Raw genomic sequence first — 144,179 nt, 5'->3', positions numbered from 1 at the left:
TTCTATGTATGTTAGCACAGTACTTAGCCATATCTGTAAGTACTCGGTAGTGAAGCCACTTTATATAAAGGGAGACAGGGATAATGTTGACAATTATAGACCTATTTCTATGCCATCGGTGTTTGCTAAAGTTATCGAGAGGGTTGTATATAAAAGGTTACTGGAGCATTTAAATTCACATAATTTGCTGTCAAATGTACAGTTTGGTTTTAGAAATGGTTTAACAACTGAAAATGCTATATTCTCTTTCCTCTGTGAGGTTTTGGACGGATTAAATAAATGGTTGCGAACTCTAGGTGTTTTCTTTGATTTAACGAAGGCTTTTCACTGTGTTGACCACAAAATATTACTGCAGAAGTTGGACCATTATGGAGTAAGGGGAGTAGCTTACAATTGGTTCGCCTCTTACTTTAAGAACAGAAAGCAGAAGGCAGTTCTCCGCAATATTGAGAGTGGTAGTGGTGTTCAGTCCCAATGGGGCACTGTTAAGTGTGGCGTTCCCCAAGGGTCGGTGCTGGGGCCACTGCTGTTTCTTATTTATATAAATGATATGCCTTCTAGTATTACAGGTGATACAAAAATATTTCTGTTTGCTGATGACACCAGCTTGGTAGTGAAGGATCTTGTGTGTAATATTGGAACAGTATCAAATAATGTAGTTCATGAAATAAGTTCGCGGTCTGTGGAAAATAATTTGATGCTAAATCACTGTAAGGCTCAGTCTTTACAGTTTCTAACTCACAATTCAACAAGAACCGATATTTTTATCAGACAGAATGGGCATATTATAAGCGAGACGGAACAGTTCAAGTTCCTAGGCGTTCGGACAGATAGTAAGCTGCTGTGGAAAGCCCATGTTCAGAATCTTGTTCAGAAACTAAATGCTGCTTTATTTATCATTAGAACAGTATCTGAAATAAGTGACAGTTCAACACGAAAAGTAGTCTACTTCGCATATTTTCATACGCTTATGTCATATGGTATTATTTTTTGGGGTAGTTCTTCTGATTTGAAAAGGGTATTTTTGGCTCAAAAACGGGCTGTTCGAACTATGTGTGGTGTAAGTTCGAGAACCTTTTGTCGGCCCCTATTCAATAGTCTGGGAATTCTGACATTGCCCTCACAGTATATATTGTCTTTAATGTCGTTTGTTGTTAGCAATATTAGCTTATTCCCAAGAGTTAGCAGCTTTCACTCAGTTAATCATCATCATCAGTTATCTGCTATATTAGCAGGTCATTTGCCTCTCCATTTTCTGCGATCCATTGCTTCCTTCTTAAGGCTGCTGTATGTTGTACTGTCCATCATGTCATCCAGTATCTGGAATCTCTTCCTTCCTCGCTTCCTTTTCCCTTCTACATAACCTTCTAAAACTGTTTTTATCAGTCTGTCATTCTTTCTTAATATATGCCCAATCCAATTTCTTTTTCTTCTCTTTATTACATCTAGTAACTGTCCTTTCTCTCTCACTCTTCTCAGTACCTCTTCATTTTTTACTCTGTCCATCCAACTTATTCTTTCCATCTCTCGCCATGTCCAGATCTCAAAAGCCTCCAGCCTTTCTCTGTCTTTTTTCCTCATAGTCCATGTTTCAGCGCCATATAGAAGAACACTCCATACAAGACATTTTATGAGTCTCTTTCTGAGTTCTCTGTCCAGACCGCTGCAGAAGATTCTCCTTTTCTTATAAAACGCCTCTTTTGCCATTGCTATCCTTGTTTTAATTTCTGTGGTGCACTTCCAGTCGGTGTCTATCCTGCTTCCAAGATACTTAAAATTTTGCACCTGTTCTAGTGTTTCTCCATTCAGCACAATTTTTATTTCCTTATTTCCTCCTATTGCCAATACTTTTGTTTTATTTGTGTTAATTTTTATTCCATATTTTTTTCCGTTAGTTGCAATGGTGTCCACCAAATCCTGTAATTCTTTTTCCCCTGTGGCTAGAAGGACCATGTCATCAGCAAATCTCAAGCATCCTACTCTTCTTCCTCCAATTTCTACTCCTTTGTCATCTAATGAGCATTGGTCAATCATATTTTCCAAGTACAGGTTGAAAAGAGTAGGTGATAAACAGCATCCTTGTCTTACTCCTTTCCCTAGTCTGATCCAGTTTGTACTTTCTCCTTTCACTTTAACTGAAACTTTTTGATTAAGGTATAATGAGTTTATAAGTCTTCTGGTTTTCCAGTCCACTCTCTTTTCCCTCATAATAGTCGCCAGCTTGTCCCAAACCACATTGTCAAATGCCTTTTCTAAATCGATGAAGCACATATATAGGTCTCTTCCTTTTTCAATAAATCTTTCTCCCAAGATTCGTAGGAGCCCTATTACATCTCTGGTGCCCGTATTCCGTCTAAAGTCAAACTGCTCCTCGCCGAGATTCTCCTCTATTACTTTTTCAAGTCTTTTATTAATTATTCTTAACATCACTTTGGCTGCATGTGAAATGAGGCTGATTGTCCTGTGCTCGCTGCATTTCTTGGTTCCTTGTCTTTTCGGTAATGGAATCATTACTGTTGTCAAAAAGTCCTCAGGCCATTCACCACTGTCATATATTTTATTACATAACCTCAATATTTCTCTTGTTCCATTGTGGTTCAAGCATTTTAGTATTTCTCCCGGTATTGTATCTGTACCTACTGCTTTGCCATTTTTCATTGCAGCAATGGCAGACTTTACTTCTTCCATTATGATGGTCGGTCCTTTCTCTTCATCACTTACACTGTTGTGTGATTCAAGTTCCAGAGTTTCTGGTTTGCTATTTGTGTCATATAGCTCTTTTATATATTCTTCCCATCTCTGGAGGACATCGTCACGATCTTTGTACACTATCTCTTCGTCTTTACTCAAAATTTCCATAGTAGCACTTCCTGCTCTGTTTTGTTCCCATGTCATAGTTTTTACTCTGTTGTATAGTAAGTCGTATCTTCCCTTCCTGTCCAGTTCTTCACATTCATCTTTTAGCCATTTTTTCCTAACCTGCTGTGTTTAATGCTAGGCAGAAATGAAATCTGCATGTGGAATGCACTTCCTTGACTCTTGTGCAGAAAGGAGTGCAATATTCTGCTGCATCCATTTTCAATAAGCTACCACAAGAAATCAAAAATCTTAGCAGTAGCCCAAACACTTTTAAGTCCAAACTGAAGAGTTTCCTCATGGCTAACTCCTTCTATTCTGTCGAGGAGCTCCTGGAAGAGCTGAAAAATAAGCAAATCCCAGTGTTACATTGTTGATTTTCTTTATTTAAACTTACGAATTGTCGCCTGAATATGTTACTTATATTTCATGTTATCTGTTTCTGCTATCGTGTTATAATTTCGTATATTGACTCGTTCCATGACCATGGAGACTTCTCCGTAATTTGGTCCCACGGAACAATAAATAAAAAAATATAAATAATAAAACCTGCGACCGTAGCAGGAGCGCGGTTCTAGACTGAAGCGCCTAGGACCACTCGGCCACAGCGGCCGGCAATCCCACTTTACAGCTTGCAACATTACATATATGCCACGCTGTGCTTTTCTTCTGTCCGCGATCGGAGCCGATTTGTATTGACTATGTCTTAAGTTGTGCGCGGACTCTCGTCCCGAAGAAACGTCTTGCTAAGACCTCGTTCGTAAGCTCGACGAGCATTTTGACACACAGAGTCACGCAGTTGCAGCGAGATTGAAATACTTCAGTCTTAATAAGCAGCCAGTCTTTAAAACGTTGGATTGCCGAACCTAAAGGGTTAACAAGGCAGTGCAGGTTCAAGCATTCTTGTGGAGTGATTTACTGTGATGTTAGGTTATATGAAGCAAACTCGCAAAATGTGTCAGATGCGGGTATTGGCTCTGCTATTCTAAAACTACCAGATCTGGATCAGAAAACAGTTTTGCCGCTATTGTAGAATATCAAAGTATAGGGGACACAATTGAAGTTAATTCCATGGTGTTTCGAGACTGCAGCCGGATGACGTCGACTTCTTGCGACGATATTTCGTTTGACAACGAATGCGTAGGAGAGAATTTGTAGATGAATATCTGTAGACGGAATGGAGGAAGAGTGGAGAGGGATGTAGTATTGAACCAAGACCAAGGAAGTGAGTGGACAGAATTGGAGGGGAAGGGAGCAATGATGAGGATTGGATGGGTGTTAGGGGCCTCCTAGATCGCGTGGTCGTGTAAGGGAAGGCTATTAAAGTGTGGAGGTTATGGAGGTGTAGTATTGGGGAAATGTGGTGGTAGAGGTGCAGCTGACTACCGGAATGAGTGAGCAGTGGGGAAACCAGGGAGTGGGTAGCGTCGAGCTTACGGTTATTCGGAGATGTTCAAGATGAAAGAGAGAGTAGACTGGGAATTTGATAAGTTGGTAGAGGATGCGGTTTGGGGGGGGGGGGGGGGGAGGAAGCCGATCCGAAAGGATAGGCGGAGTGCATGGCGTTCGAGGATCTGTAGGGCATGATAAAAGGAGGGAGGAGCACAAGTATATGCCAATTGGCCTAGCAGGGGATGGGTCGGATGAGGGCTTTATAGGTATGGAGGATTGGACTGTGGAAGGGTGCAATCCCCATGTTTGGTCGGTTAGTAGTTTTAGTAATTTTAGTCTGTTATGGGTTTTCTGTTGAATGGTTAGTAGACGAGGCTTCCATGGTAGCTGCCGATCGAGTGTTAGTCAGAGGTATTTTCATGTGTTAGTTAACTGGATAGGACAGTCGTAAATGGTTAGGTAAAAGTCGTTGGAACGGAAGCTGCCGGTGGTTCAGCTTATAATTATGAGGCTGGTAGTTCACATCGTTAACTTTATAGAAAAAATTGTCACGGAGACGCACGTGCAAGCCAGCTATTACATGAGCGACCTCCGTCGAGTTTCGTGCCCTCCTCGAATATTGCTCCATCTAGTGCATGTAGGCGCATGTGTAACTGTGATACTACATGCACTTTCGCTGTTGGAATGAGGGTTCACGGAGTTAAATTTCAGGTTTAAAATTAATAAAATTAACTGTCGCTAGAAGTGTCATTCATCATAAATCGTCATATTAAAGAAATCACAACTGATGCTGATTTTTGTCCGCAGCTCGTGGTCGTGCGGTAGCGTTCTCGCTTCCCGCGCCCGCGTTCCCGGGTTCGATTCCCGGCGGGGTCAGGGATTTTCTCTGCCTCGTGATGACTGGGTGTTGTGTGATGTCCTTAGGTTAGTTAGGTTTAAGTAGTTCTAAGTTCTAGGGGACTGATGACCATAGATGTTAAGTCCCATAGTGCTCAGAGCCATTTGAACCATTTGATGCTGATTTTGACTCTTCCTCTATTTCTGGTGGTGGTGGTAAGGTCATAGGTTACTAGGCATCGGTTCCTTAAACTGACTTACGCTAAGGACAACACACACACCCATGGCCGAGGGATGTCTCGAACCTCCGACGGGAAGAGCCGCTCGAACCGTGGCAAGACGCTTTAGATCGCGCGGGTATCCCGCATGGTCTCTATTTCTCTTGTTGGTGGTGCACAAGGCGCTCGGTCTAAGGCGATTGTAAAAGCTAATAAAAACAGAGCTCAGATTACCTGTAAATGTGAAGGTAAATCTTTTCAGACCCATATGTACGCAGTCTATTCTAGAGTAATGTGAGGAAATTTTGTCAGTGTTTTTGTATCGTAATTTAGTGTTACCACTGCGGCAAGAAAGTCATATACAGACTGTACGTCTACAATATTGCAATTCATAATCCAAGTCTAACACGAGGCTACAGTGCAAATCTCAGCAATTATATATTATTGAGTCCAGATAAATATGGCTGGCACCTACTCAGGCAGGCTTTTTTTTCATGGAAGACTTCAACAATTGTCGACTGATAGAAGAACAAACTTTTAATCCAGTTATGGATGCCTCACAAGCCGATTCGGTGGCCGTGCGGTTCTAGGCGCTTCAGTCCGGAACCGCGGGTCTGCTACGGTCGCAGGTTCGAATCCTGCCTCGGGTATGGATGTGTGTGATGTCCTTAGGTTAGTTAGGTTTAAGTAGTTCTAAGTTCTAGGGGACTGATGACCTAAGATGTTAAGTCCCATAGTGCTCAGAGCCATTTGAACCATTTTTGATGCCTCAAAAGACAATAAAGTTTCTATTAGAGCTGGGTGCATCTGTTTACCTGATCAATAAAGACACCTAAGGGGTAGCCCATGGCTACAGATGCCTAATTCTGTTTTGTCTTCATGTAACAAACATGAAATACCAGTACTTATGCCGTTTGACAGTAAATTTTCGTGACTTTACAAAACTTGTTTCATTTCATGTACTATGTTCCAGAAACAATGCAAACATATTTGTTTGGCTGGTTGAGCCACCGCATACAAGACAGTCTGTTACATCAGTGTCACAGTGTCTCACACTAAAAAAGCGTCACAATTTTTTTGTTCGAGTCCTGTTCCCCACGTTATACACGAGCAGGGCGCTCAGGAACTGCAATGATGGAAAGACGATGGCGTAATACAACTTGTTTCTCGAGTCAGTGGGATTTAAAAGCCACATTGAACCCACGAAATATGGTGAATTCATTGCGGCTCCCATCACTGGAGAAATTAACGGACAGATTAGGACAAGGCAGGTTGTTTTGCAAGACTGATTTACAGAAGGCATATTTAAAGTTACCACCTGCTCAACATTTGGCAAATTTAGAAATAATCTTTGATGTTCGTTCTGCCGCTGGCTTAAAGTGTTACAGGGACAAGCGCTCATTCGTACATGAAGAACTTGAAAATTTATGACATGTTATGGATGCACAGAGTATTCATCTTGCCCATTTGCACTTGTCTGCGATTACAGATAAGCCGGCGCACTGTAACAATAAGCAGCTCCAGGCTGTCAGAAACACATTTCTTTTGTGTGGCCCCAAGAATGTCAGGACACAAGTCAGTAGTTAAAGGACGGAGCGTTGAGTCGCAGTTGTGTGATACGTTTTGATCCAGCTGAGCCTGTTGTCTTAGCTGTAGGTGCATCTTTTTATGGGACAGGAGCTGTGATCTCCTATGGAATTCGCCCATCTGATCGACCCATTGCTTCTATCTCAAAACATCTCAACAAAGTGCGGTGCAATTACTGCCACCTTGAAAAAGAGGCTCTCGTCATTGTCTATGATGTAACAGAGTTACAAGAATATGTGTAGAGTCCACAGTTCTTTTTTTTTTATTATTATTACAGATAATCGGCTTTCAACAGCTTTGTTCAGTCCTTCCAAGCTGCAGTGGACAGCCCAAAGAGTGCAATGTTGGATTGTGTTATTGCCTAATTATCAAAAGGAGTTGTTGTATAGGTCCATTGCACAACATTTGAACGCTGACTTATTGTCTTGATTACCGGTCGGTACAGAAGAAGTGTTCGGTTCATCTAAGGAATAATGCTATCAAATTGATGCACAGAATTTTGAACATCTTCAAATCCTCTTTACTTTCGGCGTATTGTTGGAGCAACTGCTTCGATCTCAGCTCTTCAGATAGTTTTGCAATATGCACACCATGGGCGGCCGTGCACGGTAGACAGAAATTTCCCATCCAGTGCTGCATAGCTAATTTTCACCCCGTCATGTGCTGTCCACGTGGTCAAGTAATCTGCTGTTGCATGCACACGATGATGATGCATGAGTTTTCATTCCTCATTCCCTCCAGGGGAAGTTTTGTCTTTATTGCACCAAGGTCACTGGAGCGTAATTCGAACACAGCAGTTCGCTCACCATCATTGTAATTGGCAGGGTGTAGACGGCCAGACTCAACAAACGACCTCTGGTCGCAAGGTGTGTGCTGCGACGGAATGTTCTTGTGAGTGGGTATTCCACCCGGGCCGTCGCAACGCATCCATATTGATTTCGCGGGTCCATTCTGAAGCGGTTGTTGGTTGTAGATGCATATAGTAAATTTCGTTTTGTTATCCCCATGACATTCACCGCAACCGCTAGTACTGTATCGGCTTTGTCTTTTATTTTTTGTGGCAATGTTTTCGTGAGGTCCTTGTCTCGGTCACCAGACCGCAATTCACGTCAACTGATTTTTAACAGTTTTGTGCCAACAACGGCATATAACAAGTAACTACCGCCCCTTCTCACCCTCAGTCTAAGTGAAGCTGAACAGTTCGTTCGAACGTTCAAAACTTACATTGAGAAACTTCATTCCTCTCACACATGGGAGCAAGCGTTGAAGATTTTTCTTTACTCCTGTCGCTCCTTGGCATGTGCCCGCCAGAATTATTTCACGGTGGTTTCATTTTCTGCGGCTCCCGCGGAAACAATTAGTTCCGTCGGGTGAGACAATGTTTCACCTTCAGGAGGAAGTCGTCATTAAAGTTTGTGGCAAGAAACAGCTTTGGGAGCATGATGTCATTACATGGGTGTTAGGTCGTCCATCTCATAACGTTCAAGGTTCTTGCTGGCTGCATCGGCGTCACCAGAAGCAGCTGCAGAGCTCTTACGTCGGCGGTTCAACCGCAAAATTTTTGCCCACACACCCAATATGCGCCTGGGGTCTGCAACACCAGTATTCGCCGCCTCTCTGCCGGTCACAGAGGGCGCCAACAAGCGTGCTGCCAATGGAGATCGACGTCGCGCCACCGCCGCCGCCGCCGCCGCCACTGCAACAGCCGATATCCGCGATGTCCCTAGAGTTCTACTTGCAGTCAACCCGATCACAGCGTTTAAGTCACGGGATGCTGGCGTGGACACTGTGGCCAGTTCGTCGGTTGGTGTTACCGGTCACTCGCAAGGTGGATATCGGGGTGTGGACGGGGAGCTACTATCGCTCGCCATTACACTCCGTGTCTCCTCATCTACGTCTGCATTTAGGCCTACCCTCCACCCCTTACCGCCGTCGTCATGTGGCACAACACTACATGACGACAGCGTTGAGGTTTGAAGGGGACGAATGTGATGTCTCACGGAAAAGTTGGTACCCCACTACGGCACCAGCAGTAAAGACAGTCGCTGCCAAACGCAGCAACGATTCGAAAATATCGGCATAGACACACCGCCTAGTGTTTCCTTACGCCACCACAGCCGGAAAATGACGAGTATATCCGAGCACAGTACCGCTCAGCCCTTTCGCTATGTCATCAACGATCAATTGTAATCAACACTTACGACGACTGTATCGTCGTAGTACATATCTGGATTCGTGGGAATAGACCAGTGATTCTGAACTTACTGTTAGTTAAAGACTGTTGTACTCTGATGTGATACTATCATTCTGTAATGAAGTGCTAAATGTTACAAATGTCAGCAAAAACATAAATTTCATGTCATCTGTGTGGACAATACTTCTTTCCAAAGTTAAGCATTTACCATGTTCAAATTTTAATAAATTACTAACAATTTGTATATGTGTGTGGTTTAGTATGTGTTCTATCTCCTCTTGATCTAGACTTGCTACTCTATGCGACACTTTTGGGTAAAAAACAGATTGTAACGTGTCTACTTTCACCACAAAGACCCATATATAGCAAAAAATTGTTTCTGTCCATCTCATTTTACGGTGACCCTTTCTTTAAGAAGGAAAAACAAAGACGATAGATTCTTTAAGAAAATGAAAAAGACTGTACAGAACTAAAAGAGAAATGCCTGCTACGCAAACTGGCCACTGTGAAGGCTTTCGTAAAACTTCCCTTCCATCCCTACACTCGTGCTCGGCTGCATCATCTATTTCTGACAATCTAGTCTGTTGTTATGTAATGTAGTACAATAATTAAAACCCAATGTATCACCTGTACATCTATTTTTATTATGATTACAGATTTACGTGACTCGTGTTGGCTAAAAGTCGATCAGACTCTTTTCATTTGGCACTGTCGGTGTTTGGCACATTGCTGTCCGTGTCTGCGTGCGTCGGCATTTGTGTCTGTGGTCTCGTCAGTTTCAATGCCTGCACCACTCATTCGCGCCCTTCTATTTCGTTGTCTATAGCGCCTAACGTCCCTATACAAATTACAGAAAATGTGTGAGACTGTATTTGGTCTATTATTTGAACATTTCCGTTGTACTGTGTCTCTGCGTTATATAAGTTATCTCGAGTTTGTCCAGGATGTATCACGTCTCCATATAGTCTGGTTTGTTCATGGGATCCTATCTCCCCGATACGTACAACTATTCCTTCCGGACTGTAGTTACTCATGCCTGAAATTGACTAAAATTAAAATAGTGAAGAAGTAGGACCGCCAAAATAGAACTGACCTAAAAAGATTTTTGAGAATATCATCACAGCTTAATCGAAACAGTAAGTATGTCACCTATCGATGGCGTCTTCTGCAAAGAGAAGAGCTCTTGTTATCTAACTTGTGTAACTTATTTCAGGTCAGTCTCCTAAACATTTTAAAGCCCGTTTCAGCGTGGATCTCCCTTTTTTATGTTGGTCGATTGTGAACATTTGCACTGGCCAGAACAGGGCGCTTAAGCACACACCGACGTTTCGCTCTAGAGATGTGCGTGTGCTACTTTAGGAATAGTGGATTCTGTGAAGTGTACGATCCAACTGCTTCTGAAAATAACACATGTCTTGGCGGTGCAAACATATATTTAGTCAAATTAATATAATCAACTTCTCAGTTTCTTACATTCTATCGCATTAAAATATTTAAATGTTGTAAACCAAAAACTGAGTCACATGGCCACATTGAACAGCCGCGCCGAGCGAGACAACTTACTGATTAAGAAACTGACTTGAGCTATGAAGGATTACGGCTGAATAATCAGTCAAGCTGTGACGGTTCCCATTACAACGCAGCGGATGTCTTGCCCATTTTATTGCAAATAATATTAAATTTGGTCCTGAATTATAAAGTCTTCGTAGTATAAAACGAGAGTGAAACGTGCTCGTTGTTAAAGAGCAAGAAAGGAATATTGTAATACTATGTAATTTTTTTTTCTGCTTTCGTTTCGGCCTGCTATGGACCACGAAGATTTTTATCTCTTCCCTGATTGTGTTTTCCTCTTTTGCCAGTAGATTTTCATTTTGGCTGACTGTGCTTCTTTTCTCTGTTTTGACCATTTGCAGGCAGGACGTGGAACTGGCGTAGTAAACGAAATAAGGTTTTCAGTAATTTTGACTTTCTTCTGAAAACTTCTCGATCCTGAATGCCATCAAATGGAATTTCAACTTCCTGTAAATCCTTTTTAACTTGGCTTGCCCATTTTGAATACGACTTTGTTTTTGAAATTGATGAATGTATGCGATGAGTAAGTCTTTGCGGGTTCATTCTTTCCAGATGACCAAAAAGCATCATTCTCCGCTTCCTCATGCTGGTAACAATGTCTTCTGTGTGTTCGTATAATTCACAGTTGTGTCTTCGGCGGAATTCTCCGTTTTCTTTGATACTGACATGGATTTTCCTTTTTACCGGCCTTTTATTTCAAGTTTTCGTAGTGGTCCTTTCTTCGTCATGTTTAAACATTCTAATGCATACAAAGTTGTTGTTGTTGTGGTCTTCAGTCCTGAGACTGGTTTGATGCAGCTCTCCATGCTACTCTATCCTGTGCAAGCTTCTTCATCTCCCAGTACCTACTGCAACCTACATCCTTCTGAATCTGCTTAGTGTATTGATCTCTTGGTCTCCCTCTACGATTTTTACCCTCCACGCTGCCCTCCAATGCTAAATTTGTGATCCCTTGATGCCTCAAAACATGTCCTACCAACCGATCCCTTCTTCTAGTCAAGTTGTGCCACAAACTTCTCTTCTCCCCAATCCTATTCAATACCTCCTCATTAGTTACGTGATCTACCCACCTTATCTTCAGCATTCTTCTGTAGCACCACATTTCGAAAGCTTCTATTCTCTTCTTGTCCAAACTGGTTATCGTCCATGTTTCACTTCCATACATGGCTACACTCCATACAAATACTTTCAGAAACGATTTCCTGACACTTAAATCTATACTCGATGTTAACAAATTTCTCTTCTTCAGAAACGATTTCCTTGCCATTGCCAGTCTACATTTTATATCCTCTCTACTTCGACCATCATCAGTTATTTTACTCCCTAAATAGCAAAACTCCTTTACTACTTTAAGTGTCTCATTTCCTAATGTAATCCCCTCAGCATCACCCGATTTAATCTGACTACATTCCATTATCCTCGTTTTGCTTTTGTTGATGTTCATCTTATATCCTCCTTTCAAGACACTGTCCATTCCGTTCAACTGCTCTTCCAAGTCCTTTGCTGTCTCTGACAGAATTACAATGTCATCGGCGAACCTCAAAGTTTTTATTTCTTCTCCATTGATTTTAATACCTACTCCAAATTTTTCTTTTGATTCCTTTACTGCTTGCTCAATATACAGATTGAATAACATCGGGGACAGCCTACAACCCTGTCGCACTCCTTTCCCAACCACTGCTTCCCTTTCATGTCCCTCGATTCTTATAACTGCCATCTGCTTTCTGTACAAATTGTAAATAGTCTTTCGCTCCCTGTATTTTACCCCTGCCACCTTCAGAATTTGAAAGAGAGTATTCCAGTTAACGTTGTCAAAAGCTTTCTCTAAGTCTACAAATGCTAGAAACGTAGGTTTGCCTTTTCTTAATCTTTCTTCTAAGATAAGTCGTAAGGTTAGTATTGCCTCACGTGTTCCAACATTTCTACGGAATCCAAACTGATCTTCCCCGAGGTCCGCTTCTACCAGTTTTTCCATTCGTCTGTAAAGAATTCGCGTTAGTATTTTGCAGCTGTGACTTATTAAACTGATAGTTCGGTAATTTTCACATCTGTCAACACCTACTTTCTTTGGTATTGGAATTATTATATTCTTCTTGAAGTCTGTGGGTATTTCGCCTGTCTCATACATCTTGCTCACCAGATGGTAGAGTTTTGTCATGACTGGCTCTCCCAAGGCTGTCAGTAGTTCTAATGGAATGTTGTCTACTCCCGGGGCCTTGTTTCGACTCATTTCTTTCAGTGCTCTGTCAAACTCTTCACGCAGTATCTTATCTCCCATTTCATCTTCATCTACATCCTCTTCCATTTCCACAATATTGTCCTCAAGTACATCGCCCTTGTATAAACCCTCTATATACTCCTTCCACCTTTCTGCCTTCCCTTCTTTGCTTAGAACTGGGTTGCCATCTGAGCTCTTGATATTCATACAAGTGGTTCTCTTCTCTCCAAAGGTCTCTTTAATTTTCCTGTAGGCAGTATCTATCTTACCCCTAGTGAGACAAGCCTCTACATTCTTACATTTGTCCTCTAGCCATCCCTGCTTAGCCATTTTGCACTTCCTGTCGATCTCATTTTTGAGTCGTTTGTATTCCTTTTTGCCTGCTTCATTTACTGCATTTTTATATTTTCTCCTTTCATCAATTAAATTCAATATTTCTTCTGTTACCCAAGGATTTCTATTAGCCCTCGTCTTTTTACCTACTTGATCCTCTGCTGCCTTCACTACTTCATCCCTCAGAGCTACCCATTCTTCTTCTACTGTATTTCTTTCCCCCATTCCTGTCAATTGTTCCCTTATGCTCTCCCTGAAACTCTCTACAACCTCTGGTTCTTTCAGTTTATCCAGGTCCCATCTCCTTAAATTCCCACCTTTTTGCAGTTTCTTCAGTTTCAATCTGCAGTTCATAACCAATAGATTGTGGTCAGAATCCACATCTGCCCCTGGAAATGTCTTACAATTTAAAACCTGGTTCCTAAATCTCTGTCTTACCATTATATAATCTATCTGATACCTATTAGTATCTCCAGGATTCTTCCAGGTATACAACCTTCTTTTATGATTCTTGAACCAAGTGTTAGCTATGATTAAGTTATGCTCTGTGCAAAATTCTACAAGGCGGCTTCCTCTTTCATTTCTTCCCCCCACTCCATATTCACCTACTATGTTTCCTTCTCTCCCTTTTCCTACTGACGAATTCCAGTCACCCATGACTATTAAATTTTCGTCTCCCTTCACTACCTGAATAATTTCTTTTATCTCGTCATACATTTCATCAATTTCTTTATCATCTGCAGAGCTAGTTGGCATATAAACTTGTACTACTGTAGTAGGCATGGGCTTTGTGTCTATCTTGGCCACAATAATGCGTTCACTATGCTGTTTGTAGTAGCTAACCCGCACTCCTATTTTTTTATTCATTATTAAACCTACTCCTGCATTACCCCTATTTGATTTTGTATTTATAACCCTGTAATCACCTGACCAAAAGTCTTGTTCCTCCTGCCACCGAACTTCACTAATTCCCACTATACCTAACTTTAACCAATCCATTTCCCTTTTTAATTTTTCTAACCTACCTGCCCGATTAAGGGATCTGACATTCCACGCTCCGATCCGTAGAATGCCAGTTTTCTTTCTCCTGATAACGACGTCCTCTTGAGTAGTCCCCGCCCGGAGATCCGAATGGGGGACTATTTTACCTCCGGAATATTTTACCCAAGAGGACGCCATCATCATACAAAGCTGGTACAGCATCAGCATACAAAGCTGACAGTCTAATTACGGTGTTATAATGACAATGTTTAAGGTTTAAAGACAGGTTTTTGCTTTTATATAAGTCTTTGCACAGATAAAGCACATTCTATTTTAGAACACCTACTTTCTACAGCTGCATTTTCTGAACCGTCAGGTGTAATTATTTCTCCAAGATATTTAAATTTCTTTGGCTGCTCGATTTTCTCTTGTTGTATTTCAATATGAGGGGGAGCGTGTTTGATGTTTGTGATGAATTCAGTTTTGTTAAATGCTATTTTTAGGCCAGTCTTAGCAGCAATTGATTGTAGGCTGGACACTTGACCCTTAGCTTCGTCAATATTATTTGCGATGAGTGCCAGATCATCAGCAAAAGCCAAACAGTTTCCACTGAGGCCATTTCCTTTGTGCCCAGTTTGAATACCATAACCCGTCGGTACGATTGTTTTCCACTCTGTGACTATCTCTTCCAGGACACAGTTGAAAAGCAATGGAGAGAGCAGGTCAACTTGTCTCACCCCATTTCAAATGGTTCTGATAGTTCGCCCCTGAACTTGACCTTTGACACTGTGTTATTTAAAGTGGGCCGGGCGGTTCTAGGCGCTTCAGTCTGGAACCGCGTCACCGCTATGGTCGCAGGTTCGAATCCTGTCTCGGGCATGGATGTGTGTGCTGTCCTTAGGTTAGTTAGGTTTAATTAGTTCTAAGTTCTAGGCGACTGATGACCTCAGAAGTTACGTCGCATAGTGCTCAGAGCCATTTGAACCCATTTAAAGTGGCGCTTATCAGATTGATTGTTTTCCTATCTAGACCAAATTCAGGAAGAGTGTTCTTTATTGTTTCTCGATCAGTTGTGTCATACGCTTTTGAAAGTCGACAAAGGTCACAACAAACGTTTTTGATCTTGATTTGGGGTATGATATAACAGATTTCAGGTTGTGGATCTGCTCTGCACAGGATCTTGATGTCCAGAAACCAGCTTGATATTCGCCCAATTGTTGATCTAAGACTGATTCAGCTCTGTTTAACAACAGTCTGTAAAATATCTTGTACGTTGTTGGTAGGAAAGAGATTCCTCGGTAATTATTCAGATCACTCTTATCGCCTATTTTATGAGGTGGGTGAATAGTTGCTACGGTCCAATCTATGTAAATATTAAACGTAATATGCAACAGCCATCGATATTGACCAAGTGTAAATCTTATAATTTGCTTTTATTAATGCTATTGCTAATCATCTTAACAATAAGTTGTGTCAAACAATTATTGGCGTACTATCGAATACAAACGGCTGAAGATGACATGAATATTAGTGAAAATCAAATCTGAGATTTAATGAGCTACAGAGTCGTGTTGGTTCGTGTTTGGCCTGGGCTCACAATCAACTTGCGGCTTTTCGTTGTATATGCATTTTGATACCTGAGACGGGCAGCAAGGACTTTAGAATCGTGTCGCATTCGCAGCGATTTTTTGAGTAATATAAGTAGCTGAAGCGCTGATAACTTTTGTAGTATGACAGTATGTTTGACTGCCTCGAATAAATCTTAGTTAATGATATCCCTTTGTATTTCTCAAGACGACTGCATCAAAAGCCATCAGCCAAATAGCTTTATGTCAAGAACTTTATTTTCAGCAGAGAAGCTCTATACCAGTGGGGGGAACAAGGAGTGAGATACTGGATGGTACAAATGTCGGTGAGACCAGATTGATCTCAACTTGAGACTTAGTACAAGCAAGTACTTTATCCAGACCATAACTCTCAGTGCTACATACTCGTCAAGAAATTCTGTATTGACATCAGTATAGTCTACAGGTAAAGTAAGTTCGCTAAATTAATGACCGAGCAAGGGGTCAGCTTACGGGGCAAGACTCCGGTTCTCCGCGGTTTGCATAAAGCATTCGTCTCGTGGTACGGGGTTGTCGACTCTGGAGTTCTTGAGCTGGCGACTGGTAAGCGCTGCCAGTGCCCGGTAACTGTAAACTCTGTGCATGCTTCAGCGGCATCTACGTAGCGCGTCAGTGGAATGATGTGTGTCACAGGGAGTGGGGATCTGGACTTGATCACCTGGATCGTGAGGATGATAAAAAATAACAAAAAAAAAATCTCGCTCAAGTTGTGCTGCGCGCTGATGAAATGCTTGACTGTTGAGGTGGAACGGAACGGTCGTTAGCAGGCAATCTCTGGGTAACCAGCCGCATCCCAGATGTTTAAGGCTTACCTAGCCACGCAGGGCTGTGTCTAGGTGGACTTTTATTTCCCTAGCTGCTCGTGTGGCCGAAATGAACGTCCCAGCAGAACGAGTGCGCCGCTGGTAGTTGCCAATACACTATCGCTCGAGAGGCTTCATGTGATGAACAGTCCAGATTCTGGAGTTGTTAAAAGTAGTTCACTGTTTAGTAAAAGAATGTTTTTTTGATAGTTAAAAGAAGAGAGGGAACTTTTGAGAAGGATTCCTCTTTTTAAATTCATAAGGGCTTAGAGGGCATCACAGGGACATTACTATAAAATCCGTGAAGCAGTCGCACAATGGGACACTATTGGTCGAAACCCCTAATTCCCAGCAGAGCCTACAGCTGGCGAAATGCCTTGGAGAATGTACCACTGAAACTGAGTTCCACGCCATGTTGACTTACGGCAAAGGTATTGAGACATGCAGGGATCTGGTGGACATTTCCAGAGAAGAACTGAAATCTGAATGGGCCAAAGAAGGAATAACTGATTTACAGAATATCATGAAAAGAGTGGATGACGATCTTATCAAATCTGACCGATTTATACTAACTTTCAGCAGCACTAAACTTCCAGAGCGTGTTATAGAAGGTTTACTCCGTCTCAACTTGTGGCTTTATCTCCCCAACCAATGTAAAGTTCTACATGCCTGCGCTCTGAGCACAACACCTTAGGTTGTAAGGGAGAAGCCATTCGTGGCAAATGTGGTAAGGCTGCCCATGAGAGAGTTGGTTGTTCATCTCCTCTGAAATGTGTATATTGCTCTGTGGATCGCCCTGTCTAGAGAAAGTGTCTTCCTTGACTAAAGATAGATGCAGGAGATTAAAACAACCAAGCGAATCTCGTATGTTGAGGTCGAAAATATCTACAAAGCCATGCAGCCCCTCGATGTTCGTTAAGCCGGCCGGAGTGGCCGTGCGGTTCTAGGCGCTACAGTCTGGAACCGAGCGACCGCTACGGTCGCAGGTTCGAATCCTGCCTCGGGAATGGATGTGTGTGATGTCGGTAGGTTAGTTAGGTTTAATTAGGCGACTGATGACCTCAGAAGTTAAGTCGCATAGTGCTCAGAGCCATTTGAACCATGTTCGTTACCTCCTTTGCATCTGTTTCTAAACAGCCAGTTTAGAAGACCAGCGCTGCACCAGAAAAGGAGGTTGCTAGTGTTAGCACTAGTACCTGCGTTTATCAGTGCACTTGTGTTACTGCAGTTACTTTGAAGCCGATATCTCCTTGCAGAACTTCAGATAAGGCCGTGGTTGCCAACGTTGCAGTGCTCCCCTGCTCCTCCAAAGGTTCAGACTGGACAACTGTTCAGTCCTGCCACTATCACCGCTGCGGTTGTTCCTCTGAAAGCTCCCCAGACAAATAAATTGAAGTGTAAGTCAAAGAATAATCCGCCAATGGACAGGGGAAGCAAGCTGTCAGATGATGTCAATATCCCTCTCTATGACATATCTCACGACTCACCTACAGTGCCAATAGACCTTGACGTCAACACATCTCGCCCCAACACTGAGCTTCCACCCACTACAGGCTCCCCTCTCTGACAGAAAGACAAGGTGAAAGGGCGGCCCCAAAATAGATGGCTTCCATATTACAGTAGAAAATTAACTGGCTCAGGATACACATAAAGGAACTGAAACTGCTAGTCCCTTGTACTTGTGTTTGCAGGAAACATATTTTAAAGCATCTGATGCGCCTGTACTACAGGGCTATACACTCTATCGCAAGGATGACCTGACTGGGGAAAGGGCCAAGGGATGGATCGTTTTGTTTGTCGATAACATGCTCTCTCCCTAGCTACTGACATGTATGCAGCTGCAGTTGAAGTTGGTGTGTGGCAGAGAATCACTATTTGCTCGCTATATTTACCTCCTTACGGTGCGACTGACCCTGAGGCTCTAACAGGTCTTGTAGACCCTCGACCATTTCTCCTACTGGGAAACTTCAATACCCATAATGTGTTGTGGAGCTCGACCCGTACTTGCCTTCGGAGTCGGATTTTGGTGAGCCTCATGACGTCTCACGAGCTGTGCATCCTCAACACAGGCACTTCCACTCATTTCTGTGCTGCTACTGGGTCATTCTCAGCCATCGACCTGCTCTCCAGCCCTTGTGGACACTGTTCAGTGGTAAGTCATTGACGACCTTCATTCCAGTAACTATTTCGCTTTCGCCTAGTGGATGGGGCACTCTATGAAAGGACAAAGTCACGATGGATGATCAGCAGAGCCAACTGGACGCTGTTCAGCCAGCTGGCTGCGTTTGAAGGCTACGACAGCATCCAGGAGTAGGTGGACAACGTCACACGAATGAACCACCATGCCACTGACTTCTCCATCCCAAAGTCCTCTCGTCATCCTTGGAGGCCACCTATCCCTTGGTGCAGTGATGTGTGCTGTTCATTCATCCAGGTCAGGCATGCACCCATGCGACAGTTTGTCGCTCAACGACGGAAAACCTCGCGGGCAAGTGTTCATGGACTCTATCAACCGTTCCACTTGTCCTACTAAATTAAGAAAAACCATCAGGAGTATTTCCAGTATAGGCAGTCGGTTCCTATAGCAGCGTTGTTGAATTAGGGTTGCGTCTAAATGACACCTGGAGACATTGCACAGACAATGGTGGAGCAAAACGTTTTCGATGGCGTTGAGCCACAGTCTTGAAATATTTTTTGAAACAGTAAATCGCCATTTGACTGTGTATTGCCGTATTTATCTACTGTACTATCTAGATTTCGGCTTGTATGCAATTATCAAGTACAGTGCTAAAAATTATTAGACCATTAAGATGTCATACCTGCTGAGCAGCCGGCCGGAGTAGCCGAGCGGTTCTAGGCGCTACAGTCTGGAACCACGTGACCGCTACGGTCGCTGGTTCGAATCCTGCCTCGGGCATGGATGTGTGTTATGTCCTTAGGTTAGTTAGGTTTAAGTAGTTCTAAGTTCTAGGGGACTGATGACCTCAGATGTTAAGTCCCATAGTGCTCAGAGCCATTTGAACCTGCTGAGCAGTTTAAAGCCGGTAAACACCGATATGACATATTATTAGTCTAAGACGTTTTACCATTGTACTTGATAACGGCATAAAAGCCGAAATCTAGATGGTACAGAAGATAAATACGGCAATAAACAGTCGAATGGCGGTTTACTCTTTCAAAAATCAGTGGAGTATTTTGCTCTGACTACCGCCACTGCCATGCAGGAACAAACATTCCGTCGTTACCATGCCACCATGGAAAGAGGTGAGTGGGACTTCAGGTCAAACAAACCGAAGTCCTACCACCGCCCATTCTGCATGTGGGGGCCGAATTCCTCCCTGTCTGCTGCTTGTGTTACTGCTCCCAGTTCCAGTACAGCATGCTGCAGAACTTGAAACCAGTGTCCAAGGAAGTTCTCTTACATTGTTTTTATGTCCTTAGGTTAGTTAGGTTTAATTAGTTCTAAGTTCTAGGCGACTGATGACCTCAGAAGTTAAGTCGCATAGTGCTCAGAGCCATTTTTACATTGTTTTAATTCGATATGTCAGACAGGGCACTTTTCCACCACGGGATGGGAGGCAATTCTGGTACCTCTTCTCAAACCTGGAAAGGACAAATGTGTCCCATAGTTACCGGAGCGTTGTGTTAACGATCTGTGTAGGAAAGACCTTGGAGTGAATGATTAACAGTCATCTGGTCTGGATGTTAGAGACCAGGCAGCTTCTAAGTCACTCTCAGAGCTGATTCAGGAGATTTCGATTCACTGTCAACAACCTGACTCTGCTAGAGGCGGCTATGCAGCAGGCCATCCTTCGTAAACAGCGTTATGTAGTATACTGCTTGATGTCAGTAAGGCGTACGACACTACCTGGAGATATCGTATTCCCCCAATGGGGCTTATGAGGCCATCACACCATCTTTATTCTCTGCTTTATATCAAAGCGCATTCTTCGGTCTCGAGTTGGAGACATGCCATCGAATAGTTTCGAGGTGTTCCTCAGGGCAGTGTTTTAAGCGTTACCCCTTTGCCATTGTCATGAACAATATCACGTCTACGGTAACGAGTCTCATACAGTGCTCCTTTTTTGTGGACGATTTTGCAGTTTTCTCTTCCTCCTCCAGTATTGCAACAGCTACTCGCTAGTTACTACCTACAGTAAAGAGGCCGAAGGACTGGGATGCAAAGATTGGTTTTACGTTACCTGCAGAGAAGTGTGCGTGTGTGTTAATTTTAATCGTTTTCGTTGCATTTACATTTTACCTGAATTGCGTATGTGAAACACTATTCTCCTTTTAAAGGCTCTGTGCGGTTTTTGGGCTTGATTTTTTACTCCAAACTGTCTTGGTTACCACACCTGAAGGACCTGAAGAAGAGGTCCCAGAAGGCACAGAACGTTTTGAAGTGTCTTAGCCACAGGTCTAGTGATGGGGGTGTGGGTAGGAGTGGGGGGGATGGCGGACCGGGCATGTCTGTTCCAGTTTTACAGGGCTTTCGTGCAATCACAGCTGGACTGTGGGTGCCTAGTGTACGAGTCAGCGAGGCCTGCTTATCTGTATATCATGGACGCTGCACACCATGAGGAGATCGGGCTGGCCACAGGCGCTTGCAAGACCCTACCCAGTCTCTGTGTTGAGGTTGGGGAATTGCTACTTACCATCTGGCGGCAACTTGTCTTGGTGAGTCAGGAGTAACTATTCCTCGCTACTCCAACTTCCCCAGCACACCATACCATTGCTCTTTCGACTACGAAACACCTCTTTACCAATTTTCCGTGAGAAACGAGGCAGTTTGGGATCTACGTGAAATGTATTTTGCAGTGCTTCGATTTGGGACACATACAGTACGTGCTTAAATCCAGGGTTTTAATCGACTGCCACCCAGATTACTGCAGAGGCCTCTAGAGCGTAGTTTTAGATTTAATGCAATACAGGAGAGGATGCACTCCAGCTTCTGTTTTTAATACACTATATTTTAAATGAGCATCCCGACTATGCAGAAGCATTCACAGAAGGATCTCAACAGGGTGGGTGGGGGTGGGGGGGGGAGGAGGGACTCAATTGTTAATAGAATGAAGGCTTTCACGACCGGATGACATAGCTGCTGGTAAACCTTTCGGGATGTGAGGTCGTGGTCCAAGAAAAAGGAACAGAAGAGTTTCTTGGACCATGACGTCATCCCGAAAGGTTTACCAGTAGCTCCTCGATTGCTTGCTCTGCTGTTTTTCCGGATCGTGTCCTCACGATTCGGTTGGCTCTGGAGTTCACTGCATTCGATGCCAAGCTATGCGCTACCTTGACGGCCTCGAACAGGCCTCTGGAGTTCACTGTATTCGATGCCAAGCTATGCGCTACCTTGAGGGCCTCCAGCAGATGAGATTAGCCATGCCTGCTAAATTCTTAGTCTGTTCCAACTCCCTGAGTGCCCTTCAGTGTCTGCAACGCTTGTTCCCAGCCGACGAAGTAGTCCATGATGTCCAGAACGCCTTCTTCCTCCTTAAGAGGCAGGGGAAGGAGGTTTCCTTCTGCTGGGTGCCAGGAATTAGTCGATGGAAAGACTAGTGGCTGTAAGTGACAAGCAACAAGCCTAAAATGCGGCCTTGGTTTCCCTCCTTCCAGTCACGCGGACGGGACGAGATTCTCCTTATGACGTGTGGCTTCTTGTTCCGGCGAGAGGACACTTCGATGTGTGGTGCTTGTGATGTACAGATCACTAAGCGCCAGATTTTATTAGACTGTTTTGCTTTCAGACCAGAGGGCAGGGGCAGATTTGCCGACAGAACTTCCCTCTGTTTTATGTAACGTTCAAACGAATTTTGTGAGGAAATAATTGGTTGTATTTCCATCATGAGTTGCATTAAGAAGTATCTTTTTTATTTACTGATAGTGGCTGGTTTCAAAGCATCGGTAGCGTTAGACATTACAGGTGAAAGCCTGCGCGCAAAACTTTCCCTGCACTATGGCCGACTCAACAATAGTAAACAGACCATATACCACAGATATTCTCCACTGTCGGTTTAGGAAACAAGTTAGAGTTACATCAGTAAGGTCATTAACGATAACTGGCTAACTTCACACTGAAAGTATCGTTATTTAGTATACACGAAAGTACATATGGAGCTGAACTGCATGCCTCAGTAGGTAGTACTCCCATTTATACTCACAAGGAATTTTCTAGCAAATTCCAGTATTCCATAAATAAGTAAGTCCCAAAAATCTTCAGAAATTACAAGTCTTAAATAATAAACCATTGCTGTAGAGGGGAATCCAAACATACTAGCACGTCTGCAGACAGCCATTATAACTACACCAAAGCGTACGTACGCCAAGCTGCAATATTTTGCATTCCCCTATGACGACGTTTCTGTAAACCTATCAACTAATAAGAGTATGTAGGAAAACATTCGTTTCTACAAGCAACGATTGTGTAAACCTAGTAGAGGTCAGGTCGGTGTCATGTACAGTAGAGAGTCTTCAACCTTATTCCGCACTGTCACTTAGCAAAATACGGAGATTGGTCATAAAGTATTAATTACAAAATCGAAATAGTGAAGATACGCAATTAATTTTATATTTGTTTACAGTTTATTCTCTGTCGTCCTGGGTGCACATTTAAATCCTTATATCACAGTACCGTAGTACATTGCCAGTGAGGCAAAAAAATGGCGCAGTCCATTGACCGAATGGAGTATCATGCCGTAATTAGGTTTCTGTATTTGCAGGGGAACAGCTCTGCAACGGTAGGTGACGTATAAGCTTCCAGTGTGATCAAACAAGTCTTAATGACGAAGAACGAGGTTGCAGAGCAACCTCCCTGTGAAGATACAGGGAATTGAAATGGAAATGGAAGCCCTGGTGATCGAAGCTTAATTTTTCCGAGGCCATAATTAAAACCTTGTGATAATTCTTCACACGCATATACGCAAAATGCTACAGATATGCACTGAGCGTGGTAGCGCAGTGGTTAGCATAATGGACAAGCATTCGGTAGGACGACGCATCAAATCGACGTCCGATTATCCTGATTTAGGTTTTCCTTGATTTCTCTAAATCGCTCCAGGCAATTACCGGGTATGTTCCTTTGAAAGCGCGTGGCCGACATCCTTCCCCATCCATCAATCACTCCGAACTTGCGCTCCGTCTTTAATGACCTCGAGGTCAGCGGGACGTTACGATAGGGACGTTAAACGCTAATCTTTCTTCCTCACGGCGGATTTGAACTTGGACTGAAGACTTCTTGGTATGCATAACCCGTTGTCGGTGAGGAGGCATCAACAGAAGCTGAAGTAGTGGCCGTCGTACGTGCAGGGTGTTTCTAAGAGCGTGCAAAAATTTAACAGGACATAGGGAAGCCAGTTTAAAGAGATATGGAAGTAAACTTGTCTACCGCTTTCTCTAGCATTACTGTTCCAGCTTATCTCTAACTAACATACGTACAAGTTTACACGTACTGTGCTGTTTATTTGCATGTACATTCTTTATTTCCTGCAAGAAAAGAAGGAGGACGAGCCTGATTACCAGGAAGTCGTGATGCAGGTTTGTTTACTTTTCTTGTCCATAAGGTGGCTCTGTTGTATCCTATTTACACTGTCCCATGACAGAACGGGATATGAATCACTGACAGACGCATTCATTACTCAACGCTCTTCAGAGAGGTACAGTACAGTACGATGGAGCAGGTCGGCTGCTGTGGTCTAGCGGTTCTAGGCGCTTCGGTCCGGAACCGCGCTGCTGCTACGGTCGCAGGTTGGAATCCTGGCTCGGGCATGGATGTCTGTGATGTCATTAGGCTAGTTAGGTTTAAGTAATTCTAAGTCTAGCGGACTGATGACCTCAGCTGTTAAGTCCCATAGTGCTTAGAGCCATTTGAACTATTTTGAACGATGGAGCAATACTAGTACGGTATTTCCTGGTCACTGCATTGGAAGGGGAGATCTTATTCCACGGCCTGCGAGGTCACCTGACCTGAATACCTTTGATTATTTCCTATGGGGATATCTAAAGGCACTTGTGTATGAGATTCAAGTGGATACGAAGATGGAATTAGTTGCCAGAATTGTATCTGCCCGCCATGTAATTCGAAATACACCAAGGTATTTGTCAGGGTGCGTCAGAGTCTTGTTCGCAGATGTCATGCTCACAATGAGGCTGATGACAGTCAGTTTCAGCACATTTTGTAAAATACAGTGCAAATGGTACCTTCATTGTGTCAGTGATAGTATTTGCAGTTAACTAATGCAAATAAAAAAGAAATAGTAATATAATTCTATTCCTATTACCTCCTTAAGCTGGCTTCTCCGACCCCAGGTTCCCTACTTCAAATTGTTCAGTGGAGCGTTCTTTATGTCATGTTAATTTTTTGCACCCTCTTACGGAAACATCTTGTGAAGGTGAAGTGAAAGGATCATTACTGTTCACTACATGCACGCGTATACAGCGTGGTCCATTGATAGTGACCGGGCCAAATATCTCACGAAATAACGAACGAACGAAAAAACTACACAGAACGAAACTCGTCTAGCTTGAAGGGAGAAACGAGATGGCGCTGTGGTTGGCCCGCTAGATGGCACTGCCATAGGTCAAACGTTCATCAACAGCGTTTTTTTAAATAGGAAACCCCATTTTTATTACATATTCATTTAGTACGTAAAGAAATATGAATGTTTTAGTTGGACCACTTTTTTCGCTTTGTGATAGATGGCGCTGTAGTAGTTACAAACGTATAAGTACGTGGTATCACGTAACATTCCGCCAATGCGGACGGTATTGGCTTCGTGATACATTACCCGTGTTAAAATGGACCGTTTACCAATTGTGGAAAAGGTCGATATCGTGTTGATGTATGGCTATTGTGATCAAAACGCCCAAAGGGCGTGTGCTATGTATGCTGCTCGGTATCCTGGACGACATCATCCAAGTGTCCGGATCGTTCGCCGGATAGTTACGTTATATAAGGAAACAGGAAGTGTTCGGCCACATGTGAAACGTCAACCACAACCTGCAACAAATGATGACTCCCAAGCAGGTGTTTTAGCTGCTGTCGCGGCTAATCCGCACATCAGTAGCAGACAAATTGCGTGAGAATCGGGAAGCTCAAAAACGTCGGTGTTGAGAACGCTACATCAACATCGATTGCACCCGTACCATATTTCTATGCACCAGGAATTGCATGGCGACGACTTTGAACGTCGTGTACAGTTCTGCCACTGGGCACAAGAGAAATTACGGGACGATGACAGATTTTTTGCACGCGTTCTATTTAGCGACCAAGCGTCATTCACCAACAGCGGTAACGTAAACTGGCATAACATGCACTATTGGGTAACGGAAAATCCACGATGGCTGCGACAAGTGGAACATCAGCGACCTTGGCGGGTTAATGTATAGTGCGGCATTATGGGAGGAAGGATAATTGGCCCCCATTTTATCGATGGCAATCTAAATGGTGCAGTGTATGCTGATTTCCTACGTAATGTTCTACCGATGTTACTACAAGATGTTTGACTGCATGACAGAATGGCGATGTACGTCCAACACGATGCTTTCCGGCACATAACTCGCGTGCGGTTGAAGCGGTATTGAATAGCATATTTCATGACAGGTGGATTGGTCGTCGAAGCACCATACCATGGCCCGCACGTTCACCGGATATGACGTCCGCTGATTTCTTTCTGTGGGGAAAGTTGAACGATATTTGCTATCGTGATCCACCGACAATGCCTGACAACATGCGTGAGCGCATTGTCAATGCATGTGCGAACATTACGGAAGGCGAACTGCTCGCTGTTTAGAGGAATGTCGTTACACATATTGCCAAGTGCATTGAGGCTGACAACATCATTTTGAGCATTTATTGCATTAATGTGGTATTTACAGGTAATCACGCTGTAACAGCATGCGTTCTCAGAAATGATAAGTTCACAAAAGTACATGTAGCACATTGGAACAACCGAAATAAAATGTTCATACGTACCTACGTTTTGTATTTTAATTTAAAAAACCTACCTGTTACCAACTGTTCGTCTGAAATTGTGAGCCATATGTCTGTGAATATTACAGCGCCATCTGTCACAAAGCGAAATAAGTGGTCGAACAAAATCATTCATATTCCTTTACGTACTACCCGAATATGTAATAAAAATGGGGGTTCCTATTTAAAAAAACGCAGTTGATATCCATTTGATCTAGCGGGCCAACCATAGCGCCATCTGGTTTCCCCCTTCAAGCTAGACAAGTTTCTTTCTTTGTAGTTTTTTCGTTTGACGCTTATTTGGTGAGATATTTGGCCCGATCACCATCAATGGACCACCCTGTATATGTGTTTATACATATACATGATCTGGGAGGTTGCGTCATTGCCCGCATCTCGTGGTCGTGCGGTAGCGTTCTCGCTTCCCACGCCCGGGTTCCCGGGTTCGATTCCCGGCGGGGTCAGGGATTTTCTCTGCCTCGTGATCGCTGGGTGTTGTGTGCTGTCCTTAGGTTAGTTAGGTTTTTAGTAGTTCTAAGTTCTAGGAGACTGATGACCATAGATGTTAAGTCCCATAGTGCTCAGAGCCATTTGAACCATTTGTTGCGTCATTAGCGCTGTCAGGAATATAGACAGACTTAAGCAGACTTAGAGTTCATTGGCGCCTGGAAAATAGGCAGGGACCAACATGGAAAGTTTTAATGCTAGTAAATAGACGAAAACATCCGATATCGATCAGTCAGCGGAAAAAGTCACAAATGTAAAACATCTAGGTTCACCTGTGCAGAATGAGTTAATGTAAAACGACTATAGAAACGTATCTGTGAAGAAGACAAAAGAAGACTTCCTAGTTCATTGAAAGAATTCTAAGATGATGTAATTCTCACACGAAGGAGCTTTTTTATAAAAAATCTGTACAACTAAGTTTTGACCATAGCTTCACGGTCTGGAATCCCTACCAAGTTCCATAAATGGACACGATTTAGGGAAGAGCTTCGCATTTCAGTTTTGTTTTCGTCTCCTCAGCATGAGAATATGACAGAGATGCTCATCGAACTACAGAGAGAGACACTACGGGGAAGATGTATTTAGCAGCGAGGCTTTCTTACAGATGTTGCGGCTGAATTGTCTTATACCGAAGGATCGATCTGTTTTACTTGCTAAAACGTTTGTCATAAGTAAAATATATTTCCAGCTAATGTATACAGATGTGCTACCATGTAATGTGCTTGTTGAATCACAAAAGCACTGAAAAGCCTAGATCGCATATAAAAGATTTGTCATAAGTAAAATATATGTCCAGCTTATGTACACAGATGTGCTACTGTGTAATGTGCTTTTGTGCTTTAACGAGCATGTGAAAGCGATTTATATATGAACATGGACATTTGGACAACGTGTTTTATGTTTTTAAATACTTTAGTTTTGATAAACTTTTGATAATGTGCTCATTTTTATCTACCAGACAACTTGGCGTGAGGTCCAAAGTAAAATTAACAAGTTTCACATCAAAAAGATTTTAAGACCTGAAGATGATAGCGAAGTCTGTCGAAACCGGTTGTCTTAAATCAAGAAATATTTTAGTAATATTGGTATTCTGCAATGTGGTGTTCTACCATCAGCTGTGGGTGTGATTGCTCCATAATGTGGCACTAAACAGCATTTCCACAACCTACTATGTGAACATAAGCCAGTTCCTGTTATGACGTCGCCGGGTGAAACGAGATATATAATTTTTTGTATATGTGTAGTGTCTATTCTTCCGGACAGGTCCAAGCGTACAGACACTATTCTTGACTCCGCAGCCATACATATACTTACATATCCGGAAGAACAGATACCATGCATGTATATAAATATATATGGCTTGATGGTCATAAGATCATTTAAGTGCACATGCTCTCTCTTTACTAAATTCTGGGGGAATCCAGCGTGATGTGGCGAGCAACGATTGTGGTGGACAGGCACCACTATGTAAGTAGTGTGCCACAAGAAGCGAATTTGTGTCGGATAAAAAGTGTGCTCTGTTAGCCGAAGTGGAAAATCTGGGTTGGAGTTTTGGTCCAACACAAGTTTTCACTTGTCGTCATTGAATTCATATCCATGCCCAGATGCAGCCTACATCAGAATTTATTTCATTTCATTGTGTATATATACTCCCAGCTCAGCCATTAAACCACACCATCTGCGCCTGTTGCAGTCTCCGTGACAGTCATAAGTCGAATGTGTCTCCTAGCAGCAACAACATCATTAAGCAGCACTATCAACTAGGCGTCATCACTAGCCGCCAAGCCGTCAGCTAGCTTTGATGGTTCCGGATTTCGAACTGGATCCGCTGAGGCGACGACACCAATTGGATGCCTTTGGTTGACAACTACAGCCAGCCTATGAGAGTCCTGGGGTCTACTCAGGACGTCTGCATATTCCAGCCTTGGGCTGCGTGCAGTGTACTCTTACCTCGCTATCTAACCAAGCTTGCTGAGGAGCTGACACGTGCTTGCATCAGCAAGGACGCTGTCCCCACCAGCCGCCACTCTCCTGCCTCGGCGCAGTTCACTCGCTACCTGCTAGCTACCTCCAGTTCCTGGGTTAGAGTGATCGAATAATAAAAAACGTTGTTGCTGAGTAAGCGTTCCTGACTCTGTGCCTGTTGTGGTACTGGAGATCCCTTCCCATAACTCTCCACAGATGCCGCTTTGGAGTCTAAAGTTTCCGTTTTGCAACATTGATGTCAGCATAGTGGTCATAGCATAGCAAGACCACCACTCGGAATTCCGAGAGCCTATTTTTCTAAACGCGGCAAGAAATATACTTTGAATAAGTAATTTTGAGTATGAGGCCACATTATAAAACGTTAAAGTATCTAAGCTTCTGACGTTTCGACCGACTTTGCAGTGGTTCTATTGAGAAAGTTAGACTGCTGTAAATTCGGTCGAAACGTAGGCAGATTAGTTGCTTTAGTGTTTTATGACATGGCCTAAATACCAAAACTATTTTATTCAAAATAACACTCACCGTGGAAATATACTTACTTAAGATATATATTACAGGGTGGTTATAATTAGAGTTTCGCTACTTGAGCCAGTGTAGACGGAAAACTATTTACTGTATGGGTTCCCAATTCTATAGAAACGATGTTTGAATGGGGGCGCTGTAGGATTCGTGTTGTTGATAGTGTTAGTGTCATGACTTGCCGTTAGGGGCCGGTGCTGGTACGGCGATGTAGGGTTGAAACAAAAGCATCGCTGTGCATTACATTGCACACAGTCGATTTGGGTCTGGAACATGTGAGTATGGCTTTACTCGTAAAGCTGTTTATTTTTTTTTTTTTTACGCGACAACAAGAATAGTGCCGCTGCTCTTCTCGAATTTCGGCGCATTAAAGGAATAAGGAGAGGTCCTTTTTCCACAGTAGGGTTGAAGAACGTGATCCGGAAGTTCGAATTATCGGGGGATTTGGGAATTGTTCTTGGGAGAGTCCGATGGACAATTGCGCCACAAATTATTGAAAAAGTTACTCATTACGTGACAGAATGCTATGCGCTAAGTGCGATCTTCAAGTAGTACACGCACTGTGTCATAACAGTTGAACATTTCACGGTCCATCGTTCGAAAAGTGCTGCGTACAATTGCGAGATAGTATCCAACTTTTGCCGCGTGTCGCAGATGTTCGAATAGACTTTGCTCTCACGTTTATTGTTAGGGTTGACGTTTATGATGTGTGGTCTTCGAACATTTTGACGAGTGATGTAACACATTTTAAGCTCATAGGGGCAGTGAACCCTTACAACTGTCATATCTGGGGATCGTCATTGATAACGGACGGACATGAAGTTCCTCTACATAGCGAACATGTCACTGGGCGGTGTGGCTTCACGGCACAGTCTATGATTGGTCTAGTTTTCTTTGACGAACTCGAACCCCAAGGACACGCAACCTGACTGTCACACGTTACTGTAATCTGCTTCGCCAACATGTGATCCCTGCTCTACGGTGCTTTCGCAGTGGCAGAGATGCTTTGGACTCATTTAGTGTGATTCACGATGGAGTTCCACCTCACATTGGTCGTGCGGTCATTCGGTTACTCCGTAATACATTTGGAGAAAACCGAATCATTGGCCAATCGTTTCAAACTGCTTGGCCGCCAAGTTCACCATATTTTAGCAAGAGGCATTTCTGGTTGTGAGGTACCCCGAAGAGTAAGGTTTATCAACGGGACATTAACACGCGTTGGAAGTTGAAGACGAACTTAGCAAGGGAGGTAGCCAACATCACTCTTGAGATGTTTCCGGCAGCAGTAGAGCAAACTCTGGGGCGGTTCCAGACTGTCGTGAATGTAAATGATAGTCACATTGAGGAACGTTTGTAATCTGGAACGTAAACATGATATGCAATTAAGACCTTTTACCCTCTCATGTGAAAATTAAAATATGTTTCTTATAATGGTTTGTTCATTATTTCCCTTACACAATGCGCTTACAAATGTTTCCACAGCGTTTCATTGCCCTACGACCAGTCGTTTTTCATGGGGGCCCTCTCAAGGTGTGATCAAAAACTAATGGGAATTTTTGTTTTTCTTAAAGAATCTTTATATATTCATCAAAGTCAACTTCGTCCCCTTCAAAGTAATCACCTTCAGATATAATAAACGTGTACCAGAGCTTTTTCCAATCTTGGAATCACTTCTGGAACTCACTTTCCGTTCTGGTGTTCAGCTTCTTCAACGATTCTTTTTTCAGCTCATCATTGGCGGCAAAACGACGTCCTTTCGCGGATCTCTTCAGCATAGGGAATACAATGAAGTAGCATGGCGCCATGTCGGTGAATAGGGTGGCTGAGGTTTTGTTTTTTGCCAAAAAGTCACGAACAAGCATAGAGGTGTGAGTAGGAGCGACATTGTGATGCAATTCCCACGAGTGATTTTGGCACAATTCTGTCTTTTCTTCGAACTGCATCAGGTAAACGGCGCTTAATTTCCAAGTAGTATTCCGCATTGACCATACGACCGTAAGGCAGGAACTCAAGATGTACTATCCCATTGTAATCGAAGAAAACATTGTGAAGAACTTTCACCTGTGATCGAACTTGTACAGTTTTTTTCGGTCACGCAATTTCCGTTGGAACGATTGGCCCTTGATTTCGACGTCACACCCGTACACCCATGTTTCCTCATCTGTTATATCCTTTAGAAGTTCTGTATCGTTGTGGACTTCATTTAGCAATTCCAGAGCTATGTCTAAGCTTCATCGATTTCGGTCGTAATTGGACAATTTCGGAACAAACTTTGCTGCTACACGTTCCTTCGGAAAAAATTGCTTGGCACGAGCCTAAGGACAAGCCGACATCATCAGCAATTTCTCTGATGATCATTCGGCAGAACCATTTTCTTTACTTCTTCCATATTGTCGTCAGTAACTGATGTGCTAGGGCGTCCAAGACGGTCGTCGTCTTCATCGTCTTCTCGACCTTGCGTGAAACGTTTATACCGCTCGTAAGCCTAGTCTTACTGATAAAGATTTGCCAAAAGCCACAGTCAACATTTCGAATGTAGTGCTGCACTTTATTCCATTTTTCCAAACAAAATTTAATGCAAATTCTTCGATCCATATTTTTCGAAAGTAAAATTTCGCCAGGTACTCGAAAACACGTTAACCTTTTAACCTTTCACCTCCTAAGAAGCTGAAAATGCAGATATATATCAGGAATATGTGTACCAACAAAATAAAAATATTTTGGAAAATAAGATGTATAAAACCCAATAAATTAAAAATTCCATCTCAGGTGCTAGCAGCGTACCATCAATGCCACGCATTCAGTCGACGCAGCTTCTGTGCCAGTCATAAGTCGCATGTTCGACCTAGCAGCTACAGTTTCATTGAGCAACATCATAAACCAAGTGAAGCCGCTGGTCCACAATCCGTCAGCTATCCTCAATAGATCCAGGATTCGAACTGGATGCGCTGAGGCGAGACCACCCATTGGATGCCATCGGCTGACACTTAAGTCAGTCTGTGAGAGGTCTGAGTTCAACTTCAAGCGTCTGCAATTTCTAACCAGGTGCCCTGCGCTGCCCTCACTGTGCGAGAACGCTTACCTTGCTGTCTAACCACGCCTGCTGCATAGCAGACACCCTGGTTGCGTCAGCAAGGACACTGTCCCCGCCAGCCGGCAGTCTGCTGCCTCAGCATTCTCGCTCGCAGCCTGCTAGCTACTGGCAGCTCGTGGCTTAGAGTCATAGACCTCCTGTATGGAAGCATCGAATAATAAACAGCGCCGGTTTTAAGTAAGTGTTGTCGACCTTGTACCTGCTGAGGTACTGGAGGTATCTCCCCACAGCTCCCCAAGTACGCCACTTTGGAGTCTGGACTGGTCATCCTGCAACACTGGTGTCAGCACAGAGGTCATAGTATGACGGGATCACTGCAAAGAATTCTGAGAGCCTGTGTTTCTAAACAAGGTAAAAAATATATTACTTCCACTGACATACATCACACAATAGTAAAATTAGAGAAATTCTCATTTATCTGGAGAGGCACTGATAATATTTTTTCTCATGGACGATTCGTGAATTGATTAGGAAGAGAAAAAATGGGACAACATGATTTTGGGACACAGTGTACCGTCCGACATACTCTGGACAGTGGTTTGCAGCATACTTTTGTTGATACGTCAGTATCCAAGTGAGTTTGTGTATGACATTGATACTCAATGGTTGCAAATCAAGTAATTTTTGAAAAGTGAAGCGTACGTCAGTTTTCCTAGGAATATGAACTTATTGCTGATAATATGAAGACCACATAGCCTTCGGCATTCACTGTACCAAAGGAACTTTCAAGGATAAGGATCGTTGACAGTTGCAATTTCTTAATTCATATTAAGTAGCGATCTCTTTAACTGATTAGAATCAATCTCACGTACTCCATGTTCCTATTGAAATTTACAGAATTGTTTAAATGACTCATTACTTTCCTTAAATATTTTAACTCATTCGTAAATGCTTCGTGAAAATGTGCAGCGCGTTTTGGGAAGATTGCATGCAGTAAATTCTAGAATATGAGACTACCTGTTACAGCGATTTCTTGGTACACGCTCTACTCTGAACCGTTCCTGGCATTTAATTAATCGAAAACACTGTCAACATCTGACTGGCACTCAGAAGTCAGAGCTTTTATATGGGTAAACTGGTCAGGTGTCTGACACACTGTTTCTACATCTTCATCTCGACAGCCTTCAGATTTGTGTGGTTTATAGTGTAGCTAAAATTTAACGGAATCCTTCTAGTACTCATGCGTATGACCTCACACATTTTCTTATTCAGAGTCAGTTGCCACTTATAATACTATACAGATACCTTGTCTAAAGCATTCTGCTATTGGTTTCCATCTTCTGATATGTTTACTAAATGGTGAATGACAGCATCAACTGCAGACAATGTAAGAGCGTTGAACAGATTCTCCCCTAAATTGTTTTGATGGATTAGGAATAGCAGAGGACCTATCGCACTTCCTTGTGGAACGCCAGATATCACTTCAGTTTTATTCGATGATTTTCCATCTGTTACTGTTTCCAGTGACCCTTCCCAGAAGAAAACATCTGTCCAGTAGCACAAATGACACGATATTTCATTGCAACGCAATTTGATTTCAAATCTTCTTATGATGAATGTTGTCAAAAGCCTTCTGGAAATCTAAAAATTTTGAATCAGTTTGAGATCTCCTGTCAATAGCACTCAGTACTTTGGGAGAATAAACAGGTGGCTGTGCTTGGACACTGAGAAATTTTTCAAATGCCGAGATAACTAAAGCCATTTGTTCATATAGATTACCAGTTTCCACAATTTTTTATTGTCATCTTTGGATCTATGTTTACATCACTACACAATATTTTCCTCTCCAATCTTTTCCTTTACAATTTCCTGAGCTAATTCTTATTTACTACACTTGTATCATCAGCAAAAACAATTAGTTTTGCTTCTTCATGACTGTAGAGTGTCAAGTCATAAACATATGTTAAGAACAATAGGGGACACAAGACTGCACCCTGTGGGACACAATTCTTCATACCTCCCCAGTTAAAGGACTCTGTTGATTTCTGCAGACTATCTGTACTGTTAATATCAGCCGGCCGAAGTGGCCGTGCGGTTCTAGGCGCTGCAGTCTGGAACCGCATGACCGCTACGGTTGCAGGTTCGAATCCTGCCTCGGGCATGGATGTGTGTGACGTCCTTAGGTTAGTTAGGTTTAACTGGTTCTAAGTTCTAGGGGACTAATGACCACAGCAGTTGAGTCCCATAGTGCTCAGAGCCATTTGAACCATTTTGTTAATATCAACCGTCTGCATTCTTAGAGCTAAATATGAATTAAATCATTAGTGATCTAGCCCTGCCCCCTCCCTACACTTCATCTTATCTAGAAGAATTTCATGATTCACACAGTCAAAAAACCTTGAAAGAGCACAAAATGTCCCAATGGGTGATGTTGAGCTATTCAGACCATTTGTATTTGACAAGTGAAAGCATATATAGCATTTTCTGTTGAACTGACAATTTATTATTACTTAATTTTTACAAATATGTGAAGCTCCTCTTGAATACATCGCTTCTTCAATAATTTTGGACAAAGCCATCAGAAGTGAGGTTGGGCAGAAGATGTTAGCATCAGACCAATCCCTCTTTCTATACAATGGTTTAACAATAGCATATTCCAGTCTATCTGGGAAAATGCCCTGTTTCAGTGAGCTACTGCACTGTGATGGAGAATCCAACTTATCTGTTGGGAATAAGATTTTAGTACTCTGTTGGAAATGCCATCAATCCTACATAAGCTTTACTTTAGAGCGCATTTATTATTTATCTGATTTCAGTAGAAGAGGTGAATGGAATTTCAGTTTTATCAAATTGCGTAGGTATTGCCTCTTCCATATACAACCTTACATTTTCTAATGAACAGCTCGATCCTCTTTCCTCTGCAATGCTTAAAAATTGATATTAAAATATTTTCTACTCCCGATTTTTTTTACAAATTTTTTATTGCATTTGATAGAAATACTGTCTTTCTGTGCTCTTGGCTGTCCTGTTTTTATTTTAACAATATTCCAAATTGTTTTAATTTTATTATCACAGATGCTAATGTCAGATATAATACGCATAGTTCAGGACTTTTTAATAACTGTTCTTAATACAGTGTAGTATTTTTTGTAATGTTTGACTGTTTCTGGACCATTACTCATTCTGGCTATAAGATACATTTCCCTTTTCTGTTTACAAGATATTTTTATCTCTTTAGTAAGCCACAGATTTTTAGATGGTTTCTTACAATTATGTTACACTGTTTTCTTAGGGACTCTGTTTTAAGTACACTCACAAAGATATCATGAAATAGGTTAAATTTTACATTAGCATCAGGCTGCCTGTACACCTCAACCCAGTCTGACTATTGCAAGATTTCCCTAAAATCTGCAATTGTTGACTCGTTTCCTGTGCTACATGAGTAGGAAAATTAATAACTGATGTCAAATTGAAAAAAAAAACAAGTAATAATAATTTACAGTCATTCTTTGTATCAGGCTCTTTCAGAAAATCTACACTGAAACCGCCACAAACAATAATTTGCTTCCTTTTGACAGATACCACATCAACGAATCCAAATTTTTCAGAAATAGCTGAAAACTTCCCAGTGGGGACCTGTACAAAGCTACCATTTTAAAAGTAGCATCGTTCAGTTCAAGCATAGAGGCATATGCTTCTATATGTTGCTCTACACAATTTTTTGCAATTTTCTGAAATTTTCACACCATGATAAAGTTTAACATAACTGGCAACTCTCCCTCTCTCCACAGTGTCTCTACTTACATGTGTCGAAAGCTTATATCCACCTACATTTACCTTTCCCATATCTGATGTTCAGACATATACAGTACAGCTACTCAACCATCAGTTTCCAAATCTTCTAAACAATCAAGAATTCATCTAGTTTATTTTTTAATCCTCTGTTATTCTGATGCAATGTAGTATCATTACTTTTCGCCGTACGTTTATGAGAATCTTGTGACATACTGACATTATTTTTCACTGTACTTTTACGAGAATCTTGTGATATTTTAAAATCTCTAGTACTGGCCCATCTGAGCTTCTCAATAAGCTTAATTTCATTGCCCGCATCTCGTGGTCGTGCGGTAGCGTTCTCGCTTCCCACGCCCGGGTTCCCGGGTTCGATTCCCGGCGGGGTCAGGGATTTTCTCTGCGTCGTGATGGCTGGGTGTTGTGTGCTGTCCTTAGGTTAGTTAGGTTTAAGTAGTTCTAAGTTCTAGGGGACTGATGACCATAGATGTTAAGTCCCATAGTGCTCAGAGCCAGCCATTAATTTCATTCAGTGTTGATCTTAGCCTGAAAAATAAATATTCCAATGAGGTTCAGTGTCACCCTTAAAGATTTTGCTATCTTCCCAGCCAATTTACCCTTCCCTTTCTTGTTAACATACAGGCCATATGTTGTGAAGTCTCACGTACCAACAGTATCGACAGGAACCAAACCCATGCCTGACAAAGTAGCCACTAGAAGCAGTTGATACAACTCCATATTGACGTTTTTAACACCAGTCATACTACATGAAAGCTGGAAACAGGCCAACAATTGTATGGTTCATTGCAGACACTATGTTTATCAGGACATACTCAATGTTGTAGTCCTGATCCTCATCAACACTGTTTCTTCCTCCATCCACTATCACAACATGATCATGCTTTGTAAACCCTTTACAATGATCCTACACCCTCTATCACTTGGCTATGGCATGCACTGGGCTTGAAAAACTTTTGATCTGATACCTGTCACCTAATTTTTCCTGCTAGGTTTGGCCCCCACCTCTTCTACGGCTACTACCTAACAACAGAACTTTCTCCCTCCTTTCTACTTTTTTGACACAGTTGATTTCTTGGTTAAAGACTGTTGAGTACTAACTACACTCCATCTACATGTGCCTCTTCCTTAGATAACTGAGGTACCATGGTAAATTTATTGTTTGTGCCAATGATGAAACTGTCAGATACTTTTCTCATTCTGTGTCCTCTGTTCCTTGCTACCACTTCCCAGTTTTTTCACCTTTCCCCTCATCAGTTCCTCTGTAGCAGTATACAGGTCAGCCTCAAGGGCTTTTATCTTGCCTTCCTGTTCAGCTAGTTTCCTCTCCTTGAATATTTTTTGAAATACCATGGAAGACACTCATTTACTTCCCCAGTTGCTATGGAAGATCAAACACTTCTCGTTCATGGTTGGTTACATTCCTTTTACAAAATTTATCAAGACAATAATAACAATATTCTATTAATTTCAGATCATAAGGACCGCTAAATTTATGTGGAACATTAACACATCTGTATACTGTTAATATAATAACATAATGCACTTAAAATATAGTTAAAATTCAAAACTTGTATACCCGAAGATCCCCCAGCCCCCCTCACTCCACGGTGACTATGTCTGAAGTGTACTGGTTGAGTTTCACAAAAACTATATTTCCTGAATGTGTATTGATTATTTGACTATTTGTCAATAGACCGTTTTCTTAGAGAATTCATAATGCTAAAATACATTACATCTTCCAAAACACTACTGCAAATCAACGACAGTGACATGGGTCTGCAATTCATCGGATTACTGCTTCCTTTCTTGAGTATTGGTGCGACCTTTGCAAATTTCCAGACTATGGGTATGGATCTTGAGTAGAGCCATCGATTGTATATCATTGCTAAGTATGAAGCTATTGTGTCAGAATAGTCTGAAAGAAATCTAATTGGAATCCAATCTGGACTGGAGGACTTGCTTTATTAAGTGATTTAAGCTGCTTCACTACACCTAGAATGTCTTCTTTTAAGTTACTCATCTTCAAAGCTGTTCTTGATTCGAATTCTGGAATATTTATTTCGTCTTCTTTTGCGAAGTAATTTCGGAAAACTACTTTTAGTACCTCCGGTTTAGTGGCATTGTCGCTCACAATATTGACACTGGTATCACACGGTGAAGGTATTCATTGTGTACTGCCGCTAATGTAGTTTGCATACCATCAGAACCGCTTTGGTTATTTGACTGATTTGGAGATAGTTTCGTTGTGGAAGCTATTATAAGCATCTCTCATTGAAGTTCTTGCTAAGTATCGAGCTTCAATAAAACATCACTAATCTTGGAGATATTGCGTTCATTCGCATTTGACACGCTTGTTTCGTTGCTTCTGCAAAACAGAGTTCTCACCCATTTTGTGTAGTTTGTGTAGCACGGTGTGGGGGGGGGGGTCAGTATCATATTTCAGCAATTTATGTGGTGTAAGTCTCTCCACTACCGTCGACACTATTTCTTTAAACAAAAGCCACATCTGGACTGCACTTACATAGTTAGTTTGGAAGGAGTGGAGACTGTCTCTTAGGAAGGCGTCGAGGGAATTTTTATCTACTTTCTTAAATAGATATATTCTGTGTCTATTTTTAGCGGATTGGGATGATAACATTTTTCACTCTCGCGACAACTCACTAATCCCTGTATCTTTCTCGATGCTCACTATTTGCTCACAAGGGAACCTCCCCATCGAACCCCCCTCAGATTTAGTAATAAGTTGGCACAGGGATAGGCCTTGAAAAACTGAACACAGATCAATCGAGAAAACAGGAAGAAGTTGTGTGGAACTATGAAAAAAAAAAATTCGAACTGAGTAGTCCATGCGCAAGGTAGGCAACATCAAGGAGAATCTGAGCTTACGAACGCCGTGGTCCCGTGGTTAGCGTGAGCAGCTGCGGAACGAGAGGTCCTTGGTTCAAGTCTTCTCTCGAGTGAAAAGTTTAATTTTTTATTTTCAGACAATTATCAAAGTTCAGGCACTCACGCATAATCAACTTCGCTCTCCAAAATTCCAGGACATGTTCAGATTTGCTTGGACATATGCAGGATTTGACGGTCTACACACGGAAACATTTGAAAACTTAAAAAACATATGTTTTGACAGAGCACAGCGAAAACTGTGCGAATGTGAAACTGTTGCATTCATTTGTTGCAGTTTATGTGACAAACTCTTATGTTTTCATCACTTTTTTGGGAGTGATTATCACATCCACAAGAAAATCTAAATCGGGGAAGGTAGAAGAATCTTTTTACCCATTCGCCAGGTGTGCAAGTTAGGTGGGTCGACAACATATTCCTGTCATGTGACGCACATGCCGTCACCAGTGTCGTATAGAATATATCAGACGTGTTTTCCTGTGGGGGAATCGGTTGACCTATGACCTTGCGATCAAATGTTTTCGGTTCCTATTGGAGAGGCACGACCTTTCGTCTACTAATCGCACGGTTTTGCGGTGCGGTCGCAAAACACAGACACTAAACTTATTACAGTGAACAGAGACGTCAATGAATGAACGGACAGATCGTAACTTTGCGAAAATAAAGAAAGTGAAATTTACACTCGACGGAAGACTCGAACGAAGGACCTCTCGTTCCGCAGCTGCTCACTCTAACCACGGGACCACGGCGCTCCTCAACTTATATTGTCCTTGATATTGCATATCTTGCGCATGGACTACTTAGTTTGTATATTTTGCTTATTTTTCATAGTTCCACACAACTTCTTCCTGTTTTCTCGATTGATTTGTGTTCAGTTTCTCAAGGTCTATCCACTGTGTCAATTTATAACTAAATCTGTGGGGGGTGCGATGGGGAGGTTCCCTTGTCAGGATTATTTGTTGCTGTGTATTGTCGACCCCTAAACTTGTTAAGTGGGACCTGAAGCATCACCACCGTATGACGCAAATCGAAGAATCTGTAACCTACACGGTCACAGAACCGTCTGAGCCTCTAATATAGACCCTCAACTCGGCTCTGTACCAAAGGTCGGCAATCGGTCCTGTCGACAGTGCTACAGATGGTGAACTCTTTCATATTCCAAGCAAGATGGACATTCTTTACCGCTACGAAATTATCGATAAGATTTAATTTAAAAAAATACACCGTTTTATCATTTTAAAAAGGACGTGCCGATCGTCGAGGAATTTCGCAGTGGTAAAAGGCGTCCCTCATTTAAGAAGCATCTCAGTTGCGGATATCAACATGGTCGAATGAGGAACAGAATTTTCAAGCGACTCATGAAGCAGTGTGTAATTCATGTTAATCATTGCCATGTATTTTTTTCAATAATCATAGGCACATTTCTCCATCTATATGACTGTAGAAAATAGTAGGACCTTACACCGTCTTGGGAAACTGCATCACTCACTGACAGAAAAATACTATTTGCATGCACATAATCAAACTGATATTCCAGGTTTTATGGTTGACTGTAGATTTAACTGTCAGAAGCATCACGGGAATTAAATGCGGTACGTCCTTTAAATATAGATCTGATCTACCTCTCGGATGAAACTAGCCCACTCAACTCGCCAAACCATGCATTCTTACGGTCATGACGGGACGTGTAGCATCCCTTAGTTCTCCAGTAAGGCGAATGCGGAGGAATTCTTCAGCAACGTTCTCTTCTTCGACATTCATAAGACGTTCTCGTCCAGGTGACATAATAACTGTTAAAACTACTGCAGCTTTACAAAATGTTTTGCGGAAGTGGAAAACACACTTCGCTCTGGTAACGTGGTCATGTCTTTCTCCCAGCCACTAGGAAATAAGTTGAACAGTTAACACGTCAACAGACTCCGCACTCGTGTTTGTATGCAGCATATTTCCGCATAGACACTGAACATTGTTGGCTGATAGTCTGATGAAGTGAAGTAATAATAGATCCGAATTACAAGTCACTTACGTCGGACAGCTGCAAATGGTGGATCTTCGAGGATACTGACAGCTGGTTCAGCAAAAAGTCAGTAGAACAACTAAAGAAAAGTGCAGTGGACCTATTGAAAAGCACGTCACATGAGCAACACGAGAAGGAGTGACCTCGAACCTTCGAAGTCAAGAAACAATAATTTGGTAGCATTTACAACAGACCACGTGTTGACATTAAATTTCTTGTTTACAAGACTCAATAGCATCACCCACCACCTCACCAAAGTCACAAAGGGAGATGGGTGCAGTGAGTGAGGTGCTCTTACGAAAAAGTAGGTGATTCCAATCCCGATAGCGGAAGACATTTTCATTGCCAATATTTTAACATCTAGTTGTGAAGCCATCGCAGGAAATTATGTGGTTAATCTAGGATTCTGGCTCGACAGAAAATGGTCAACAACTGTACAACATAATTTCTTGTGTCCCTGCCACCCAGTGATGCTGGAAATGTCGTCCAGCGCCAGATCGGGTTACCTCATAATCGATTATCAGCTTTAACAACCTTGTCAACAGGAGTAAATAATCAGAAATTAGATGCTATATCATGTTACTTAACTTGTTTATCTACTTTCACATTGTTATCAGAAAAACTCGAATAGCTCTGCTACCAATACCTGTCTAGTCAACGGAGTAACAGTGACGCTCCTTTATTTGGTTTACTGCATTGCAAATAATCTGTTCCAGACGAGCAGAAACGAGGGTACGACAAAGGCTTCATTCTTCGCAATACAGTTTGCAAACGGCGATAAGGCCGGGACTGCCCCTAACACCGGCGCAACACATACAAAACTGCGAGGCTACTTATGCAACGATAACAGCAGGCTGATACTCACCATCGGAAATGGTCGGAGTTGTGTCGATATCAAGTCACGTAACGTCTGTCTCTATCCTACACCGTTGTCGCAGTTTCGCAATCGTGTGCTCACTTCTTTCAAGTTGGATGTCTTGGCGTGTGTTTCATATTAGTCATAAATGAGCCAGAGATAAAAAAATATTATTAAATTTTAACAAAAGGCAGTAAATAAAACAAAAATAATGAAATAAATAAATGAAAATGAAAAACACGATTTTGCAGTCCAAAATATGTACTAATTTAGGTCGTTGCTGAAGCCAGAATTGTACCATCGCACATATTTGCTAATTTGTTGCAAGCAGAATTCGAGAGTGACACCCAAGCATTCCCTGCGGTAATACTCAAAGCTTCAATTTGTCACTGGCTCTGCATGTTTTATAGACTCCACATGAAAGTAGCACCCGTGGGAGATTCTGTTCTCTGCCGTGATCCTGACGGTGTGCTGAATGAATTCACGGCTGTACCCATTTTCCTGCGGACGCTAATCCCTCGTCACCGTGGAATAACACCTTTTATTAAACTTGGGATCCAGGGGAATGTTGAAATTTTGAAGTTCTACATATGGTCCACTCGGGTAGCTCAGTTGGAAGAAGCAGTCAAGACATTGCTTTCATTTAGGTATTTAAAGATTTCCATAAAATCATTGGTTATTCCTTCTACAGTACCATAACCCGTTACGAAAACAAGGTAGCGGTTTGTTTCTAATCGCCTAGCTTTAAATGAAACACTAAAATCCAGACCTTCTTCAATCAAAACAACAATGTTTACAATTGACAGGTTCACGTGTTAAATTCTTTTTCAGGGCTAAATTTAATACAAATACCAAAAGCAAAGTTACTGATTCTCAAATTCCAAGTAACATCTTTGGTGAGGCTGCTAATGTCAGAAGGTGATAGAATCCCTTTGTACAGCGGATGGCACATGAACTGCCCAAAACGCTGTATAACGGTGTTGCCCTTCCCTGAAATGAAGCCCTTTGTTTGTCTAACGGCGTTACCCCTCCCCCTGTGAAGCACTCTGTTTGTTTCTAAGATATCTGCATATGTCCCAGGCACATATTCGCATTTGTCATTGGTTGTGTGGCGCACTGTACTTTTCTGAATCATATATTTTTGATTTAGAGTCAACTGTCTCCACTGTTGTTTATATCTACAATACATTATCGATTAATGTGTTACATAAATCCATCTTCAGACATTCATGTCACTGACCAATCAGTTGACTATGGAATACAGTCAGCAAATCAGCGTACACGTAGCAGATATATTGAGGAGCCCAGCCTGACAATTTCATAAAGACAAGCTAGACTTAAACACAAGCTAAGCTTGCACAGCGTATCTGCTTTCTGTATGCAGTTTGATTTACTCTTTGTATTCCACAATGGGATGAACGGACAGTCGTATGGATGTCTCCTCCGTCCGAACAGGCCATGAAGGCCCCACGGTACCGACGGCTACCGACTGGCCGCCGGGTCATCCTCAGCCCACAGGCGTCACCGGATGCGGATATGGAGGGGCATGTGGTCAGCACACCGCTCTCCTTACCGTACGTCAGTTTACGCGACCAGAGCCGCTACTTCTCAGTCAAGTAGCTCCTCAGTTTGCCTCACAAGGGCTGAGTGCACCCCGTTTGCCAACAGCGCTCGGCAGACCGGATGGTCACCCATCCAAGTGTTAGCCCAGCCCAACAGCGCTTAACTTTGGTGATTTAACGGGAACCGATGTTACCACTGCGGCAAGGCCGTTGGCTTATGGATGTCTGAAGATGGAATTATATAACTGAGAAATACAGAGCATAGTATTTATATAAACGACAATAAAGGCAGAACCTGTCAAACATATGGGGCGTGTTGAAGAATAATGCCTCCAATTTTTAATGTGAAAGCTCTTTGAACAAGCCTCATTAACAATCTACATTTTTATTTTTCGTGTCTACATATTTGTTGCCCCCTGTCGCTAGAGGGCTCAGAATTGTAGCGTGTAACATGGCGGATTGTAACATAACTATGTCGGTTCGTGATTTCGAATTCTAAGAGATCGTCCACACGTGGAGCACCCTCTCCCGCAGCATGACAATGTCAGCCCACACACGAGCATTGCGACGTGTGCAACAGTCCGACGATTTGGGTTCACTGTCCTTGGTCATCCTCTGTACAATTACGACTTGGTCTCATTCACTTTCATCTGTTTCCAGAGCTTGAAGAACACTTTCGAGGAATTCACTTTGATAGTGATGAAACGGTGCAAGCTGTGGTGAAGTTGTGGCTCAGACAACAGAGTCAAACATTCTACAGTGGCGGTATCAACACACTGGTCTCTCATTGGAAGAAAATTGTTGGTAGCCAGGGCGACTATGTTCACAAATAAACATGTAGACCTAAAGAAAAAGACGTAGAATATTAGTAACGTTTCCACATAACAATTTCGGAGGCATTACTTTTGATCACGCCTTCGTATCAATAAACACAGCTGAGCGCCAAAGAATTCTATTAAGCAAAAGATCTCAAATAGAGTCATAGTTTGTGACCTTCATATATAAAATGGACACGAAAATTATTAGACGGCCTGGATGTTATTTCAGTGATTACAAAATAGTCAAATTTACAAAGAACTAGGTGGTATTAGCCCACTTATAAGTATAACGTTTTATCCTCTCTGGACTGTAGGCACGCACTTAGTTGTTTGAGGAGGCTGTCATGAAGCCGTTTGTATCCTCTCCGGAGGCAAGATGGTCCACAACTGCTAAAACTGGTCGTTGCTATCTTGGATATTGACACTTGGAGAGAGTTTACGTCCGACCTGGGCCCACACATGTTATATCGAGGACGGATCTAGCGATTTCCGTGGTCACGGAAGTACCTCACCACGACGCACACACGTGTGCCATGTGTGGACGAGCATTAGCATGCTGACAAATGGCGTGACGATACTGTCGCATGTGTGGTAATACAAGAGGACGCAGGAGGCCTGCGACGTACCGTTCTGCTGTCAGAGTTCCATCAGTCAGTATCAGCCTTGTCCTGAAGCTATACGCTGTGGCTCCCCGCGTCACGAGGCCAGGAGTAACACCGCGGTGCCTCTGCAAAACATTCGAAGAAACAGACCTGTGCCCATGTCGCCTCCACGCTCGCCGACGGTGGTCACCTGCGATGTGCAGAATTGCGAATTATCGCCAAACACAATACGACCCCATTCAGCAACTGTTCACGCTTCTCTGACACGTTCCCACGCCCGGGTGCCCGGGTTCGAGTCCCGGCGGGGTCAGGGATTTTCTCTGCCTCGTGATGACTGGGTGTTGTGTGATGTCCTTCGGTTAGTTAGGTTTAAGTAGTTCTAAGTTCTAGGGGACTGATGACCATCGATGTTAAGTCCCATAGTGCTCAGAGCCATTCTCTGACACGAGACCACTCAAAATGCAGCGTTTGCGTTGTGATATTTACGACAGCCTAGGCATGAGACGGTAATTCCCTAGTGCGGCTGCTGCTAGTTTCCGATCCAGGGTGTGGGATAACACAGAATGTTGCAGGGAGTCCATTATTTGTTCTCGGATGGCAGGCGTTTGTGTGCGGGTGTTACGATGTGCTTGGTGCCCAATAGTCCGATCCTGTCTTGTGATTGTCAGTCGTGGCCGACTGGAACCATGACGAGGAGTATGCCTGCCCTCACTTCCCCATACAGTCCAGTCTCTGGCTGCAGTGATACCTTGATGATCCACAGATCTGGATAATCCACAACTGGAACAGCATGGCCAAATGGGCCCTTTGAAATTCTGCCAGGTGCTGATAAAACAGTGTCAGACCCGTAAGCGGCATCCCCGTGTCCCTCCCAGTGACTCCTTAACATGTGGCATTGTTCACGCCCCTTATACACCCTAGAGTTAACGCGTACAACACTAATGCTCTTAGTGGCCGTTCCACCTCTAACAGAGAATAGCAACTCTAATTATTTACATATCCGCCGATGGTGTGAACGTATTCACAGTTACGTTAACACTCGATATGTCTTCTGCGGCTATACTTTTTTTGTCAGGCAGTGTATTTGTTTAGATACGGATTGCCAGTTCCACCATGCTGAGCGAAGTGGCTCAATGGTTACACCTTCGGCTGAGTTCAAGTCGCCTTCTGGCCATCTGCCTTATTTTTTGACCTCACAAATTCAAGTAAGTCGAATACCTGGATGATTTCCTTGAAAAGGCCGATTTGATTTCCCATACCCCTATCCACCCTTGTGCTCCGACTCTAATGTCCTCTTCGTCGACAGGACGTTAACCGCAAACGTTCCGACCTTTCTTCTACATTTTCCTCACGTGATACAGAATGTTACTAGATTGGTGCATAACTTTGTAGAGTTTTTGTTTTGCATGTTAGTATTCCGGTTGCTACACGTTTATTTATGGATTATTATTTTTCATTTGTAATTCACTGTCCAAAAATGCTGCTGCAGGCGGGTGTTAAATGACTGTGCGCAACGGAAAATAATAAACGCTAAAATGAAGATTTGGCCCTGTCTGACTATCCCCTGAAGCAGATCTTAGGATCTATTAATGCTCTTTAACACATAAATTCCAACCTAAACAGAAATGAAAGATTAAGGGAACTAATTACACTAAATGATAAACGTCGTTGCTGCTTATACATTTATTGTATATTAAAAGCAATCATTATTACAAATGTTTATATTTCCTAACTAAAATTACTGATCCATTGAACACCTCTGCCCTCTTATTATGACTACGCGATCTAATATAAATAACGCGAAATGACTGACATCATCTATGTACCGAACACAAGAACACACTACTTTTAAACATGCTCTACAATGGAGTGCAATGTGCGTGGAAATAAATCCTACGTGATCACAGCTGTTTCGCCTTATAGCCCCTAATAAGCCAAAGCAATTAGCAATATCACCATATCTACTGCGTCCGGTGCTTCTGAGTGATGGTTCTCGTACACGTCTGCGACGATGGAAAAACTCCAGCCACAAAATAAACTCTTTCAAAGAGTAGGACGGCTGAAGACAGTCCTCTCACTACTATACTCTAATACTCTCTTCTCTCTGTGTTCTACAGACAAGAAACGCGAACTCCCAGCCACAAGGACGGAGTTCAGATAACGACTCAAGTAAGTTAAGGCAGAAGAAGTGTTCTCAATCACTGAATGATGCGTACTCAACGACGACTTCCAACCCAGAGGCGGAGTCCAGAATCGTGTAAGTTCACAACAGTTCAGTGCCTAACTGTTCTAATTATAAAATCTCGTGAGAGCAAAGACAGCAAGTCGGTCCGTACCAACAAGAAACTGATACTGAGCGACCGTCACACATGGGAGCTCAAAACGGAAGACCATGTCTCTCCAGCGCTGGCTTCCCCGCAAGGCTCGGCTCCCCACCATCGTAATTCCGAAAACGAATCATATTCCCGAAACCACGGAATATTCTCGCTCTCTACAGATTTTTCCAAACGCCGACCAACCATATTTTAGTCTTTTGTCGTCCAGTGCGGAAAGTTTGCGAGGAAAAACCTATACTCGTACAATGAATGGTACGCTTTTATGTAATAATCCTTGGAAATAACCCAGCCTGCGTGGTTTCTGAGGTGCCGCTTCTTCGTTCCTCTCACTTACGTCCAAGATTTCCAGCGTTCAGAAGTATCATTCTTCCGGTTCGGCTACCAGACCGGCCGATCGCGACACTATTGTGCTCCAGCGCTTAGGTGCTACGACGTCCGTCTAGCTATTTCCTGTGTTTAAGCAGGACCAACACACCTGTGTGGGCCTTCCACCCAGGGCTTTAGTTAAGCCTGCCGTTTTATTTCCACTGGCGTTCCAACCTCTACTGGTATAGGCAATCATTCATTACACCCCATTTATAATAAAGACAGTCCATCAGCTTTCATGCAATAAGCGTTAACAATTATTTACAAAGTGTACGTGACAATGTCACTCTCCTTTATATATTCATATATACGATGTACAACCTATCACATGATACCTAATTGTGTTTGTAGATCACAGAAAAGTATATGGATGAGTTCTTGTAAGGTGCGAAATTATAGCCACCTTACAACTGTTGCTGTATAGATTCATATATTGTCATTTTGTCATTTGGAGATACTGAGTGAAGCTGTGGGCGCTAGAAAAAGGAGTGATAAGTGGTGAAATCGAAACATTTCCGACATGCTCTGCTGTTTCAGTGTAGTAGAGGGGTAACAGGTTGACAGCAGTGGAGACAGCCAGAAACACTTGAGCCGTGTATGACAATAACGCCATTGGACAAAGCACGGCAAGAAAATGAATATCTCGTTTTAAGAAGGATCGTTTTGACATTAGTGACTCCGCATTCTGGAAGACCTTCAGGGTTTGAAGAAGATCGTTTAAACCCTTTAATCCACAATGATGTCAATGTACTCGGGAATTGGTAAATGTAAAGAACTGTGATAATTTCACCATCGTGAGACATATGCTTGGGATTAGAAAGGTTCAAACATCGGGTGAATGGGTACCGCATGCTCTAAGCCAAAATCAAAAAATGAACAGGTATCCATAACGTGTATCTCTGCTTACTTGTCATCAATTAGCTCGTGAACAACACGGACCATGCCTGTCTTGTGTCGTTACTGGTGACGAGAAACGGTGTCTTTGTGCTAACATATGGAAAAGAAAGGAATGGCTGAGTCCAAACAAGGCAGCAACTATCTGTACAAAGACCTGCGCACATCCACAAAAGATAATGCTCCTCATCCGGTGGAAGAGTGACAGTGCAATGGACTACAAGTTGCTTTCTCGAGGTGTACCCGTCACTGCCGACATTTGTTGTCAATAACTGAGATGTCTTGCAGACGAAATACAATTACAATGATCAGGAAGACTGCATGATTTGTTGCTTGTGGCGCCGCGCTGCCCAGGCCGCGCCTGAGGTGAAGTCAGCTCTCTTAAGGTAGCCAAGCGCCTTGTCACCAGACAAAAAACATCAGCTCCCAGAAGGTTGCATGGGGGCTTAATTATTACATGAAAATAATTTTAGTAGCTGTGTGTCCGGTTACGAAGTCTCGTAACCGGTTGGCCCTGACTAGTATTAGTACGCAATCTGACTGCATAAAATAACAATAAAGAATGAAAGGAAATTTCCGTTAACACATTTGATTAATTAAGTCCCCTGCAACTATAAAAGCTACGAAACAACAAAGCACAAGTGTAACTGTTCTGTGTGTGGTAGTGTGGTTCAACGTACATGTATCTGGCACGGTTCTTCCTCAATACAACAAAAAATTTTAAACACATTTACAATGAACTAATTGAAAAACCACAAATACTATAATTGCTCATAGAAACCAGAATTACAAGTCTAATACATGAACATGAGCCAGATGCTTTGTTGACTGAACCTGTGACCAAGAGGCATTATTATTAAGGAGATTTGAAATAAAAAAATTTTGTTACCTCCATATATATTGACGAAAAATACACTGTGATCATTGCAACATCTTCCATATATACATTACACCAACCGAACAGCATCTACTCTCTCGCCCAACAGACAATAACTGCACACGACATGCTCTCAACTAGTACTGCTCTCGACATCCTCTCAACAAGCACTGTCCACGGCAACCTCTGAACTAGAACTGCCCTCGACATTCTCTGAACAACTACTACGCCAGTGGAGGCGTATCTCTGGCGCTGTGACTCAGTGTAGCCACCTTTCAAGGTCACACTACGTCTAGCGCGTAGCCATGCGCTACAAGTGTAAATAGGTGAATAAATATTTTTTTTTTAAAAGATAAGGAATTAGGAAAGGAAGTAAGGAATTTTAAATAGTCTATAATACAACATACAATCACCAGTAATCTTAGTTTTACAATTGTTGTTGCCCCCTTTGGCCCAAATGAAAAGGTGTTCGTCAGCATTCACCTTCTTCTTTCTTCTTGTAGACAAATTAAACGGCTTGTCTGGAACCAGGGTAACACAGGGAACCTCCGCTAGTAGTCCTGCACACTCCGCTATACTCAAAGTCTTCCAAGCCAGCGCCCTCCTGCATTCTGCTGGACTAGAAAGGTGCTGGGTTCGGACGTCACTCCGCAGTCATCTTATCCACCTGTTCCTGCGATGTAAGGTTTTCACCTTTTCTGCTCTCTATCGAATAACCTTCACTGAAATTCCTTTCCGACTGAAATGCACTCCAAACATGGCTCGATGAGTTCTTTCCTTCAAAAGTATGTGATTTCTACTGTCATGGAATCGAAAAGTTACCATAGCGTTGGCAGACAGCTGTAAATAATCAAGGAGACTGTAAAGGAGACTGCCGGCCGAAGTGGCCGTGCGGTTCTAGGCTCTGCAGTCTGGAACCGCCAGACCGCTACGGTCGCAGGTTCGAATCCTGCCTCGGGCATGGATGTGTGTGATGTCCTTAGGTTAGTTAGGTTTAAATAGTTCTACGTTCTAGGGGCCTGATGACCTCAGATGTTAAGTCCTATAGTGCTCAGAGCCATTTGAACCATTTTGTATTCTCCACTCTTATGCGACGGGCGCGAAATCTGAATGGACATTACCTTTCAGATGTAGAAACATGCCTACTACCATTCGTGTATGTCGCACAACACCTTATTGGATTTTTTTTTTTTTCCGTCAGTGTAGTTGAGTTCATCTCTTACTGGTTAGAGTAAATGTCGTGTGACTAGGGTCTCCCGTCGGGTAGACCGTTCGCCGCGTGCAAGTCTTTCGATTTGACGCCACTTCGGCGACTTGCGCGTCGATGGGTATGAAATGATGATTAGGACAACACACAGTCCATGAGAGGAGAAAATCTCCGACCCAGCCGGGAATCAAACCCGAATCGAAGGATTGACATTTTGTCGCGCTACCGGGAGCGGACACTGGTTAGAGCGGCAGAATGTATTAATTCAAACATCTAAGAGTGTTGTTTTATGTAAATGTCAAAGAATTGTGCCAGTCTATGTTCTATAACTACAAGTCAAGTAAGTTTTAATTTTGTTGATTTCACATTCTAACGTTAATGTGATGTATTAAAAGAAAGGAAGACTGGGTTTAACGTCCTGTCGACATCGAGGTCATTAGAGACGGAGCACTATCTCGGATTGCAATTGCGTCAAGGTTGGGGAAGGAAATTGGCCTTGCCCTTTCAAAGGAACCATCCCGGATTTAGTCTGGAGCGATTTAGAGAAATAAGGGAAAATCTAAATCTGAATGGCCGGAGGTGGATTTGAACAGTCGTCCTCTCGAATGAGTAATTTGATGTATCACCTAACTTGCAGACATGTCCCAGGAGATCCGTATCACTGACGATCTGATGTATCGTGTTAGATATTGTCTGAACTACACTCCTGGAAATTGAAATAAGAACACCGTGAATTCATTGTCCCAGGAAGGGGAAACTTTATTGACACATTCCTGGGGTCAGATACATCACATGATCACACTGACAGAACCACAGGCACATAGACACAGGCAACAGAGCATGCACAATGTCGGCACTAGTACAGTGTATATCCACCTTTCGCAGCAATGCAGGCTGCTATTCTCCCATGGAGACGATCGTAGAGATGCTGGATGTAGTCCTGTGGAACGGCTTGCCATGCCATTTCCACCTGGCGCCTCAGTTGGACCAGCGTTCGTGCTGGACGTGCAGACCGCGTGAGACGACGCTTCATCCAGTCCCAAACATGCTCAATGGGGGACAGATCCGGAGATCTTGCTGGCCAGGGTAGTTGACTTACACCTTCTAGAGCACGTTGGGTGGCACGGGATACATGCGGACGTGCATTGTCCTGTTGGAACAGCAAGTTCCCTTGCCGGTCTAGGAATGGTAGAACGATGGGTTCGATGACGGTTTGGATGTACCGTGCACTATTCAGTGTCCCCTCGACGATCACCAGTGGTGTACGGCCAGTGTAGGAGATCGCTCCCCACACCATGATGCCGGGTGTTGGCCCTGTTACGGTCGCAGGTTCGAATCCTGCCTCGGGCATGGATGTGTGTGATGTCCTTAGGTTAGTTAGGTTTAATTAGTTCTAAGTTCTAGGGGACTAATGACCTCAGAAGTTGAGTCCCATAGTGCTCAGAGCCATTTGAACCATTTGGCCCTGTGTGCCTCGGTCGTATGCAGTCCTGATTGTGGCGCTCACCTGCACGGCGCCAAACACGCATACGACCATCATTGGCACCAAGGCAGAAGCGACTCTCATCGCTGAAGACGACACGTCTCCATTCGTCCCTCCATTCACGCCTGTCGCGACACCACTGGAGGCGGGCTGCACGATGTTGGGGCGTGAGCGGAAGACGGCCTAACGGTGTGCGGGACCGTAGCCCAGCTTCATGGAGACGGTTGCGAATGGTCCTCGCCGATACCCCAGGAGCAACAGTGTCCCTAATTTGCTGGGAAGTGGCGGTGCGGTCCCCTACGGCACTGCGTAGGATCCTACGGTCTTGGCGTGCATCCGTGCGTCGCTGCGGTCCGGTCCCAGGTCGACGGGCACGTGCACCTTCCGCCGACCACTGGCGACAACATCGATGTACTGTGGAGACCTCACGCCCCACGTGTTGAGCAATTCGGCGGTACGTCCACCCGGCCTCCCGCATGCCCACTATACGCCCTCGCTCAAAGTCCGTCAACTGCACAAACGGTTCACGTCTACGCTGTCGCGGCATGCTACCAGTGTTAAAGACTGCGATGGAGCTCCGTATGCCACGGCAAACTGGCTGACACTGACGGCGGCGGTGCACAAATGCTGCGCAGCTGGCGCCATTCGACGGCCAACACCGCGGTTCCTGGTGTGTCCGCTGTGCCGTGCGTGTAATCATTGCTTGTACAGCCCTCTCGCAGTGTCCGGAGCAAGTATGGTGGTTCTGACACACCGGTGTCAATGTGTTCTTTTTTCCATTTCCAGGAGTGTATCTGAATATTGCCTTGGAAAGATTTATGATCAAGGTGGTGCATACAAATGTCAACTGACGTTCTATTAAGGTTTATATAAACACGAAATCGATTATTTTGGTTTTTATAATTTCTTTCTAAGCCATGACGAAGGGAGCCAAGAAACAATTGCAGGAATTGAATACAAAAAAGAAAAAAAAAGAGAAACGAAACAGTGCAGGAGAGGAAACTACCGCTAACAGAAGCAACAACTGTGACTACAGATAGGAAGAGATGGGAATTCTGAGATAGTTGGGGACCATATTAACTGAAGTAAAGTAATGTGCACACCGCTCTCCCAGCTGTTGTCAACTTCGCAGACCTTTCAGCTGCTATTTCTCACTCATCTAGGTCTTCAGTTTGTCTTACGAGGCTGACCGCACCATGTTCAAGGCCTTTTAGAGAAGAAAACTCCCTGAGAGTACCATGTTCAAGGCCTTCCAGAGAAGAAAACTCCCTGACAGTACCAGAAATTGAACCCATGTTTTTTTGCGTGGCAGACAGGCTTGCTGCCCACTTACCTAAGGAGACGGACATTTCATAACTATGTGTTGTGCAACCATGCCACAATTTCCCTTTGCCAGGAACTTAAGTGTAAATTGCAGAGTAATCCTGTAGACGCAGACGTAGAATTACACTAATTCATTCACTTTTACAGCGAGCTGTTAATTTCAGGCTAACACAGACTAAAAGACCGCAGTACCCCTGTACGCCTGTAGAAACATGGATTTCCTAGTTAAAAATGAATCGTAGTGTGTTTCTACTTAAAGAATAAAAGTAAATTTATGGTAGTTACTGTGGTATACACTTTAATTTTAAACTGGTATATGGACCACAGACTTTGCCATTAGTGAGGTGGCTAGCGTGCCTCGGCAATGCAGATAGTCGTAGTACCGCAGTTGAAACCACTTCGGAAGGGCTATCTGTTGAGAGGTCAGACAAACGTGTGGTTTCTGAAGAGAAGCACCAGCCTTTTCATCAGCTGTAGGGGCAACAGTCTGCATAATTGACTGATCTGGCCTAATAACATCAACCAAAACTGCCTTGCTGTGCTGGTACTGCCAACAGCTGAAAGCAAGGGGAAACTACAGCCGTATGTAATTTTTACTTAGAGTATGAAGCTCTGCTGTATGGTTAAATGAGGATGGCAATCCTCTTGAGTGAAATATTCCGGAGGTAAAATAGTTCTCCATTTGGATCTACGTGCAGGGACTACTCAGAAGATGTTTTCATCAGGAGAAACAAAACTGACATCCTACGGATCGGAGCGTGGAATGTTAGATTCCTTAATCGGCTAGGTAGGTAAGAAAATTTGAAAAGGGAAATGGACAAGTTGAAATGAGATAAAGTGGAAGTTAGTGAAGTTCGGTGGCAGCAGGAAAAGGATTTCTGGTCAGGTGAATTCAGGGTTATAAATACCGGGTGATCAAAAAGCCAGTATAAATTTGAAAATTGAATAAATCACGGAATAATGTAGATAGAGAGATACAAATTGACACACATACTTGGAATGACATGGGGTTTTATTAGAACCAAAAAAATACAAAAGTTCACAAAATGTCCGACAGATGGCGCTTCATCTGATCAGAATAGCAATAATTAGCATAACAAAGTAAGACAAAGCAAAGGTGATGTTCTTTACAGGAAATGCTCAATATGTCCACCATCATTCCTCAACAATAGCTTTAGTCGAGGAATAATGTTGTGAACAGCACTGTAAAGCATGTCCGGAGTTATGGTGAGGCATTGGCGTCGGATGTTGTCTTTCAGCGTCCCTAGAGATGTCGTTCGATCACGATACACTTGCGACTTCAGGTAACCCCAAAGCCAATAATCCCACGGACTGAGGTCTGGGGACCTGGGAGGCCAAGCATGACGAAAGTGGCGGCTGAGCACACGATCATCACCAAACGACGCGCGCAAGAGATCTTTCACGCGTCTAGCAATTTTTTTTTGTTCTAATAAAACCCCATGTCTTTCCAAGTATGTTTGTCAATTTTTACCTCTCTATCTACATTATTCCGTGGTTCATTAAGTTTTCAAATTTATACTGACTTTTTGATCACCCGGTACAAGATCAAATAGGTGTAATTCAGGGGTAGGTTTAATAATGTATAAGAAAACAGGCTTGCTGGTAAGCTACTATGAACATCATAGTGAAACCATCGTCGTAGTGAAGACAGACGCAAAGCCCAAACCCGCCACAGTAGCACAAGTTTATATGCCAACTGGCTCTGCAGATGATGAGAAGATATAAGAAATTATTCTGATAGTTAAGGGAACCGAAAATTTAATTGTGAATGGCGAATGGAATTCGATAGCAGGAAGAGGAAGATCAGGAAAAATAGTAGGTGAATATGGACTGGAGGAATGGAATGAAAGAGGTAGCCGCCTGGTAGAATTATGCGTCAAGCATAATTGAACCATAGCTAACACTTGTTTTAGGAATCATAACAGAAGACTTGAGAGGTGGCATGAGCCCCCTCTCATATTTCTATCTTACGACTCTCCTCTCTATTTGCATGTGGTGGAGGGCTGCTATTCCTTCACACGCGGACTTCCCACGCAGCGTCTCTCGTCACCCGGGTGGTCCGGTGACAGGCGGGTTAAGCCGACGTGTGTGAGGCAGTCGAGTGAATGCTTTGCAGACGCCGACATTGTCAAGAGACACGCCCGCTGGGGTGTGAAGTAGCGGCTGGGCTAGAGGTTCCGTTACTTCGGAGAAACTTAGCGAAAACACTTTCTGGCGGGCTACCAGCGAGGCGTGGGAATGACTTGTGTACCCTGGCAGTTGTGGCGGGAAAATTCCCGCACTTTCTGCAAAATAGTAACGGTGATTGGTTTGCTCAGGGCATAGCGCCGTGACGTAGCAAAATCAGCACAGAAATTGGCGCCAAGAATCTCCATTGGTGGAATGGTAGTGCTCCGGCAATGGAGTGGAATTTCCGCCGGTTTTCGAGTTGCTGATTGGAACGTTTAACCTCGGCCACTGTCGTGGGGGCGGAAATGTTCTGTGTTCGGCCTGTACGGGTGCTCTTGTGAGGAGTCGGCAGTCGCCTTTCGGTCGAGGACGTCGAAGCAACCAGCCCTCGCCTGCGGTACGCCAGATCGTGTTCTGGGAGATAAGAAGACCGTTTGGTAATGTACGTCCGCAGCACCGGCAGATAGGGATTTTCCTAGGTGACAATCAGAGCTCAGCAGAGCGCGCCTGTTCATCCTTTTCTAACTTTGTTCTGTTTCGAGTAGCAGCAATTACTGGTGGGTTAGCTGTGTGTCTCTCTTGAGATTTGAGTGGAAAGGAATTGGCTCCACATACCACTACGTCTTAAACCTCACGATCTAAGTTAGGGACAACTTCACCTTTATAGTGTTTGTATGAATCTCCAATTTTAGCCAATTTGATGTTTTATAAATATTTCCTGTATCTCTTTTACTATTCTGTGTTTAATCTTAATAAATCATATTGTTATTTTGGACAGAACTTTCATTCTGTTAATCGATAGAGCAACCCTATCATTCCTCACTATGCTAATGAAACCTTGGTTTATTTAACTTATGTATCAAATTAAATTATTGCAGGTGCCAAACTCTCTTCTACTCCACTAGCAGGGTTGATTAGAGTCAGTTCGCGTATTTCTTTTATCCTTGTGCAACAGCAAAAGTCGGAGTTAGAATAGGGGGGGCTTAGAGCATGATTTACATATGTGGATTCTAGTAGAACTTAGTGATAAATAAACTGCTAGCCCCGGCACCTCGCATAAAATGGCGACCCTTAGCCTCGGATCTTTCCTGTGAATCACTGATAAGCCAACAGGATTCTTAGTAGGAACATTCAATTTTTTTTCTCTATTTTTTATGAGTAATACCTAACTTGTTTTTCTTGTAGTTCCGTGATTAGTTTTAAGTAGCGGCGCATGATTACAGTTTTTGTTTTCAGTGTATATATTTTTTTTGTTCATTGTTTTTGTGTTTCGTTGATGTGGTGTCCGTACCACATCGTACTTTGTCGGATTTGTGTGAGGTTTCTGTACCACATCAAATTGCGTTTGTGATTACAGCGTTGGAACAGCGTTGTTGAAATTTTATGTCTATGTGTAAAACTACAGTGAGTAGATAATTTTTACTGTATATTTTAGATAAATTTGTTTTTTCATGAATGATCACGAGAAGTAAGGCACGACTATTAGCGAGCGAAACTAAAACAAAAGAGAATAGCATAATGGATAAGAGGCAGGTTACTGACGAGGATAGGTTCAGAGATGAGATGGGCACATTTTCAGCAGGACAGGACGACAGGATCATTGATGAGGAAGGTGATTTGGACGCGATCTCAGAGCAGCGTTGCGGCCGTGATTATGATAGTGAAATAGAGGATGAAACAGAGACAGGCACACAGGTCGAGACGGTAGCAGAAGTTTGTAATCAAACGAACGAGAGCAGACAGGGGCTAGCTCGGCCACGTCAGAGCTCTAGCGCCCAGGTGTCCAGAGTTACATCTCCCACGTTTGAAGTGGATCAAAAAGATGACGTAAACCCAATACTGAGCTTCCTACGATCAATGAAAGAAGAAGATGAGAAACAGCGTAAGAAGGACACTCAGACTATAATTTCGCATATAGGGGAAATTCGTGGGGAATTACTAACAATAAAGAAAGAATGTGGAGAAGCAAAACAAATGTCAATAGTAGCACAAAAAGTAGCAGGCCTAGCCAAAACGGCAGCAACAGGGGCAATGAAAATCGCAAAAGCAACTTCTCAACTCGCAGGGCGCTTGCGACGTGCGACACAAGCCCACTCAAAATCCCTAGCAGTCTTAAAAACGCAAGGTAAAGTTGCGGTTATTAACATCACGAAACGAATAAAAGAAGTAGAGTGTCGGATAGCAAAACTAGAGCGAAACGGGCACACGAGCACCGCGCGTTCGGATACCAATGATGGAGTACACAGGATTGTGTCTCCGAGGAAAAGCCCGCCGTGCTCTAGCCCAGTGACAGCGTGCGGAACTAACAATGCACACGCAGAAACAGCGAGTAATAGCTCCAATAATTGCAGCCCACTTAGAAGAGTGAATGCTGAATGCCACTTCCACTGTGATACAGAGGTAGCACTTCACAGTTATCAGCAAAATAGATCAGGACACTCAGCAGACGTGCAAGTATCGGAAACGAGTGACAACAGAAGAGCGAGGATCGGACAGGATTTTGATCACAATCACTTCCTGTCGATACTAAAATTCCAGAAGTTCAAAGATAATGGAGGGTCGATGCATCCGAAGAGCTGGGTGACGCAGTTTACAAATTCATTACCGTCATCATGGCCAACCCAGGCAAAATTAGAATTTATGTGTGGACACATCGAAGGCCAAGCCGCGGAAAAGATGCGGGGGGTGGCAGCGAAGTGTCGGACTTATCAAGAATTTGTTGGTGCATTCCTGCGGACCTACTGGTCAAAGGAAACGCAAGATAGGATTAAAGAGGAAATAATATTTTGTCCTGAACTGGAAGTGTCCGGGCATAGGTGCGCAACCAAATTTTTTGATGATTTACTCAAGAAGAATCAGTTTTTAGATAGTCCATATAGCAACGGAGAAATCATTAAATTTTGCTTTTCCAAATTGCCAGTCAGGTATCAACAGACACTTGTCGGGAAGTGTGGATCTGAAATTGATGCATTCAAGAGTCTACTGCGCGAACTCGAAGTAGTCTTCGATAAACAAGACGCAAAGGACAGGAAGAAGGCGCAAAATAACAAATACCACGGGCCAGCAAGGGAAGACGACAACAGATCGCATAAACGCAGTGGTCAGTTAGGAAACCAGGGTTACGGAAATCAAGGTTACGCTATGCAAGGTTATGGAAACCAGAGACACGGAAACCAGAACGTCAGGGAACAGGGTCAATCTAGACAAGCAAAATGGGACAGGAGGAATGACGAACGGCAAAGCGACCGTAATTGGAGAGAGCGAAATCAAGGACAACAGGAGAACCAGGAGATGGAAATTAGACCTCCAAATCCTAATGCACGTCAGAGGAGGGGGAGTCTAAGAAGGGATTGACGCTAGTCCATAGGACTCCACCACTTCTCTCACACAAAGAAGTTCGTGGAATAATAGTAGTTTAAGTGGTGTACATAGTAGAATAGGAAAATATATGAACCTTTCTTTGGGGAACAATAATCGTTGCATTAATAGATTAAGATTGCTAAAGTATTAACACGCGGCGTTGTCTTGCATAAGAATTTACTGCTGCTATCCTCTTTTTTTGTCTATGTTCGGGATCTCCTCTGTCGTTGCGATAAGAGGGACTACCTTTCCATGAGCAATGTTTTTGTCCTTTCCTATCTGGTGTCCATGTTAAGGGATAAAGATGAGTGACGAGACGTCGCACAAACGGGCGCATACAAGAACGTGCTCTTAGAAGCGTTCTGAGAAGTCGTGTTACGCTCAATAGCGGCCACAACCAGTTCGTGAAACGTTCATACCAATGCTTGCAGGGACGCGTCAGTGCACGGCAAGATTGTGGTATATTGCGTGATTTCGAGGATGAATATGGGCAGTATAGTTTTTTGCAGAGCTGCGCCAGCATCGTTGTCTTGCAAGTCGGGGTGATCCTGTGAGCGTTTGACTCCAATGGTGCCCTAGACGAGAGAAATGCGAGCATAAAGCCTACCATGCCAATGTGCTGGTTGGGGATTTAGCGTGCTGCTCGTGACTGTCACAGATGAATAACCAGGGACTTATACTTGGATATTCGTGACATACTGTGTAGCTGGCGTGTGTTGGGCGACTGAATCCTCAACAGGAACCACCCCTGGCTTGGTCATATTACATTGCTTCTGGAAAGGTGTGCTTTGATCCCGAAAACCGCATCAGATAGAGAAGGAAGTTGCAACTATAAATTTATTGTCGTGTATAGCCATGGCTAACCCAGTCTCTGGAGTTTCAGTGAGGCGTAGTGAGAACTCGGAGGCCATGTCGTACGGCGCGCACATCACTGTCGTCAATAGCGGCGAGCAGCGAGACATCTCAACGTAACAGGAATTATGTGAGAGTATTGTAAAAAAAAAAAAAAAAAAAAAAAAAAAAAAAAGAGGTAATAATAATAATAATAGAGTACCATATTCTAGGATAAATTAAACTTTAGGATTTTTACAATAACTAGATTAATATTGTGGGGGTTTTCTACCACAAGTGTTGTGTTTGGCGCGCGCCTGTTGGGATGTTATTTTTCAGATCATGAAACCACAGACCCGAGATGGAGGGACGACCGGCGAGCGAATGTACAATAGTTGCATGTTCGAACGTACAATAGTTGCATGTTCTTTATAGCTCAGTAAAACTTCAGCCTGCATAATAAAATAATTTATTTAGAAGACATAGAATGTAGATCGTTGGCATATGGTAGTTAATTCTTGAGCATGTCTACTGTCGATCTATATAATTAATAGTAATATTAGTGCGGGCCCGCACATTTAGTTGTTCATCCATTACAAAGCATCAGTTATCACACACCATGTACAATACTGAGATCGCTCTCTACACATATATCAAAATAAATTATTTCCATGTCTAGATTAGATGTTATAATGATTGCCATAGATTAATAACTATAAAAGTAAAATAAGAGTGTCTGAAATGACAGACCATCAATGTTTCATTATGTAAATTTATTATAACATAGAAGGTCATGGGAAAAAGTTAGGCATAAGATTTTTGTAAGAATTGTGCAGATGACGAGGATCGTGGCAATGCGGAGGCCGGCCGGAGCGGGAACAAGAGGTCTACGGCTACCTGCAAGAAAAGAGCGTCAGCACCCCACCTGACGTGAAGGGCGAGAACATCCGGTCCACAGGCTGACGGTCACCCGGCCGCATACCTGAGGGATTACGCGGGACCCTCGCCAGGCCACAAGCGAAAGTGAGGCTGGCCGTTGACACTGACACGCGACCCACACGCGACAGCCTGCTAGCTCTCCGGACGCGGCAGCCGTTTGGAGGGATTCCCTGCGGCAGACCACGTTGTCGTGAGTACACGAAGAAGATCACATATCGTGTCAGAATCTGCGCCTCATGTGCCTCAGGACAGAAAGGGACGCTATATACTCACCTGTTTGGGTTTTTACAACTCACTAGCATTGGCCGATCTGCATACACAAAGCAGTATCGTGCCACACTAACAAATGTATGGTCTCATTTCTAACTTCTCCTCTCTTTTAGAGAGCAGTTTTAGCAATCGTCACTCCTAGTTCGATCCTGTATGGATGACCTCACACACTTGTGGAGTCACTCCACGTGCCATCATCCCTTGTCGAACTGCAATATTGGGAAACGTAAAGTACTGTCCAGCGAGAGAAGAGACCTAGACTAGTGATGTATCCCAACAAATAGACCTCAGAGACAATTAATCGACGTGAGGAGAGCCTATCACTGTGTCTTCCTACCGTACTGCTGTGATCATATGCGTGGGTCTGACTACAATCTCAACAGCGTACTGCAGACACTCCAGAACTCCCTATTGCTGTTGCCACAACGTAGCAACAACACCCGACGTTTAGCCTTATGTGATGTCAGTACTGTGTAATTAGTGAAGTGCTACGGATATTTCTAACAATGTGATTTAGTGCCTCATTCTCAGCACAGTCGTGAACTTTGTGCAATGTGCATGCACAATTTGATGCCCCATGAACCTTTTTTTTTTTTCTTTCTTAAATTTCTTTCTCTAGTGTTGGTTTTGTAATGTATGTTATACCTTGTATGTGTTTGTGTTTTACACTGTAATTCTTATTACAAATTACTGTATTGTTCTCCACACCATGTTTTTTTTTGTATTTTGTATTTATTGTTGTGTGTATGCGAACAGTGTGCCTGAAGTCCCCATAAACTGAAGCAGATACCACCACTGTCATTGTGAATGGACCATCAGTTCAGGGAACATTTTGTAAAGGTTATTCTTGCTACAGGGAGACAGAATGAATCGGAGGTTGTAATTAGATTCTGAAAGCTCACAAAGAGATTGTTAACTTAAATAGTATCATGTGTGAGTGAGTTCAGGTTAGTTTAATGATTAAAATTGTTGTAACATCTTGGGCATTTAATTGCGGAGCACTCCAACTCTGATTGTAAAGAATAAACTGCTCCATATTTGGCTCAGATGCCCGGACCATATTTAGAGCGTGAATGTCTGCGTGAATCGGTGTTTGGAAGGGGCTCCCTGGGTATGGATGTGTGATGTGAGTGTTAGTGTTCCATATTAAGAAGGTGAAGTTGGCTACATCATAAATAATCCTCCCTCTATGAGCTGCATTTTTCAGTTGCAGTGATTTTCTTTATAGAGTGCGGCATGTGGAGCCAGTTGCGAGATTGTTCTTGGGCGATTGACTCACTACCTTGCTCCTAAGTGAGCCAACCGCTCACCAATTACAATCTAAAATGGCGTAGGGGCTATGAGAGGTGGCATGAGCCCCCTCTCATATTTCTATCTTACGACTCTCCTCTCTATTTGCATGCGGTGGAGGGCTGCTATTCCTTCACACGCGGACTTCCCACGCAGTGTCTCTCGTCACCCGGGTGGTCCGGTGACAGGCGGGTTAAGCCGACGTGTGTGAGGCAGTCGAGTGAATGCTTTGCAGACGCCGACATTGTCAAGAGACACGCCCGCTGGGGTGTGAAGTAGCGGCTGGGCTAGAGGTTCCGTTACTTCGGAGAAACTTAGCGAAAACACTTTCTGGCGGGCTACCAGCGAGGCGTGGGAATGACTTGTGTACCCTGGCAGTTGTGGCGGGAAAATTCCCGCACTTTCTGCAAAATAGTAACGGTGATTGGTTTGCTCAGGGCATAGCGCCGTGACGTAGCAAAATCAGCACAGAAATTGGCGCCAAGAATCTCCATTGGTGGAATGGTAGTGCTCCGGCAATGGAGTGGAATTTCCGCCGGTTTTCGAGTTGCTGATTGGAACGTTTAACCTCGGCCACTGTCGTGGGGGCGGAAATGTTCTGTGTTCGGCCTGTACGGGTGCTCTTGTGAGGAGTCGGCAGTCGCCTTTCGGTCGAGGACGTCGAAGCAACCAGCCCTCGCCTGCGGTACGCCAGATCGTGTTCTGGGAGATAAGAAGACCGTTTGGTAATGTACGTCCGCAGCACCGGCAGATAGGGATTTTCCTAGGTGACAATCAGAGCTCAGCAGAGCGCGCCTGTTCATCCTTTTCTAACTTTGTTCTGTTTCGAGTAGCAGCAATTACTGGTGGGTTAGCTGTGTGTCTCTCTTGAGATTTGAGTGGAAAGGAATTGGCTCCACATACCACTACGTCTTAAACCTCACGATCTAAGTTAGGGACAACTTCACCTTTATAGTGTTTGTATGAATCTCCAATTTTAGCCAATTTGATGTTTTATAAATATTTCCTGTATCTCTTTTACTATTCTGTGTTTAATCTTAATAAATCATATTGTTATTTTGGACAGAACTTTCATTCTGTTAATCGATAGAGCAACCCTATCATTCCTCACTATGCTAATGAAACCTTGGTTTATTTAACTTATGTATCAAATTAAATTATTGCAGGTGCCAAACTCTCTTCTACTCCACTAGCAGGGTTGATTAGAGTCAGTTCGCGTATTTCTTTTATCCTTGTGCAACAGCAAAAGTCGGAGTTAGAATAGGGGGGGGCTTAGAGCATGATTTACATATGTGGATTCTAGTAGAACTTAGTGATAAATAAACTGCTAGCCCCGGCACCTCGCAGAATTTATACGTAGAAGAGACCAGGGGACACCGGAAGGTTTCAGAATGATTCTATAACGGGAAGGCAGAGATGTCGGAAACAGATTTTAAATTGAAAGATATTTGCAGGGGCAGATATGGACTCTGACCACAATTTATTGGTTATGAACTGTAGATTAAAACTAAAGAAATTGCAAAAAAAGTAGGAAATTATATGGGGCCTGAATAAGTTGAATGCATCAGAAGTTCTTGAGAGTTACAGAGAGAGCATTATGGAACGATTAACTAAAACAAGGGAAGGAATACAGTAGACGACGAGTGGATAGCTATGAAAAATGAAACAGTGAAGATAGCTGAGGAGCAAATAGGTAAAACGATAAGGCCTAGTAGAAATTCTTGGGTGACACAGGAAATACTGAAATTAATTGATGAAAGGAGACAATATATAAATGCAGCAAATGAAGCAGGAGAAATGGAATACAAACTTCTAAAAAATGAGATTGGCAGGAAGTGCAAATGGCGAGATGACGAATGTAAGGATTTGAAAGCATATATCACTAGCAGAGAGATAGATTTTCCCTACAGGAAAATTAAAGATGGTTTTGGAGAAGAGAGAAACAGTCGTATGAAAATCAAGACATCATATGGAAAACCAGTCTCACGCGAAGAAGGGAAAGCTGAAAGGTTGAAGTAGTATATAGGGGGTCTATACAAGGGAGATGAACTAGCAGGCAGTGTAGTAGAAATGAAAGACGACATAGATGAAAATAAGTTTGCAGACGTGATACTGCGAGAAGAATTTGACAGAGCACTGAAAGACCGAAATCGAAACAACTCTTCAGGAGTAGATGACATTCCATCAGAGCTACTGATGGCCTAGGAACAAAGCTCTTCCACCTGTTGTGTAAGATGTATGAGACAGGCGAAATACTGTCACACTTCAAGAACAATGTAATAATTCCAATTCCAAGAAAAGTTGGTGCTGACAGGTGTGAATATTACAGAACTATCAGTTTGGTAAGAGATGGTTACATAATACTAACTCATATTCTGTACAGAAGAATGGAAAAAGTGGTAGAAGCCGACCTCGGGGATGATCAGATTGGATTCCGGAGAAATTTAGGAACACGCGAGGCAATATCGATCCTATGACTTATCTTAAAAGATAGGTTACGGAAAGGCAAACCTACGTTTATAGAATTTGCAGGCTTAGAAAAAACTTTTGACGTTGATGACTGATTACTCTCTTCCAAATTCTGAATGTAGCAGAGGTAAAATACAGGGAGTAAAATGCTATTTGTAACATGTACAAAAATCAGACGGCAGATATAAGAGTCGAGGGGCATGAAAAATCGGAAATTTGTGGTAATGTCTTATGGGACCAAACTGCTGAGGTCATCGGTCCCTAAGCCTACACACTACTTAATCTAACTTAAACTAACCTACGCTATGGACAACACACACACACCCATGCCGAGGGAGGACTCGAACCTCCGACGGGGACAGCCGCAGGGACCATGACAAGGCGCCTAAGACCGCGCTGCTAAACCGCGTGGTGGGCATGAAATTGGTGCAATGATTGAGAAAGGAGTGAGAGAGGGTTATTGCCTGGCACCGACGTTATTCAATCTCTTATTTCGAGCAAGCACTGAAGGAAACCAATAAAAATTAGGAGAAGGAATTAACGTTCAGGGAGGAGAAATAAAAAATTTGAGGTTTTGCCGATAACGTTGTAATTCTATCAGAGACAGCACAGGACTTAGAAGAGCAGTTGAACGAAATGGTCATTGTATTGAAAGGAGGATATAAGATGAACTTCAACAAGAGCACAACAAGGATAATGGAATGCAGTCTAATTAAACCGGGCGAAGCTGAAGGAATTAGATTAGGAAACGAGACACTTAAACTAGTAAATGAGTTTTGCTATTTGGGCAGTAAAATAAGGGATCGAAGTAGAGAAGATATAAAATAAAGACTGGGAAAGGCATGAAAACCGGTTATGAAGAAGAGAAATTTTTTAACATCGAATATAGATTTGTTAGGACGTCTTGTGTGAAAGTATCTGTACGGTGTGTAGCCATGTATGGAATTGAAACATGGACGATAAACAGTTTAGGTGAGAAGAGAGTAGAAGCTTTAGAAAAGTGGTGCTACAGAAGTATGCTGACGATTAAAACTTTATATCTCTTAGCTTATGAGGACGTACTGTATAGAATTGCGGAGAAAAGAAATTTGTAATACAACCCGATTAGAAGAAGGGATCTGTTGACAGGACACATTCTGAGACATCAAGGAATCACCCATTCAATATTGCAGGGAAATGTAGGGGGTATAAGGGGTAAAAATCGTAGACGGAGACCGAGGGACGAATACGTTAAGCAAACTGAGGAGGTTGTTGCGGTAGTTACTCGGAAATGAAGAGGCTTGCACAGAGTAGACTAACATGGAGGGCTGCATCAAACCAATCTTCGGACTGAAGTCCACAGCAACAACAACATATTATTGAAGTTACAGGGTCTGTAATGAACGTATTTGAACAATCCCCTTTCAAAGATGCGAAATGTCTGGACACTGTCTGTGTGTACATGATCGTGAGTGAAGGGTTTACCAGGTAAAGTTTCTCCACGACGTCCGTTTCAAATGAATCGTCTCAGTTTCATAGCTTTCTGATACCACACGCTAAATGTTACCGGTGATTCCGCCTCCATAGAAGCCGTCAATAGTAGGTCCACATGTTGACAAAACTTCCCTCTGAAGATTTTGTCCATAGTACATTTGAACGGTGCCAATGTATGGATTGCTGTTTTCAGTCCTATTGACACAACATATGCTTCAAAGAAGGGCAGCACGTTTATCGCGAAATAGGGGAGAGGGTGTCACTAAAATGATACAGGAGTTGGGGCGGATATCATTAAAACAAACGCGTTTTTCGGTGCGGTGGAGTCTTCTCACGAAATTCCAATCACCAACTTTCTTCTCCGAATGCGAAAATATTTTGTTGACGTAGGGAGAAACGATCACCATGATAAAGTAAGGGAAATCAGTGCTCGTACGGAAAGATATAGATGTTCGTCGTTTCCGTGCGCTGTACGAGATTGGAATAATAGATAATTGTGAATGTGGTTCGATGAACCCTCTGCAAGGCACTTAAATGTATTTGCAGAGTATCCATGTATAGGGTAACTAGCATGTTTTGGCATTCTTTTACTTTCACGGTCGTTTAAAGTCACTGTCACATAAAGATTGAGCGATAAAGGAAGGCGCCAGGCAGCAACGACTTAATTTTTTTCAAGGAGTTCGCTATCGTGATGTTGTTCTTTAAGGCATAGCCGGTATGTTAGCCAAACAAGCGTCCTCCTCTTTCCATCTTTCACTGTCAGTGTTGAAAGTGAGGACATTACTCTTTTCTGAGCTACGGTATCGAAGGAACTATCTCACAAATGCGTGGATTCAAATCCGTCGCTGAAATTTCTCCTAATGTTTGGGTCGTCTTTTGATACCGCAGAAAACTACTTGGCGTCGCAGGCAATATTATAAACATGAACATCGTAGGTTTTGTGCCTCCTTCCATGTGATGTCATGTTTTCGCTTGAGTAATGATAGAACAAAAACGTTGTAGTGTCGTGCAGTCTAAGCGGAAATATCAGACCTCAGGTTGACTAATACTCGCTTCTCAGTTATAGGCTCGTTTTTTTTTTACACTTGCACGAAGCGGTGATGGAATCGCTCCCTTGATGAATCCACGGACAAGACACACTCAAAAAAAAAAAAAAAGTGAGATTGGAGTTTTGGGGTAACACCTCTATATGAGCAGGCGAACGAGCATCACGGACACCTGTCACTGTTGGTGCGACTGAGCGCTGTTCGCTAAGAGAGGAACGTGAACTTGCTACTGACAAGGGGAGGCCACGACGTTTGGAGCGCGGATTTACTGCAAACTTCGTACAATCGTAGTACTCCATTAGGACAACAAAATATGTAAGCAGTAGTGCGTACTTCTCAAGCATTATTGAGAAAATCGCAAGATAATTTCGGTCGTCCAATATATAACTGTGCGGAGCCATTTTTATCATGACCCGGCGGCAGGCGAGTGGGTAGCGTTCAAGCCCCTTAACCATTGGGTGGCTAGATCGAGTCCCGTTCGTCAGTTTTTCTTTATTTTCAACACAGTCATTTTCTTTACTATTTATATTACAATTGACATAATGTGAAAAATACGTGTAATCGGATGAACTTTTATTAAATTTACAATGTTATTTGGCAGTCTACAAATTTTTATTGTCACAAATAATATAATTTATTATCGACTAGTAAACGACCAAACGCATAAAGTGATACTGAAAATGTGTGTTTGTCCGCGTCTTCAAAATAGTTCGTATTTAATCGAAAGAGAACGAGAAATTGCTTCTCGTGAAGACGCTATTAAAATACAGTCGATACTGATGACCAATTAGCAGCGCCGACATTTAAGGAAATGCTGTGTTATGCATGGTTTGCTTCCAAAGTACCGTCTGAAAGAGAGGTTTTTGAAAATGTTAACGAGGTTCGTTTCCCCCCGGACAACCTCAAAAGACCTTGCGTATGCGGAAACATAGCATTTATTCAATACAGCTGGTGCCGTTTAACTTTATGTTTTCCATGTTTTTACGAAAAATTACATCCTGCAACTTGTACTCGTAATGTCGGAAGCGACGATTAATTGTACATCTTTCGAGAATCGTCTGTGCCGCTCATAAGCTTGGAGGTAACAAGTCGCTACGGGCTCCTTCCAGGTATGAGGGGTTTCTCAAATCACGGACAAGCATACATTTTCAGTATCACTTTTTGCGTTTGATCGTTTACTAGTCGATAGTTATGAATATTATATTATTTGTGATAGTAAATATTTTTGTTTTACGTGGTTACTGTCTAAGCTTATCTGACACTGACATCAGGCTGCGGTTTCGCAGGTTGGACTAGTTAGCCATATTGTATGCTGATCCAGTCCCCGGTTGTCCTACTGGCCAACAAATTGTTCCGGCGAGTCTCACTAGCTGGCCGACTTGACGACGGGAGAGGAAGCAGCACTTAAGTTGTTACGCTTATTGCAACGCTCTGTTCCAGGGATCTTCGTAATTTTCCGTTCCTCGTTACATTTGATCTTGCCTGTCTTCCCCCCCCCCCCTCTCTGGAATCAAGTCAAGCCTCAAAATTGTGCAAATAGGAAGGTTTCAAGCCATCAGACAGTTACTAAACTTTACCAAGTTAAAGTCTCCAGAGGGACATTTTGGGTCAGAGAAGCTAACATTTCTTTTTTCTGAGTCCTGATCATTCATTCCTTAGAAGGATCTGAAGCAGTTCAGAAGCGAAACGCCCATCTCTAGCTTATACTGGGTGTAAACAGTACCTGTTCACAGTATACCAGAATGGTGTGGAGAAACTCGAGAGACAACAATTTGTTGTAGGACATTTATAATCTATGAAGTTTGGAAACGACCTCACGTTGGCATATGTAAATTGTTCATCTCGACTTCCTCTTTACTACTGTGGTACGCTGTAAAAAGTTATAATTTACGATCAGTATTTCAGCTTTTCATTTGAAAAGAAATTCTCAAATATCAGAGGCCCATACTTGTTTACATACTATTGAAAGAGTTGTTACTTCTTGTCCTTTGATGTACAGCTATCATCAGCTACCACTTGCACAAAGCAGATCATTAAGTGGCCGCTACTGCTTGGCATCGGATCCTGATTGCCAGTCAATCTCGCATGCTGGGCAATTCTGATCACCAGCCAATCCTGTGCACCAGGCAGTCCCGATCACCAGCTGATCCTGCGCGATGTGTGATCCTGATCACCAGTCAGTCATTCACGTCAGGCAATCCTAATTGCCAACTATTACCACATGGTGGGCAATCTAGATTGCCAGCCGATCCTATGCACCAGGCGATCCTGATTGCCAGTCAATCCCATGCATCAGTCGATCCTAATCGCCAGCCGATACTGCACACTGTGTACTGTTATTATTTTTACGTATTGATAATCTATGTATACATTGTTTTCAACTGGTATTTATTTATTTAAGCTCATCAGATTAATGACTTCAGGCCAGCTGTAAGATCGGACCAGGGCTTTCAACGTCCCAAGAGTGCAACGTGATGGAGTCCAGTTATGATGTGGGCAACATGCCGTGGTTTCCGTGGGCCCCATGGTTGGTCTGCAAGGTTCGCATTACTGTCAAGGATTTTTGACCAGTTTTGGTGATGAGGTCCATTCCATTGTACAATGTGAGTTCCTCAATGGTGATTCTGTGTTCCAAGATGACTGGGCCATTCTCACGCAGCTCACACGGTCCAGGAGCACGAGGATGAATTGTCACATCTCCTTTGACCACCATGGTCACCAGATCTCTGTATTATTGAGCTTTTACGGTCTACTTTGTAGACAATGGTGCTTGATGGCTGTCCACATCCATCGATGCAACCTGAACTTGCCACTACTTAGCACGAAGTATGGTCGAAGATTCCCTTGAAAACCATATAGGACCCGTATTTATCCATTCCGAGAAGACGGGAAGCTGCTTTGAGTGCCAACGGGTTTGTCATATCGTATGTTGTGGTGTGTTTTGGTGTTTCTATATTTTTGTCGACCCCCTGCAATCCCGCGATGCGACAACAGTAATACGTCTCCACGGTCGAACTTTGAATAAAAATCTCCATCAGTTCTTCTTCGCATACTGGGTAATTTAGATATACATTTTTGTCCGAATACTTTTGATAAATTTTTCACCGTTCCATCACAACATGACTAACAAGTGGGTGTCAAGAGTGATGATTTCACCAGTCATTTGTTATTTTGCGACGAATACTTCCAATTCTTGATAGCTCTTGTATTCGTCGATCGCTCTGCTAACCCACGCTTGCATGCTTGCATACACCTAACACGAAAGCTCAATTTCTTCCGTTCATCCCGATTCATAGGAAATGCTTCTTTAAATTGTTTCACAATAGCAGCTGGATATATATATTGCCCGTTGGCTAAAATGACTGAAGTTTATTGTCACTCAGATAATTATCATTCGCAGTACTGGTGGTCACAATTTCTTTTTGTTTATCTTCAAACACACAGTAATTTATTCTCGTTTTTTCCCATTGTCCGTTTCGAAATCGGTAATTACGCTTTTCTTAGAGGATGCGACGATTTGACCAATCTGTTACTGCAACTCAATTCAGTGACTTTGCACTCCACCGATCATCTTAATTAACAATTCGTTCTTTGTCGGGAAAACATATTTTTCTTCTGTGAGTTTGCTACCTTATTTTTTATTCTGTATGGGCCAATTTGTCGTTATTTTCTCGCACCAGACGTTGTGTTCTACAGATTCCGCTTTTAGCCCTTGAACCATGATTTCGATTTTTTGGAGCTTTCTGCTAAATCCTCCTCGAATTCCTTTGTTATTGTTCTTAAGACCTGACATGCGTAAGCTCTCAAGTTTTTTTTTCATTTGTTGCAATTACATCTCTTAATCTGCGACGACAATTTACAGTCTTTAATGGTCCGGAGAATTTGCAAATGATACTGCTGTATTCGTCAAGACCAAAACCTCGCAACTGAGATGTTAGTATAAACAAATAGGGACCTGATACTTCCTGGCACATTAAAACTGTGTGCCGGACCGAGACTCGAACTCGGGACCTTTGTCTTTCGCGGGCAAATGCTCTACCAACTGAGCTACCCAAGCACGATTCACGCCCCGTCCTCACAGCTTTACTTCTGCCAGTACCTCGTCTCCTACCTTCCAAAGTTTACAGAAGCACTCCTGCGAACCTTGCACTCCGCTGCAAAGTGAAAATCTCATTCTGGAAATAGGGACCTGATCGCAATCACAAGGATTCTCAGACGAAGAGAGCTCCACTGTAATATTGGTCTTAGAAATTACTTTCTGGAGCGTTGATATCACTGTTATGACTCGCGAGAAAATACATAGGAATGGAAGGTGCGAAATTTCTTTCTAAAACCTTTAAAAATTTGGTCGTTACTTGATTGGAGACCGGTCTTCGTGCCAATGTACTGACAAGGAGTAGCCATGGTTCTGGGAGCCGAAATATCACTGTGCAGTCTCCGTTGTAGTTATATTGTTACCTTCCATCCAGTGAGTGAGGATTTGTGCTTTGCTATCACTGAACGGTTTAACCTGTTATTTACAAAATGAAACGTCTTTATAGAAGCGCCTTTGACCTACGAATCATCAGTTTGCTCAGGTTCACTACCCCTCTCTGACGGAAGTACTTGACACCATTTCACCGTAAAATCGGAAGCTATTGGCGCAAAAAACGTACAAAATCCTTAGTCACACTCGCAGACATGTTACAGTGTTTCCTCCCATGTCACTAATCACGTTGCAAGAGCGCCATCTTTACGGAGCCTCACATCTCTTCACTGTCTTTGTCGTGCCATCCATGTCTCCCTAAATTAAGTCGAGAAGAGCCACAGCAGATTTCTTTTCGCATCTTTGAATAGTTTCAGTTTGTGTTCTATTTGAAGAACGGCATTATGAGACAACAAAAAGCTGTTGGCTGTTTTAGTAAATATTTATGCAAAGACAAGCTTTTTCGGCGAAGCTACATCAAGTTAAAAGAAGTTTTCTTGGCGTCAAGTACATGATTTTTCTCGGCTACATCATCTGTCGTCAGAAACCTTCGTTAATCTCGACGTATTGTTAATCTCTGAATCGAAGAGGGGCGCTTGACAGATACTGAATAAATACTTATAAGCTGAATGCCGCGGCACTGTTTGCAGAGAATATTTTTCGCCCCGTCTATAACAAACGCATCATCGACTTGACGCTAAATCGTAATCTCTTCCTTCCTCCTACTTCATAGCGCCGATAGACAATATCCATGGGTTCCGTGGTTTACTTGACATTATTGTTATATCCAGAATTTTTATTACACAAACCTAGAACGAGATCTCTCGCAGTAACAAATAAAGAGGGAATATTACTGATAGACAATGATGAGATAAGTGGTTGTTTGAAAGAATTCATAGAAATGTTCGATGATGACTCCAAGAAAGAAAATAATCTAACTAAAGACAGCAACGATTGTGAACAACGAATGCAAGTTCATGAATTTGAACATGCAATTTGAAGTCTCAAAGAAGGAAAAACAAGCGGTGTTTATGAGATCCCTGCAGAATTACTGAAAAATTTAGCTAACAACATGAAAGACCAATTACTCAGAGTAATAAATTACTGCCGAGGAAGAGGAATCACGCCGGAAGCTTCACACAATTATTTAAAACGCAACTATCATTAATATCAGATGTCTCCAACGTATTCATTAAATTAGTTAAGAGCAGGATAACAGGAAAAGTTGATAACTATATTGGACGAGACCAATTTGGATGTAGAGAAGGAAAACGAACAAAAAAATTATTTTCGCCTTGCGCGTTCTCTTGTGGCATGATTCTTCTTTCTCTTGGAGAGAAGGATGGACATGAATAGACGCACTTACCTTAGTATCATTGACTTAGGAAAAGCTTTTATAACTATGAAGAAAAGACTTGACTGGAAGGATAGAAGAGTGATTAATCAACTGTGTAAGAATCAGATCACAAAAACAAACATCAATAAGATAGAGGAAGAGGCCAGGATTTGAAAATCAGTTAGATAAGAATGCTCTGTTCCTCCGTATTTATTTAATGTGTTCATAGAAGAAATGAATAAAATGCTGCAAGTCCAATCACACACTCTTGACCTATGGGAATTAAAAGTGAAGTGACGGAAAACGAAAGTAATGGTAGTACGGAAAAATATGGGTGGAATTAAAATCAGTACAAAAGTTGATGACTTCAAAATTGTTCAGGTGTAACAATTATCTCGGTAGCATAATCACGGAGGACAATAGATGGTTAATAGAAGTGAGGTATTGCGTTGGTAGAACAGTCATTCACTATTAAGAAAAATATTTTAAATAGAAAATATATTAACATGAAACTGCTGAATTGTGGATATGGCGAAAAACTGACAAAAACGAGCTGAACGGAAAGAAAAATCCACCTTAAAGTCCTAAGAAAAGTTAATGAAGAATTAAGAGTAAGGTAAAATTTATTAGACATGTCATTAGACACAACGACTTCATCATCAATATTCTTGAATATACACTGAAGAGCCAAAGAAAGTGGTCCCCGTGAGCACGCAGAAGTGCGGCAACACCACGTGGCATGGACTCGGCAAATGTCTGAAGTATTGCTGGAGGGCGCTGACACCATGAATTCGGCGGGCCTGCCCTTAAATCCGGAAGAGTACGACGGGGTGGAGATACCCTTCTGAATAGCACATTGCAAGGCATCCAAGATATGTTCAGTAATGTTCATTTCTGGGGAGTCTGGTGGCCAGTGGAAGTATTTAAACCGAGAAGAGTGTTCCTGGAGCCACGCTGTAGCAATTCTGGACGTGTGGGGTCCTACTGAAAATGCCCAAGCCCGTCTGAATGCACAACGTGCATGAGTGGATGTAGGTGATCAGACAGGATGCTTAAGTGTCACCTGTCATAGTCGTATTTAGACCTATCACGGGTTCCATATCACTCCAACTGCACACACCCCACACCGTTACAGACCCTCTACCAGCTTGAATAATCCCGTGCTGACATGCAGGGTCCATTGATTCGTGAGGTTGTCTCCATACCCATACACGTCCACCCGCTCCATACAATTTGAAACGAGACTTGTCTGACCAGGCAACATGTTTCCAGTCATCAACAGTCCAGTGTCGGTACTGACGGGCCCAGACGAGGAGTAAAGATTTGTGTCGTGCAATCATCAAGGGTACACGAGTGAGATTTCGGCTCTGAAAGCTCACACCGATGATGTTTCGTTGAATGTTTCGCACACTGACACTTGTTGATGGCCCAGAACTGAAAACTGCAGCAATTTTCGGAAGGATTGCACATCTGTCATGTTGAGCGATTCTCTTCAGTCGTCCTCGGTCCTGTTCTTGCAGGATCTTTTTACGCCTGAAGCGATGTCGAAGAGTTGATGTTTTACCTGATTCCTGATATTTACGGTACAGTCATGGCTACATCAGAGACGCTGTGTCCCATCGCTCGTGCGCACACTGTAACACCACGTTCAGACTCACTCAAATCTTGATAACCTGCCACTGTAGCAGCAGTAACCGATCTAACAACTGCGCCAGACACTTGTTTTATACAGGCGCTGCCGACCTCAGCGCCATATTCTGCCTGCTTACACATCATTGCATTTGAATAGATATGCCTGTACCAGTTTCTTTGGAGCTTCAGTGTGATGGGAAAGAAAGGAAGAAGACGGCCTGGGTATTTGGAAGACATCGATAAGAGAGCAGGCTGTGACGATTACACAGAACTGAAATGAACAGCCAGTGACTGAAGAGTGTGGTTGCATCGAAAAGGCATTAGCCTTCACAATATGTATGTACAGGTTGGGAGTAAAATGGATGTTACAAGGCTTTAGTGTACTACAAAATAACATGGCGGGATAGATTCTTGTTATCATATTTATGCTATAGTATACAGTCTAAAATTTAATGCATATGGTTTCCAAAATGCTTTTCTTCAGCAGCAATGAGTGTGTAGAACCTTGAACTGAATTACTTTATGGCTGTCTGAAGAACATTATTTTAGACTGCATGAATCTCTCTGGAAACTGCAGTACCAATACGCTGAAGTGTTGTAGATCTTTGAAGACTCTGTCCTTCTGATAATCGTCTCGTAACAGAACATTGTCCTTGAGAAATAGTCACACGGCTTGAGATTGGGACTTCAAGGCGGCATCCACATCATCTTCGACTCTATGGTGTCCCGTGCTACGATCTAATTTCTGAAAGAAATCGAAGGTACCCGGAGTACAGTGTGGACTTGCACCATCCTGCATGAATCAGTAATTGAGGCGTTCCCTGGAGAAACAACTTAACGTCCGTTAAGTCGTTTTTTCCTTTTCCTGCAGTAATTGCATCTGTACGAACAAGTCTTTGTGCTCACTTATTATTTCTCTCCGACAGACGAAACGTTCTCTAGAAACATTTGACGGCCGTTGATTTCCAAGTCGTTGTTCCAGCAACCGCTGTAGCCAGTAGACAACTTCCACACCACTCGTACCGGTGTTGCGCGTGCGCTGTGCTGAGATTTATTTTTTATCCGCACCGTAGAATTTATGTTTGCCAACATCACGTAGGAAATGACTAATAACTGTAAACAAAATATTGGAAGTGATTGTGCCAGTATATCTAGTACGGAGCAGGATTATGAGGACCACCTAATTGGAAGAAACGTAAAATTTAGGAAGAGAAAGGGAAGAAAGAAGTAAAGAAGAACAAGAGAAATTCAGGACAGTGTTGTTTCCCGAAAACTAGAAAAAAATTGGTTTTAAAAAATTTGCAGTAGTACGAAATGTTAAGTAGAATGATGCGATCTAAAAATATGCCCAAAAGATCAAGAACAGATCGATGAACGATTTTCTGCTTTAGGTGACAAGATCACACAATATACATTGATGTTAAGTTTAACTGAAAAGAAAACATCATCTAGAACATCTAGTGCACCTAGGTCTGGTCGGAATCGCAGCTCCGCCTATTATACCATCTAAAATGTAACAATAATAAGACAGTAGTCTGTAAATCCCTATTCCGAAGTATCTTGCATGTTACCGACAGTCGTTTGAACACAGTTTTAAAGGTGTTGAATGCTGCTGATCTTACAGCAGAAGACAAAAGAGGAAACCACAGCAACAGACCGCATAAAATTGCAATGGAAATTTGGGACATGGTCCGCTCTCACTGGTAGCAATTTACTTCCAAACCAGCGCATTATTGTCAGTTGAAGTCTGAAAGGAATATTTTGACAATCCTGACTTAGTGTTGCAAAATCATTCACACCTTTCAGAGATCATTCTCTCCATGAAACGAATACGGTACTCCAGATGGAACATAAAACTTATGATCGTTAGGGAGAATAGTCCGTATTCGTTTCGAAAATCAAGAACTGATAATTGTGATTTCTGGTGGGAGTGTGAAGTTATATTGAGTGTCAATGCAAATATTCTTCGTAAAGGCGTATATGAAGAACACAAACTAAAGGTTGTGGAGTACAATAAACTCAAGAACAAGTATTTGAGGTCGGCCAAACTTGACAACACACATACGTTTGTGCTCGAGTATAGTAACACACAGAAGTATTTGAGGTCGGCCAAACTTGACAACACACATACGTTTGTGCTCGAGTATGGTAACACACAGAACCTGCCTCTGCATACACTGAACATTAGAGCGCAATTCTATAAGAGTGTACCGTGGCTATATGTACTTTATGTTCACTGTCACACTGAACAATCCAGTACATTTTATTGGTTTCTCGAAGGTCCAGCAAAAAAAGATTCAAATTCAGTTTGTTCCTTTTTATATGACTTCATAAGCAGGAAACTCCAGGAGCCAAACGATATTAAGACTACTATACTTCTATTGGGATTCGTGTGAGGGCAAAATAAAAATATGAGCTTCGTACGATTTTGTACTTGGCTTTGGGAACCAAACAACGTAACCATACAACGCGTATTTCCAGTTGGGGACACTCATACAGGCAACGCGACCGTAACTTCGGCCTATATGGGAAAATACTAAGGCACATTGAAAACATTGAGAATGTGAGCCAGTATATTCCAGTGCCTCACTTCTGCAGAAATTATCCAACATACTCTGGGATGGTGAAAGGAGTGGACAGTGCAGAGGGCTGGGCATCAGCTTTATCACCACAATACGTCAAAAAACACGAAGGAGAGACACTATCTGCAAAACAAAATTATGCCATTTTGTATTACAACGGAAACGCATTTTCCATCTCGTCTACTTATGCAGGAACATTCAGTCCTCACCAGATAAAGAAACGAGGATGTACACTGCCAGTGTGGAGGACGGATATGGCGATGGCGAAGACGTCTCGTCCTGGGATTACGGATGCAAAGAAGAAAGTTATCTTCGCAATACTCAAGTTCCTTGGAGACGACAATGCAGAAGTGATGAGGAATACTGTCGACGGTTATGCATCTGCGACAGACAATGATTGCTCAGGATGCGAAAAAGACACATGATTGGTAGTAACCATGCACGAACTGTTGCAGATCATTGTTGAGGGCGGTGTTCTGTCCTATCTATGTGTGTAATCGAATAGATGCATTTAGTACTAGGTTTTTAAAAGGGATTATTATGTGTTCTTCGTTGGTATGTATAAAGCCTTCTGGAACACATTTACATGTACTATTGCTTTGAAAACAAAGTATGTTTGTCGAATAAAGATATATTTTGTTGCTTTGCGGTCTGAGTACGCTAGTTTTAGATTTAAGAACTGTTTAACAGTCAAATATGGAAAATGTCGTTTTCATGTTCGTGTTATACAGTGAACTATGGAAAAAGAACTTAAGTGTGATACTGCATTACCAGTTCAAATCGATATGTAAGTCGTACACTTTCGCGTCATTTATTCTGAAACAATAATACGTCCTTCCTATTTGATTGAAATTTCGCCCATGTACGAGGTATTGAAAAGAACGAAAACGCGACGTCAAATATTTGATGCTCTTTATCTCGATTTCCATATATTGCAATTAAGTCGTTAGTCCAGAGAACGCCTCAGTGTTGAAGAATTCGGCCGCGTCATGCAGCCGGTAAAATTGATGTTCCAATACCTGCCTGTACTTGTGAAACTGCCTGCTATGACAAGTCCATCAATAAAAATTGGTCCAATAATGCGTTGTGCAATGATTGCGCACAAAACAGTGACTTTTTGGTGATGAGATGGAACAGCTGCTTTGAAGTATGGATTCTAGAGGCCAGTTGGTACCAGCTCTGTTCGTTGACGTACCAATGGAGATGGAAGTGTGCCTCATCATAAAATCAGATCTAATCCGTCTCGACTGTTCCTTTTTCGTAGCCTCAGTGATCTCATTTTCAAAGAATGTCACCGCTCCACATCCTGCAAAGGTCGGCACCGTTGAATTTTGTGAGAGAAAAGGTTAAGTTTCTCTTTTATTATCCTCTGGAGAGGATATTAGGACTATGTTTTTAATGGATGTTCGGTCTTATTGTAGGTGTACTTGATGTTCAGTCATGTGAGAGTAGGAAGACAGCATTAATATACATTACCAAGTATGATGCTGAACCTTTTACAAATTGTAATGAGTCTGCCGTGTCATTTACTGTTCGTTTACGTAGGTGGGCCAAACGTACCAAGAAGTTCGATTATACAGACCCGTTTTTGGTTAGTCATTGGTCGCGTGCGAAATTTATTGAGAAGTGTTGGGAAGTGTTTCAGCAAAATCGGAAGGAGCGTCGTGAGTTATCGCATTGTGATTTGTTGTATTCCGGTTGGGCTAAAGAAGTCGTAGCCTGGTACAATGCGTCCTTTCAGTCTTCGAAGGTGAGGAAACCCCAACTATATTTGTTTGAGGACACAAATATAGGGAAGTCGACATTGACTGAAAAAGTCTTAGGGCGTAAACAGGAGGTGTATACGCCGTACTGTTCTGAATTTGGATTTGGAGGGTATAATTCATCTATTCACTCTGTAATTTTGTTTGAGGAATTTGAGTGGTGTAGATGGAAGCCTTTTGCAGGCATTTTGAAGAGAATTGTTGAGTAGGCCGGTAACAGTAAATGTTAAAAATAAGCCCGGCATAACATTTACTCATTCGGGGTTCGTTATATTTGTGTCCAATGAAATAGCGATTGGTGATGAGGCACTATAGTCGCGATAAAATATTGTATAGCTAGTTGCCATATTGGCCATTGTTTGTCTGCGAAGGAGACGCCGGTATAGGAGATATCATCCGATGAAGCGTCGTGTTATTCGCAGGAAGAGAGTATGGAATCGTTGGGGGCCGCGTATGGCATCGTCTATTACTTTGGGGAAGATGTGCCGTTGGCGAACGCAGTTTGTGGAAACTACACTCCTGGAAATTGAAATAAGAACACCGTGAATTCATTGTCCCAGGAAGGGGAAACTTTATTGACACATTCCTGGGGTCAGATACATCACATGATCACACTGACAGAACCACAGGCACATAGACACAGGCAACAGAGCATGCACAATGTCGGCACTAGTACAGTGAATATCCACCTTTCGCAGCAATGCAGGCTGCTATTCTCCCATGGAGACGATCGTAGAGATGCTGGATGTAGTCCTGTGGAACGGCTTGCCATGCCATTTCACCTGGCGCCTCAGTTGGACCAGCGTTCGTGCTGCACGTGCAGACCGCGTGAGACGACGCTTCATCCAGTCCCAAACATCCTCAATGGGGGACAGATCCGGAGATCTTGCAGGCCAGGGTAGTTGACTTACACCTTCTAGAGCACGTTGGGTGGCACGGGATACATGCGGACGTGCATTGTCCTGTTGGAACAGCAAGTTCCCTTGCCGGTCTAGGAATGGTAGAACGATGGGTTCGATGACGGTTTGGATGTACCGTGCACTATTCAGTGTCCCCTCGACGATCACCAGTGGTGTACGGCCAGTGTAGGAGATCGCTCCCCACACCATGATGCCGGGTGTTGGCCCTGTGTGCCTCGGTCGTATGCAGCCCTGATTGTGGCGCTCACCTGCACGGCGCCAAACACGCATACGACCATCATTGGCACCAAGGCAGAAGCGACTCTCATCGCTGAAGACGACACGTCTCCATTCGTCCCTCCATTCACGCCTGTCGCGACACCACTGGAGGCGGGCTGCACGATGTTGGGGCGTGAGCGGAAGACGGCCTAACGGTGTGCGGGACCGTAGCCCAGCTTCATGGAGACGGTTGCGAATGGTCCTCGCCGATACCCCAGGAGCAACAGTGTCCCTAATTTGCTGGGAAGTGGCGGTGCGGTCCCCTACGGCACTGCGTAGGATCCTACGGTCTTGGCGTGTATCCGTGCGTCGCTGCGGTCCGGTCCCAGGTCGACGGGCACGTGCACCTTCCGCCGACCACTGGCGACAACATCGATGTACTGTGGAGACCTCACGCCCCACGTGTTGAGCAATTCGGCGGTACGTCCACCCGGCCCCCCGCATGCCCACTATACGCCCTCGCTCAAAGTCCGTCAACTGCACATACGGTTCACGTCCACGCTGTCGCGGCATGCTACCAGTGTTAAAGACTGCGATGGAGCTCCGTATGCCACGGCAAACTGGCTGACACTGACGGCGGCGGTGCACAAATGCTGCGCAGCTAGCGCCATTCGACGGCCAACACCGCGGTTCCTGGTGTGTCCGCTGTGCCGTGCGTGTGATCATTGCTTGTACAGCCCTCTCGCAGTGAACGGAGCAAGTATGGTGGGTCTGACACACCGGTGTCAATGTGTTCTTTTTTCCATTTCCAGGAGTGTATTAACGTGGAATTTAATTATGGTGGTAAAAAAGATCGTGTTGATGAGAAATTTGATTCTTTTGCTGTGCAATTTCCTGCGTTTAGACTTTATAATATTAAAGATGAAATTAATTTTTTGCTAATAAATATCAGAATGTAATTATTGATGTTGAGTCCCATAGTGCTCAGAGCCATTTGTAATTATTAACAAGTTGAAGGCATATATCTATCGTATTAATGTGAGGATTGAGAAACTAAAGTTGGATAGTAGTGCTAATAAGAAATTCTTTGAAGAACAAGGTAATATGCAGAAAGTTAAGCTTCGTATTAGAAATAAGCTTGGAAAATTTAGTATTCAAGGATTTGATTCAACTGGTGTTCCTTGGAGGAAGTATACTGGTAAAAATTCATATCGTTTTGTGACTTATAGTCGTCCAGAGAAATCTGTACTTGTTAGTAAAGTTAGTGATTGGACATGTATTGCTCTGCTGCATGTCTTGTTCATGTAGTGAGCTCCTCGGCTTCGCATTCGATCCACATTCTTTAGGGTTACAATTGAGGGTGGTCGTCGCGAAGCGATTCCTGGAATCATGCAGGGAACTGGTCATTTCAAAACATTTCCTTAACCTGTCAGAAAACAGGAAAATATTTTTGAGACGATGCTTAAATTTTGTAATCGTTATTGGACTTCAGTTCTGTACTGTAATCTTACCGGGAAATGATCACTCCAAATGGTTCTATTTTCGGATCAAATGTACTGTTCAATGCGCGTCTCACTACAACTATGCGTCCAGAATTTGCGTAAAATGTTTATCCGATCAACGGAAGCTGTTTCCGTGTTAGTGCTAGCTTTCTGAAACTTGAAATGGTACATTAGTGAGTGGGATATAGAATTTTCAGAGCTATAATATAACTGTATCACAAGGAGAATCATTTACGACAAGCAACCAAACCACAGAAGAGAAATACTTCCTAATAAGTATTTTGCGCCACCCTGAACATTTGTATACGTACGTAGCACATGTTGAAAGAGACATAACAACTATAATTTTTTTCTAGCGACTAGTTCTAAGAGGTACGAGAGCGAAGTGACAATTACTTCATCACAACGTGCCGCCTCAGATGATTACGACAGGCCGACTGCCACATGGCCAGGATTGCGGTTGGCAGTGGTATGTTCGCAATGTCAGGTCCGCATTCTTCTTCTTCTTCTTCTTCTCTCGCTGTCTGGCTCACCCCAGTCCTTCGCCGTTAATGGCCGCTTGTGGTTCGCTGTTATATCCTTACAAGTCTTCCACACACTTCACTCTAAAATTATTGCATCGCTTAAGAGGCTGCAGCTATTTTTAAAGATGGCGGACATCTTTGTGACTTACTTTACAACGTCATTATACGCATGCTATTCAGTCCGATACCGTTCTCTTCTGAACGCGATTCGTCATCGCCACCATCCCAGTTAATGAAGTGTGCACCGTTTGTTTTAACTGTGTTGCATAACACTCGCGATTTACATTCCCACGAAGATAGTTCTCCGCTGCTCCATGTACTGCAGCATGGTGATGTCATACCTGTGGTTTCCCTTTCAGAAAGACATGATGATTGTAGCGCACCTGGGACGGGGTGCAATTCCGTGCTCACGTACAGGTGTTCCGTGCTAGTAACGGACTGCGCACAGTGCGGCCGCGACCGTAGGTCGGCGCGTGAGGAACGTGCAACAGCATCTATGGTTACCTACTGCTAGACACGCCAGACGATCTCTGAACTTTGGCTGGTGAGTTCTGGTTGGCACTGAGGAAGAACGTTAACCCCGCCTAGCATAGTGTTCAACAGTGAAGAGTCATTCCATCCTGGCATTCAATTATTTTTCTTTTTTTTTGTGATTGGGAAGGGGGGGGGTAGAGGTGGGTAGGGATTTTGTCGTGTGTGAGTGTATGGGTTGTGTGTGTGTGTGTGTGTGTGTGTGTGTATGAGAGTGTGTGTGAAAAGAGAAATAGAGACTTTATATGTTCAATGGTGACGTTATTAACGTCCTTCATAAAGCAGACCGAGGCGAACGTATTTAAATTAAGAAAAGAAGTAATAATCAAAGCAATAAACCGGCAGTTATAATCGCACTCATTCTTCCCCATTGTTCATTTACTCACACAATCACAATGCCAATCGAATTGGAAAAACCATAAAGAAAAAAATGGATGCAAAAATTAAGAGAAGGCTACAGGAAGTGAGAATTTTGTAGCTGATGATCACATTATAACAGGACGAGTCAAACACAGTGATAAAAATTAAAATCTTATCGTAAGTTAAAGTTTATTAGTAGGCTACGTAGTACCCGAGCAGTATCGGCATTAGAGATCATTGCTGAGTTACACTAAATTTTTTGAATCACTTGAAAATGGCCGAAACAAACTTGTCGTGGTATATCAATATATTTAAATTTCTTACAAAAGCTGGCAAACCAGCGTAATCATGACGAAAGTTTAACTAATTCATAGTGCCTGTGATACCGAAAGTAAGAAAGTTAATTCACAGTGAAAACAATTGCCTAAGAATTTAAGAGCTAGATTCGACAGTCCACAAATAAAAAAAAAAGTACGTATCACATTCATGTCACAATCAAAATAGGAGGCAAGTCTGTAGGTAAACTAACATTTGTCATGGTGCATGTCGTCTTCATGGAGTTCCTGCAATTCCATTTTCATCACAGACATAACAATTTTTTCCTATTAAGTCCATTCCCAACCCATTTACTTCTTCTGTAGTCTCTCTTAGCAACATCTGTCAAACATCTTTTCATTATTCGCTGAGCAGCCCTCCAGTTTTTAATCGTTTTCTCAATAAATGTTTTTGTCTTCCTGCTACAAACCAAAAATGGTAATGCACACCACTTGTAAAATTTCCTTTTAAGATGCACTGGATTGTGTTTTTTCAAACTGTATTTATTACACCAAAAGCTTTCCTGGCCATTTTTACTTTCCACTTTATTTCTTTTGCTGCCCAGCCAGTTATTTTCTTAAACAGTCCTATATATAACAACACATCTAAGGTTTCTGTGACTTCACCGTTAATTTTTACTATTTTCTTATTGACGTACTGTTTGTAGTTAATTTTCATCTGGTTTTAATTGATTTTCAGGACAGCTATCGAATTTGCTCTACTAAGTTCTTCATCCATTATTGAAGTTTGTTTGTATCTACTAGAAACAAAACGAAAGTGGGTTTGATCAGTTTATGAACTTTAGCCTCTCCGTCTATGAAGCGCAGTTTCAGTGACGCAAATATTCTTCCATGGCTTTTTTTTTTACTGTAGTATTCTTCAACAGAGTGACACAAGTTGAATTAAGTTTGTCTGAAGACGCAGAATTTAAACCCTTCGTATTCTTTATTGGGTTTCATGCTCTGGAGGATGAAATGTCTTTTGCAACCTTTGAAGCATCCAGTTTTCCTCTGAGACCTATTTACGAAGCTTGTGATAAAGTAATTCGACGAAGTACATGTGTCTTCCTTCGTTCTTATCGGTCGAATAATTCTTCAAATTCTTTTTTATCTCGACCCCATGACTTATTGCCCGCTTTCGCAATAAAAAAGAAGGAAATTTTACTATTCAACCACTTGTCGGACTCCTTAAAATAGTAAACACCGCAATTTTGCTACCTCCTGATATTTGAATTTGAAATTGCTACAGAAAGTTTAAATAGTTTGTCTTATATTGTCTGATACTATTTTACGTCAAGAACGTTTATGGGATGCTGACATTCATCTAAGTTTACTTTCAGCATTGCGAAAATCTCTCCAATTGTAGCCTCGAATGCGACACCAGATGAACCTGAATTACACATTAATATGTAGTCTAATACTATTCAGTACAAGATTACTATCATTTATGTTTTATCAACCTTTGATCTTTACTTCCATCACTATTTGTCTTCTTATTTACACGTGGTCTAGGTGTAGCGTCTTTGATTAGTAATCAAAACGACCTCGGTCCCGGGGTCAAACTCAGCCCCAGCTTAAATTCTGAATAAAAATCAGCACTGGCGGCCTAAGACTTCTGGCATGAGAAATAACCTTTATTCAACCCACGTCTTTGTAAAAGAGTAGCCGACAGACGTTCAGGACACACTCTTGCCCCTGGGGTGGGAAATTGCCCCTAAAGGTGGAAGAATCAGCAACGATCCACGGCATGGAGATGCAGAAGGCAATGGAAACAACTGCATTTTAGGCACATAATGTGCATTCAAGAGCATGTGGCCTTTAATTAAAATGTGTCATGAAAATCTCTCCATTGGAAGAATATTCCGGACTTGTTTCTCATTCGGATGTCCAGGAGGGAACTGCCAAGGGGGAGGTGACCATGAGAAAAAGATTGAATAAATGGTTCAAATGGCTCTGAGCACTATGGGACTCAACATCTTAGGTCATAAGTCCCCTAGAACTTAGAACCACTTAAACCTAACTAACCTAAGGACATCACACACACCCATGCCCGAGGCAGGATTCGAACCTGCGACCGTAGCAGTCCCGCGGGTCCGGACTGCAGCGCCAGAACCGCACGGCCACCGCGGCCGGCGATTGAATAACCAACGAGTTCTACGAGTTCGGGTGTGGAATGCTAGAAGTTAGAATATGATACGGAAGAAAATCTGAAAAAGGAAATGGCAAGGCTCAGTTTAAATATAGTGGCGGTCAGTGAAGTGAAATGGAGAGAAGACAAGGGTTTCTGGTCAGATGAGTATAAGGTAATATCAGCAGCAACAGAAAATGGAATAACGGGTAGGATTTCTTATGAATAGGAAGGCAAGGCAGAGTGTGAACTACTGTGAACATTTCGGTGGTTGTAATCGACAGCAAACTAACAACGATAACGATAATTCAGGCGTCAAAACCAACGCTGCAATTCAAAGAAAAAGAGACAAAGTAAATGAGTATATTGAACGAGTAATTCAGTGCGTAAAGGGAGATGAAAATCTAACAGTCACGGGAGATTTGAATGCGGTTGTAGGGGAAGGAATAGAAGAAAGGGTTACGTGAGAAATGCGTTGATTCTAGGAATGAGAGAGCAATTGATTCTAGGAATGAGGCTACAACTAGAGAGATTTTCGGATCGCTGAAAGTAAATTGTTGGTGCAATACGTTTCAGCTAGTAAAAGCGAATACTCTATTCAAGAATCACAAGAGGTGGAAATATACTGGGAAAAGGCTGTGAGATATGGGAATGTTTCAGTTACTTTACCGTCATGGCCAGACAGAGATTCAAAATAAGATTATGGATTTTTAAGGCGTAGCCAGGAGCTGATATACACTCAGACCAAAATATACTAGTGATGAAGGGTAGGCTCAAGTTGAAGAGACTAGTCAAAAAGAATCAATACGCAAGGAAGTGGAATACGAAATTACTTAAGAATGAAAAGTTCTCTGAGACTATAGATACTGTGACAAGAAATAACTCAGTTAGCATTTCATTTGAAGAGGAATGAACGTCTCTAAAAAGGGAAATCACAGAAGTTGGAAAGAGAGACTAAGATTCAAAGAAAATACCAGTTAAGAGACCGTGGCTAACAAAAGAAACGTTTCAACTGATCTATGAAAGAAGGAAGTACAGAAATGTGCATGGAAATTCAGGAATGCAGAAATACGAGTCAGTTAGGAATGAAATAAATAGTTAGAGCGGGGAAGCTAAGCCGCAATGGCTGCGTGAAACATGCCAAGAAATGGAAAAAGAAATGACTGTCTGAAGGACTGACTTAGCATATAGTCGTAGGAAAGTCAAAACAATCTTGGGTGATATTACAAGCAACGGTGGTGACATTAAGAGTGCAATGGGAATTCCACTGTTAAACGCAGAGGAGAGAGCGGATAGATGGAAAGAGTATGTGGAAGACCTCTATGGGGATGGGGGGACTTTTCTGATGACGAGATAGAGGAAGAAACAGTAGTCGATATAAAGAGAAAGGGGATACAGTATTAGAATCAGAATTTAAAAGAAGTTTGAAAGACTGAGGATCGAATAAGGCAGAAGGGCTAGATAAACTTCCATCAGAATTTCTAAGTCATTGGAGGAAGTGACAACAAAACGACTATTCAGTTTGATGTGTATAACGTATGAGTTTGGCGATGTACCATCTGACTTTTGGAGAAACATTATCCACACAATTCCCAAGACTGGAAGAGCGGACAAGTGCGAGAATTATCGCACAATCACCTTAACAACTCATGCATTCAAGTTACTAACAAGAGTAATATAAAGACGAATAGAGAAGAAAATTGAGGATGTGTTAGATGACGATCACTTTGGCTTTAGAAAAGGTAGAGGTACCAGAGAGACAATTATGACGTTACGGTTGATAATGGAAGCTAGAGTGAAGAAAAATAAAGACGCGTTCGCAGGATATCTCGACCTATAAAAAGCGTTGGACAGTGTGACATGAAATTCTATGATAAATAGCGGTAAGCCATAGGGAAACACGGACAATATACAAAATGTACAAGAGCCAAGAGGGAACAATGAGAGTGGAAGACCAAAAACGAAGTGCTCGTATTAGAAAGCGTATAAGCCTCGTACTGTTTAGTCTATACGTCGAAGATGCAATGATGAAAATAAAAGACAGGTTCAGGAGTGGAATTAAAATTCAAGGTGAAAGGATATCAATGGTAAGATTTGTTGATGGCATTGCTGTGCTCAGTGAAAGGAAGAAATGTTACTACAGGCTGTACTGGATGGAATGGACATTCTAATGAGTACAGAATATATATTGAGAGTAAATCGGAGAGAGATGAAAGTAATGATAAGTTGCATAAATGAGGACAGCGAGAAGCTTAACATCAGAATTGAGGGTCATGAAATAGACGAAGTTTAGGAATTCTGCTACCTAGGCAGAAAAATAACCTATGATGGAAGGAGCAATGAAGATATAAAAAGCAGACTAGTACTGGCAAAAAGGGAATTCCTGGCGAAGAAAAGTATACTAGTATCAAACATAGGCCTTAATTTGAGCAAGGAATTTCTGAAAATATATGTCTGTGGTCTGTGGCACAGGATTCTATGGTAGTGAAACACGGAGTGTGCGAAAACCAGAACCTAAGAGAATGTAAGCATTTGAGATAAGGTGCTACAGAAGAATGTTGAAAATTAGGTGGACTGATAAGGTAAGGAATGAGAAGGTTCTCCGCAGAATCGGCGAATAAAGGAATGTACGGGAAAAAAAACCGACAAGAAGGAGGGACAGGTTGGTAGGACATCTGTTAAGACATCAGGGAGAGCTGTAGAGGTTAGAAAACTGCAGATGATGACAGAATCGAAATACATCCAGAAAACAATTGAGGAAATGCGCTGCAAGTGTTAGACCGAGATGAAGTGGTTGGCACAGGAGAGGGATTTGTAGGGGCCGCATCAAACCAGTCAGAAGACCGATGAGGAAAAAGAAAAATAATAATAATAATAATAATAATAATACTATCCTCAGCTATGTACATAGAAAAGAAGAGCATTTTAACATAATCGTATTGCAGATAGTGGTTATGCTACTGAAAGTCTGGGCTAAATACAGTTCTGAATTGACTTTCCGGAAATATTCAATGACAGCACATCACATTCAAGTAACTCGCAGCCAAGGACGAAATGTTACTAATAGCGTTGGTGGAATTGCGGTCTAGGTGAAAGTACATAGCAGATCTGCCCATAATAATTGTTCAGAAAACAGCAGGTTTCCTTAAACATTAGTATTATAGTATCTACCAATGGCGACAACTTCCGTAACGGACGGGAAGTTATTCGAGTCATACAAGTCCAGAAAAACTTCTGTAGCAATTCGCGGATCGTTATTTTAAATGCTGTGAAATACTGCCTTGGGAGACAAAGGATAAGCCCAGAAAAATCGTGGTGGAGTGCAGATTTCCGGTCTATCAAAGGCCTAAGTAGGCTAAAACAAGTTCCAGTCGTGCAGTGGAATTCACAGAGCAAGCAAAACAGTGAGTGTGTTTGAATAATCACAAGGTTTTAAAATGACGTAAGCCAGAGAGAATAGCGTGTGTTTCTCGTATGCCGACCTGTAGAGTATCTGCATAACCGCGAGGAGGCTTACGCGGAGTACAGAATGGGCTAGGCTTTATTCTCTGAACGGTTGCCCCGTGTGGTGAACTACTTTTACTGGTTCAGGGGCAAACTCTTTCAAATATATAGTGTCCGTGCAGGACTCAAAAACAGCAATGCAGGATTCCTGCATGTTACCCAGCGCTGCCTGAATTAGAGCATTTGTCTAACTTAGTTTTACTTGCGCACCGGCAGTTTTATAGACCGCTTTCGGCGTGTGCAGTGCACGACCTAATTTGTTGGTTTCATTTGGTCGGATAACTTGGGGGTCGGTCATGCACCGTTACGTCAAAGACCATACATGTAATACGAAATCACTTCTCAAACCCTTTTACTAAACAGACAAGCCAGTGAACAATACATATAGTTAAGGAAATAACTGGACAAATCACATACAATTAATCATGTTGACGTGCAATCGTGTAATCGTTAAGATGATCTATGGAACATGCAACTAACTAGATAACTTGGGTTGCACACATAGACGAGATGTCATCCTTAATTTAGGCCCGGGATCTGCCCTTTACCTTAAATGAGTATGAGAAAAGCGTGCTTTGAAGGTATGGCTAGCATAAGGACACCATCCTAACTTGATACAGTTTGAGTTTCACGTGTTATAGAATGGCGAACTAACTCATGTTTCCTTAATAACCAATCACCTACGACTTCGCTGCTTCATTTTAGCCTTCTGTTGTTGTTGTTGTTGTTGTTGTTGTGGCCTTCAGTCCTGAGACTGGTTTGATGCTGCTCTCCATGCTACTCTGTCCTGTGCAAGCTTCTTCATCTCCCAGCACCTACTGCAACCTACATCCTTCTGAATCTGCTTAGTGTATTCATCTCTTGGTCTCTCTCTACGATTTTTACCCTCCACGCTGCCCTCCAATACTAAATTGGTGATCCCTTGATGCCTCAGAACATGTCTTACCAACCGATCCCTTCTTCTAGTCAAGTTGTGCCACAAACTTCTCTTCTCCCCAATCCTATTCAACACCTCCTCTATAATGGCTGATTTTTTCCTTTTTTTTTTTTTTTTTTTCATTTAGATTCAATGTTAATCTTTAACTGGGTACTCTCTCTCTCTGTTTGTCTGTGTGTGTGTGTGTGTGTGTGTGTGTGTGTGTGTGTGTGTGCGTGTGTGTGTGTGTGTGTGTGTGTGTGTGTGCGCGCGTGTGGTGTGTGTGAATAACATTTTGCTACAACCTTTTAAATACATCTTAAGACGCTTTAACGAGACTCGTCGTTAGTTATATTATGTGCTACCACTGAAAATGAATTGGTCCATTTTCCAAACGTCAAGAATTCACCCGTTCATCAGAAAGCATAAAACTAAACAATCATTATTCTTATTTATGAAACGCATAATATAAAACTCGAATATTTTTGCTATGTGTAAGACGTCAAGTGAGAAAACGTAGTACGTGTACTGGTAGTAACATTGGCCCAGTGATGAGAGAAAAGGTCGCATTTACAGCTTTAATTTAGTTGGACATGAATGGGCGTAGTCGATGGCCGTTTCCAGAAAGGAACCATCCAGAGATATGAGTGACATGATTTGAGGAAGCAATCAAAAAACTGAATATGTGTGAAAAACGGGCATTTTTACCCTGTTGTTAACAAGCACAGGTGGCAATATAAGGGTATGTGTAGTACAACTACTCAGAACGTTGTGTCCAGTTAGTAATGGTTAAATAACATAATTTGCTGAAGCTCGCTTTCTTACTAAGAAAAGTTTCCAATAATCTGTCAAACATAAAAAATTCCGTAACTGTAAAAAGATTTACTTTCGCAGGCTTTACACTGGGCTGATTCTGTACCGGTATTCAATTCGTTTCTTTCTTTGCAAAGTTCATCAGGTACGAGCACACCTACTGTAAATAACCTGCTGGTTCTTCAGGTCTTCTATACGAGCTTAATTATATTTCTCCCGTCCGTGCTTCTGCTTACCGTTGGATATTGCCCCATAGGTTTTCAATTTCATTTTCTCTATCTTTTATTGACCGATTATCTATTGCGGTTTCCGATATTCGTATTATTCTATATTTCCTCCTGTTTCTCATAATTAATTGTAAACTGAAACCATAACTGAACAAGGACGTACTCTGCAACCAGTATTTGATTACTAAGACCGATGATGATATACCATCTGATTACAATTATTCCTACACTCCCGTGTAGTGCGGAATGAAGGAGTAGATGTCACGAGAAGCGGACGCTCCAGTATGAAAACAGATGGGGAGTGTTTTATTGTCAGTACGGGAGCTGTAACATCAGAATGGATCGGTTGGAAAGCTCAGTGACTTCGAAGGTGAACCAGTCACTGGATGTCACCTGAATAACACATCCATCACGGACATTTAAACCCTTCTAAAACATTCAAAGCTGGTGATGTGACTCTGAAGAGAAAAAGCGAAGGAACAACCACAGCCAAAGCAAGACCAGGGAGGTATCAAATATTGATGGACAGGGAACGTTGAGCACTGCGGAAGGTGCTTGTAAAAAATTGCATGAAATCAGCGGAAGGCATCAGTCGTGAGTCCCAAAGTGCTACCAGCAGTCCATCTCGGAGAATGGCAGTGGCTGGGCGTAGGGAGTCAAAAAGGTTGGGATACAATGGTCCAGGTGCTCCTCATAAGCCACATATTTCTGTAACAACGGCTAAGGTTCAAATGGTTCAAATGGCTCTGAGCACTATGCGACGTACCATCTGAGGTCATCAGTCCCTTAGAACTTAGAACTACTTAAACCTAACTAACCTAAGGACATCACACACATCCATGGCCGATGCAGGATTCGAACCTGCGACCGTAGCGGTCGCGCGGTTCCAGACTGAAGCGCCTAGAAGTTCTCCATGGTACTTTATCCTGTGTGAGGCTCTTCACCTCCGAATAACTACTGCACTGTACATCCTTCTGAATCTGATTGCTGCATTCATCTCTTAGTCTCCCTCTACGAGTTTTACTCTCAGCACTTCCCTCCAATACTAAATTGGTGATCCCTTGATGACAAAGTACTCCAACATCACTCAATGTCTTCTGTTATTTTGTTTCTTGAAGAAGAGTGGACAGTTATTCCTCCAGAGACATTGAGAAACTTTATTTAAAGTGTCTCCAGCAGAGTTCAAGCCGTCATTAAGGGAAAGGTTGGGGGGCGGGGGGAGAACAATCTACATTAACGTCCACTAATAGGTATGCGAATATCTAGTATCTTCTAGTATTTTCGAAATGCACTTTCTCGTACCACGATTTCGAAAAACTTTCTGCAACAGCTGTGCTAAGCCTTTCGCTGAAAACCTGTTGACGCTCTCACTATTTCCTCAAATTACATGCTCTACAATCATTTAGCTTTCTTTTCGTTTCCTTGTCATTCAGAGCAATACCTTTTTGCATTATTATCTTGTTTTTATCTCTGTTCTTTTAATATTTTAGTAATACCTTGATTTCCTACTACATTCTTCCGCCCTTCTTTCTGTGTTGTAGCTCTTTTGATTTTTCTGGTTTCAAAGTAAAATTGGTATGAAATTCAGGTTGAGGGTATACACTGTTTTAATTTTTTGTTCAACAACACATGTTTCAGAACCTGAACTGTCGGCATTGTATTTGTTTATAGTATGTGAAAATTTTCTTAAGAATAAAGTTTGTGAAAACTTCCATAAAATTTTGTCTTAAATTATTATCACAGAACTGGTAATACTGTTCGTAGTTTCTTCATAAACGTGTAGTTAATCTCTGTGTGATACATTTGTTGCAAGGCTATCTGAAACGTCCCCTTAGAAAAATTATAAATTACTGTGCTGGTAAACTTCTACGCTATTTGATTCAGAGACTGCTGAGTAAAACTGAACGTAGTCAGACATTTCTCTCTTTACTTATTCTGATTATCACTAAACTGACACACACTATTTTTAGCGCAACGCATTCTTACTTTCAATAATCCCTACAAAGAATGGCCCTGCCTAACAATAACTTATACCTTTCATGAATCACTCACCTCACAAAAATCTTCGTTACTCGAACTACTGCAATACAGCGAGCGCCAATACTGCCAGCTAAATAAAAGATTCAAACTACGGAAGGCACTAACTACTGATAGGCATAGTTAGCAAATGAAAGATTTTGATAGAGAACAAACAATGCATTTACTTTAATAATGTTCAGAAGCTATCATATACATATCAGCTCATGATAGCCAGTCTTACAAATTTCCTCTTTCTCACGGACACATGTCCATATCGTCGGCTCGCAAAACTCTGGCATCTCTGTCCCCACATCCATCACTGCTGGCGGCTCACCTCCAACTGTGCAACGCTACACGCATTTCACATCCAACTGCCCAACACTACACTAGCGAATATTCCAACAATGGCAAGCAGCCACAGACTGCACGCAGCACAGTCAGTGATTTACATACAGAGCGCTTCGTGGCGTTACTAACAAAAACCTAAACAGCCTACTTACATATTTAATATTGATGTCTGTTTTTATTTTTTCAAAAATTAGGCCTGCAAAATTCTTTTAAACGTTATCAGATTCAACATACAAAACGACCTCACGTTGATCTAGATACTGTCCTTTTAATTCATAACAGCACCTTTTATTTTATTTTTCTGATTTGATTGAAAACAATACTTTAGAATATTTTCAGTACCGCGTAGCTTCTTGTAATCCAGTCCTCTTTTCTATTAACGGCGATTCTAGTATCTGTCTTGCCACTAGTTGAACCTAGAACTGTTGAGATCAGAAGTTTTTCTTTTCTCGTTGAACATATTGTAATAATTTTGCTAAGAGAACACTTGCAGTGGTCACCATCATTGATGGTGAAAATTAGGATGAACCTCCGGATCCGTAATGCATTCAGCTTGAAGTTACTTCGTTGTGGCGGTCCCAAGCACGGGTGAGAAAGAAGGAGGGGGAGGAGTAATATCTCCTTAAAAAACCTTGATGCATCTGGTCCAGATGATAGTAGCTCGTGAAGGCCCCTTGCCACGGTACGGCGAAGAACTCAACGGCGGCGAAGGCGGAGAATGTGGAATTCAGAACGCCGGAGCTGCCGGAAGAGGCAACCGATCTTTCTGGGATAATTCGGATGGAATACACTGTGTTGAGTGGGTAGCCGTGGTCTAGGGCATGCCCGCATCTCGTGGTCGTGCGGTAGCGTTCTCGCTTCCCACGCCCGGGTTCCCGGGTTCGATTCCCGGCGGGGTCAGGGATTTTCTCTGCCTCGTGATGGCTGGGTGTTGTGTGCTGTCCGTAGGTTAGTTAGGTTTAAGTAGTTCTAAGTTCTAGGGGACTTATGACCACAGCAGTTGAGTCCCATAGTGCTCAGAGCCATTTGAACCATTTTTCAAAGAGATTACCCGTGGTCTAGGGGTAGCGTCTTTGATTCATAATCAAAACGTCTTCGGTCCCGGGTTCGATCTCCACCATTGCCTAAATTTTGTAGGTCCAACCTAGCCGGGCAGGTCTCAGCAGAGGAGCCAGACAAAGTGTGCCTCACAACGACCCGTCTTATATCCTATATATACTATTCCCTACCCTCTCCTCAGTAAAAAAAAAAAAAAAAAAGGGGTAGCGTCTTCGATTCATAATCAAAACGTCTTCGGTCCCGGGTTCGATCCCCGCCACTGCCTAAATTTTGATAAATAATCAGCATTGGCGGCCGAAGACTTCCGGCATAAGAAGTCAGCCTCATTCTGCCAACGGCCTTGTCAAAGATGGCGGAGGAGCGGATAGAGGTTCAGGGCACTCTCTTGTCCTAGGGGTGGGAAATTGCCTCTAAAGGCGGAAGAATCAGCAATGATCAACGACCTGAGGATGCAGAAGGCAATGGAAACCACTGCATTAAAGACACGTAACGTGTATCCACAGGACATGTGGCCTGTAATTGAAGAAGTGTCATGATGATCTCGCCATTGGCAAAAGATTCCGGAATAGTCCCCCATTCGGATCCCCGGGAGGGGACTGCCAAGGGGGAGGTTACCATGAGAAAAAGATTGAATAATCTACGAAAGGATAACGTTCTACGAGTCGGGGCGTGGAATGTCAGAAGCTTGAACGTGGTAGGGAAACTAGAAAATCTGAAAAGGGAAATGCAAAGGCTCAATCTAGATATAGTAGGGGTCAGTGAAGTAAGTAGAAGGAAGACAAGGATTTCTGGTCAGATCAGTATCGGGTAATATCAACAGCAGCAGAAAATGGTATAACAGGTGTAGGATTCTTTATGAATAGGAAGGTAGGGCAGAGGGTGTGTTACTGTGAACAGTTCAGTGACCGGATTGTTCTAATCAGAATCGACAGCAGACCAACACCGACAACGATAGTTCAGGTATACATGCCGACGTCGCAAGCTGAAGATGAACAGATAGAGAAAGTGTATGAGGATATTGAAAGGGTAATGCAGTATGTAAAGGGGGACGAAAATCTATTAGTCATGGGCGACTGGAATGCAGTTGTAGGGGAAGGAGTAGAAGAAAAGGTTACAGGAGAATATGGGCTTGGGACAAGGAATGAAAGAAGAGAAAGACTAATTGAGTTCTGTAACAAGTCTCAGCTAGTAATAGCGAATACCCTGTTCAAGAATCGCAAGAGGAGGAGGTATACTTGGAAAAGGCCGGGAGATACGGGAAGATTTCAATTAGATTACATCATGGTCAGACAGAGATTCCGAAATCAGATACTGGATTGTAAGGTGTACCCAGGAGCAGATATAGACTCAGATCACAATATAGTAGTGATGAAAAGTAGGCTGAAGTTCAAGACATTAATCAGGAAGAATCAATACGCAAAGAAGTGGGATACGGAAGTACTAAGGAATGACGAGATACGTTTGAAGTTCTCTAACGCTATAGATACAGCAATAAGAAATAGCGCAGTAGGCAGTACAGTTGAAGAGGAATGGACATCTCTAAAAAGGGCCATCACAGAAGTTGGGAAGGAAAACATAGGTACAAAGAAGGTAGCTGCGAAGAAACCATGGGTAACAGAAGAAATACTTCAGTTGATTGATGAAAGGAGGAAGTACGAACATGTTCCGGGAAAATCAAGAATACAGAAATACAAGTCGCTGAGGAATGAAACAAATAGGAAGTGCAGGGCAGCTAAGACGAAATGGCTGCAGGAAAAATGTGAAGACATCGAAAAAGATATGATTGTCGGAAGGACAGACTCAGCATACAGGAAAGTCAAAACAACCTTTGGTGACATTAAAAGCAACGGTGGTAACATTAAGAGTGCAACGGGAATTCCACTGTTAAATGCAGAGGAGAGAGCAGATAGGTGGAAAGAATACATTGAAAGCCTCTATGAGGGTGAAGATTTGTCTGATGTGATAGAAGAAGAAACAGGAGTCGATTTAGAAGAGATAGGGGATACAGTATTAGAATCGGAATTTAAAAGAGCTTTGGAGGACTTACGGTCAAATAAGGCAGAAGGGATAGATAACATTCCATCAGAATTCCTAAAATCATTGGGGGAAGTGGCAACAAAACGACTATTCACGTTGGCGTGTAGAATTTATGAGTCTGGCGATATACCATCTGACTTTCGGAAAAGCATCATCCACACAATTCCGAAGACGGCAAGAGCTGACAAGTGCGAGAATTATCGCACAATTAGCTTAACAGCTCATGCATCGAAGCTGCTTACAAGAATAATACACAGAAGAATGGAAAAGAAAATTGAGAATGCGCTAGGTGAAGATCAATTTGGCTTTAGGAAAAGTAAAGGGACGAGAGAGGCAATTCTGACGTTACGGCTAATAATGGAAGCAAGGCTAAAGAAAAATCAAGACACTTTCATAGGATTTGTCGACCTGGAAAAAGCGTTCGACAATATAAAATGGTGCAAGCTGTTCGAGATTCTGAAAAAAGTAGGGGTAAGCTATAGGGAGAGACGGGTCATACACAATATGTACAACAAGCAAGAGGGAATAATAAGAGTGGATGACCAAGAACGAAGTGCTCGTATTAAGAAGGGTGTAAGACAAGGTTGTAGCCTTTCGCCCCTACTCTTCAATCTGTACATCGAGGAAGCAATGATGGAAATAAAAGAAAGGTTCAGGAGTGGAATTAAAATACAAGGTGATGACATTGCTATCCTGAGTGAAAGTGAAGAAGAATTAAATGATCTGCTGAACGGAATGAACAGTCTAATGAGTACACAGTATGGTTTGAGAGTAAATCGGAGAAAGACGAAGGTAATGAGAAGTAGTAGAAATGAGAACAGCGAGAAACTTAACATCAGGATTGACGGTCACGAAGTCAATGAAGTTAAGGAATTCTGCTACCTAGGCAGTAAAGTAACCAATGACGGACGGAGCAAGGAGGACATCAAAAGCAGACTCGCTATGTCAAAAAAGGCATTTCTGGTCAAGAGAAGTCTACTAATATCAAATACCGGCCTTAATTTGAGGAAGAAATTTCTGAGGATGTACGTCTGGAGTACATCATTGTATGGTAGTGAAACATGGACTGTGGGAAAACCGGAACAGAAGAGCATCGAAGCATTTGAAATGTGGTGCTATAGACGAATGTTGAAAATTAGGTGGACTGATAAGGTAAGGAATGAGGAGGTTCTACGCAGAATCGGAGAGGAAAGGAATATGTGGAAAACATTGATAAGAAGAAGGGGTAGGACGATAGGACATCATCTAAGACATGAGGGAACGACTTCCATGGTACTAGGGGGAGCTGTAGAGGGCAAAAACTGTAGAGGAAGACAGAGATTGGAATACGTCAAGCAAATAATTGAGGACGTAGGTTGCAAGTGCTACACTGAGATGAAGAGGTTAGCACAGGAAAGGAATTCGTGGCGGGCCGCATCAAACCAGTCAGTAGACTGATGACAAAAAAAAAAAAAAAAAAAAAAAAAAAAAAAAAAAAAAAACTCTGTGTTGTGGGATGAGGAGGGATCCTCGAAGGTTAAGGGAGTAAAGCCTCACAGAAAATCCTCCACATACTCTCGGTATTAAGAGTCCCCTCCACTACAGTAACAGCTTCCTAGGAAGCCGGATGAGCCGGTAGGGGCTTAAAAGTCCACATCGGCAGACCAGGCGCAGGGTCAAATTTTCCTCGGCTGTTGGAAAGGCGGACGAAGGCTGCAGCCGATTCAGAGTTTCTAGTCATCGTAACACTACGCTACTGGGCACAGACCCCAAGCCTGTCATGATAAGTGTGACTGTTGTTGTGCAGTAGCATTCTCATACTAAACGACGTCACGCACAGGCCTTCTGAAGACCATAGAAGATTTCCTAAAGGACAACATGAAAAGATATCAAATTGAAACTGGTAACAGGCAAACTACTGCGCTTAACCTTCCAGTAAGGCGTCACAATATTTGGGAAGGTATTCAGCGCTTCGGACAACTGAGGCGGAAAACAGAAGTTGACAAGCGCAGTGCTAGGGAGCAACAGCAACTCCTGAAGATAAACAACGCTAAGCAGCCAGTCCCCACCAGAACAAACGTGTGGGAACAATGTGGAAAAATCTGCAACTGCTGGCTTGGCCTCTACAGTCACTTAAGATCCTACAGCAAGTGATTTTCTAAGAAGACAGTTGCACTCGTCAGCGAGTGACAGCCCATCACTGCGTACTCGGTGGCACAGGATGGAAAAGTGACGAGCCAGAACATACCGACCATTCCATCACTATACTGTTCGACCCGTACTGGTAAATTGCCATTAAGAACTTTGCATCAATAACCTGTCCATTTGTTACAATGCAGGGAAAGCGGATGAGCCAAGCCAAATCCAGTCTGTTTGTATCAGGCGTGCGGATCTCCAGGGTGGTCTCCGTGCAATTCATCTGCGCAGCATCAACCTCTCTTAGCCTTAATTTGGTCTCCGACATGTACCCGTCTCTGGTCAATCGAAATTTAGATCACACAGACATAGAGACCGAACGCGCTCCTATATCTGCAGTATTCTGCTTTAAAACATGAGTCATGTGACTTACGGAATAGGACCATTTCCGTGTCATTACATGCTATGATAATGGCAGTTTTGCCCGTTTATAGCTGAGATCAAACACTGATTATAACCTGCAACCAAGCGCTGCTTTTAACGCTTGAGTGACCTACTTTCTTAGCGTTATACCAGCAACCTCCGCCCCTTTTACCCCCGATTCTGTAAAGAATCGATCTCCCAAATGTGAAACACATATGATAAAAATGAGTTCATGTATTAGGCATCTATTTAAAAATTGGTGGAATGCGCTAACTGCTCCCATTATCAAACACTGGATGAATATTTTGCGTTCCGTTTTAACAAAAGCTAGTTTTTCACGCATCCCAAATTTTATGGCGTCATGTATCCTGAAGTACGTGTTGTACACTGATGTAATTATGGAGGTGCATCAGTGGTATATGCCGATACAGTTTACAAAATTTGTCGCGAATAGAGTTAATAATAAAGCAGTTAAATAAAAGCGTTGTGGCTAATGCTGAAATTTTACAATATTAACAGCGAAAATGTAGTAAGCGATAAACTTTTCCTTTCATAATTTCGCTGGGGGCTAATATCCAGAAAAATTTTCGAAAAGGTGTGAAATTATGTTTAAAATTGTTGGAAGTCTCTTAGAGCTCCCTTTCTCAAATAGTGGATGAATATAATCTGGTTAACTGTCAGTCACGAGTTACGCTGCCCCAAGATAGCGTAACTCTAATACTTAACGCCTTAAACCTTTAACGTAATATTATAGCCCTTAATGAGTGGATTATGACCATTTTAAATTTATAAATTCGGTCAAAAATTATATGAAATATAGAAGATTAATATTTTGCTGCCCCTGGAAGCCGTTAGATAGGCAGCTTGCAACTGAAATCTTGTGACTGAGTAATCATTTTACCCAGTTAGTGATACAGAAATGTACCACAACAATTAATGTCTTTTTTGTAAAAGTTCCAATATTAACGCGATAACTATTGTTACAAAAGCATAGCAAACAAAGTCTGTAACATTGTATTCACAACTTCTCCAGTAAATACTTTTCACAAGTGCCAGAAATCTTCTTCAGTGAATTCACGGTTTTTGCTACGCAGTGCAAGACTGGTAGACAACTTACCAGTTTGGTAGGCAGCATTTCCTTCCCAAACAATTCCTCAAAAAGAGACATAAAATGTTTTATATGCTATTATTAGAAATGGTACGATTTTATTCGTAACATCTTGTTTTTATACAAAATGCGCGTTTTCGTTTTACAACTGTTACTAAAACCAGTACGGACATTCAAATACTATTTAGAAACAAAGCAGAGTACATAAGAAACGTTGAACATTAACACTCTTGTTGTAGTAATTAAATAATTTGTCATTTTGTTATCTCAAACGCTTCGCCATTCATGGCGTTTCCGACCCGAAGAGTAGTATAAGCTAGAAAGCTTTCTCCGCTGATTTTGAATACGAAGTAACTAGTGTCTGATCACAGCATTTTGATAATTTTTACTTTTGGATCGCATAATTACAATAGAATGAAATTCAATTTTTTGTGCCATCACGTTTCTCTTATATTCTTCGTAGGGCACCTTAGTGGCAGTTATCGTGGATGTTGTTCCACATGTTCCATTTTTGGCGCTGTTCGCCTTCTTATAATTGCCATTTGATATTTTCTTCTTCAGACTTCGCTGCTCTAGGAACTGAACACTTGTATTGATGTTCAGTTCCTAGTGCTATCAATTCGGAAAAACAAATATTCAGATGGCAATTATAAGAAGAACAGCGCCAAAAATGGAACAAAAACACAACGTGTAAAACAACATCCACAAAACCTGCCACATGAGATGCCTTACAAAGAATAAAGACCAAACGTGTATGGCAAAAAAATGAGTTTCATTCTACAGAGTCCGCCAGTAAAATGTATACAACTTTAAGAAATGGAAAGTATTACTTATGTTTATTTTACACCAGAAAAATGTATACAACTTTAAGGAATGAAAAGTATTAGTCATGTGTTTATTTTACATTTAATAATTGATCGGATTGATCACAGGTGTTGTACAATCTTCAGTTTGGCACATGGTTACTTTAAATGTTCATAATGTTCACCTTTGGCGGCTATACACACAACAGAACGACGAGCGGTCGCCACAATTACGTTAGTCAATGTTACAGTGGAGATCGCTGCACGTGTCGCTGTAATCTCCTGGCGAAGTTCCTCAGGCGTGCGTGGCTTACGCCGATAGACGTTATCTTTCACAGTTCCCCTCAACTAAAAATGCATACCCATTAGATCTGGCGACCGTCGAGGGAACGCAATGGGCCCACTTCGTCCAATCCAATGTCCCGCAAAATTGTCATCCAGGAAAGCTCGTACGGCTAGGTGGCAGTGTAATGACGCCCCGTCCTGTTGGCACAAGACCTCTTCATCAGCTCCATAAAGCCCACGTATACCTGGCAAAATTGATGTGCGTAACACTTCCCCAGTGACAGTAGCATCAAATAAAAAGGGTCCTACTAAGCCCCTAGATGATAGTCCACACCACACATGAATCCCTCGTAGATTGACCGCTTTATCCACATAAACATGCGGATTTTCAGGCGCCCATTACACACTGTTATACCGATTAACGGTTCCATTAAGTTTAAATTGTGCCTCGTCGCTCCACACTACCTTCATCATAAATTGTTCGTCATCAGTTACCATTTTACCATTTGCTGATACCATTCGCTAAATTGCATTCGGCGATCAGGATCGTCATGACTAATCGCGTGCAGTAATCGTGGAATCTAAACTTTTCTTTTGCAGCTTTCAGAATTCTTGGTACACTTGTACTGCTAACCCCCATTTAACGTGCACGTTGCGTAGTAGACTTCTGTGGAGAATTAACAAACGTTTCCAACACGAGAGCCGACAAAGCACGACTTGTAGCTGTACACTGTCTTCCTGATCTTCCTTTGTGAATATCGCAAATCGTTAAATGCAATGCAAACTTGTCAATGGTGCGTTTAATTGTTAGGCGTGCTGGCGGTTCTGTTTAAAACACCCGCCTCCACTGACGTTGCACTTCAACGGCATTATCAAACTTGAAATACCACTTCACAATACAGACTGATGCTACCTGTAGCTCAACATATGCGAGCAGCCCATTGTGGTTTGCTTTCCACACATTCTGCTTTAAAAATTGTGACTAAAGCTTTAGCGCTTGATATCTATTTTATACGTGACATGGAAGTAGTGTTTCTTTCTTGTACTGTTACTCAGTACTTACACTTTATATAAAAAAATTCCCATAATTTTGTACTTACGTTATAGGCCAATTTGAATATTTAATTTCTGATGAAGGCTCTCATACAAGTGTTGAAACCTGGTCAAAAGACTTAAATTTTGTGACTGAGGCTGTAATTGCTTTAACTTTAACCATGCATATATTTTTTACTGTTACCAATGAGCACCTTAGAAAAAATGAGTTTTGACCAAAGAAAATATCTGCTCCATGGCCATGTCTTTCACCATAGGCTTTAGTCACACTCTTTGGTTTTCATACATCATGCGAATTGTTGTCTGTGGACAATGTTTCTATAGTGGTGTGTAATCATCATATCTGGAAAACATGAACTTTGTTTTCCAGAGTGATCTGAGAATCAGTACTTAACCCATGGATGTAAATAACAGATAGTAATGGATCCAAGTAGACCACGTAAATAATTCAAATGGTTCAAATGGCTCTGAGCACTATGGGACTTAATATCTGAGGTCATCAGTCCCCTAGATTTAGAACTACTTAAACCTAACTAACATAAGGACATCACACACATCCATGGCCGAGGCAGGATTCGAACCTGCGAGCGTAGCAACAGCGTGGTTCCGGTCTAAGGCGCCTAGAACCGCTCTGCCATGACGACCGGCGGAGTGGTATCAAAGTGACTGCATTTGCACAGGACATACAGCGCCAACTTATAGTTCAGTGGTGTGGAATGCTGTTGGGTACAACCACACATCACAGCTGGTGCATGTCCAGGGCCTGTGACCTGTGTGACCTACGTGAATGACATCCTGCGACCTTTAGCCATACCCTTTCTGCATGACACCTCAGACGCCATTTTTCAGCAAGACAATGCACGACCACATGTTGCTGCACGAAAACGTGCCTTCCTGGTGCCACAGGGTCTCAACCTTTCGCCCTGGCCCGCCAGATCACCAGATTTGTCGCCAATCGAAAATATGAAACGGCGGATGCTGCACTGTGACCCAACCACCACAAATGAACTTTGGAACCAAATGAAAACAGAATGGATGGAGCATTCGTGATTTATAAGTGTCGATGTCATCATGCATGGAACAAGTTAGCAGAGTCTAAAGTGGGCCCTGTGCCTACTAGGCAACAGGATACATGCTGAACTGAGGTGACTGAAATGCTAATCATTTATGCAGAACTCACTAATGTACATGTCATGTGAATACGAACGTCCGATCTTTAGTCCTTCAAGATGTTCTTTTTTTTCTGAACGTGAATGCAGTCAAACTTTCGTTACTTGCGGAGGTCCCCATGAAAAATCAGTTATTGTAGGACAATGAAACTTTGTGGAAACATTTGTAACGACATGTGTAAGAGAAATAACGAATAAACCATCGAAATATACACGTTTTATTTTCTCATAATAGGGTAACATTTCTTAACTGCGTACCATCATTACTTGCCAGGTTACAAACGTTGCTCAGTATGATGGCTATCTGCGTACACGACAGCCTGGAACCACACCAGAGATGTCGTTTTACAATTGTTTTCAGATGTTTCTGTACGGTGGACTGTGGAATGTTCATATATCGTGACACTGCTCGTGCACTACTTGAAGCTCACACATTGCGTCCAGCATCCTCATCCATGGTAACGGTAACTTCTTCAGTAATGGTCGGTCAGTGTGGCCGAGCGGTTCTAGACGCTTCAGTCTGGAACCGCGCGACCGCTTCGGTCGCAGGTTCTAATCCTGCCTCGGGCATGGATGCGTGTGATGTCCTTGGGTTAGTTAAGTTTAAGTAGTTCTAAGTTCTAGGGGACTGATGACCTCAGATGTTGAGTCCCGTAGTGCTCAGAGCCATTTGAATTCTTCAATAATGTGTGGTGCAAATGGCCGTCGACCTCTTCTAGGAGTAATTCCCAAATCGCCAACTGATCCGCACATCGGAATCATGTTTTCTTTTCGAACCCCGTTGCGGAAAGAGGACCTCTTAGTATTCCTTCAATATGTCGATACTCACGAAGAGCAGCAGCACTATTGCCGTCATATTGATAAGACAGGTCTGCAGGTAAATCTCTGCTCACTTTGTTCAGACCCACGCTGACTGTTTGCAACTGTAATGCACACCTATGCTTGTTCCAGCCCTTCGTCGCTGTACAGGCGGCTAACGGCAAGTCATGACACTAACACGTTACTAACAATGCAAAACCTGCAGCGCACAGTCCTGTAAAGTTAGGTACCCACACCACAAATAGTTTTCCGTCTACAGTGGCTCAAGTAGCGAAAACTTAATTGTAACCACTCTGTATTTTGGAACTGCCACGATGTGGTGGTAACAGATTTTGCTGGTAAGAGGCGAACGCTCACAGAAGCATACCACCGGGATCTTCTAACTGTTAATGACGAGCTGTCAAGACGATGTGTTTAGGGAAGCTGCCCACAGGGGGTTTTTGCTCCACGACAACGTTCAGCTCATTCTAAAACATGTCTAAAAGACGAAGAACAAAATGGTACACATCTGCCTGTGATGAAGAGGTAATTGCAACCGGAGTTCTACAGTTACTTTATACTGCTTTTTTGGGTTATAAAATGTTGCCTCATTCCACCCTTCTACACACACACACACAGACACACACACACACACACACACACACACACACACACACACACACACACACACACACACACGTCCCCATATTCTCCCAACATGGCACTCAGTAACTTCCTATTCACATGAAGAAACCATTGGGTATGAGGAATTCCCAGTATGAAGAACAGGTGATTTTCGAGGTGTAACGTTTGCCGAAAATCCAAAATGCAGACTTTTACAGCCAAGTTCCCCGCCAAGCCATCCACCGCTGGGAAAACTTTGACTCATTGAAGGGCGAGTATGTATAGAAATACTGACGCCATCCTCAAATTTCATAGCTGCAGCTCTGTTTTTTGAGGTGATAATTACAGTATGACAACTTTATGACTAACCCCATGCACGTGTGAATCCTGAGCAGTGTAACGCAGTGATTTCACAATCGACGACGAAAGAACGTTACACGAGTAGCGAGCTTGTAAAGAGCAGAAGACAATGCAAGGATTGAGAAAGGACGGAAGATCAGAATTTAACGTACCGTCGACAACGAGGTCATCGGAGCACAATTCCAGATCTGGATGGCCGGAAGAAGACTGGAACCGTTGTCCTCCCTATTCCGTGCCCAGTATGCTAGCCGCCTTCCACCCAACTCGGTAGGAACATTAGTATGGCTGCAGTGACACTTCAATATGCCATTATACGGATATGTTGAAATGCTTTTGGCAGTGCGAAAATATTAAACACGTACACTCTCCACTGAATTATGAACTCATCTCGCAATATGATAAATTTGAAAACGACTGTACTATTCATGATGTTCATACACAAAGTGCGAGAACGAACAGTAAAAATCCAGCCGCAACAAGCTACACGACCACCGCAAACGTTCATATCAAGGCGGACATGAAAGTGGTTTACATGAATGAAGCGTGTAATATACCGTGAAAGTTAAAATCCTGGAACGTTGGATTGTGTCTACTCCACGCTACGAATGAATATAACCTGAACAGAAGGTGGCTTGGAGTAACGTTTAGGAAGACGAGGAACTTGTTCGATGCGCACTTCAAACTCAGGGCCTAATGTAACCAGCCATAGCTATGGGCCTGCTGTTTCAGTAAATTCACGTCTTTACCTTGCAACTTCACTGGAGCAATGAGAAATTATGCCGCAGTCGGCAAGACCCTAGATTTGAGTATGGTTCCTCTGATTATAGAGGTTCGGTCATGCACTGCTGCTCTAAGCTCTTAGAGAAGGATGAATCGCTCATGAGGCACATTTTAATGGCTCTGAGCACTATGGGACTCAACGACTGTGGTCATAAGTCCCCTAGAACTTAGAACTACTTAAACCTAATTAACCTAAGGACATCACACACATCCATGCCCGAGGCAGGATTCGAACCTGCGACCGTAGCAGTGGCGCGGTTCCTGACTGAGCGCCTAGAACCGCTAGACCACCGCGGCCGGCGTGAGGCACATTAATTTAGCAGTGACAAAATAGTGAAGTAAAAAAACAACGCAGTAAATGGATTATGATTATTCAAAGAAAAAAATACGACAGATTAAGAATATGATCCAGCAGGATAATAGTGTGAGGCACAACTAAGCAATTAATCTTCGACTATTCGTTCATTCATATCGCACACAATATTTATTCCGATTGGTGGTCTCACATAGGTTGCTATCGAACATAATACAGAGACAACAAACCAAGTGATGAATTCTACAGCGGAAGCAGAACGTTCGTAGGAAGTAACGAAACTGGTGGTATTAGTGGTGGTAAGGTGTTGTGGGACCAAACTGCTGAGGTCATCGGTCCCTAAGCTTACCCACTACTTAATCTAACTTGCGCTAAGGACAATACCCTCACCCATGCCCGAGGGAGGACTCGAACCTCCGACGCGGGGAGCCTCGCGGACCGTGGCATGGCGCCACACACCACGCGGCTAACCCGCGCGGCTACCCCACGCGGCTAACGAAGTGAACTGAAGGCGTGGAGCCATGCATCAAACACTTAAACTGCATTTCAGCCTGTGAATACAAGCCTTTATACACTAACAAATTCATCGTAGTTCAAACGTTCAATCACTGTTAGCCCGACTATCAGTCTATGACAACTAGAACTCAAAATTGTAAGTTCAGAACTGGTGTATAGGAAATATTTCTAAGTCGTGAACTGGTGCACATCTAAGTCCCAAATAACACTTCAGCCAGATCACACAGTACCTTAACAAAACTAACCTTACCGACTGAGAGACAAAGACAGGAAGACCCTACATTCTGCTTTCACGACCTGTTTAAAAACTTGCCTTACTGAATCCAGCAATGTACGAATTGACCAGCGCTCGTGAGATTATACTTATTATAACATTTATACCATTGAACTGTGAACAACATGTATTCTTGGTCTATTAGCAACCTTACACACATCATTCAATATTAAACACAGCAAAATAAATGGCTTTATTGAATTTTATATAGCAAACAGAACCGCAGGAAATCTAGTCAACTTGAGAGCATTATTCACATTAGTGCTACAGTCTTACGTTACTCCAATGAAAAACTTACGTATATTAAGTTACTAAAATATCATTAAATAAACATATGCATTTACAGGATAATGGAACAAACCTCTCATGCTGTAGATAAGTAACGTTTGCATACATGTGCAGAAATATTTGTTTTGACATTATAACTAACCCCGCCGATTCCATGTGTGACCGATTCGTTTAAATTTTGAAGTACACGAACCGCTTCTTAAGGTTTTCGTAATAGGAAAATAATTTATTTTAACTGCGAAAACTGTAATTATTAGTTTATATATTATCTATGTTTGCTTTCAAATGTATTAAATTTGGAATAGAATAGCATATTTAGTTACTGGAAAGTCGATATTTCGACGGCTTGACGCTACTTAAAAATAGACCCGTGTATCGTCGTTTTACACAGCAACATGGCGGGCGGTAAGGCCATTGCCCTACGCAGCCACAAAAAGTTGTCGACCGTGACACCTGATCTCTTCCCAGAAAAACTGACGCATTTTTTGCGCAGTTGAGCGTTAGGACTGTTATTAACGTACAGTTATTTTCTTGTAATAGTTTTGAATGTTCTACTTGGAATCTAGAAAGATAGAATCTTTGAGATTACTAAGTGCCTCAATGGATACTATCCTCAGTATTTGCAGTTACAAATTAATAGAAATTAAATAACTGGCAAAATTGTGAAATTAACATAAGACCAATATCAGTAATTAAATTAGCAAAGAGAATTCAGAAGAATACAATTAGATTTCAAGCTGCCTCCTCCAGAAAAATTAACATTAGTTTAAATTATGACAGTCTTCCGTTGTTGCGATATTTGAAAATTAATAGGATCATTTGTTCATTTATCTTTGCACAAAATTATTAAAAAACAGTGACAAGGAAGTAGAAGTAGGATAATGTTTATGAACTTAAGATAACGAATTTAAGAAAGCCTTTTAACAAAAGTTTGTATTTCATAATAGCTTACTAAGTTTTGACTGAAGTATTCAATACAGTTCTTCCTCTTATAATTAATAACAGTTCTTGTGGTGTTTGCAATAGCATGTGGAGCTATAGTTGAAGTGCCGAGCGGTATAAGGCGCTGCAGTCATGGGCTGTTCGGCTGGTCCCGGATTAGGTTCAAGTCCTCCCTCGGGCATGGGTATGTGTGTTTGTCCTTAGGATAATTTCGTTTAAGTAGGGTGTAAGCTTAGGGACTGATGACCTTAACAGTTAAGTCTCATAAGATTTCACACACATTTGAACATTTGAACGTAGTTGAAGTTGACAGGGTTCTCAATGTACCCTTCTAGATGGAATTAATTTAGCCCAACGTCATTGCTTGCAGGAGCAGTTGTTGTTGATACAGTTTTGGCTCAAAATTCAGTCACAAACTTACGTTTGCTAATTTTGCTTTCCAAAATCCGGAGTTTCCAGAGATAACTTTGCAACATGAATGCCATTTCGACACCAAATATAATTTGAATTTACACAGTTTTAGCACTCAAAAAACGTTAACATCGTCAGACCTGACATAGCTATGTCCACACACACAAGGCTACCCTGCTTGCGACTATAACTTTTTCTTTCTTTGCACGCCATTTGGCGCCAAGGTCACCAACACAAAACGCATTGAAAATCCATAGTGGATTCTCACCAATCTTATTAGTTTACTCAAATGTTTAGGACATCTCCAGATAACCTCTGAGTATTACACTCATATAAGTAACATAAAAATTCGTTATTATGCACTTACTATCTTTGACAAATAATTATTCATTCTTTTCGTTTCAATAGGTAGTCAAATAAATTTCACATTGTCTATAAAACGATATCTCAAGTATCGATTCTATGGTTCCTGTTTAAGCAAAAAATAAATAAATAAATAAATAAATAAATTTTTAGTTAGATTTAAGCTTCTACATTACAGCATCCTTATTCGATGAGTTAGTTAAAACTATTTTTGTATTTTTTTAACAATAAAAGATATATGGGAAACCCCTACCTAACATCAAGATCTGCATAACTGTGTGCTGTATGAATATATTGCTTTCTGTAACACTTATTTTTGACTTTATAAACAATTTTAGTGTAAATGTTAATAACTTTATTAATAATAATTTTGTACACATGGCAATAATTTTCGGGAGCATGTCCCACTACTACGTGTTTGACGTTTTCTTTAGATTTTTCAGTGAGTAGTTCAGATTGCAGTTTTAACACAGTTAGTACCTGGGCCATCTTGCTTCACTTCCTTATGAAAATCCTGGTACGCTCTCCTTTGGAATTTTCAAGTTTCTGAGCCTTAGTCACCTGCCAGTGGGCTCCTAGATGCGTTTACAACTTGCTGCAACATATTGGATGCTCTGCCCTGTGCCATCTCTGACATAACTGGCCCAGCTACTTCATGGCAACTTGCCAGTTGCACAAACCTCAACCATACACGCTGCTTTTATACATACAGTTCTTAGTGGAGTTAGTGCTCATAATGTCATACACTTCCACTTAGTTACATTGTGTCTGCTAATTGTGACATGAAGTAGCATCAAAATAACTGTTTGTAGTATTGTATAGGATAAAATTAAGTATTAATGTATACTGCATAATTTCTGTAAGTATCACTGCAGTCTGTGTTGCAATTACAGGTAATAGGCTATAATGGAATGGACTAAGTAAATAAATGTTCATATTATGAGTTGCTTTGCATACCTACTTATTGTGCCAAACTTGTCTAATAATTTATGGTGGTCATTCAGTCAGTGTATTATTATGGAAACATCTATATATAAATGCACAGTCTCAGAAACAAACATAAATGTAAACAAATTATTGATGTGGTTAATAGAATTAAATGTTCTCTCTTGCAGGACACAGTCATGAATTTAATTAAAGCCCACATTTGTTTTTTCATGCAGGTGAGACATTCATTACACTAGTCACGGTCTTCACATAGGTGTTGTGTGTTGCCCACTGACAGTGTCAGAGAGAAGCAACCAGCCTCGTGCATCAATGCAACTGCCATCCATCTTCATTCACATATAGGTAGAGGCAAAAGTGCTGTCACTGTCACCAGCCAAGCAATATCCTACCAAATATCCAAATGATCCTTAAGTAAATGATTACTTTTGTAGACTGACCCATGACTCCTCACTAATGAGGCTATTTAAATCATTCCCTGCTTCACCATGTGTTCACTGTGCTTAGTTCTAAAGTGAGATTAACTAAGGCAAAAAGAAGTAAAATACGTTCATACGGAATTCAATCACTTGTACAATTCCATAGTATTTCTCATATTTCAGTATACTATATTGTTCCAAACTTTAATACATGAACAATAAATGTATAAACCAATTCCAGCTTTCCGAGCTACGTGTATATCCACAACTAATTCATCTGTTCTCAGACCTACAAGAAGCCCAGATTTCTGTCTACCATTATCAGTTCTATTCGTAAATATGAATAAATGAATTTTGTGCAAACTCTCACTCTCGCAAACTAGATTACATGAGCATCCTCCTGTTAATTCCATCCCCGCTCATCAGCCTCAATTTCCAGGTGTCTTGTATTGCTGTAATCTTTTGCTCTACAAACTCATCACTAATTTTGACTTCTACGTGCCTACACATACACATAAACTCAAACAAAATCCAACGTCCCCAAAATATTTACATCTAATCAACTATCCGAAACAGCCCATGGTATAATTTACATAATTTTTTAACCTCCCAATCAACAATTTTTTAAATTCCCTATTTAAATATGTCTCTTTGTGCTTACCACAATGTCTTTCACTTTCTGTTGTAGCCCCCTGCAGCGCATTTGTTGCTCAGCTAATAATTCCCTCTCCTGAATTCTCACAATCTGTAAGTTAAACAGTACTGGGCAGATGCTGGGTAGGTCATTCCATGAAACGACATCAGTTGGTGAACAAATGACTTTAATATGTTTTGGGTTTACTCATCATCAGATATTCAAATACATCACGTTGTTAAGATAAAATGAACTTGCAGTGCAGATACAGGAACCATCGGTATAACAGTAGTAAACTGTCGTGGCTGTGTTGGGAAGGTGTCAGAGCTCCAAGCGCTAATAGGAAGCACTGATGTTCAAACTGTTATAGGTACTGAAAGCTGGCTAAAGCCGGAGATAAGTTCAGCAGAAAATTTTGCGAAGAAGCTGATGGTGTTCCGAAAGAATAGGCTAAATCAGTGGACGGCGGCGTGTTTTTTACTGTTTGAAGTAGTTTATCCTGTAGGGAAATTTAAGTAGACAGTGCCTGTGAGTTAGTACGGGCAGAGGTCATTGTTGGCAACTGGAATAAAAAATTAATTCGATCCTTTTACAAACCTCCCGATTCAGATGATACAGTTGCTGAAAGGCTAGAAGAAAATTTGATTTTAATTTCAAACTCGTATCCTACTCATACAATTCTAGTTGGTGACTTTAATTTACCTTCGATACGTTGGCGAAAATGTTTGTTTAAATCCGAAGGTATGCATAAAAGATCATCCGAAATTGTGCTAAACGCATTCTCTCTCTGAAAATTATTTCGAGCAGTTAGTTCATGAGCCCGCGCGAACAGTAAAAGCTTGTGAAAATACACTCAACCTCCTAGCAACAAATAATCCGGAGCTAATAACGAACATCCAGATAGATACATGGATTAGTGAACACAGGGTTGTCGTAGCGAGACTGAATATTGTAACCACCAAATCATTCAAAAATAAACGAAAAGTATACCTATTCAAAAAAGCAGATAAAAATTCACTTGACGCCTTTCTGAGAGACAATCTCCACACCTTGCAAATTAATAATGTAAATGTAGACCAGATGTGGCTTGAATTCAAAGAAGTAGTATCGATGGCAACAGAGAGATTTATACCAAGTAAAGTAACAAACGACAGAGCTGATTGCCAATGATACACAAAAAGGGTCAGAACATTGTTGCAGAAACAACAAAAGAAGCATGTCAAATTTAAAAGAAATCAAAATCTCAAAGATTGGCGATATTTTACAGAAGCTTGAAATTTAGCGTGCTCTTCAAAGCGAGATGCTTACAATAGTTTCCACAACGGAACTTGGTCTCGAAACCTGGCAGAAAATCCAAACAGATTCTGGTCGTATGTAAAGTACGCTAGCGGCAAGACAAAATCAATGCCTTCTCTGCGCTATTGCAATGGAAATACCATCGAAGCCAGTGCTCCCAAAGCAGAATTACTTAACACAGCCTTCCGAAATTCCTTCACCAAAGAAGACGAAATAAATATTCCAGAATTCGAATTAAAAACAGCTACCAACAAGATTTACTTGAAAGAAGATAACCTCGGAGTAGTGAAGCAACTTACATCTTGCAACTTAATAAAGGCAGCTATTCCCGTCCAGACTGTATATCAGTCGGGTTCCTTTCGGAGTATGCTGCTGTAACAGCTCCATACTTAACAACCATAGGCAACCGCTCGCTCGACACAAAATCCGTACCCAAAGACCGAAAAGTTGCGCAGGTCATACCAACATTCAAGAATGGTTGCAAGAGTAATTCACTAAATTACAGGTCCATATCATTAACATCGATATACAGCAGGATTTTGGAACATATATTGCGTTCGAACATTGTGAATTACCTCGAAGGAACGATTTAGAAAACGTTGTTCTTGCGAAGCACAACTAGCTCTTTACACACACAAAGTGTTGAGTGCTACCGACAAGGGATTTCGTATTTTTAGATTTCCAGAAGGCCTTTGTCACTGTACCACACAAGCGACTTGTAGTGAAATTGCGTGCTTATGGGATATCGTCTCAGTTATGTGACTGGTTTCGTGATTTCCTGTCAGAGGGGTCACAGTTAGCAGTAACTGACGGAAAGTCATCGAGTAAAAGAGAAGTGATTTATGGCGTTCCCCAAGGAAGTGTTATAGGCCCTTTGCTGTTCCTTATCTATATAAACGATTTGAGAGACAATCTGAGCATCCGTCTTAGGTTGTTTGCAGATGATACTCTCGTTTATCATCTATAAAAGTCATCAGAAGATCAAAACAAATTGCAAAACGATTTATAATAGATTTCTGCGGCGGAATCTGAATAATGAAAAGCGTGTATCATGCACGTGAGTGCTAAAAGGAATCCGTTAAATTTCGGTTACACGATAAATCAGTCAAATCTAAAGGCCGTAAGTTCAACTAAATACCTAGGAACAACTTAAATTGTAAGGAACACGCAGAAAATGTTGTGGGGAAGGCTAACCAAAGACTGCGTTTTTTTTTTGTCAGAACACTTGTAAAATGTATAGAGCTACTAAAGAGACTGCCTACATTACTCTTGTCCGTCCTCTTTTAGAGTACTGCTGTGCGGTCTGGGTTCCTTACCAGATAGGATTAACGGAGTACATCGAGAAAATTCAAAGTAGAGCAGCCCGTTTTGCATTATCGCGAAATAGGGGAGAGAGTGTCACTGACATGATACAAGGTTTGGGGTGGACATTATTAAAACAAAGGTCTTTTTCGTTGCGGCGGAATCTTCTCACGAAATTTCAACCCCAACTTTCTCCTCAGAATGCGAAAATATTTTGTTGACGCCGACCTACATAAGGAAAAACGATCATCATAACAAAATAAGGGAAATCAGTGCTTGTTCGGAAAGATATAGGTGTTCGTTTTTTCCGCGCGGTGTTCGAGATCGGAATAAAAGAGAATTGTTGTGAAGGTGGTTCGATGAAACCTGTGCTAGGCACTTAAGTCTGATTTGCGGAGTATCCATGTAAATGTAGTTATAGATGCATAACTGTCAGAGGCAGCTGTATTGTATTTGAGTATCTGATGATGAGTAAACTAAAAATGCGTTGTATTAAAGTCATTTGTCCACCAATGGATAACAGAATTTGTGCAGTACTGTTAACTTATGCACTATTGTCTCATGCTTCCTACTGATACGCATCCTTGTATTTCCTCATTAATCCACACCCAAAAGTATGGTTCAGTGCCTGGATAAACACAACCTCTGAGTTTGATAAACCAAAAGCGTATATGTCCTTCATGCTCTGCACGTTGCGTTACTGTGAAGCAACTGCTGGAAGTCAGATAAAGTTCTTGTGTAAAATAGCTACTAAGCCTGCTAAAATAACTACAAGTGTGTTTCAGTGCCGATGAAGATGAGTCGTTAATGAACGAGCGAACTGATGACGAGTAAATGTGAACAATGATTTGAACCTATCTTCGTCGTCGATTAAGGAGTTGTAACCACCTTTTTCAATACGTCCTCATTCTCGGTTCATAAACTTATTGCTAATGGTTTTCCGCGCTTCGTATAAGCCTGGAGTACACAATTATCTTTTCGGTCGTCCATTGTATATTCAGTTACCAGCAAACCTAGGCGTTTCTTTGTCGTTTCTCCCATACAGTCTATCAGTACTGTAGACTATGTTAGCACTTTTGTTAAGGGAATAACACATTATGTGACACTATTCACAGACAGCACATGTGAACTGAATAGCCGATGTGGTTGCGGTTTCATTTTCTGAGAAAACGCAAATGCGCGACGTTTTTAAGGGCGCATTCTACTCAGTTAGCCTATAGAATAAGCGATGTTTACGATAAGTTTTTGAAAATCTAATGTAGCAATTAACGTAAATCTTTTTGCAAATTATTTATTGATTCTAGGACAACATATTCTGATTTTTTAAAACAAATACAGTCAGCATTAGCCGCCCCATCCGAGGATTTAAATTTGCTTAGTCTAAAATGAGGTTTGTTACGGTAGTCCTCCAGTCTGCAAATGTTATCTGAAATCAAAAAACAAACAACTTTCTTAATCTAAAGGATATTGCGCACGGCATAATAGCATAGTTTTTTGAAATTTGAAAAAAATGATAAAATGACGAACGTTTCACCCAAAAATTAGTTTTGTCATGTTTGTTTGGCCACGTTAATTGAAATAACTAATGAATAAATTAAAATAAAAATCTAGCTTGTTACTCCTTGCGGACGTGCCCAAGGAGTAGTTCAGTCAAATTTCAGAAAGATATCGTTATTAGTGTGCCTGCAATCCATTCCATCAGTTTGAGATACAGTGTATATGGCTGAATTACTCCTCGGTTATGTCCCCAAGGAGTAACAGGCTAGTTATTTATTTTAATTTATTCATTATTTATTGCAAGAACGTGAGCCAAAACACACGACAAAATTATACCTTTGTTTCAAACTTCAGCCACTTTATTAATTTGTCTAATTTCAACAAACTGTGGTATCTATCCGAGCGTAATATTCTATACATTAAGAAATTTGTTTGTTTTTTGACTTCAGATAAGATTCACAGACTTCAGGACTTCCGTCATGGATGGACCTCATTTTGGACAGAGAAACTTTAACTCTTCAGATGATTGAATTTCTTTTAAAAAATCAGAAAATGTTGTCCAAGTATCAATAAACAGCGTGCAAACAGATTTACGTTGATTGCTACACAAGCTTTTACCAAGAAAAGTTGTAAAAATCTCATATTATTGGCTGACGGAGGAGAATGGACCCCGCCGACGTAAAACGCCCTGTCCAGTTCGCTCGGCGCAAAATTCCTGCTCCTGGGAAAACCAGGCTTTATGCGAGGTATCGACTCCAGATGTCAGTTTCATGCAATTCCCTTCGATTTATTCGCTCGGAAATTGGTGGAAATGGACTTACATGCACTGACAGCAACGAATCCTATCGGGTTCGAAACAGACTGTCACTGACAAGGCGCGACTCATCTCCGCTCCCAGTCGATTACCAAATTCTCGCGGTGACTGTTCTTAAATGGGACACCATTCCTTGTTCACATGCTGGATACATCGGGTAGATACTGCAGCAAATCGGACAACTTCATTCATGGTGTCATCATGAGCACTTCCAAACGCTGTGGTTCCTTCCTGCGATTCAAACACTTCTTCACGTCCACTCATACTGCTGCACTGATTACATACAACCGACTGGCCGGGACTCAGTTCCACACCATTTACAGCGCTCCAAAGCGATGTGTGTGCCCTTTTAACGGGGTGACTGAGATTTTTTTAGTTGCTCATATTTTCGAAACAAAATTTCATCGTTAAGCGAAACAATATTTGCTTTTAATTCCTTTTGTAGACTACTGCAAACAGCTAAAACAATTAGCTAAAATACCGCTTGTTAATAATAAAATCACTTACAGTTGTAAAAGACGAGTAATAGTTACTCGCATTTACGAAATAAACAACTTTTACGCAACATCTAAGGAAGAATTGCAGAAAAATATTAAGAATGTAATTTCCAAATTTACAAATAAATTCACTCTGTTCTCTTATCTTTGAACTTACGCTAATTATTAAAAAAAAATGGTTCAAATGGCTCTGAGCACTATGGGACTCAACTGCTGTGGTCATAAGTCCCCTAGAACTTAGAACTACTTAAACCTAACTAACCTAAGGACAGCACACAACACCCAGCCATCACGAGGCAGAGAAAATCCCTGACCCCGCCGGGAATCGAACCCGGGCGTGGGAAGCGAGAACGCTACCGCACGACCACGAGATGCGGGCTTACGCTAATTATTCAAGCATGCTCATTGGAACAACAATAATAACGTCGTAGTTTTACCAGCGTGTATTTCCTATATCTCACTGCCAGAGTTTTCCTTCCACGCGCGATTAATTTCGCCCTCGCTGAGTCAGAATTTTCGGTTCGTTTCTACTGCCACGAACTTCCTTGTAGATCAATGAACGCACGTCTTATGTCCTTCGTAACTTCTCGTCAAGACCAGATACATACGTCTGTACTATTGGAGAGTTGGCATAACACTATTTCGTCTCCAGCACTGAAGGTGTGTCCTGATGAAATTCTTACGTGTTCCGTTTACAACGAACAATACCTATCCGAACAATTAAGTCGTACGCTATCTTCTAATTGTGTGTGTCTCTTACTGTTGTGCATCGGCACTATCTCCTTTTTCTATGTTCTCGTGCAGATACTTTTAAAACAACTTCCAACTCGGCGCTTGTTTACGTTATCACGCTGTAAAAGTACGCCCGCATCTCGTGGTCGTGCGGTAGCGTTCTCGCTTCCCACGCCCGGGTTCCCGGGTTCGATTCCCGGCGGGGTCAGGGATTTTCTCTGCCTCGTGATGGCTGGGTGTTGTGTGCTGTCCTTAGGTTAGTTAGGTTTAAGTAGTTCTAAGTTCTAGGGGACTTATGACCACAGCAGTTGAGTCCCATAGTGCTCAGAGCCATTTGAACCATTTTGTAAAAGTACGACCACAGAGACTGACCGTGGCCTACGCTTCTGCTACGAATATTACTGCTGCTTTATTAACTGTCATCAGCCGTACACATCTACACTACTGGCCATTAAAATTGCTACACCACGGAGATGACGTGCAACAGACGCGAAATTTAACCGACAGGAAGAAGATGCTGTGATATGCAAATGATTAGCTTTCCAGAGCATTCAAACAAGGTTGGCGCCGGTGGCGACACATACAACGTGCTGATATGAGGAATGTTTCCAACCGATTTCTCATACACAAACAGCAGTTCACCGGCGTTGCCTGGTGAAACGTTGTTGTGATGCCTCGTGTAAGGAGGAGAAATGCGTACCATCACGTTTCCGACTTTGATAAAGGTCGGATTGTAGCCTATCGCGATTGCGGTTTATCGTATCGCGACATTGCTGCTCGCGGTGGTCGAGATCCAATGACTGTTAGCAGAATATGGAATCGGTGGGTTCAGGAGGATAATACGGAACGCCGTGCTGGATCGCAACGGCCTCGTATCACTAGCAGTCGAGATGACAGGCATCTTATCCGCATAAAGGTAACGGATCGTGCAGCCACGTGTCGATACCTGAGTCAACAGATGGGGACGTTTGCAAGACAACAACCATTTGCACGAACAGTTCGACGACGTTTGCAGCAGCATGGACAATCAGCTCGGAGACCATGGCTGCGGTTACTCTTGACGCTGCATCACAGACAGGAGCGCCTGCGATGGTGTGCTCAACGACGAACCTGGGTGCACGAATGGCAAAACGTCATTTTTTCGGATGAATCCAGGTTCTGTTTACAGTATCATGATGGTCGCGTCCGTGTTTCGCGACATCGCGGTGAACGCACATTGGAAGCGTGTATTCGTAATCGACATCCTGGCGTATCATCTGGAGTGATGGTATGGGGTGCCATTGGTTACACGTCTCGGTCACCTCTTGTTCGCATTGACGGCACTTTGAACAGTGGAAGTTACATTTCAGATGTGTCACGACCCGTGGCCCTACCCTTCTTTCAATCCCTGCGAAACCCTACATTTCAGTAGGATAATGCACGACCGCATGTTGCAGGTCCTGTACAGACCTTCCTGGATACGGAAAATATTCGACTGCTGCCCTGGCCATCTAGATACGACTCTGACAGGTGACACGTACGTAAGCACCCTGTCTGATCACCTGTATCCATTCATGTCAATTGTGCATTCCGACGGCCTTGGACAATTCCAGCAGGACTATGCGACACCCCACACGTCCAGAACTGCTACAGGAACACTCTTCTTGGTTTAAACACTTCCGCTGGCCACCAAACTCCATAGGCCATGAACATTATTGAGCATAACTTGGGTGCCTTGCAACGTGCTGTTCAGAAGAGATCTTCATCCCCTCGTGCTCTAACGGATGTATGGACAGTCCTGCAGGATTCGTGGTGTCAGTTCCTTCCAGCACTACCTCACACATTAGTCGAGTGCACGCCGCGTCGTGTTGTGGCACTTCTACATGCTCGTGGGGTCCCGACGCCATATTAGGTAGGAACCAGTTTCTTTGGCTCTTCAGTGTAAAATATGAGGAATGTTGTGGATATTTCACTCTGACTTTATTGCTGTCACGGTGCGATCGTAAATGAGTATGCTACTTCAGATCAATTTTCTCGGGACCGATGACTTCAGCAGTTTGGTCCCATAAGCCCTTACACACAAATTTCCAAATTTCAATTTTCTCGAGGTTGGTGACAGAGAGATACCTCTACCCAAGTCTAAAGAAACATTCAATATGTTAGCTAAATTCCATATGCAACAACATATTGTGTAATATGCACCAAATGGAAAGTTATAGCGACTTCTATTTTTCATTGCAGTCTTTTCCGAAATTCGCGGAGTACAGGGCCTCGGGTGTAGACAACATTCCATTAGAACTACTGACGGCCTTGGGAGAGCCAGTCCTGACAAAACTCTACCATCTGGCGAGCAAGATGTATGAGACAGGCGAAATACCCTCAGACTTCAAGAAGAATATAATAATTCCAATCCCAAAGAAAGCAGGTGTTGACAGTTGTAAAAATTACCGAACTATCAGTTTAATAAGTCACAGCTGCAAAATACTAATACGAATTCTTTACAGACGAATGGAAAAACTGGTAGAAGCCGACCTTGGGGAAGATCAGTTTGGATTCCGTAGAATTGTTGGAACACGTGAGGCAATACTGACCTTATGACTTATCTTAGAAGAAAGATTAAGGAAAGGCAAACCTACGTTTCTAGCACTTGTAGACTTAGAGAAAGCTTTCGGCAATGTTGACTGGAATACTCTCTTTCGAATTCTGAAGGTGGCAGGGGTAAAATACAGGGAGCGAAAGGCTATTTACAGTTTGTACAGAAACCAGATGGCAGTTATAAGAGTCGAGGGACATGAAAGGGAAGCAGTGGTTGGGAAGGGAGTGAGACAGGGTTGTAGCCTCACGCCAATGTTATTCAATCTGTATATTGAGCAAGCAGTGAAGGAAACAAAAGAAAAATTCGGAGTAGGTATTAAAATCCATGGAGAAGAAATAAAAACTTCGAGGTTCGCCGTTGACATCAGAGACAGCAAAGGACTTGGAAGAGCAGTTGAACGGAATGGACAGTGTCTTGAAAGGAGGATATAAGATGAACATCGACAAAAGCAAAACGAGGATAATGGAATGTAGTCAAATTAAATCGGGTGATGCTGAGAGAATTAGATTAGGAAATGAGACACTTAAAGTAGTAAAGGAGTTTTTCTATTTGGGGAGCAAAATAACTGATGATGGTCGAAGTAGAGAGGATATAAAATGTAGACTGGCAATGGCAAGGAAAGCGTTTCAGAAGAAGAGAAATTTGTTAACATCGAGTATAGATTTAAGTGTCAGGAAATCATTTCTGATAGTATTTGTATGGAGTGTAGCCATGTATGGAAGTGAAACATGGACGATAGATAGTTTGGACAAAACGAGAATAGAAGCTTTTGAAATGTGGTGCTACAGAAGAATGCTGAAGATTAGACGGGTACATCACATGACTAATGAGGAGCTATTGAACAGAATTGGGAACAAGAGGAGTTTTATTGGCACAACTTGACTAGAAGAAGGTATCGGTCGGTAGGACATGTTCTGAGGCATCAAGGGATCACCAATTTAGTACTGGAGGGCAGCATGGAGGGTAAAAATCGTTGAGGGAGACCAAGAGATGAATACACTAAGCAGATTCAGAAGGATGCACGTTGCAGTAGTTACTGGGAGATGAAGAAACTTGCACAGGATAGAGTAGCATGGAGAGCTGCATCAAACCAGTTTCAGGACAGACAACCACGACAACAACATCAACGTACTTCCTCGTAGATATCACAATAACTATATACAGTAAAGAAATGATGGGCACCTCATCACGAAAATGACATAAAGCTGTAAGTGGAGGAAAGATGAAAATTTTTAGCTAATATTTTCTGTAAAATCGTTTGAGAAAGATTACAGGGCGTGCGCTTCGAGTCTGCCCCCCACTTCCCAACAAACGAATAAAGTTGCCCAGCGCTTTGGGCTTTGGACGAAAATTGGTCACTGCCCATCAGCCACCGTATCCTGGAGGACTCTAGACGAGTATTGTACTGTTGAAAAATGCCAGTACAATACTGTCACATGAGAACATGAGAGGGAAAACTGAGAACACAGGATGTCCGCGACGTGCCATTATGACATCAGAATTCCGTCAGTCACTACCACCCATATCCTGAAGCCACTTCTGATGGCTCCCGATGCCATCTCTCTCCAAAACAATAGTGCAATTGGAAAATCGCCTATGTACTATCTGACAATGGCCGTCTGGGGTAGTGCACAATCACGTTTCATTGCAGAACAAAGCGTAATGCCGTTCATCAATAGTTCACGCTTCCCGGTCACAGCACCACTCCAAAAGCATTTGTTGGTGTTTCCATGTTAATGTCACCTACGCATGTGTCAGTAATTCTCTAGTCTGGTGCTAGTTCCTGGCCAATGGTGCAGTATGACACGGACTGTTGCAGGGAGTTGGTTACTTATTCTCGTATGACATACACAGATGTGAATGGGTACCATATGACTGGTGCACAGTACAGCCGATCGTCCCTTTTGGTGATCAGACGTGGTCTAGCGGAACCTCGAAGAAGAAAATGCCTGCCTTTGCGTTCCCAAGCAGCCCAACATCAGGCCACTGTCACATCCAAATGCGTCATAAATCTGGACATTGCACTATTCGACCAGCCGGCCAGTTGGAGAGCTACAATGAAGCCTCTTCCAAGCACTTTCAGGTGCCGATAACACTGTCTCACCGTGTACATGTCCTTCATAGTGATCTGTCGACATCTGACGCTCTTTGCATCCCTTAAATACTCTACCAGGCCTGATAATAACACTTAACAGGAACAAAACTAATGAACTCTCAGACCGTCTTATCAATCACAGAGACTCACAGTTCTTGTCACATACACACCTACCGATACTGAGCACGTGTACGAAGTTACATTGACGTAACGAGCGGATCTTCTGGTTGTTCACTTTTTTCGTCAAGCAGTGTACGTAAAATGGAGATGATAAACCATACAGGTTACCGCGATACACACTGTTCTTTAGAACACACACACACACACGTACAAACACACACAGCTGACAAAAAAAGTGAAGCAACCAGAAGACATGGTCCTCTAACAGACAGAACGGCCACCAGAGTGCATTAGTATTGTACGTGTTTAGCGCAGTTAACATGTCTTAAGATATTGTAAGGGGCGTGAACAGTGTCAGATGCAGACTGATCACTGTGCATGACACGGAGATGTCACGTACACGTGTGAGTCAGCGTTATCAGTACCTGATAGAGTTTGGAAGGGGCTCGTTGTGAGTTTCTATTTGGCTGGCTGGTCGAATCGAGCATTTGGATGTGGCATGATCCGATATTGGGTTGCAAGGGAACGTGAGGGCAAGGATACCCGGCACCAAGTTTCCGGTCCAACACGTCCGACCACGACAACGCAGGATCGCAGTATTGTGTACTACGAATATCATAACCACCAGATCCAGGAGCTTTTTAGCACTTCAAGGTAGTTATTGTTTACCATGTCACTACTCTTACCCACGGTAAGATTACTGAATGCAATCAACATTTGTTGATTTTCTTCCTTTATGTAGAAATATTTTAAGGCAGAATTCTACATCTGGGCTTTTGTTTCGCTAGTTTCTATTCTGGTTCCTGTCTCCTCAACAAGCGGCGGGACGCTGGATTTGTGTCACTGGCGGCCTTCTAATAGATTGTCAGACCTTTCACAACGGAATTGGGGACTTCACGGTAATGATTACAAGCACTAAAGTGACTTCTTGGAAGCTGTCACTCGTTCCTGAAAGTCAAGAGTTTAACAAAAGTAATTATACTTTACAGAAAAACTGTAGTCTCGAGGAGTAGAGAACTGAACGTTTTATAGCTAGTGGTTGTTTAGAGGAGGAAGATGTAGAAAGACGGGCAATTAGTGGGGCTGACATCAGTATCAAGGGTGTTCATCACATTGCCTCAGTCGTATACTGTAAAACAATAAATGGAATACACAGGATACTGTACAGCACAGCCTGTAATTTTTTTCCCGCATATTAAGCCAGTTCCTGAAATAACCATTTGATAACTAAATACAGGGTGTACATAAAGTTCGGGAACACTTTCAATTATTTATTGCATAAGAACTAAACTTTGTACAGATGTCATACATATTGCATTTTGAATTCTCTTCATAAGGTTTTTTTTTTTTTTTTTTTTTTTTTTTTTTTTTTTTTTTTTTTACAAACATTCGATATGCGAACCATGAGTGACCCGGCAGACGTCAATACAGTAATCGAATTCTTGTCATACCCGTCCAAGCATGACATCGTTGACTGTGGCAGTCGCTTCTCTTTGCCGGGCACAAGCAACCCGTCATAACGCCTTCCTTCTTTGTGGATTCTTACCGTACTTGGTTCTAAACATCCGTTGAACAGCTGTAGCACACTTGTTTTTGTCGAACTGCAACACACAGGAAGCTCGCTCCGCACATGAACTCGCCATGCTTGCGACTAGCGCTCACTATCGGCAAATTACCAAACTACACTGTGGCGGTATATACGGAAAAAAAAACTTTCAGTGTTTCTCTTCAAAATGAAATATGTATTACATCTGTACAAGGTTTGATTCTTGTGTAATAAATTGTTGAAAGTGTTCCCGGACTTTATGTACACCCTGCATATTTTTCATCAGCTGACTGCGAAATTTAGATAGGAGCAATACCCCGATTTTCATTCGTAAAGGAAAAAAACTGAAAACCAGGTTCACCGCTTCTGTTTTTGCTTTGCTAGCCTCGATTTCAGTCCCTGTTTCGTCCATGAGTGTCCCGACAGTAGCTTTGGTGTTGCTAGGTGCCTTTACATACGACCAGAATTATTTCAATTTTGTGAGAGAGCCTTCGATAACATTCTGCTTCTGTAGCCGTTGAAGGTTTCACGCATTGCCGTCTTGACAGCCAATCGCGTTCCATTTAGCGTCTCCCTATCTTTAGCCCTGTGATTTTTTTTCACCTATGCTAATGCAAAATTCCAAGCAAAGTCGGCAGAATGGCTGTGTGTTTGAGGGGGTGGGGTGGGGGAGAAGAGATGCATGTATGCATGCATTCAAGCAAATGGTGCTGATTTCAAATTATTCATATTAATATTAAAATTGTTATGAACTGTTCATTTCAAGACTGAAGAAATTATATCTACTTGAAAAACTAAATATTTGTTTTGCCCTGCCTTATGACTAACAGATGATTCAAATGAAACCTTTTCTGAAGTTCATATTTAAATCGTATGTGTAGCACTATTTTCTTCTAGTCATGCGTCTGCAAATGTTCAAATGTGTGTGAAATCTTATGGGACTTAACTTCTAAGGTCATCAGCCCCTAAGCTTACACCACTTAACCTAAATTATCCTAAGGACAAACACACACACCCATGCCCGAGGGAGGACTCGAATCTCCGCCGGGACCAGCCACACAGTCAATGACTGCAGCGGCCCAGACCGCTCGGCTAATCCCGCGCGGCCGTCTGCAAATGCGTAGGGTATCTTCGTAATATTCGGGACACATTACATAAGTGATGGTAAGGTTAGGTTGTGTAACTATATTAAAAACACTCGTATGTGGCGGTTTTGTTATTATCAGGTGATGTGTTGTTCACTGTCTTCTGAGTTTTATTTAAAAATAGATAGTACGTGGCTACTATGTACACAACGCAAACCTCTTTTCAGTGGGTGACAATGTGAAGAAAACAGGTACCGGCAAATCAATTGTTGAAGTTCATTTAAGGCTCCTTTCGATGCTTGTAACCCCACATATTTTAACTTAAATTACCCGTTCCTTAATTAAGATGGAGCGTGAATATCTTATCGTATAAATATAATATTTTGACATAGCATTTCCCACGTTCACGTTTCCCACACTGTACATAAGTGTTCCTTAACAATTATTAAGCAGAGATTTTCTCTAACTAATACGCGCTTCGTATATTCCGAAGAATAAGAAACTACGCTTTGCACCCTAAAATAGAGCAACGATGCACTACTGCCATCATTTAATACCTACTACGACGGTGATGTTGAACGGGACTCCTGCACACGACATACGAGTAGATGGAAACCGAAGGGAGCCGCATTTGAATTTACAAGGAGTTGGCAAATACCAGGCAGATTTACTAAAGTCCTAGTGGTCTTTTAGTCGTTTGTAATAGACACTGCCATAGAGAAAGTTTATCTACATCTGATACTTCTTTCTGAAGATTAATTCGTCAATTTTATGTTCTGTGAGCAGATTCTTTATGTCACCACTTTTTGCGGTCGGCCTCTGCTTTCACAGTTCGTGTAGTTTACATACATTAAGCAGATCGTACTAAACTGTTATTAAAAATTCCTTCAAGCTTTCACACATATAGCCAATCTAGTTTCTTCACCTACATTCAGTTAAATCACTAATTGCCTTTCTTCATCTCCTCAGCACGTTTCCGTTCGTCAATCTGTCTATTTCGTTACTCCGTTCTCCGTATTATCCACATTTCAGCAACCCCAAACTCTTTCTATTTTCCCTCTACAAGTTTCAGGAGCGTGTAACACACTGCAGACAAGCCCGCTAATCCCGTTTCCCTTATTCGGTTATATGGTCCTAAACATCGGTTAAAGTTAGTGGGATAACTGAGTCCGACTGTTTTGTGGAACTTCAGAATTTTACGCCCTGTCTTCGACGAGGTCATCAGAGGCGGATTACAAACTCTGATTGGGAAAGGAAATTGAGCGTGTGATCTTCAATGTACCATCACAGCATTTCCCTGAACCAATTTTGGGAAATCACTATATTTTGTGAAATGTTGATAGGCCGAATGTGACGAATCTTTCTCGTTGATATCGTAACTGTAGTGACACATCCACATCTCGACTATGCTAACACCCAGTGCCCGATATCAGTAAACGTTCGACGAAGGTTATCGGAATCAATGATATTTCCTCCCATGGAGAACGATCCACACTTGTGCAGACATCAGTATCTGTTGAGATTTCGTCGAAGTGCCACTCTGCTGTCATGTGTTGAACGATAACAAAATAAAGGAAACAGAAGTGAGAACACTGAAGTTTTTTCCACTCTTCTATCACGATGTAGCTTACTAAAAGATAAGGCTTTCCTGCTGCACAATTTCGCATTTATCAGAATTAGAACTATGATATATTCAAACAGTGCAATATGGGACTTGTGAGTCTGCCTTGATGCAAACACTTCCTTATCTGAAACTAGTTTCAGCAATCGTCCTCCATCATGAGTAATATGTTCTTTTTTATTTTTTTAAAGGAGAAAATGACCCTATTGATGCTTGCTACGGGTTTTTTTTTTTTTGATAAACATAGTTCCTGGATGACAAAGTATTTATATCAAGGTGGGCGCACAAATCCCTTTTCTTTCTTTACTTTTTGCTTTGCAGACTCGGAATAATCAGGAGAAGGGCGTGAATGTGAGTGAAAGAATACATTGGGACATTGTAAGTAAGGTAGATTTACTGGTTAAAACGTTTATTGATTATTACTACAGCTGTTGCGGAAGAATTCCGTTTTCAAATACGTCTATGTCGTCCTGATTTATATATAACATCTGGCGTGACTGTATCTGATGACTGTTCTCGTTAAATTTCACGCGAAATTCTAAAATATCGATTTGACGTCGATTTTGTGCTGTTTTTTACAGTGTGGAACAATATTTCGATACAATGTTGTAAATAATTCCTGTAATTTTTTGGCAGTTAACACCATAGATGTTTTATATTTACATAGTAAATAGAATGTAAAAATAAAATATCTATGGTGCGAACTATCAGAAAATTACAGGTACTGGTGGAATAAGGGCTGTAACGACGGTAGCTCAGATGGTAGAGCACATGCCCGCGGAAGACAAAGGTCCCGACTTCGAGCATCGGTCCGGCACACAGTTTTAATCTACCAGCAAGTTTCGTACCAGGGCACACTCCGCTGCAGAGTGAAAATTTCATTTTAGAATATTTACAATATTGTATCGAAATATTACGCCACACTGTATAAAACATCATGAAATCGACCTGAAATCGATATTTTTTTAATTTCACGTGGAATATAACGAGAACTGTCACCAGATACAGTCACACCAGATGTTATATGTACGTCAAGACAATGTAGACGGACTTGAAAATGAAAATCTTCCGAAACAGCTGTCGTAATAATCAATAAATGTTTTAAGCAGTGATACTGGAACCTTACTTACAATGTCCTTTCAAGACATATATTTCACTGCAGGCCCAATCATCAAGAAAGTAATGACATAACCGTCATATAAAACACTAGGGAATATACTGCGTTTTATACGCCTCAAATTAAGAATCATGAAGACTATAGAAAGCATAAGGTACAACAGGAAATGCTTACATCACACACCGAGCGAGGTGGCGCAGTGGTTAGTACACTGGACTCGCATTCGGAAGGACGACGGTTCAATCCCGTCTCCGGCCATCCTGATTTAGGTTTTCCGTGATTTCCCTAAATCGCTTCAGGCAAATGCCGGGATGGTTCCTTTGAAAGGGCACGGCCGATTTCCTTCCCCATCCTTCCCTCACCCGAGCTTGCACTCCGTCTCTAATGACCTCGTTGTCGACGGGACGTTAAACACTAATCTCCTCCTCCTCCTTACATCACAACGTTACTCCATCTTACATTAAGCGAGAAACTAATGCATTTGGAGTATAGCCCGAGCTAAATCGTACCATTTTACCTCTTCGTCCTACTTTAGGACTGGAAGGGGACTGGATATACGCATCTTCCAGGATAAGATAATTGAATATGGTGAGTTATGTCAGCTGGAAAAAGATGGGGAAAAGTGTAGTGTTGGCAGAAGAGCCAACACCGTGTTGCTAGAGGAGGCCGAAATGCACGCGTTTAATTACACGCAGACTGGAGTGAGGTCTGGAACAATTAAAGGAGTTGAGTCTAACAAGAAAAGAACGTATGTCTAGGAATACTTAACTTTAATCCATATTTGGTGTACAGCGCTCTTGACGGTACATGTTTTATAATTTCAATATTAATTGAATACGGCGCCTTGCTAGGTCGTAGCGAATGACGTAGCTGAAGGCTATGCTAACTAACGTCTCGGCAAATGAGAGCGTGATTGTCAGTGTACCATTCCTATGAACGTCGGCTGTACAACTGGGGCGAGTGCTAGAAAGTCTCTCTAGACCTGCCGTGTGGTGGCGCTCGGTCTGCAATCACTGACAGTGGCGACACGCGGGTCCGACGTATACTAGCGGACCGCGGCCGATTTAAAGGCTACCACCTAGCAAGTGTGGTGTCTGGCGGTGACACCACAAAAAGAATCGGTCGAATCCTTTTTCCCCTCGCCGGAAATGAATTCTGAAAACCACGGAAGAGTTAAATTAGGATGGTCAGATAGAGATTCGAATCCCGTTTCTTCAAAATTGCGCCTCATAAGTACGGTTTCGACTAAATACAAGAGAGTATAAGGCTGTGGAAACAAAAAATTTATCTTTCTACGAAAGCTCTACTGGAATACTGCTAGGTCCAATTCATCAAGTCGTCAGTGGTCAGTTTCCTCAGAGAGAAGTTAGCGTAAGCAATACGCATGGCAAATAAATCCCTTCGGATTTAATACAAGCTGAAAGCAGCCTACTACATTATCAGACGGATATCGAATGTTGTTGGGTACTCCCGGTGCTACGAAAACTTGCCCGAAATTGCGGAACGTTTAGCGATAACAACAGCAGTGTGGCCTGTTGCCTTATTTCCGTTTCGGATTATCCAACGGTGATTTATTCGGCTGGTGACGTGGTGACGTGTGCCGGTGCACTGTGTTGCATTCTCGTTGGAAGTTCTGGCTGCGGAAGCACCAGGGGAAAGACTCTCGACAAGGAACCTTTCCCTCTTCCTGCCAACTCGCCATCTAGTCACGGCAGCTGCTTGCGAAACTCTTTCCTGCAAAACTAACATGCCTCTGGCTTTGCTCGGTTGTACTATACCGGGACATACAAAATGCGGTTTATAAGGCTGAGAAGTGTAACATCGTCAGCTGTTGGTATCTACTCCTTTCAAGTGCCCTGAGCTATTATTAATTTTCTCGACCAGTTCTGAGTGGGCACCTCAGTCTCGATAAATCTGAAAAAGGACATAGTGCTACCACTCTGTATTTCAATGCTGTACTTTACTAAGGACTTAATATTACAATTGAACTTAATAAAGTACAGTTTTAAAGTACAGACTGGTGAAACGATGCCTTTCTTCATATCAATTTTCTGATTCTGTTCGGAATGTTGTTAGCTCTTATCGATGTCTTTGTGACCGTTATAAATCATGTAATGAATGAGGATATACTGAATCGAATTGGGAGGAAAAGATATTTATGATACAACTTGACTAAAAGAAGGCATTGAGGAATTGTGAATTGGGTATGGGAAGGAAAGAAGAGTGGAGCAGTTTAGCAGAGGGATACTAAGGCTTGAATACAACAAACAGGTTCAAATGAATGCAGATTGTGTTAGTTATGCAGAAATGGTGAGCCTTGCATAGACAAGAATGGAGAGACGCAGGATATCACTCTTGAGATTGAGACCAAAACAACACTTCAAGGTTGTATCTGAAAGCGTGTAAAATATTGTTCTTGTAAAGTCGAACGGTTATTTTTAAATTTTAAGATTTGTACTCCTATGCGTAAATTATAATTTATTTCATGCTTTTATCTTCTTTCAGGTAGAAGATATAGACTTGAGAAATCGGATGAATGTCTGAAACATCTTGTATCATATGGCATGTAAAAATAAAACAAAGGATTGTCAAGAGGTACAACAAAAGAAGAAATAATAATTATCTACCACGCACTGCATTCTACAAATCGATAAGTACATTGTATATATAAAATTGAAATTATGTGCCTTCATACTGGAGGAAATCTTCCACTGGAATATTTTTCTAATTATTGTACACATTCATTGAGTGTTAATCACCAATGTAGTTGTAGAGTAAGGATAGCTACTACGCAATTCGCCATGTACCTCGGGATCGATCCCTTCCACTGCTTGAAATCTGATTAAAATCTTCAGCAATGGCGGCATAAGGAGTAATCCTCTTCTCCTGGGGTTGGGAACTTCTCTTAAAAGGCGAAAGAATCAGCAATGAAAACGACACGAGAATACAGAAGACAATGGAAAGTACTGCATTAAGGCACATAATATGCCTCCACAGGAGTTGTGCCCTGTAATGTAAAAAGCATCAGGATGACTGGCAAGAGGTTACAGATTAGATTGCCCATTCGGATCTCCGAGAGGTTTTTGGCAATTGCGAGGCGACCATGAGGAAAAGTTTGAATGACTAACGAGCTGGAGCGCAGAATATCATGTCTTATAATGGTAAGGAAACAAGAAAATCAGAAAAAGGAAACGCAAAGGCTCAATCTAGAAACGGTGGCAGTCAGTGAAGTGAAACTGTAAGAGAGCAGACCCTAATTAGAAAGTAGTGAAGTGCAGGCTGAAGTTTCAGAGGAAGAATCAACGTGGAAATAAGTGGGATACTGAAGTATTCAGGAATGTTGATGTGCATTTGATGTTCTCTAAGGGTGCAGAAATTGCGATAACGAATACTACAGTAGGCAGGTTAAGTTGAAGAAGAACTGTCGTCATTAAAAAGGGCAGTCACTCAAACTGAACCTACAAAGAAAGGTAAGTCCGAGAACTGTTGTGTATCTGAAGATGTACTCGTAGCTTGATTGATCTATGAAAGAAGGAAGCACAAAAATATTCATGAAAAGACGAAACACACCAATGTATTTTAGGAATGAAATAAATAGGAAGTGCGTGCGAGCTAATGCGAAACGGCTGCAGAAAAAAGGGAAAAAATTTGAAAAAAAAAACATTTTTTTCGGAAGAACAGTTCCAGCATACAAAAAAATCAAAAGAACCTTTGGTGATATTAAAAACAAAGGTGTTAGCAAGTCTGGCCTTAAGAGAAAGCTAATAGAATGTGTTACTTCTGTGATCTGTGGTTTTCTACTACGTTTACTTCAGCTCATTCTTTTTTTTTGGGGGGGGGGGGGCTGTTTCGTCTTCTTATTCCATTTTACAGTGATTTTTCCTCTTAATAGGAGTTTTGTAGGCTTTCAGTTTCACGGAAAGCAGTGCTACATCCCCACCTTGTCACCACTGTGACGTCAACCCACCATTCACATAATTGGTTTTATAATTTAGTGGTTTAATCAAGTAGGCAAAACATTTGTTTTCTGCCTGTATTTTCTCATATTATTTACATGCCGGGGAGGAAGATCATGATAGGAACCGCAACCGTCTTTTATTCCCATTTTTACATTTGTTATCCAGCACACTATGTACCCATAATCACCTACCCTAAACATGGATGAACTCTGGATCGAATGAATGTTAGTGTAATTAAAAACGCATGCGAGTGGCTGGCAGTCTTGATTCAGCTTTCCAGTAGAAGCCTGGGAAAGGAGGTTGCTGCCCCTTCGCACCAGACAGTAACGGCAACGGTTTACCAAGCGTTCTGAGCGTCCGGCGAGGGGGTTGCTCCCTTCGGACGCCGCGTTTGAATTTAGAACATTACAGGCAAATTCATGTTGGTGGCTGGTCAGTGCACCCCCCCCCCCCCCCCACCATGTCTGCTGGACCTCAGTGTTTGGAGGCGAGGCAGTTTGGATTTTAGACAGAAGTTACTGGGGCGCGGAGAGACGAGTTGTAGCAGAGTGTCGTTGTGCCTTAATTATGACTTACTATACAACCTCTCCTACTCTTTCTCATTATATGAGTTCTGGTGTGAGGGAAGTCTCGGGAACGCTTGGGATCTTTTAGCATGAGATTAGAGATCACGGGAGGAAGGAAGGCGTGCTGGAAGGCACTTCGTAGCGAAGTTTAACGGAATAAATAGCTGCTTGAAAAACATTTAATCACAAAGTTAGAGTGTGTCACTCAAGGGGATTTAAGATCGAGCACATACACTCCTGGAAATGGAAAAAAGAACACATTGACACCGGTGTGTCAGACCCACCATACTTGCTCCGGACACTGCGAGAGGGCTGTACAAGCAATGATCACACGCACGGCACTGCGGACACACCAGGACCCGCGGTGTTGGCCGTCGAATGGCGCTAGCTGCGCAGCATTTGTGCACCGCCGCCGTCGGTGTCAGCCAGTTTGCCGTGGCATACGGAGCTCCATCGCAGTCTTTAACACTGGTAGCATGCCGCGACAGCGTGGACGTGAACCGTATGTGCAGTTGACGGACTTTGAGCGAGGGCGTATAGTGGGCATGCGGGAGGCCGGGTGGACGTACCGCCGAATTGCTCAACACGTGGGGCGTGAGGTCTCCACAGTACATCGATGTTGTCGCCAGTGGTCGGCGGAAGGTGCACGTGCCCGTCGACCTGGGACCGGACCGCAGCGACGCACGGATGCACGCCAAGACCGTAGGATCCTACGCAGTGCCGTAGGGGACCGCACCGCCACTTCCCAGCAAATTAGGGACACTGTTGCTCCTGGGGTATCGGCGAGGACCATTCGCAACCGTCTCCACGAAGCTGGGCTACGGTCCCGCAAACCGTTAGGCCGTCTTCCGCTCACGCCCCAACATCGTGCAGCCCGCCTCCAGTGGTGTCGCGACAGGCGTGAATGGAGGGACGAATGGAGACGTGTCGTCTTCAGCGATGAGAGTCGCTTCTGCCTTGGTGCCAATGATGGTCGTATGCGAAAGAACTTGCCCCCCTTCTAACAGCCGTGTACCGCAAGTCTCTAGAGGAACGGAGGGTTCCAAATGATTGGAAACGAGCACAGGTAGTCCCAGTCTTCAAGAAGGGTCGTCGAGCAGATGCGCGAAACTATAGACCTATATCTCTGACGTCGATCTGTTGTAGAATTTTAGAACATGTTTTTTGCTCGAGTATCATGTCGTGTTTGGAAACCCAGAATCTACTATGTAGGAATCAACATGGATTCCGGAAACAGCGATCGTGTGAGACCCAACTCGCGTTATTTGTTCATGAGACCCAGAAAATGTTAGATACAGGCTCCCAGGTAGATGCTATTTCTCTTGACTTCCGGAAGGCGTTCGATACAGTTCCGCACTGTCGCCTGATAAACAAAGTAAGAGCCTACGGAATATCAGACCAGCTGTGTGGCTGGATTGAAGATTTTTTAGCAAACAGAACACAGCATGTTGTTATCAATGGAGAGACGTCTACAGACGTTAAGGTAACCTCTGTCGTGCCACAGGGAAGTGTTATGGGACCATTGCTTTTCACAATATATATAAATGACCTAGTAGATAGTGTCGGAAGTTCCATGCGGCTTTCCGCGGATGATGCTGTAGTATACAGAGAAGTTGCAGCATTAGAAAATTGTAGCGAAATGCAGGAAGATCTGCAGCGGATAGGCACTTGGTGCAGGGAGTGGCAACTGTCCCTTAACATAGACAAATGTAATGTATTGCGAATTCATAGAAAGAAGGATCCTTTATTGTATGATTATATGATAGCGGAACAAACACTGGTAGCAGGTACTTCTGTAAAATATCTGGGAGTATGCGTGCGGAACGATTTGAAGTGGAATGATCATATAAAATTAATTGTTGGTAAGGCGGGTACCAGGTTGAGATTCATTGGGAGAGTGCTTAGAAAATGTAGTCCATCAACAAAGGAGGTGGCTTACAAAACACTCGTTCGACCTATACTTGAGTATTGCTCATCAGTGTGGGATCCGTACCAGATCGGGTTGACGGAGGAGATAGAGAAGATCCAAAGAAGAGCGGCGCGTTTCGTCACAGGGTTATTTGGTAACCGTGATAGCGTTACGGAGATGTTTAATAAACTCAAGTGGCAGACTCTGCAAGAGAGGCGCTCTGCATCGCGGTGTAGCTTGCTCGCCAGGTTTCGAGAGGGTGCGTTTCTGGATGAGGTATCGAGTATATTGCTTCCTCCTACTTATACCTCCCGAGGAGATCACGAATGTAAAATTAGAGAGATTAGAGCGCGCACGGAGGCTTTCAGACAGTCGTTCTTCCCGCGAACCATACGCGACTGGAACAGGAAAGGGAGGTAATGACAGTGGCACGTAAAGTGCCCTCCGCCACACACCGTTGGGTGGCTTGCGGAGTATGAATGTAGATGTAGATGTAGATGCGTGTTTGGCGCCGTGCAGGTGAGCGCCACAATCAGGACTGCATACGACCGAGGCACACAGGGCCAACACCCGGCATCATGGTGTGGGGAGCGATCTCCTACACTGGCCGTACACCACTGGTGATCGTCGAGGGGACACTGAATAGTGCACGGTACATCCAAACCGTCATCGAACCCATCGTTCTACCATTCCTAGACCGGCAAGGGAACTTGCTGTTCCAACAGGACAATGCACGTCCGCATGTATCCCGTGCCACCCAACGTGCTCTAGAAGGTGTAAGTCAACTACCCTGGCCAGCAAGATCTCCGGATCTGTCCCCCATTGAGCATGTTTGGGACTGGATGAAGCGTCGTCTCACGCGGTCTGCACGTCCAGCACGAACGCTGGTCCAATTGAGGCGCCAGGTGGAAATGGCATGGCAAGCCGTTCCACAGGACTACATCCAGCATCTCTACGATCGTCTCCATGGGAGAATAGCAGCCTGCATTGCTGCGAAAGGTGGATATACACTGTACTAGTGCCGACATTGTGCATGCTCTGTTGCCTGTGTCTATGTGCCTGTGGTTCTGTCAGTGTGATCATGTGATGTATCTGACCCCAGGAATGTGTCAATAAAGTTTCCCCTTCCTGGGACAATGAATTCACGGTGTTCTTATTTCAATTTCCAGGAGTGTATTATGGTTGGTTGGTTGTTTGGGGAAGGAGACCAGACAGCGTGGTCATCGGTCTCATCGGAGTAGGGAAGGATGGGGAAGGAAGTAGGCCGTGCCCTTTCAGAGGAACCATCCCAGCATTTGCCTGGAGTGATTTAGGGAAATCACGGAAAACCTAAATCAGGATGGCCGGACGCGGGATTGAACCGTCGTCCTCCCGAATGCGAGTCCAGTGTCTAACCACTGCGCCACCTCGCTCGGTAGCACATATTATGAAACGTCCCCTTAGAACAATTATAAATGACTGTGCTTAAACAGAGACACAATATTTTTTAGCGCAACGCAATCTGACTTTTAATAATCCCTACAAAAGAATGGCCCTGACTAACAATAACCTATCCCTTTCATGAATCACTTACATCACAAAAATCTTCGTTACTCGAACTACTGCAATACACCGAGCGCCACTACTGCCAGCTAAATAAAAGATTCAAACTACGGAGGGCACTAACTACTGATAGGCATAGTTAGCAAATGAAAGATTTTAATAGAGAACAAACAATGTCTTTACCTTAATAGTCATAATACATATAGCAGTTCATGACATCCATTCTTACAAATGTACTGTTTCTGATGGACACACCTCCAGATTGTCCATTCTCAAAAATCCGCCATCGCACTTCCCCACATCCACCACTGCTGGCGGCTTACCTCAAACTGCGCAACGCTACGCGCTGTTAACATCCAGCTGCCCAACACTACAATCGCGATTATTACAACAATGCTAACCAGCCACTGACTGCACACAGCACAGCCAGTGATTTTCATACAGAGCGCTAGGTGGCGTTACCAATATAAAAAACCTAAACAGCCTACTTACAATATAAAAACCTAACAATGTGGTTCCTTACACGCAAACTGTAATAACGATCATCATTATTCAGCAAGGATTGATTTGGTAAAGGAATGCAACAGGGACACGCAACTGATCACACACATACATTCAAACTCATTTTTGTTGTTGTAGTCTTCAGTCCTGAGACTGGTTTGATGCAGCTCTCCATGCTACTCTATCCTGTGCAAGCTTCTTCATCTCCCTGTACTTACTGCAACCTACGTCCTTCTGAATCTGCTTAGTGTATTCATCTCTTGGTCTCCCTCTATGATTTTTACCCTCCACACTGCCCTCCAATGCTAAATTTGTGATCCTTGATGCCTCAGAACATGTTCTACCAACCGGTCCCTTCTTCTTGTCAAGTTGTGCCACAAACTCCTCTTCTCCCCAATTCTGTTCAATACCTCCACATTAGTTATGTGATCTATCCATCTAATCTTCAGCATTCTTCTGTAGCACCACATTTCGATGGCTTCTATTCTCTTCTTGTCCAAACTATTTATCGTCCATGTTTCACTTCCATACCTGGCTACACTCCATAGAAATACTTTCAGAAACGACTTCCTGACACTTAAATCTATACTCGATGTTAACAAATTTCTCTTCTTCAGAAACGCTTTTCTTGCCATTGCCAGTCTATATTTTACATCCTCTCTACTTCGACCATCATCAGTTATTTTGCTCCCCAAATAGCAAAACTCCTTTACTACTTTAAGTGTCTCATTTCCTAATCTAATTCCCTTAGCATCACCAGACTTAATTCGACTACATTCCATTATCCTTGTTTTGCTTTTGTTGATGTTCATCTTATATCCTCCTTTAAACTCATAGAGAAGTTGAAATCAAGGTTCACCATTTTGCAGCGATGATCGAATAGTCGAAGCCGACTTAGAGCTTGCACCGTAAAAAATCACTGACGTTAAATAGTTACATGTTGAATGAAGTGAATCGTGACAATCAAAGAACAAATTTGGTTCCATCTGAATCTAAATAAAACGGTAACGGAAATGTTACTCACAAGAATTCCGCACTGCTCCTAACGACAGTGGTTAATAGTTATAGAGAATCCTAACTCAAATCTGATTTAACTTCCATTCAGAGCCTCTAAAATTTTTGTAAAAGAAAACATTGTCCGTTGTAGGCTTTGTCTTTATGGTGAGTAGTCGTGGTTCCGACAAGATACGACGTGGTCTTATAGTGAAAGGCCATTGTTTTCGTCCTTATAATGTGTGTCGACAGTTTCATGTGTGTCTTCACGTGTGCATTCGTAATTTAATTTGCGTGCCACATTACGTGCAATACAGTGTGTGCTGTTAATGTATATGTGCTTGATAATGACACGATAGTCTAAACTGGCCAATCGCACAAAAAATAAATCATATAAAGACACAGCCTACAACAGATAATGTTTTCTTGTACGTAAACCTAAACGACACGTTCCTCTGCCTATTTCATGATGGAGTGGATATGCGTCTCGCCACGAATACCTCTCCTGCGCCAACCTCATGGTCTCACCCAACGTCCTCAATTATTTGTTGTACATATTTCAGTCTATGTCTTTTCTTTTCTTACAGTTTTTAGCTTCAATATATCCCACGTACCATGTAGGTTCTTCCTTGATGTCCTGATAGATGTAGTATCATCCGCCCTCTTCTTCTTGTCAATGATTTCCACATATTCCTATCCTTGCCATTTCTGCGGAGACTCTGATTGCATCTTATGTTATTTAATTCTTCCGCCTTTTTTGATCAGAGCTCTTGAAAAGTTTTAACAGGGAATACCTTGTATCTGCTATATCTAATGCCATTTCTTCCAGCACATCATCTTACAGTTCCTCTCCCAAAGAAAGGCCTTCAATGTATTCTTTCAACCTACCCTCTCTCCTCCACGTTTAAAGACGAAATTCTTCCTGACCCTTAATATTAACACCTTTGGCTTTAATATCTCCGAAAACTGTTTTGATTTTGTTATATGCTGTATCTGTCCTTCCGGAGATAATTTCTTTTTCAAATTTTTCACACTTTTTCTTGCTGTTATTTCGCCTTACTTCCCCACATTTCCTATTTATTTCATTCCTAAGTGACTTATACTGTTGCGCTTCTTATGAGTATTTTTGTAGTTCCTTCTTTCATCGCCCTATGAAACGTTCTTTATCCAAGAGTTTTTCGCATTACCTTCCTTTGTGCGTCCAGCTCAGTGACTGACTTTTTTAAAAACGCCAGTTCCTCTTCATTTTAAATGCCTATTGTAGTATTCGTTATTACAATTTCTACGCACTTAGAGAACTTCAAATGCATATCGACGTTTGTGAGTACTTCAGTATCATACTTGCTTCCACGTTTATTTTTCCCAACGATTCTCTTAAACTTCAGCCTACCCTTCATCACTTCGAAATTACGGTCCGGGCAGCTCACTTACGCAGTGCAACAGAAGTGCTTTGAGAACATACCCGCTAGCGAAACTCCTCGTCTGTTCTTGAGAGTGAATGCAGAAAGTCGTTGAGGTTGAAGTGACCAATCAGAATCTCTCTCTCGTGTCCAGAGAACGATTCCTCTGTTAGGAAAGTAGAGGGGAGAAGTTCGTTGGGTCTGAAATGTCCAACCATGCTCCCCAAGATTTGCTTTTTCCTGTCTTTCTCATAGATTGTTCTCTTCTCTGTATACACGTTACGTTACTTACATTAATTTCCAAACACCCACACAATCATCCACCGACATAATCTCATGAAATATGGGATAAAGGAAATTACAATAGCATCCATAGGAATATACTAAATGAAAGACTTAGCTTGGTCCATCTTCTCTCCCAAGGGTTAGCAATCTTGCCGGGGTAAAATTTAGCGTGGTAGACTCGATAACAGCGCCACAAATATGAGACGCAAGTGGTAAAGTCCAGTTACGTGAAACTAACCGATGGGCACGGTCTACAACATAAATAGTTTCGTTTCGGGTGGTACCGTGACCAGGAATCGTGGAATGCTGATGAAAGGCGTCACATCGTGTTTAGAGATGAATCGTGGCTGTGCACTACCCCGGATGGCTATCGTCACCGAGTATGACGGCGACCTGGGAAGGTGTCACATGCTTCCAGTGATATGAAAGGACGATTGTCCTGGTGCCATGGTGCCAGGAGCCATCTGGTATCTATTCACGTCAGCGGTCACGTGGTAGTGATTGAGGAAAAAGTGACGGCACGACGGAACATCACGGACATCGTGCACTCCCATATGTTATCCATCGCACGACTGCGTTGTGGGGCTATTAACTTTCTATGTGGTGTAGAGGTACTCTCAGGAGCACCAAGTACCCAGATCTGTCCCCGGTAAAACACGAGTGGAAGCAGCTCGGACGTTCACTGTGTCCCAGGACTAGTTTTAACAGTTGTGGGCGATCTTGTCTTCCCAGCCGAATCAATACATGCATACAGACCGAAAGAGCGGTAACGTCAGACTGATAAGTCGCTCCACATTACCAAGTTATTTCTAAATTTGTCTCGGTTTTGTAAACACTGAAATAACATCTCATACTCTCTCAAGTTGTGGAGTTTCATATCTTTCCTCCTTCACTTCTGAGTGCATCACTTTCTTTGTCAGACAGCGTAATACACTGGGCTTAAGCGGATACTGAAAAATAATATTAAATAATTGAGCAAACGCTTTATATTGTGATCACTCTGTATAGATGCTTTTTATATTTGCACCAAGCTATTGGTAGCATGATTCGATAAACACAACCCAGATAAACAACAAATAAATAAATAAAACAAACTGTACGCTGGCCATTCTTACACACCGTCGTTCGTCACGTATATGTAGCTGGTTTAAGAAAATAACACGGTTCAAACGTCAATTTATGTCTAAGAGTCAGTTAGTGGAAATCTCTCAATCTGAGTGCTGACGCACCATCGTTACACAGGGACCCAGGATCTCATGCTGAATCTGAGCAACAGTAAAACTAGAATATTTCGGAAGCATAGAGCATTTCCAGAACTGAAGGTCGCGTGAAGTACTAGAAATAGCAGCAAGATCGACGGCCAATTTGAGTCCAAACATTTCCGATCTCGCCTGACACATACGTCACGATCAATCTTGACTAAACCTGAATACATCTTACGTTACGTGTCTTAATAGTCAACGATGATAAAAATTCAATGTGTGGTATTGCCAAGGATGTAACCTTGGTGGGATGACGCGAACAGGGCGTACTTAGTCTCATGGAGAAAAGCTGATAGTAAAGGCTCCTCTACCGCTACGCTCGATACCCCTAAAGACAAAAAATATTACGCTAGGGATTGAAAGGTGATCAATTACTTACATTCCTTTTGCTCCACTGCTGTTGTTGTCAACAGAACATGAAACTCTTCCCGGCATTTTTTTAAAAATATGCAATGAGTTCCATAATATATCTCTACACTTACAATAGATAGGAGCAGACTTCAGGCCCCTGTGGAATATATACACTCATGCTCATAAATTAAGGATAATTGCAGAATGTGGTGCCACACAACGTGGCACTACACAAAACTGGCGCTAATAGCACAGGCACATGGGCAGCACACACGACACAGATCTGTAAGTCAACGGTATTGGTGATAAATTGAGAAAACCGTCCTGAAACACATGTGCTACAAAACGCCACTGTTTCCTGCGCATATACCCCGACATCAATATGGGATATGATCACTGTGCACTTGTACACAAGACGCACAACGGGTTGGCATACTCTGAATGAGGTGGTCGAGTAGCTGCTGGGGTATAGCTTCCTATTCTTGCGCCTGTGTCTGCCGGAGCTCCTGAAGTGTTCAAAAAATGTGTGTGAAATCTTAGGGGACTTAACTGCTAACGTCATCAGTCGCTAAGCTTACCCACTACTTAACCTAAATTATCCTAAGGACAAACACACACACCCATTCCCGACGGAGGACTCGAACCTCCGCCGGGACCAGCCGCACAGTCCACGACTGCAGCCTCTTAGACCGCTCGGCTAATCCCGCGCGGCTCCTTAAGTGTCCTAGGGGTTTGAAGACGTGCAGCGATATGTCAACCGAGAGCATCCCAGACGTGCTCCATGGCGTTTAGGTCTGGAGAACAGGCTGGTCACTCCGTTCGCCTGATATCTACTGTTTTAATGTACTCCTCCACGATGGCAGCTCGGTGGGGCTATGCGTTGTCATCCATCAGGAGGAAGGTGGGACCCACTGTACCCCTGGAATAGGCGGACATACTGGTGCAAAATGACGTCCCGATACACCTGGATTCTTCCGTGAACTTAACCTGGGACCACTGTCCCAACGACCGTATAGTGTGTTCTTGACACTCGGCTTTACCAGCTCTCCTGTGACCAGGGGTGAGTGGAATGCACCTTGCAGGTCTCCCGGCGAATAAACCATGTCTGCCCAGTCGTCTGTAGACTGTGTGTCTGGAGACAACTGTTCCAGTGGCTGCGGTAAGGTCCCGAGCAAGGCTAACTGCAGTACTCCGTGGCCGTCTGCGGGCACTGATGGTGAGATATCGGTCTTCTTGTGGTGTTGTACTCTGTGGACGGCCCGTACTGTAGCGCCTGGACACGCTTCCTGTCTGCTGGAATCGTTGCCATAATCTTGAGATCACACTTTGTGGCACACGGAGGCCCGTGCTACGACCTGCTGTGTTTGACCAGCCTCCAGTCGCCCTAGTATTCTACCGCTCATAACGTCATCAATATGTATTCTTTGAGCCATTTTCAACACACAGTCACTATTAGCATGTCTGAAAACGTCTGCACACTTACTCGCTGCACCATACTGTGACGTGCACCAACACACCTTTTAAGTAGGCTGTTTAGGTTTTTATGTTGGTAACGCCACGTAGCGCTCTGTATGAAAATCACTGACTGTGCTGTGTGCAGTCTGTGGCTGGTTTGAATTGTGGAATATTCTAGTGTTGGGCAGTTGGATGTGAACAGCGCATGGCGTTGCGCAGTCGGAGGTGAGCCGCCAGCAGTGGTGGATGTGGGGTTAGAGATGGCGGAGTTTTGAGAGCGGATGATCTGGACGTGTGTCCATCAGAGACAGTAAATTTGTAAGACTGGATGTCATGAACTGGTATATATATACAGGGTGTTACAAAAAGGTACGGCCAAACTTTCAGGAAACATTCCTCACACACAAATAAAGAAAAGATGTTATGTGGACATGTGTCCGGAAACGCTTAATTTCCATGTTAGAGCTCATTTTAGTTTCGTCAGTATGTACTGTACCTCCTCGATTCACCGCCAGTTGGCCCAATTGAAGGAAGGTAATGTTGACTTCGGTGCTTGTGTTGACATTGACATTTTCTGTGAACGTTTGATGAGGTATTGTTGGTGATGTCTTGATTAGGCCCCATGTTCTTCCACCTACGCTCAGTGGAGCACGTTATCATGATTTCATAGGGATACTCTACCTGTGCTGCTATAACATGTGCCTTTACAAGTACGACACAACATGTGGTTCATGCACGATGGAGCTCCTGCACATTTCAGTCGAAGTGTTTGTACGCTTTGTAAGTAGGATGTTTAGGTTTTTTTATTGGTAACGCCACCTCTGTATGAAAATCACTGGCTGTGCTGTGTGCAGTCTGTGGCTGCTTTGCATTGTTGTAATACTCGCCATTGTAGTGTTGGGCAGCTGGACTGTTAACAGCGCGTAGCGTTGCAGTTGGAGGTGAGCCACCAGCAGTGGTGGATGTGGGGAGAGAGATGGCGGAGTTTTGAAATTTGTCATGAAGTGCTATATATATTATGACTATTGAGGTAAATACATTGGTTGTTCTCTATCAAAATCTTTCATTTGCTAACCATGCCTATCAGTAGTTAGTGCCTTCAGTACTTTGAATCTTTTATTTAGCTGGCAGTAGTGGCGCTCGCTGTATTGCAGTAGCTTGAGTAGCGAAGATTTTTGTGAGGTAAGTGATTTGTGAAAGGTATAGTTTAATGTTAGTCAGGGCCCATTATTTTGTAGGGATTTTTGAAAGTCAGATTGCGTTGCGCTAACAAAAATATTGTGTGTCAGTTTAAGCACAGTCGTGTATAATTGTTCAAAAGGGGACGTTTCATATGTCGACTCTTAGCCGAGGATACCTCACTGGAATCTTCTGATTTTTTCTTGTAGTTTGTGTAATTAGTGTAGCTATTGTTTATTGCTAGCGCGTAATCATAGAGAGAATTTCCTTTGTAGTTGTAGTTTTTCATTGTTGTACAGTAAAACAGTTGTGGCATGCATGTAGATTTGCACCAAGTATTTCGCAGCTGCAATTAACTAGATATTATTTTCAGTGTTATGTTAATGTGTTCTCTTATTTTTGCTCTTCAAATTGTGTTTTTCTGTGTTGTCGTGTGAAATACTGTGACAATAATGGCATGTGAAAAACGTAATACTAGGCTCCAAAGTAAACTGAGAAATGACAGTGAAAACGAAAGCAGTGTGTTAGCGCCACCGAGTAATGAATTAACTGATGTTCAAAGTAGTAATTTGGTAATTGTGCATAGGGAAATGGAGCGGGCGGCAAACAATGGCGTGGACAGTGAAAGAATTAGTGAAGAGGGAAGCATTATCGATCGATCGGTCGGCAACAGCTCGCCTCAGGAATCGAGAATGACAGGACACAATTTTGCAAATATTGTAGATTCAGGTTTTGGGTCCTCACCGTTTTCTCAAATGAGTCAAAACACATTTTCCACTTGTCAAAATGTGAATGTTACCGGTGCAAATTCACTGCCGAAAAGCACTGAGGAACATGTTCCAGACACCAGTGCATTGTTATTACAATTAATACAACAAATGGGACAAACACAACAAAAGCTTCAAAAGTTAGACACAATGGAACAAAATCTTCAAAAGTTACACACAATGGAACAAAATCAGAGACAAACACAGCAAAAGTTAGACACAATGGAACTAAATCAGAGACAAACACAGCAACAGCTTCAAAAGTTAGACTCATTGGAGCAAACTCTTGAACAAACACGTGAGGATTTAACTACTGAGTTACATCACATTGAATCGAAATGTCAAAAAGTCTGTAAC

Source organism: Schistocerca nitens, chromosome 6 (genome assembly GCF_023898315.1).
Source record: "Schistocerca nitens isolate TAMUIC-IGC-003100 chromosome 6, iqSchNite1.1, whole genome shotgun sequence".
NCBI lineage: Eukaryota > Metazoa > Arthropoda > Insecta > Orthoptera > Acrididae > Schistocerca > Schistocerca nitens.
This window is presented reverse-complemented; position numbering follows the sequence as displayed.